The sequence below is a fragment of the Rana temporaria genome, chromosome 3, assembly GCF_905171775.1.
Source record: "Rana temporaria chromosome 3, aRanTem1.1, whole genome shotgun sequence".
In the NCBI taxonomy this organism is placed as follows: domain Eukaryota; kingdom Metazoa; phylum Chordata; class Amphibia; order Anura; family Ranidae; genus Rana; species Rana temporaria.
Window position 1 is genome coordinate 88,350,161 of NC_053491.1, and position 144,179 is coordinate 88,494,339.

Below are 144,179 nucleotides of genomic sequence, written 5' to 3' on the forward strand. Positions count from 1 at the left end.
ATCGGACGACCAAAAGACTGTGTATCCCCAGGATCAGGAGCATTGTGGTATGCACATTTTAAAGGGGACCTGTGGGTTTTTGGAAAAATAAACTTTTTAAACGTTATTACACTATGTAAGTTTATTCCTTTATATGTGCACGAGCAAGACACAAACAAGCAGAGTGGTGGAAAGTGCAAGATTGATGACAGAGGCTGTTGTGTATCCCATGCTGTTTTATATTCTCGGTTTGGTGAGTGCATCCCCAAAAGGGGAGAGTATCCCCCCCACCTGGTGAAAAACAGCCCCCCTGGTGATGAGGAGCACATATTAAGGAAAACACTGTTTACAGCTGATGTTCATCTGCACCATTATTTGATACCTATTTAAACATAGAACTTTATTCAGAACTCACGTTTTGATTACTAAGCGCTGCTACAGTACACACTGAACTGTTTGACTTTTTAGTCACCAATTTTTGTTTATTGTCATTTGCTAAATTAGGTTTAATGTTGAAAACTGTAAAGTAATGCACTTGGGAGCTAAAAATATCAATGCAAATTACTCACTAGGTAGAGAACCTCTGGGGGAATCCAGGATGGAGAAAGACCTAGGGGTCCTGGCAGGGGCGGCCCGTCCATTATGAGTGGATTCCAATGCCAGAGGCTCTAATAGGCTTCAAAATAGGGTGGGCTCGGGTCACAGAGAGTGCTCTCCGATCCCACCCGTGTTTTACAACAGTCAATCATGTAGCAGGTTTTGACACAGGTCACCCGATTGGCTAAAAGGACAGGCGATCCTATTGGATGCCTAGGAGGAGGAGGGAAGGAGCTGGAAGCTGCCATTGAGGAGAGGACATGGCTCTGCATCACCACGCTGCCTGCCACGGGTGGGTGGATGTTTGTCCCCCTCCCTCCCACTACAAGCACTAAACTCATTCTCCCTGGAGAAGAGATGCTTGAGAGGAGGTACGATAGCGATATCTACATACACATACTTCGGTCAATTTTGACACATTTTTGGGACCATTGTCATTTTCAAAGCAAAAAATGCATTTAAAATGCATTGTTTACTGTGAAAATGACAATTGCAGTTTGGGAGTTAACCACAAGGGGGCGCTGAAGGGGTTATGTATGACCTCATCTGTGTTTCTAACTATAGGGGGGTGTGGCTGTAGGTGCAACGTCATCGATTGTGTCCCCCTATATAAGGGATCACACGATCGATGACGGCGCCACAGTGAAGAACGGGGAAGCTGTGTTTACACACAGCTCTCCCCGTTCTTCAGCTCCGGGGACCAATCGCAGGACTCCATCGGCGATCGGGTCTGCGCGTCCCGGCGGCAGGGCTTAAAGAGCCATGTACGTGGATGTGCCATTCTGCCGACGTATATTATCGTGAAGGGGTCCTGCCATGGTTGAAAGTTCTTGTAGGAGTACCGCTCAAAGTATAAGCAAAAAGTTGAATACCCATTCAGCGGGGGTAATGCCAGATCCTCTCTGTGACTCTTAGGACCCATTTTGTTGGCATGACACAGTAAAATTTGAATGGGAACTCCATTTTCTTTTCTCGTCCTGATGAAAATAGATTTGATTTTAAAAAAGGACACCCAGCCTAGTTTGAAAGCTTTCTTTATTTTTGTATTTGATCACACACATCATTTTCCACGATTCTTCTCACTGAACGGCAATAAGTTAAGATAAACAACACATAAAATGACAAAATAGCAGAACTCATTTTTTGAACTGGACAGAACGTCCCAAGGATCCCATGAATAGCAATATACATGGAGTAACTTGTCGACTGCGAGTTTCTAAGGAAAAGATCACCACATGTATTACTGTGCACTTTCCCATTTGTTATTAACAAGGTGTTAAAAATGTAAACATTACTAAGGGAATGTTGATTATAATACAATATAACATGATTGGCCATAATTACATTAATAGCTACTTAGTGGTGCAAGTTAATAAAGAATATACATAGTTTCCCCAACGAAAGAAAAGATATAAACAGCATTTGAATTGTGCATCAACCCTTCTACCAGGAAAACAAACGTTCAGAAAATAGCTGCCACATACGTCTAATACTGATATTCCAAGCGCAGCAGACACATCGACATATGACCATGATTGTATGTGATGTCTTAATTTCAAATAAAAAAAAAAAAAAAAAATCAGCATTTTTTTTTTTTTTTAGATTTTATTCAGGTTGCAACAGACCGTCAACTCTGCACAAAGCCAAGGTACTGCAAAGGGCAATTCCTGGTGCCTATCTATTTGCCTAGGTAGGTAGTTAGATTGAAATCATGAAACTATTCTGACTGCCTCACACAGGCACAAAGCTTAAAAGGATGGTTCACCTTGGCAAAAAACCTGCCTATGCATGTAAAAGGTGTCTGTAGATAAAAACAAACCGTGTAGCTATGACTAAAGATGAATGATATCCTTGCTATAGGTGTAGGCCATTTCCATACCTTATAAAGCCTGACTGGAATACTCCCAGGATGTTGCTAAGTGAGGCCTAGTCATCACTGCTCACCTCCACCATTACAGGAGTGAGCTCTTTCTCTTTTTCATACCCCCCCATATGTTCTCTCTCTCCCCTGATACAGTAGCTCTGAGCTCAGCATTTGAGAGCTCACACCTGGGATGATGGAGGTGTGCAGTGACGACTAGGCCTCACTTAGCAATGTCCAAGGAGTACTTGGCAACATCCTGGGAGTATTCCAGTCAGGCTTCATAGGGTGTGCTACGGCCTACAGCTATAGCAAGGGTATTATTCATCTTTAGTTAGAGCTGCACAGTTTGGGCCAGATCCACGTACCTCGGCGCATTTTTAAGTCCGGCGTAGCGCATCTCAGATACACTACGCCGCCGTAACTTACAGCGTATTTTCCGTATGCACAAAGAATTTGCGCCGTAAGTTGCGGCGGCGTAGTGTAAATGTGTCGGCGTAAGGGCGCGCAATTCAAAAGACTAAGTTGTGGGCGTGTTTTATGTTAATACATCTTGACCCCACGTAAATGATGGTTTTTCTGAACGGCACATGCGCCGTTCCGTGGGGGTATCCCAGTGCACATGCTCCAAATTAACCCGCAATAAGCCAATGCTTTCGACGTGAACGTAATTCTACGCAAAGCCCTATTCGTGAACGTTTTACGCAAACGACGTAAACTTTGACGCTGGCCCGACGTCCATACTTAACATTGCATACGCCTCATAGAGCAGGGGTAACGTTACGCCGAAAAAAGCCTTACGTAAACGACGTAAAAAAATGCGCCGGACGTACGTTTTGTGGATTGGCGTATCTAGCTAATTTGCATACTCAACGCAGAAATCAACGGAAGCGCCACCTAGCGGCCAGCGTAAATATGCACCTTAGATCCGACGGCGTACTAAGACGTACGTCAGTCGGATCTAGCCCAGCTTCAGGCGTATCTTGTTTTGTGGATACAAAACAAAAGATATGCCGGAGCATCCTGAAATTTACGCGGCGTATCAATAGATACGCCGACGTAACTTCTTCGTGGATCTGGCCCTTTGTTTTTATCTACAGACTCTCCTTATCTGCATTGGCAGTTTTGTGGTGAAGGTGAACTATCCCTTTAAAGTGGTTGTAAACATCTGACATAATGTAGGAATAAAGGATATCCCTCTATAGTGTGCACTTGTCTCAATCCAGAGCACTGAAGTGTAATTTCTCTCTGCTGCCTTGTTCCTCTGGTATCTGCACGGTCACTTCTGGAAGGTTTTTCTGACACCAAGAGCCAAAAAGGTGACTGGGGAGGGAGCCTTAGCACAGCGACAGCCTCAGCTCTGTGCCGTGTAAATGGTGTGTGTTTCTTCCCTGAAATCAGTAACTTCAGTTCCCTGCCCCGTACTCTGAAAGCTCAGACAAGTGGCAAAAATTATTCAGCATTTTGAGTGGCTTTACAGAAGAAAAGACTGCAGATAAACAGGTAAAAGTTATGTACGAGATTTCTTTCATTCCTGTATATCAACTTGAGGCCAGTACTTTCAGTGGGTATATGTAAGGGTTTACAACCACTTTATTTGAGCTTTGTAGGACTTTTTATATCCAGAAACCAAGCTACTGGGTAAGCAGTTAGGGATAACTAAGGCCCCTTTCACACTTTTGTGACCTTAAAGTCGTGCGGTTCTGATGCGACTCGAAGCAATGCCTGTGTAATCTTGAGGTCTATGGACCACAAATTGCCTCAAAATCGGACCAAAAGTAGTGCAGGGACTACTTTGAAGTTGCACAGATATGAATGGTACTCATTGGAAATCATGGAGTATGACTGGTCATGTGACTTTGCAGTCCCAAGTCGCACAAGTGTGAAAGGGGCCTAAGCAAAATTAAGATTTAAGTTGAGATGACCTTTCACAGTTTACACACAACATAAAAGATTGCTGCATGTCTTACGAACACAATTTGAAAACATAAAGATAACAAACATGACTTTGAATACAGATTCATTTATTATTTAGTGTCCAACATAAGCATCACAACTGGGGTTTAAAAAATAAAAATAAAAACATAGCTGCCTACATACTTTAAGAAAATGTTCTTAGGTCCCCAGCAAACAAACCTCCAGCTATACCAGGAACTGTAATCTGATCGACTGGAGCCGACACCTAGTATGGAAGCCTGAGAATTCAAATATAATGGTTCTTTCACATTCAAATAAATTGGTCTCAGTCCCCAGAGCAAACCATGATGTCGGGTGACTTCCCTGCCCTTTCTCCTTGATAGACATTTCCACCTTGCCCTACCCTTGCATGGACATCTGCCTAAACACACCTCTCTCTTCAACCAGTATCTATTCTACAGAGTTAAGCCTAATACACACCACTAGTTCTTTTTTTTTGGTTCAACCCATCGGGTCAAACAAAAAACTGATAGCTTCGGTCTTACCTGCTGTTACATTGTGTTCAGACAGGGGGCGGCCCGGTAAACTGCTGGTTTTTCAGCATGCTCATCTGACAAAAGCTGGCCCAGCTTCCCAGCTTCTGTCAGACCAGCTGCCATACACACGGGCTGAATGCTGGCCAGTCATTATTGAACTGGACGTCATCACCCAACATTTGGCCCGTGTGCACTAGGCTTTAGGTTTGTATTGGAATCAGGCCACAACAGTTTGCCAAGGGTTAGGCAATAAGGATAATATGAAGTTTACAGCTTGTTAAACAGATTAGCATTAGGGTCAGCAGGGATTCAATTTAGGCTTTGGGTCCACATTGTTAAAAGAACCCCAATGCCAGGAGCACAAGGGTCCAAATTTTGCTTAGAAGAGAGTACGAGGATGTTCTTCTAATATCAAGGAATTAGCAGCAAAAGCGATTTTGTTCTTCCTTTATTTAGAGCAATAATATTAAAGAAAAAACATTGTTACCGTATCTCCTTGGATCATTTACAAAGAACACATTGTATTTCCCCATGCTATTCCTTAATGTAAACATGTGCAGCTGGTAGCACCATACGTTATGGGGAGACAGGTCAATATCTGGAAACTTTTACATTGTCGATACACAAGGTTCAGATCACAAACGCACCAAGATAAGGATCCTAATTTTTTATAGGACCGTTATTTTCAGCCAATGAGTTTGAAAATTACAGTGATATTGCCAAAAATAAGATACTTAGCCTTGTGTTCAATATTTGTGCATTAAGCCTATTACAGAACATTTAAAGATGCCTGAATATTATAAGTATCATTGCTTATAATTAACACACTTATAATTATACATTGCGTAGGTCGTGTGTTCACACAACTGTAAGGCCCCGTACACACGACCGAACATGTCTGCTGAAACTGGTCCGCGGACCAGTTTCAGCAGACATATTCGGTCGTGTGTACGGCCGAGCAGACAGGTTTCCAGCGTACATTTGTCTGCCATACCGTTTTCGAGCGGACAAATGTTTCTAAACATGTTTAGAAACATGCCCGCTAGAATCCTGTCCGTCGGACATGTTCGGTCGTCTGTACAGACTTACCGTACATGTCCGAGCGGCCGCCATCCCTCGCATGCGTTGAATGACTTTGACGCATGCATGGAAGCATTGAACTTCCAGGGCCGCGCACGTCGCCGCGGCCTCGTCACCGCGTATCGTGTACGCGCGGATTTCTGTATGATGGTGTGTACAGCCATCATACAGAAATCTCCGGGCGGGCATGTCCGCTGAAAACGGGCCGGTGGACCGTTTTCATCGGACATGTTTGCCCGTGTGTACAAGGCCTTAGTGTACCACATAAGATATGGAAGAAAACATTTTTTTGATCCAAGGTTCTAAAGCCAGATATTATGAGGAATATGAGAAGTCATTTGGTCAGATTAGCCTGGAGACATGGCAAACCCAGCCATTTGCCATGTCAATCCACCAATCTCTATACATTGTTCATTATTTATAATCTGCATCACTTGTTCATGTATACAAATTCATGTAAACTAACAATACAAAAAGAACACATGTGGCATAAGGATGTCTTGTGGCCTCAACACTTGGGTTGATTTAGTAAAACTGGCGAGTTCAAAATCTGGGGCAGCTGTGCATTGTAGCCAATCCGCTTCTAGCTTGGACAAAAAAAAACCTGGAAACCGATTGGTTTCTATGCAGAGCTGCACTAGGTTTTGCACTCTCCAGGTTTTAGTAAATCAACCAACCCATCTGTGTCCTACTGGAGTGTACAATACATAAAAGGATATATTTAGTGTTCAATGGATAAACGTATCGTACATTAGTTCCATAGGGATATTATGCATAATTATATAGTGCAGAATCTGTACTTTCACATTATTTAAACAGCAATGTCCAAAAAAAAAAACAGGTTTCAAGAAATTCTGGCGTTCCTGAACATACATTAGTGAATAAAACTGTGCAGACCTAGTCTGTCCAAAATACGAACAATAATGGTTGCAGACCTGGAGTGAACGAGGTATCAATACGATAAAATAAAGGCTTTGGCCTTTCAATGGGGTGGTATTTTGTTACAAAGCCAAGCCTTTGGAAGATGGATGCAAGATAACAGGTAGCAAACATAGGAGGTAAGTACGTCATCCATGTATTGCTTACTGTGTCTCCCTTTTCTTGCCTCGCAGGCTTTAGAGTCACATGATCCGTTCAAGGCCAGCTGGGCCGATTCAGAAACCATCACCTAAATGGCAAATCCATTCATTTTCTTTAACCATATATATATGTAACTATTTATACTAACTATACAATCTGGTTTTCCCCTTGAATGCTTTTTACTTACTGTAACAATATCCAGCAACCGGTTCAAGCACCAGGCTGTAGAGTTGTATGTATATAAATTGGACTCACAAACATTTGTCCCCCGTTAACCAGGGATGGATACTCTCTGGGATACCATATACACACACCACTATCAATTATGCACCATATCAAAGGGAATGGGAAGAGAGTTGAAGAGACAATTTAACTACTAGAGAACAGCGGAAATGAGGAGTTTTCCAACCCCAGGGAATGTAATTCTTGAAGTCCCGAGAAACTCTTACATTTGATTGGAGTAGCCATAGTTTGGTGTGGCCGAGTACTGAGGTTCTTGCTGTGTCACGGCACCTTGTGCTGCCCCAAGAGCTGCATTCTGAGCTGCCTGCTGGACATGGGGGTTTTTCCAAGCACCTGAGGTCCATTCCTCCTGTGCCTTACTCATGCTTCCTCCTGCACCACGGTAAAATTTATGTACCTATAGGGGAGAAAGAAGATAGTTAGATTTTACAAATCTTTTTCAGAAATCTTCTGCCATTTGAAAAATTCTGTCCATTCTAAATTCTGAGATTTACACCGAACAGTCCTGCCCGATTTTATTTTTCCTCCAATAGAAAGGACACCGACCCAGGACAGACAGAGCTCTAATTTACAGCATGCTTGCTCTAGGACAGCCTTTTTCAACCAGGGAGCCCCGAGGTTTCTTCAGGGGTGCCTTGGCAAAATGCCTAGAAACTGCCCAAAAATTGTATACAAGCCAGCAGGTGGATCAAGCCTGGCTTTTAGTTACACAAATGGGTCACATTATCTCAGTGATGGAGAGAAACTGAGGGAGAGAAGAAACACTGGAATACTAATCAGTACCAATGTGAAAAAGTGTATCTGCTTTGGAAGAATAAATCACCTCTAATGTTGGGTGCGCCAAGTGTGTTGATGTCGACACATTATGTAAAACTACTAGAATAGTTTTTTTTCCCCAATTTAGAATGGGATGACTTGAGATTGTCAATAATTTAAAGGATGCTTTGACTCAAAAAAGGTTGAGAAACACTTCTCTAGGACCTCGGTGTATACATACTGTAATCAGACACATCAAGTCATTTAATTCCCGGGTCTCCAACCCCCGGCTCGTGGCCCACTACCTGGCCGCAGCCTGTTTACATGGCATGTGGCAATCTGCATCTGGTGGCATGTGACAATCTGCATCTGGTGGCATGTGGCAATCTGCATCTGGTGGCATGTGGCAATCTGCATCTGGTGGCATGTGGCAATCTGCATCTGGTGGCATGTGGCAATCTGCATCTGGTGGCATGTGGCAATCTGCATCTGGTGGCATGTGGCAATCTGCATCTGGTGGCATGTGACAATCTGCATCTGGTGGCATGTGGCAATCTGCATCTGGTGGCATGTGGCAATCTGCATCTGGTGGCATGTGGCAATCTGCATCTGGTGGCATGTGGCAATCTGCATCTGGTGGCATGTGACAATCTGCATCTGGTGGCATGTGGCAATCTGCATCTGGTGGCATGTGGCAATCTGCATCTGGTGGCATGTGGCAATCTGCATCTGGTGGCATGTGGCAATCTGCATCTGGTGGCATGTGACAATCTGCATCTGGTGGCATGTGACAATCTGCATCTGGTGGCATGTGGCTGTGGCAATCTGCATCTGGTGACAGGCACCGTGGCAAGCTGCAACTGGTGGCAGACTCTGCATTATGGGAAGTTTAACTATTTAATTTTATATTACAATATAATAAAAAAAAATAATGCGCTTCAATGATCCTGACACCATATTAACCATGGTGTTGTGATGATTGAAGTGCCAACAGCCATTTCCTGACAAATTGGTAATGAAAAACCGCATAGTCACCCAGACGAAACTGGATCATGATTCAAGATAGAATGACCCTGCACCCCCCATGACAATTAAGGTACATTTGGTAAAAAAACATGGCAACCCTGGATACAATACATGGCCATGACCTCAAACCCCCTCCCCCCTCTTTCTTTCTGGTTCACTTTCTGTATTGACCAGATTTGGAGGAAACTAGTTATATGGTTCTTGACCACTTGAAGCCTAAATATACTGCACAGTGCCTGTGTTCTCTGATGGTTATACAATTTCACCCAGACAAGATATCCGACCTGTTCATGAATTTTCTATATTAGTTGCATGTATACATAGGTCTTTTCGATACTACTAACCTCGCTGCATCATGTAAGGATATCCCACATCATCAGTCATATCGAAGTGCAATTTGATGTTTTTTTTTCTCTTTATGTGCCTTATTAACATTATATTAATTGTTTACATACATATCATAGTTTCGCACTCTTTGTACTAGAACAAAATAAAACCGATTGAAACAAAATCATTACAAATACAGAAAGGAGTGCTAGACCAAAAACAAACAAGAGTCCAAGAAAATTGTAATTGTTGGTAAACGAGTCATAAAAACATCCAACGCGTCTTGGGGGGGGGGAAACAGCTCGCCCCCTTGGCTCAACATTGTATGTAACGTGGATATATTCAGAGAAAACGGTGATGTCACAGATCTATTTTGGCACCAGTATTGGTATTGGAGTAGAAACTCTTTTGTTGATCAGAAACTGTTACATTGTCACTCCATGTGGAAAGCTGAATAATGGTTCTTCTAATATAGATCTGTGAGGTCACTGTTCATCTCAGAGCTCATCCAAATATCACCCAAACTGTCCTTCTCGCTCCTCTCAAGACCTCCTGCTCTAAAGCTCCCTTGTCTCCTCCGCTCATGCGGACCTCCAGGACTTCTACGGAGCCTCTCTCATGCTCTGGAACTCTCTACCTTAATCTGTCTGGCTATCCCCTACTCTGGCTGCCTTAAGGCGATCCCTGAAAACTCATCTCTTCAGCAAAGCCTATGATGCTTCCAACTAAACTAACTTATCACTTTCATCAGCTCATTCTCCACAGTTACAAACTTCTGTACCACTTGCACCACCCTATCGATTGTAAGCTTTTATGAGCAGGGCCTTCTTAACCCTCTTGTATTTTATTGTACTGTAACTGTACTAGCTCCATTTTATATTGTAAATTGCTGCGTAACATGTTGCCGCTATATAAATCCTGTATAATAATCAAAGTTATATCCTGTGTTGAGCCCCGATTAAGGGTCAATGTGGTTCCCCCCAAAACATGCTGGATGTTTTTATATGGCTTATTGCCCAACAATAAAAATTAAACTGTTTGGAGCTCCTTTCTGTATTTCAATGGTTTGGACTTCTTTCGGGGTGCTCATTGAAAGAAGCCTTGCTGTGGGTGAGCCGTCTCATGAAAAGCTATTTAGCCAGTTTGAAGCTCTCCCTCATCTGACTTCAACTACAAGTATGAAAGTTCCCAGCACCTCTATAAATATGTTGTTAAGCAAGGATTTTAGTTGGTGACCCTGGATGGCAGTACCATATTTACAGGTCTTGTCCCTCCCTTAATCTGTAATTGAAATAAAAACAGCAGATGTATGAGCTCATCTGTCATGCTGTCCCGATCAGTACGTTTGTTAGTACATGAGAACTGTAGCAACGCAAGTACAAGTACAGTGCTTATATTTAAAAGCAGATGTTAATTTTTCTCCTTCACTGATGTGCGCTGATGAAGCTGCACTGAGGGGCACTTATAGGCTCCACAGGTGGACACTGATGAGGCAGCACTGGTGGGCACTGATTTACACTGTTGGAGCTGCACTGATGATCAGTGCTCCAATTATCAGTGAAGATGTCTCTTTTCACACTAGCCGGTTACCGTGTGACACCCAGAGAAAAGGAATGCCAATAACTGGCAAGAGTGTTTAAATCCTGATCAGCTATGATTGGCTCTTTATCCCGAACTGTGGTCAGCTGTGCCTGAAGGATACAGCAATCACAGAGAACACCGGATGTGCTGTCCTGGGAGGAGGTCAATAGACACCCTCCCAGAATTGGACGACCTCGCTGTAGTCGTCATTTGGCTATAGCACAGTTGGTAAGTGGTAAACCCAACTGTTTTTAATCCTGATGTGTGGATGCTCTAACATGTACTTTAATGAAAAGGTATCCTATTTGTATTGCTTTGTTTGTGTGAAATCCCTGGTGTTTCTGCTGGTCTCTCCATTTTCCTATTAAAAACTGGCCACACTAGGCATCAGAGCACAGGCACGGTCAGTGTTCTGGCTGTGCTGGGAACTTACCCTGCTCACCTCCAATGATCAGACTTGTGCTGACACCCCAGAGCCTAATTAATTTGTGTCTTGTATTGTTACCAGTAGTTCAGATTCAATAGGCATTACACATGACAAGCTCTGTACAATCACCTTTAGGGAACCGGTTATAGCTGGTGAACTCACACTGTCCACAACAACAATCACCATACATGCAAAAAAGCTCAGCACAACATTTGTCATCCCATTATACCTTAGTCAGTGCTATAAAGGACAAGACGGCCATAGCTGTGAACATAATGGTAGGAATCAGCATCACCACTGCAGACCCCACATTCGTTCCAAAGAAGGAAATTGCTGCAATCCATCCGCTGAAAGTAGGAAAACAGGACAAAGGCACATGAGAGGATGAAATCTACTACAGTATTTGATTTAACCCTTTCCCGACCTGAAGTCCTTCAAACCCACAAGCCCAAATCAAATATAGCAGCAACAGTAAGGGCTCTTTCACACTGAGCGCCCGTACAGGTCCGTCTGTCAGGTTTTTTTGCGGACCTGTACGGGCGCTCCATGCTCCTCTATGGAGCCGCGGATGTCAGCGGTGACATGCCCGCTGACATCCGACCCGCTCCGATCCGCCAAAGTGTGACGGAGGAAAAACCTACTTTTCCTTCCATCTGGCAGATCGGATGAACACAGACATACGGTCCGTGTTCATCCGATCCCAACATAGGGGGAGTGGAGAAAAGACAGGGCGGGCCCTGCACAGTGTGTGGGGACCGCCCTGGCATCCGCCGGCTCAGCGGGGATCAACGGAGCGATCCCCGCTGAGCATACGGAGGTGCACGGGGCGGATCATTACTGATCCGCCCAGTGTGAAAGAGGCCTAAATGTTGGTTTAGTTAATACTATTAATGATAATAATACTTTGACGAATTTCTCTACCTAAACGATTTCTTATATTGCTTTCTAAAGGACATATAAAAGAGCATTTGATGCAATGATAATCCATTGTTTTTATTTCCCAATGTAAGCCACAAAATTGGCAAAAAAATTAATTATGAGCAGTGAAGAGAAGAAATTTATCAATTTTTTTTCTGTTGTCCAACTTTTACTTTAGCAGCCTTGAAAATCACGCCTTACGCCTTGTCAATGGCGCCTTACACTGTAGGAGCCCAGAGTGTGGGTTTAATTTGTAAACAAATCAATGTGATCACTATTATTGACTATTGTAGTGAACACAGGACCAGGAACCAATAGTCAATAGTTAGAAACCAGCTCCTAGTTCCAAAATGGAAGGTAGCATAATATTCCATTGGCATGGGGCATCCTCCTGCGGAATGGTAATCTACAGATGTGGGCAGGAAGCGGTTACTACTGTATAAATCGATTCAGTTTATTACGCCCTATCTGCACCAGGTGTTATGTTAGGGAATTGTCAGTGAGTGTCATGAAGTAGAGCTGCACGATTCTGACTAAAATGAGAATCACAATTTTTTTGCTTAGAAGATAGATCACGATTCTCGTGGCGCAACGTCATCTTTCACATTAAAACAAAAAACATTTGGGCTAACTTTACCGTTTCGTGTTTTTTTTTTTAATTCATTGAAGAGTATTTTTTCCCCAAAAAATGCATTTGAAAGACCGTTGGGCAGATGCAGTGTGACAAAATATTGCAGCAATTGCCATTTTATTCCCTAGAGTCTCTGCTAAAATATATATAATGTTTGGGGGTTCCAAGTAATTTTCCAGCAAAAAATATTGATTTTAACTTAAGAAACAAGTGTCGGAAAAAGATTTGGGCCCGGATTTACATACATTGGCGCATATTTATGCCAGCGTAGCGTATCTAATATACGCTACGTCGACGCAGCAAACAGATGCAAGCACTGGATTCACAAAGCACTCGCCCCCAAATCTACGCTGGGTTTCCTCTGCGTAAGTGGAAGTGGGCGTGAGCCATGCTAATGAGGCGTGACCCCATGTAAATGATGGACTGAGCGTCATAAAAGGTATGAATAACGTACGGCGCATGCGCTGTACCGTGGACGCAACCCAGTGCGCATGAGCAGAAGCACGTTGGAAATACTCCCTAAGATTCGATGTGAACGTAACCTACGCCCAGCCCTATTCACGTACTACGTAAACTACGACGGCTCTGTTCCCTGGTCCATACCTTTGCATGAGTTGCGCCTCCTATATGTGGAATAACTTTACGCCGGACGTACGCCTTACGCAAACCACGTATATTATGCACCGGGCGCAAGTAAGTTTGTGAATCGGCGTATCTCCCTCATTTGCATATGTGCATAGAAAATCAATGGGAGCGCCCCTTGCGGCCAGCGTAAATATGCGCCCACGATACGCTGGCGTATGAAAGTTACATCGGTCGTATGCAGCCTATTTTCAGGCGTATCTCAGATTGTGGGCACGGCGCATAGATAGACTTACGTGGCGTATCTCGGGATACATCGGCGTAAGTGCTTTGTGAATCCGGGCCTTGGACTTTAAGTGGTTAAACTTCCTGCATTTACACACAAAAGTTTGCTCTAAGAAGGAAGTTGGTTACAATGTTTCATGTTGTTCCAATTTGGCAGACTGCTCGGATTTTTTTCTTTAGGCCCGTTTCACACGGGGCGGATCAGTAATTATTTGCCCCGTAAACCTCCGTATGCTCAGCGGGGATCGCTCCGTTGATCCCCGCTGAGCCGGTGGATGACAGGGCGGTCCCCGCACACTGTGCAGGGACGGCCCTGTCTTTTCTCTGCTCTCCCCTATGGGGGGGATCGGATGAACACGGACCATATGTCCGTGTTCATCCGATCCGATGACGGAAGGAAAAAATGGGTTTTCTTCTGTCTGCAGAATCGGATCATTGCGGAGGCGGACGAGATCGGGTGTCAGCGGATGTTCATTCGCCGACATCCGCGATCTCATAGGGACCAATGTATGTCCCTTTTTCATTCGCAAACAGATGGATGAAAAAGCGGACATATGGTCCGCAGGTGTGAAAGGGGCCTTACACACATGAAAGTTTATCCCTTTGATCTAAGAAGGAAGCATTAGTTACAATGTTTCCCTTTAAGAACTTGGCAGACTGCCCAGATTTTTTTCTTTTGACAGCTGAGTGAGCAGATAAAGTCTCTCCACTTGTTATATTAAATAATTTGCAAACTGCATTGGAGATTGTCAGGGGGGTTGAATCGAGATCACGATTTTTAAACGATTAATTGTGCAGCTCTATCATGAAGGTCAGTAGAATGACCCTTTTGTACATATGTGTACATGCTTACATGGTAAGATTATCAGAACACAGTCAATGGAAAAGCCCCATGTATAAGTATTTTAACCTAGAGCATCTCTAATGACCAAATGCAAAAACTGGCAATGGTCGTTACCCAGCAAATGACCCAACGTCACCATTGTCATGAAATGTACATAAACTCTCACCAGACTCCCCAACCAGGAATACCAACGGCTTGTATTATGCTAATAACCAACTGGGCCAAGAAGGTAAAGAAGAAAGCCATAAAGTTAAAGGAGCTGTCCGTCCTGTCAAAGGAGAAAATCATATAATCAAATACAGAATCTGTAAAAGAACAATTCAAATGTAGAAAACAGAGACAGGTGGACTACATGGAAGCATTCCCATCATGCAAACAATCCATGTTAGCACAATGTATAGGGGGTACCAGTTACTGCACCAAAAGCATAGGCAGTCAAGAGGTATATATTATATATTATATATATTATACACACATATCTAACATGTTCAGTAATCACAGCCATACTGACGTTGTTATTACATTAAATAAAATGTCTTGGTGTGGCTTGCAGTGTTTAGTAAAACAAGAGGACAAGTACACAGGAAAATTAAGATTGACAGGCTAGAGCTACATTGACATTTTTAGTCTCTCCGGTCTTCATAAATATTTTAATAGACGATGCATAATGAGCTACAAATGTACGATTGGTAAAGGACCAGTTAGTTACATATGCTATTTTCAGGTTGAGTCATTGATTATCAACGTCATCAGCTTATAGTATTTGCTGCAGTGTAGCCTTAGCCTAAAAGAGAAAGTGAAAGTGAAAGTATACAGACTCATGGGTAAAAGTAGATAAAGTGTAAGAAAACCTCCGCCCTCCTGCCCCCTGCACTACATTAAAGTCAAAAAGGTAAAAAAACAAAAAACAAACACAAAATGCTTCCCGTTCTTTAAAGCGGGAGTTCACCCATTTATTTATTTTTTGATCTTTTCCCCTTAGATGGATGCTCGTTTTGTCTAGGGGAATCGGCTAGTTGTTTTAAAATATGAGCCGTACTTACCGTTTTCGAGATGCATCTTCTCCGTCGCTTCCGGGTATGGGTCTTCGGGAGCGGGCGTTCCTTCTTGATTGACAGTCTTCCGAGAGGCTTCCGACGGTCGCATCCATCGCGTCACTATTAGCCGAAAGAAGCCGAACGTCGGTGCGGCTCTATACTGCGCCTGCGCACCGACGTTCGGCTTCTTTCGGAAAATCGTGATGCGATGGATGCGACCGTCGGAAGCCTCTCGGAAGACCGTCAATCAACATAGGAACGCCCAGTCCCGAAGACCATACCCGGAAGCGGCGGAGAAGATGCATCTCGTAAACGGTAAGTACGGCTCATATTTTAAAACAACTAGCCGATTCCCCTAGACAAAACGAGCAGGAATCTAAGGGGAAAAAGTCATATATACGGGTGAACCTCCGCTTTAAGTAAACCACAAGGACTGGCATTTGGTCACCGGATCCATCAGTTCCCACACCCAGCCACTGTAGGATCCTAGACACGTGCTTCCACAAAAACTGTCAAGTACACTACTGTGCAAAAGTCTTAGGCAGGTGTGAAAAAAATCGGTAAATTAAAAACGCTCTTAACAATTTATTTTTATCAAATAACAATAAATAATAAATAGAAAGTAAATGAACAGAAGAGAAATCACAATCAAATCTATATTTGGTGTGACAACCCTTTGCCTTTCATGCACTGTTGAGTGTCTTAGCCTTGTTTACACATCCTTTGCACAAAAACATAGGAAGTGGATGCAGAAAAATAGCCATAAGATGCTCTGGACTGATGAGTCAAAATATGAAATACTGTATTTATCAGCGTATAACACGCACCCCAACTTTAAGAGGGACGTTTCAGGAAAATACTTTACACAGCCCCCTGCGTATAACACGCAGGCACAGTTTACCCTCTATTTTCAGGGTAACAAAGTGAGTGTTATACGCCAATAAATACAGTAATTGGCTATATCAGGAGGCAGTTTGTTTGCCAAAGGGCTGGAGAGAGGTACAATGAGTGTCTACAAGCAACAACAGTGAAGCATGGCGGAGGTTCCTTGCAGGTTTGGGGCTGCTTTTCTACAAATGGAGTTGAAGATTTGGTCAGGATTAATGGTATCCTTGGTGCTCATAAATACTTATCCATCATGCCATTAGGGAGTTATCTCTCTCTGATGTTGCCTATCCTATGAAAATGTAATCCCATGCAATTTTATATCTAGCAAGTTTTTTTCTTCCCAAACGAGTATTGGTGGCGCACGGATATATAAAGACGACCTATTTTACATTATTGAACAGTCGTCTTTGGATATATGGACTTCTTCCTTTTCCATGAATTTGTTATTATAATATGATTTATGATATGATGAATTAGCGCTGTCCTTTTATGTTTAATTTGTTTCACAGGCTTGTGATTGGGCCCAAATTTACATACAGCCAATGTCATTAAAGAGGAAGTAAACCATGATGGGATTTTATTTCTTTCTTCTTCTCGGAAAAGTAAATGCATATTGTGCCAGTATGCACCGCATACTAGCACAATATGACACTTACCTGCAAACGAAGCCCGTGCCGCCTCCATTGCAGGCCATATCCACCTTCCCCCACGAGGAGTAACGCATGCATGGAAGTACATGCATGCGCGCAGGAGCCGCCGGTCACGGTACACGCTCCTGAAGAAACGGCGCAGTTGGCCGTTCCTTCAGAGCGCATGCGCCGATGACATCATCAGCGCAGTAAACAGTGAATATATCTCTCGAAATGCGCACGTTTAGGAGATATTTACAGGCACCTATAGGTAAGCCTTATGCTGGCCAAACACTATACGAAAAATTGTCCGTTTGTTTTTAATGGGCACAAAATCGATAATCGTTGGGACGTTTTTAAGCTGAAAAACGAAGGTCAAGTTTGGAAATTTTCTGCCGAACGAACAATTGAAAGGTTAATGTGTTTCCTGTCCGAACTGTCTGCACTAGGCATATGTAATAAAACGAACAAAAAAATGTATTCATTTATGTCCACTGAATGATTTATCAGTCATTACATGATGGCACCATTGTTTACTCTCACCGCCAAATGTTTGTTTTTTGAAAATGGGTTTGAACAATTTTTCATATAGTGTATGGCCAGCATAATGCCGCGTACACACCATCACTTTATGTGATGAAAAGAAACGACGTTTTTAAAAACGTCACTTTAAATGACCGTGTGTGGGGGGAAAACGTTGTTTTATGTCTTCTGAAAAACGACAAAAAAAAATTGAAGCATGCTTCAATTTTATGTGTCGTTTTTCAAAACGTTGTTTTTTACTTCACAGAAATTGACCGTGTGTAGCAAAAAACGTTGTTTAAAACAACGTTTTTACACCCGCGCATGCCCAGAAGCTCTAGTTATGAAGCGAGCTTCAATGGAAAAACGTGGTGAACGTAACCTCGCTTTGCTAGAACATTGTGAGAAAAACGATGGTGTGTAGGCAACTTCGTCTTTGAAAATTGAAGTTTCAAAAACGTCGTTTTTTACTTCACAGAAAATGTCGTTTTTTTTCATCACATAAAGTGATGGTGTGTATGCGGCATTATTCTAGGCTTTCCAATAAGTACTAATGTCACAGGGAGGTTTACAACCTCTTGAAGAACTTCCTTCAGCCTGCAGAAGAACAAGGAGTCCTGTAATTGATGGTTTGGCTCCCACAGAGCCCTGATCTCATCATCAGATTTGTTTGCGATTACATGAAGAGACAAAAGGATTTGAGGCAGCCTGCATCCAAAGAAGATCTGTGGTTAGTTTTGGAACAACCGACCTGCCGAGTTCCAACAAAAAGCTGTGCAGATGTACCTAGAAGTACTGATGCCGTTTTAATGGCAATGGCTGGTCACACCAAATACCTATTTGAATTTCTCTATTTATTTACTTTCCATTTTGTTAATTGATAAAAAATAAAACTAATAATACTTCTATTTCTGAAAGCATTCTTAATTTACAGTATTTTCCCCACACCTGCCTAAAACTTTTGCACAGAACTGTATATCCGAAATCCCTTCTGCAATTTTTTTCCCAGTAATGGGGTAGGCAGGAGGTGTTATTACACTTTGGGTGATCTATGAAGGTAACAAGCATGTGTTGTGGACAAAATTTAATGTAAAATTGGCAGTCGCATACTTACTTGAACGCTTTGTAAATAGGTCTGAACCAGCACACATAGGAGCAGGGAGTGAAAAGGATGAGCCATAGAAATGCCAGGCCGAAATTAGTGGCTCCGCCTCCTCCAATCAGCCACGCCAGGCAGCCAATCAGATTCACCGCCAGCGTGATGCTGTTCACTGCACGCACACACCGGGTCACGCAGAGGCACACACATGCAGCAAGAAGAAGAGAGCCAAAGATAAGAATGAGGTTGGGGCAAAGTCAGAGCAAATAGGAGTCAGGATCTATAACCCTCCCTGGAACTCCAAACTACACTCAGAGAATATCACACAGTGCATGAGCAGCAGATCAGATCATATACTCCTAGAATAAACATGGGCAAGCTGTGCATCACTCATATACTCCTAGAAAAAACATGGGTAGGGTTGTCCCGATACGATACTAGTATCGGTACCGATACCGAGTATTTGCGCGAGTACTTGTACTCGCGTAAATGCTCCCAATGCCTAATCCGGATACTTTTTTTTTCAGGGTGGGGGCAGAGAGCGGGCGGGAACCGATCAGAGAGGAGACTGAGGGGGCAGCGAGGAAGGCGGAGTGGAGGCGGAGAAGAAGTCGGAGAGAGGGCGGAGAGAGGGTGGAGAGCAGAGCAGTCCCCAAATATGTATAACATCACACTGGAGGAGAGCTGCTGCCGCTGCCGCCGTCTAGCTGTTCGGCGCTCAGGCCAGGGAACATAACAGCTTTCATTTGAATAGCTGCTGTTCCCCACCGTGCGTCGTCATGGCCCCTCCCCCTTGTCGGGCACTTTTTCCAGGATTGGACAGGTGATCTGTCTATCAAAGTGCCCGGACAAGGGGGAGGGGCCATGACGACGCGCAGCGGGGAACAGCAGCTATTCAAATGAAAGCCGTTATGTTCCCTGGCCTGAGCGCCGATCAGCTAGACGGCGGGGGAGACATGGCTGCATATGGGGGGGAGACGTGGCTGCATATGGGGGGGGGGAGACATGGCTGCATAAGGGGGGGGGGGGAGATATGGCTGCATATGGGGGGGGGGGAGACATGGCTGCATATGGGGGGGGGGGAGACATGGCTGCATATGGGGGGGGGAGACATGGCTGCATATGGGGGGGGGGTGGGGGGACATGGCTGCATATGGGGGGGGGGGAGACATGGCTGCATATGGGGGGGGGGGAGACATGGCTGCATATGGGGGGGGAGACATGGCTGCATATGGGGGGGGAGACATGGCTGCATATGGGGGGGGGGACATGGCTGCATATGGGGGGAGAGACATGGCTGCATATGGGGGGAGAGACATGGCTGCATATGGGGGGAGAGACATGGCTGCATATGGGGGGGGGGGAGAGACATGGCTGCATATGGGGGGGGGGAGAGACATGGCTGCATATGGGGGGGGGGGAGACATGGCTGCATATGGGGGGGGGACATGGCTGCATATGGGGGGGGGGGGGAGACATGGCTGCTTTTGGGGGGGGAGACATGGCTGCTTTTGGGGGGGGAGACATGGCTGCTTTTGGGGGGGGGGACATGGCTGCTTTTGGGGGGGGGGGGGGACATGGCTGCTTTTGGGGGGGGGGGACATGGCTGCTTTTGGGGGGGGGGAGACATGGCTGCTTTTGGGGGGGGGGGGGAGACATGGCTGCTTTTGGGGGGGACACAAGGCTGCATTTAAAAAAAAGTATCGGTATTCGGTATCGGAGAGTACATGAAAAAAAGTATCGGTACTCGTACTCGGTCCTAAAAAAGTGGTATCGGGACAACCCTAAACATGGGCAAGTTGTACATCACTCATATACTCCTAGAATAAACATGGGCAAGCTGTGCATCACTCATATACTCCTGGAATAAACATGGGCAAGCTGTGCATCACTCATATACTCCTAGAATAAACATGGGCAAGCTGTGCGCCACACAGAAGATGTGCATCCTACCAGTGTATGCATTAGGGTGATCATGCAATATTACACGCATGTATAAAAAGCACACACACACACAGCATATCTGGAACACCAGTGCAGCAATTAATTGGTAGCTTGTGTATAAAATGAAACCTTATAGGAGAGTTGGAGCAGACAAAGGCAGATTCACCTTGACAAGCATTCTGTGCCTGGTATTCTTTTCATTGCTGCAGGATTGGGGAAGCAACAATCTCTTACATGACCATGTGATCAATGACGAAAAAGCGCAGTCAGATCAAAAGCTCCACATACTGTTCATATGTCCAGTCGCACAACTATGAGGATAATGGACAAGTATACAGTTGGGAGGAAATAAAAAAATAATAATATATAAAACACAATATTCATGGAATGTATTCATTGATCGTTATGCTGTATGTATACTGTCAGCACACAATGAGAGCATTTGTACACAATCTGCATGCAGGGGTTTCAGGAGGAACACAGCAGGACTGCAATCTGCAGAATGAACTCAGGATTATAGTGCGACATTTCAGGCATCTAATTCTTACACGTCGACATCTGACATTATGCTTACTCTTACTGCATCAATGTATACAGTATATACATATACAGTAAAACCTTGGTTTGAGAGTAACTTGGTTTGAGAGCGTTTTGCAAGACAAGCAAAATGTTTTAATACATTTTGCCTTGATATACAAGCGATGTCTTGATATAAGAGTAGCGTCATGTCACAACTGGGTATAAAAAAAAGAAGAGAAAGGAACCTCTAAGTGTAGCAATATGGTTACATGTAACCACTTAAGCCCCGGACCATTATGCAGCTAAAGGACCTGGCCCCTTTTGGTGATTCGGCACTGCGTCGCTTTAACTGACAATTGCGCGGTCGTTCGAAGCGGATCCCAAACAAAATTGGTGTCCTTTTTTTCCCACAAATAGAGCTTTCTTTTGGTGGTATTTGATCACCTCTGCGTGTTTTTTTTTTTTTGTGCGCTATAAACAAAAATAGAGCGAAAATTTTGAAAATAAATCAATATTTTTTACTTTTTGCTATAATAAATATCCCCCAAAAATATATAAAAAAAATGTTTTTCCTTAGTTTAGGCCGACACGTATTCTTCTACATATGTTTGGTAAGAAAATTAAAATCTATCCACCATGTATAAAACCATGTGTGCAGCGTATATGTCTCTTTCTCCATGTCAATTTTGATGCGTTGACTGTAATGTTAGGGTCCGGCCGGACCGGTTTCTCCGTTATAAATAAAAAAAAAAAAAAAAATCGCAATAAGCGTTTATTGATTGGTTTGCGCAAAAGTTATAGCGTCTACAAAATAGGGGATAGTTTTATGGCATTTTTATAAAAAAAGGGATTTTTAAATACAGCTTACCTGTAAAATCCTTTTCTTGGAGTACATCACGGGACACAGAGCGGCATATTCATTACTATGTGGGTTATATGGAGTACCTTCAGGTGATGGACACTGGCAATCTCAAACAGGAAGTCCCCTCCCTATATAACCCCCTCCCATAGGAGGAGTACCTCAGTTTTGTAGCAAGCAGTATGCCTCCCAAAATGGTCCCCATAAGAGGGGTGGGAGCTCTGTGTCCCGTGATGTACTCCAAGAAAAGGATTTTACAGGTAAGCTGTATTTAAAAATCCCTTTTTCTTTATCGTACATCACGGGACACAGAGCGGCATATTCATTACTATGTGGGATGTCCCAAAGCAATGCTTTAATGAGGGGAGGGAGACATCTTCCCAAGGATTTACTTCTGAGATAACTCAAATAATAATAATAAATCCAACTTAGTCGAGAAATAAAAATTAAATTTTTTAACTCAAGGGTGCCCCCGATTCTGAGGGTCTTAAAAATGCAGCCTGCAGCAGTTCTTGCCAAAAAGGCTGTATCAGTATTCCTTCTTACGTCCAACCGGTCTGATTTTAGAACACTAGAACTCAAAACCAGGTTGCCGCCTTGCATACTTGAGCCACAGGGAACTGATGGTGTGCTGTCCAAGGAGGCGCCCATGGCTCTGGTAAAAAGAGCCCTTACTGGCAGTGGAAGAGGCAGTCTTTTCAAGCTGTAGGCCTGAGTAAATAATAGCTTCCTCTCTCACGAGAAGATGGCTTTTGCAGCTGTCTGCCCCTTCTTGGCTCATCTGGCAAAAATGAACAACACATCTGTTTCCCGGAACTTCTCTGTAGCTCTAAAATAGGCCTTTATGGCCGAGACCATACCCAAGGTATGTAGCAACCCTTCCTTCTGGAAGTAGGTTTCGGAGAAGGATGATAGTACCAAATCCTGGTTAGGAAAGAACTGGATATAACCTTCGGTAGAAAGGGAGGATGAGGATGGAGGACCACCTCGTCCTTGTGAGAAAATTTAAGATATAGCTCCTTATAAGATAAGGCTGCTATTTCTGTTCTCTTTGGCTAAACTATGGCAACCAGAAATCCCAGCTTCCTTGATAGCCAAATCACAGGAATTTCAGCCAACGACTCAAAAGGTTGTTCCTGTAGAGTTGACCGAACTAGATTCAAGTCCCACGGCAAGTGGTGACATGCCCGGAGGATTAATGCGCCAGACCCTCTGAAAGAAGGTCTCAACCGCGAGTGGGAGTCCACCACTCCTAGCTGGAGAGACTTAACACTTCATTAATGGTATACTTGCGGCAAGCTGTTCCTTCGACACATACCAGCCTACCTAGGCTTCCCGGACCCTGTAACAAGTCACCCTGGAGACCGGCTTTTTTTTTTTTTTTTTAAAACTGATCAGGGTAGAGATTATCTGCCCAGAACGGCCTCTACTACTGAGAATCAGGGATTCAGCCGCCAGGCCGTCAAATTTAGACGCTGCAATGCAGGGTGTAGGATCGGGCCTTGTGAGAGTAGGTCTGGCCGTAGAGGAAGTGCCCAAGGTTCTCCCACTGCCATCCTCAGGATTAGTGAGTACCATGCCCTCCTGGGCCATGCTGGAGCTACCAGGATGACTGGTTTGTGCTCCACCCTGATCCTGCGTAACAGGCGGGGTAGCAACTGTAGCGGGGGAAAGGCATATAGCAGTTTGAACTGATGCCAAGGACAAACCAATGCATCGGTTCCGCAGGCCATAGGGTCCCGAGTACGGGACATGAACCTGTCTAGTTTTTTGTTGAATCTTGATGCCATGACGTCCACGTCCGGCATTCCCCACCTCTGGCAGATTAACTGAAAAATTTTAGGGTGCAGAGACCACTCCCCTGGCGACAGAGACTGACGACTCAAGAAGTCCGCTTGCACGTTGTCCACCCCGGGAATGAAGATTGCCGATATGCAGGGCACATGAGCCTCTGCCCACAGGAAAATCGAGCTCACCTCTCTCTGAGCTGATTGACTTTTGGTTCCCCCTTGGTGATTTATATATGCTACAGCCGTGGCATTGTCCGACTGAATCCTCACCGGGAACCCCTGTAACTTGGATGTCCAAGCCTCGAGGGCCAACCGAGCAGCTCTGAGCTCCAAGATGTTGATGGGCAACTGCCTCTCCGCATGTGCCCAAGTGCCTTGGCGAGTGCAACCATCCAAGACCGCTCCCCAGCCCGTTAGGCTGGCATCTGTGGTTACTATCTTCCAGGTTATGGGACTGAAAGATTTTCCCTTTAGCAGGTTCTGAGGGTTTAACCACCAACACAGACTTTGCCGGACTCTTGCTGACAGAGGCAACGGAAACTCCAAGGCCTGCGCCTTCTTGCTCCAAGCTGCCAGAATGGCTGCCTGTAGGATGCGAGTGTGGCTCTGAGCGTAAGGTACCGCCTCGAACGTGGCCACTAGCTTGCCTAGTAAACGCATACATAGGCGAATAGTTGGTTCTCTTTTACTCAGAACCAGCTGAATCAATTCTTTGATAGCCCTGACTTTTACCAGGGGTAGAAAAACCTTTTGCTGAGCTGTGTCTAACCTCATGCCGAGATAATCCAACTGTTGTGCGGGTTGGAATACTGATTTTTCTCGGTTTATGACCCAGCCGAACCTCTCGAGAATCTGAACCGTGAGGGCAACCGCTCGCTCCAAACAAGGAGATGAGTGGTCTATGATCAAGAGGTCATCCAAATATGCCAGGACCGTGACGCCCTGGATTCTTAGACTGGCTAATATTGGAGCTAGAACCTTCGTGAACACCCGGGGGGCCGTAGCCAGCCCGAAAGGAAGCGCCACAAATTGGAAGTGACGCTGAGCCACTGAGAAACGTAAAAATCTCTGATGTGGCCGAAAGATCGGTATATGAAGGTAAGCATCCTTTATGTCTATGGAGGCCAGAAAATCGCCCTTCTGGAGCACGGCGGCTGCTGACCGAACAGACTCCATCCGGAATGACTGAACCTTTAGATAAATGTTTAAATTTTTTAGGTCCAAAATTGGCCTGACCTCGCCGTTGGGCTTTGGCACGACAAATAGATTGGAGTAGAAACCTAGCCCTTGTTCTAGGACTGGTACCTCTACTATCACGCCTTGATAAATTAGACGATCCAATGCCGCCAAAAAGGGGGACCTCTTTGCTGGATCGTTTGGAATTCTTGATTCCTGATAATGAGGAGGAGGAAACTTTAGAAACTCTAATCTGTAGCCTGTGGCCACAGAAGATCGGACCCATCTGTCGGGGATGTTGGCTTCCCAGATCTTTGAAAAGAAACGAAGCCTTCCCCCTATCCTCGTGGGTGGGGGCATCTCTTCATAAGGCAGACTTAGGGGCAGGCTTTGCTGGCTTGCGATACCAAGGCTTTTTGCCTCCCGGGGCCTGTCCCTGCGTTTTAAAATTTGATCGCGCAGGAGGCCGTCGATACTGCCTGGCATTAGAGGGCCCTGGCACAGGGGAAAGTTGCCTCTTAAATGTAGGACCCCGAGATCTCTTCTTGACTGGCAAAAGGGTACTCTTGCCACTTGAGATAGTCTGAATGTATTTATCCAGATCTTCTCCGAAAAGTCGACCTCCATGGAAAGGGAAACCTGCCAAAAGCTTTTTGCATGGGGGCTCGGCCGCCCAGTTCTTTAACCATAAGAGCCTTCTCATATGCACTAAAAATAGAGATAAGCGAGATGCCTGCTGAATGGAATCTTTTATAGCATCCACCGCAAAGCAAAGAGCTCTGGGTATATCGGACAGCTCTTCTGCCTGTTGGGCAGGGATGTCCTTAAGCATCTGTTTCGTCTGATCCTTTAAAGCCTGACAGACTCCTATAGCAGCCACCGCTGGCTGTACCACTGCCCCTGCCGTGGAAAAAGAAGCTTTTAAGAGAGTTTCCAACCGTTTATCAACCGGGTCCTTAAACATCTGAATGTTTTCTACCGGGCAAGTTAGTGATTTATTTACACAAGAGATGGCAGCATCCACAGCTGGGAGCGCCCATTTTTTGGCAAACTTCTCCTCTAACGGGTAGATAACAGAAAATTTTTTAGGCGGCAAAAAAATTCTGTCTGGTCGTACCCAATCTTGGAAAATTAGCTCCTCTAATAACGGATGGACTGGAAAAACTGCGTTATTCAGGGGCGCCTTTAAGGAGCCCAAAGAGGAAACTGCCGGACTCCGGAGCTCCGGTAAAGGCAGGCTAAATGCTGAGTGTACCATGTCCGTCAAAGACTGGACCCACAGGCTCTCCGCTTGGGAGGCTGAGAATGGTTCCTCAATAGTAGATTCCTCAATTTCTGAACCCTCTGGGTTCTCGTCCAATAGATCCTCCTGAAATTCTGATTCCTCCAGTGAAATCAGTTCAGCATCCGAGGATACACATTTTGGCGAAGGGGACCTAGCCCGCTTCTTGCCTGGAAAAGATTTAGTGAGCATAGCTGCCAATCTTTTCTCTAGCCCTTCTAATGCGGTAGCTAGCTTTTCCTCTGTGACGAACACAGGGTTGGGTGGATCTGGGCCAGCCGCTGCACCAGACCCCCCTATTGGCTCAACCAAGGCGGCCACAACTGGGTCAGGTGGGGAGAGTACCGGCATAGCCTGACTCGTATCCTCAGAATCCGAGGGGGAACCCTTTTGCTTTTTGACATTTTTAGATCCCCTTGATCCTGAGCCTTTGGGTGCCATGGTACAAAACCGAGGTTCTTAGCCTGCAACAACTAACTGTACGCAGCTAGGAAATAATCTTGAAAGGTTTAGGGAGCAATAGGATTACTAGTGTCCAAAAACCCTGGTGAGGCCGAAATCAAATATAAAGGAAAACATTTTTTTTTTTTTTTTTTTTTTTAATATGCTATTATATTCCTTTAAATTAGAAGTATTTATATTTTACTTCTTTTTTTTTTTTTTTTTACGGCCCCACCAATATCTTTTTCCAGCCCTTCAACCTGCTGACAAAGGGGAATTTTTGGCTTAATAAGAAAAAATAGGCCAAGCCTATGATGTACTACCCCTTTCTTGCCACCGGGGGTCGCAGGAGTGCCGCTCTGTGTCCTCTCTCCTCCAGATCAGCTTCAGACTGATCTATGCGCGCACCCTGTCACTCTTAACAGAGGCGAGACACGCCTCTTCCTGCGTGCTCCCGCCCTCCCCCTCCTCCCGATGGCGCGAAATTCATCTATTTCTTGCGTGCCCGCGCGCGCGCGACAGGGAGAGGAGAGAGAGACACATGGAGACGCCAGACGCCGACAGAGCTGGGAGAAAGGACGCGCTGCAGGGCGGCAAATTTGAATCCCCCGGACAGGTAGGCTGCAAATAGAGACTCTAAGGAATCAGTTGCTTAGCCCAAGGGTCTCTTCCCAGACCCTGTATGCCCAGCAGAACAGCAGGTAGCCAGAAGAAGATTGCTTGGACAGGGGGCCAGAAATGGGGAGGAACAAAACAAATCATCCTGTCCACTAACGGACATAGTGACCCTGGTGCCCATGCAGAGCATACTTAGGCTGCCCCCCCTTGTGGTCCCCCTTGGGAAGCTCGCAGTCGAACCAAGTTCCGCAGGCTCCCCACTTACCTGCTCCATGCCGCAGGACGTTTGTAACAAACACAGTCCAATCTTCTCCCATCTCCGTGGGAAGTGTAGTAGACCTTCAGGCACTGGGGTCCTGAAAGGAACCGCTGTCCTGGACCTATACAGCACCTCTGGCAAACAGGGAACTCTTGGCTTTAGAAAAGCTGTGAGCCCTGGGCCCAGGGTCCAGCCCTCCAGAGAGGGCATTATAGGCAAAACCCCCTGGATTTGGGGGCCCGGGTACTGTCCACTTCGGCACTGAGGCACTCTGGACAGATCCGGTTAGCCCGCCTTGATCCCAAGGATATGGAGGCAAGCTATTCCGTGACCAACACCTAAGACACTGGCGAAAAAACTGAGGTACTCCTCCTATGGGAGGGGGTTATATAGGGAGGGGACTTCCTGTTTGAGATTGCCAGTGTCCATCACCTGAAGGTACTCCATATAACCCACATAGTAATGAATATGCCGCTCTGTGTCCCGTGATGTACGATAAAGAAACAAACATTTTTTACTACTAATGGCGGCGATCATCGATTTTTATCGTGACTGCGACATTATGGTGGACACATCGGACAATTCTGACACATTTCTGGGACCATTGGCATTTTCAAAAGCGAAAAGTGCTATAAAAATGCACCGATTACTGTGAAAATGAGACTGGCAGTGAAGGGGTTTACCTATAGGGGGCGCTGTAGGGGTTACGTGTGCCCTAGTGTGTGATTCTTACTGTAGGGGGGCGTGGCTGTGCGTCTGATGTCACTGATCGTCGTTCCCTATGACAGGGAACAGACAATTACTGACAAGACACTAGGAAGAAGGGGAAAGGTTTGTTTACACTTACCTCTCCCCGTTCTTCAGCTCTGTGACCCGATTGTGGGACACCGGCGACGATGGGGTGCGCGGGTGCGGTCAAGGAGCTTCGGACCGGGTCGCGAGCGTGCTGCCGGTGGCGCGTTCACGGCTGGGTTCTCAAAGGGGACGTACCTGTACGCCCTTGTGCCCAGCCGTGCCATTCTGTCAACGTATATCGTTGTGCGGCGGTCCCCAAGTGGTTAATGAAGGTACAACATTTAGCAACTTATTGCTACACTTAGAGGTGCCTCTCTTCTCTTTTATACCCTGTAAAAAAATGCTTTGATATACAAGTGCTTTGGATTACAAGCATGTTTCTGGAACGAATTATGCTCACAATCCAAGGTTTTACTGTATAGACCTGTCTACAGCATGTAAAAAGCTTTTAAAACCACACAAATATTCACACTCTGAGAGCGGAAAATGGGTAAGGGCGAGGTCATGTTCTCCCTAACCGAATACAACAGATATAGCATATATTTAAGAAATGCATTTTGGGCTGCCACCGCTGAACTGTTTTTGAAAATGTGAGTTTTGTTAAATGCCATGCCATGAATGGCTTTGAGACTTTTGGAGCTACGGTCACTTTTTATTTTTTCAACTGATTAACCGGTTAAGCCCCGGACCTTTAGGCAGCTAAATGCCCAAGCCAGGTTTTGCGATTCGGCACTGCGTCGCTTTAGCAGACAATTGCGCGGTTGTGCGACGTGGCTCCCAAACAAAATTGGCGTCCTTTTTTCCCCACAAATAGAGCTTTCTTTTGGTGGTATTTGATCACCTCTGCGGTTTTTATTTTTTGCGCTATAAACAAAAATAGAGTGACAATTTTTGCTGTAATAAATATCCCCCAAAAACATATATAATTTTTTTTTTCCTCAGTTTAGGCCGATACGTATTCTTCTACCTATTTTTTGTTAAAAAAAAAAAAAAAAAAAAAATCGCAATAATCGCTTATCGATTGGTTTGCCAAAATTTATAGCGTTTACAAAATAGGGGATATTTTTATTAATTATTATTTTTTTTACTACTAATGGCGACGATCAGCGATTTTTTTCGTGACTGTGACATTATGGCGGACACTTCGGACAATTTTGACACATTTTTGGGACCATTGTCATTTTCACAGCAAAAAATGCATTTAAAATGCATTCTTTATTGTGAAAATGACAGTTGCAGTTTGGGAGTTAACCACAGGGGGGCGCTGAAGGAGTTAGGCTTCACCTAGTGTGTGTTTACAACAGTAGGGGGGTGTGGCTGTAGGTCTGGCGTCATCGATTGTGTCTTCCCTTTTAAGGGGATGACACGATCGATGCGCCACCACAGTGAAGCACGGGGAAGCCGCGTTTACATACGGCTCTCCCCGTTCTTCAGCTCCGGGGAGCGATCGCGAGGGGGCAGCTATAAACGAATAGCCGTGCCCTCGTCCGGATCGCTCCCCGCGGGTTTCCGACCGCCGCATGTACCGGGGGGGTCGCGATCGGACCCGCGGAAAGGCGGGGACGTACATGTACGCCCATATGCCTGTACGTGCCATTCTGTGGACGTACATGTACATGCGGCGGTCGGCAACCGGTTAACAAAGACATGTCTTATGCAAGCCATAGATTATGCGATTTTTGCAGAATCGCTGGATTGCCCCATCAACACTTGAAAGTAGTGTAAAAGTGTAGAGATCTTTAAAGCGGAGGTCCACACAAAAAAAAAAAAAAGGCTACAAAAAAATTAGAAAAAATAAATAAAAAAAAAGTTTTTTTTTCCCAATACTTACCAGAAATGGCAGGCATATGGGCGTACATGTACGTCCCCGCCTTTCCGCGGGTCCGATCGCAGTGTTTGTAGCTGCTGACTTTTAATTTACTTTTATTTTTTAACGCCGGACCTCCGCTCTAATATAAAAAATTCTGTATGTGGGCACTGCTAACTATACTGCCACACAAGAGCACTGTGCAGTCCAGGTGTATACTTACACATCCATAGATAGTAAATACGTTTAGCCATGGTCCGATGTTGGTCGGGAATATCCGTTTCAAAATCCTGGTAGAAACATGGCTTCAGAGGTATGAAACGAGGTAGAGGGGGGAAGTTGTTCTGTTTATCTGTGTGGAAAGAAAACATTATTTGAAGTAGAATAGTATACTTTTTTTCAACATCTGCAGTGCGTCGTGCAACCCCTGAGGCAGAGCTTTTTTTCTCAGAAAATAGGTGCAGGAACTCAACCACGACCCCGTTCAGATTTCAAAAACAGTAGAAGGGTCTTAAAGGGGCATTAAATACCAGAATTGCATTACATACAGTGCAGAGTTCAGGGGGGGTTACACACAGAGTGCAGAGCTGTCACTTGTAAAACACAGAAACCAGACTTCAGAAAGAGTTAGGCCGGCTTATCAGTAGATAAGCCGACCTAACTCAGAATATACGCCGACCTATGTTTAAGCGTATGGTCAAAGAGAGATACGCTTAAACATATCTAAGATTGCAATATTTCGGATGGCCACTAGGTGGCGCTTTCATTGCGGTTGGCGTAGAATATGTAAATGAGTCGATACGCTGATTCACGAACGTACGCCCGGCCGCCGCAGTAGACTTATGCCATTTCCGTAAGGCATTATCAGGCCTAAAGTTATTCCATCTATTAGGTGGAATAGCAATGTTAAAGTATGGCCACCGTTCCCGCCGCGAGATTCGAAATTTTTACGTTGTTTGCGTAAGTCGTCCGCGAATAGCGATTTACGTCGTTTACGTCCACATCGAAATCAATAGGCCCGTGCGGCGTACTTAGCCGCAATGCACACTGGGAAATGTAGGCGCCCGGCGCATGCGCAGTAACAAAAAAACGTCAAAATTTGAATTTGGCGCCCTTACGCCCGCCCGCCCGCTTTAGGCTACGCCGCCGTATATTAGCAGGCAAGTACATTGAGAATCATGTACTTGCCTAGCTAACTTACGGCGGCGTAGCCTAAACAGGCTAAACTACGCCGCCGCAAGTTTGCACCGATGTACCTGAATCTACCTAACAGTGTGTGCAGGGAGCAACTATCATGAAGCTAAGAAAAATGGAGCCTCAATTTACATGCCCTATCTGTAGGCCAAAACCCTGAAGACTGACCAAAAAACTACCATCCTAACTGATCCACCCTGTCCTGTGAGAGGCGAGAAAAAATATGCGGATTTGTAAAACCCGGGGCACGCTTATCGTTCCCCAGCTTTTATGCCAGGACAGGGGTCCCTTGTCTGAAACCCATGCTTGTCTGCAAAGCTAGTATCCCTGGCAACTGAGTTATTTCTAGAGGATACAGGGACAAGTAAAAAGAAAAAGGATGATATATGTGCTAAAAGAAACACTTCAATATTCCCAGCTATACCCGAGAAATCACTAAATATAGGAATCAGCAACATGTGAAAAGCAATTCTATCGAGGTTTGTACTGATTAGGCTGATAAATCCCAACATTGCAATGTGGAATAAGCAAACGTCAACTGAACTTGCACTATATATGTAAACACGGGGCCATTCATTGGAAAAGATTCCGTCACGTGTGACACTTGGTCAAACACTATGTACAAAGAGCTTCCCACGGTACACTGACACTTCGCTTTTCACACTGGAAAATCAGCAGTTTTAGTGCCTGAAATGCAAATATGGAAATTGCAGAAATCCGTAGTCCTCAGCGCTACTCAGTTTAAAGGGGTTGTAAAGGTAAACGTTTTTTCACCTTAATGCATTCTATGCATTAAGGTGAAAAAACATCTGCCGATGATAGGCCCGCCGAACCCCCCTTTTACTTACCTGACCCCTCGAAAGTCCCGCACGGTGAACGCGCAGGTTTCACGGCCGTCTTCCCGGCTCTGTCACTGGATGATTGAAAGCAGCGCACCCATTGGCTCGCGCTGCTGTCAATCACATCCAATGACGTGGCGCGCCGGGGGGCAGGACCGAGTCATACAGTCGGCGGCTATGGCCGCCGGCTGTATCACGGGAGTGCGCCCGCAAAGACTCAACACCATGCAAGCTCACTCGCATGAAGTTGTTGAGTCCTTGCGGGGGGGGGGAGCCGAGACAGGCACCGAGGGACCCCAGAAGACCAGGTTCGGGGGCCACTCTGTGCAAAACGAGCCGCACAGTGGAGGCAAGTATAACATGTTTGTTATTTAAAAATAAAATACAAATTTAGTGATCCTTTAAGGCAAAACTGAGACATAGGAGGTTATTTACAAAAGGCAAATCCACTTTGCACTACAAGTGCAAACTACAAGTGCAAAGTGCACTTGGAAGTGCAGTCGCTGTAGATCCGATGGGGACATGCAAGGAAAATAAAAACAAACGCATTTTAGCTTGCACATGATTGGATGATAAAATCAGCAGAACTTCCCCTCCTTTCAGATCTTCCCTTCAGATTTACAGCGACTGCACTTCCAAGTGCATTTTCAGTGCAATTTCAAGTGCACTTTGCACTTGTAGTGCAAAGTGGATTTGCCTTTCCTAAATAACCCCTATAAATACCAAATATTAGAATCCAATATCAACGTAATATGGACTGTGACTGGATGGTAATATGTTATCTTATATCGCTGAACTTCTCCATGTCAACTTGTTCTTTACTTTGGACGCAGATTCCCTTATGGTGAATATGTAGTACTGAAAACTCACCAGTCATGATCAGTGCAGGTAGGTGGGTATGACCCTTCTTCAAATCTTAAACCCTGAAAGACAGAAAGATACCAGCTGTGAGGTATAACATTCTCCGATATGTTAAGATTTGTCTGTATAAATGACGTATGGGGTAGAACTATGTACAGAATAAAACATGCAGATGGGTATATTCAGAAAGTCGGGGACCATTTGGCACTTCAGAGTACATGCTATACCACCCAATATGTCACAGTCTAGATCCTTTGATCCATAGTGCTGCTCAGTCACCCAACACACCTCTATCCGGGAGCACGCCCGCTTGGGTGCCGCAATGGAATACGGCTCTCCATGTGGGCACTCGAGAAGAGGAGGAGCCAGGAGCACTGCGGGGTGGGGACCCCAGAAAAGGAGGATCGGGGTCACTCTGTGCAAAAGCCCTTGCACATAGGAAGTAAATATAACATGTTCGTTATTTAACAAAAAAAAAAAAGTAAAGCTTTACAATTACTTTAAAGCGGAGGTCCGCCCAATTTATTTTTATTTTTTAACAGTCAGCAGCTACAAATACTGCAGCTGCTGACTTTTAAAATAAGGACGCTTACCTGTCCAGGGCGCCTGCGATGTCGGCACCCGAAGCCGATTTATCGTTTGGCTCTCGGGTGCTGCCGCCGCCATCTTCGTTGAGGGAATCAGGAAGTGAAACCTTGCAGCTTCACTTCCTGGTTCCCTACTGGTCCCTGCGGTCTTCTGGGACATGTGTGTCTCCCAGAATACAGCGGGGCTGGTACGAAGTAAGTGCCGTAGATACCTGCGGGTGGCTCTGTATCTATACCCGGAAGTGGGAGAAAATACATGTATTACAGGTATCTGCTCCCCCCTAAAAGGTGCCAAATGTGACACCGGAGGGGGGAAGGTTCCCAAAAAGCGGAAGTTCAATTTTTTGGTGAAACTCCGCTTTAATGAAACAAACAAAAAAAAAACTTGCAATCAGTAGTCAGCCATGCTGTTGCAAGTGCACCAATATGGCTATAACCACCCTAAAATGTATCTTTAGGAAAAACCTTTTTATTTCGTTTTGGATATAGTGGGGAGGGGTTAGGCCTTCCGTCGAGTTTTCATTGCGGTCTCTGCTCCCAGCGGGGAAATTTACCGCTCTAATTGTACTGGTAACCACTAAGAATGGAAGGAGCTTGAGACGGTGAAGGGGTTAAAGTAATTTTCTTCTTAGAAATAAAACTCCATCACCTGTATTTACAAAAGGGATTAATACTGGAAACAGGCAGTGGAAAAGACATAAAAACTTAAATGACAAAACAAATAATTACACAGGACTAACTGGCAAAGCACCACGAGACCTCCGCCCAAACGTTGCCGTCATTAAATGAAATATTGGAAGGCACGTCTACTTGAGATTAGAGTGAACCCCAGCCTGCCAGGAACTTTAATTGAAAGAAGCTTTGCTTTCATTACTGTGTTCTTCTCCTCAGGGGACACGTAGTACTTTTTGTCCCATCTTCCTATGTGAGGTCAGACAGGGTGGCTCTCCTCTCTCCGCGGTCTTCCTACAACGCAATTAGCAAGGAGACGGCCACTTTGGCTGGTGGCACTTTTCTCCGTCTCCAAGCACCTGACCGAGACGACCATCCCACAAGGAACGTAGGGAGAGAGGGGCTGAACTGTTCCATAAGAATAAGCAAGCCCTCGGAGAGAGAGAAAAGTGGCAGTTGTCAAAGCAGGCGTCTCCTTGCTAGCTGCGTTGTCAGACGTGGAGGGAGAAGGGGCGCCCCGTCTGACATTACACCTAGCCTTAGACAGCACATAGGAATACGGGACTAAAACACACTAAGGCCCCTTTCACACTGGGGCGGGAGGTGCGCTGACGGTATAGCGGCGCTATACCGTCGAAAATGCCGGAATTGCGGCGGTATTCGGGCCCCGCTAGCGTCCGAAAAAGGCTAAATACCGCCGGCAATGCGCCTCGGCATTGCCGGCAGTATTCCCGCTGTTTCCCATTGCTTTCAATTGGAAGGAGCGGTGGAGGAGCAGTAAACGCACAGCTCCTTCACCGCTCCAAAGATGCTGCTAGCAGGACTTTTGGAGCGGTCCTGCTAGCGCACTGCTCCAATGTGAAAGCCTCCAGGCTTTCACACAGACTGCAGGGCAGGAGTTTTTCAGGCGGTATTTAGGCTCTATTTTTAGCGCTGAAACGCCTGAAAAACTCCTCAGTGTGATAGGGGTCCAATACAGAGCTAAAGTCCACAATACTTACCTCTGCTTCAACAGTCTGATACCCATGAGGTTCCTACCGGCATCTTCTTCCTGGCTTCCTGTCTGCCATTCTTCAACATCTTTATTGGCTGGTGCGGGATGACGACATCACAGTGTACATTCTACAGAAGACTGAGCAGGTAGGTTTATTTATTTTATTGCAGAAGAGACAATGCAGGTCTCTTCTGCAATAACAAGTCTGCCTGCTCACAGATTTCTTTTCATTCTAAGCTTTAAATTCCCATAAAAATTCAAGCAAAACTTCTTTAAATGAATCCCTGTGTCCCGCATGTAGCTTCTAAGGCTGCATTCACACTACAACGCAGCGTATTTTACCGCGAATTGCCGCGACAAATTGCAGCGTTTTGTCCCGCGATTTGCCACGACAAAACACGGTAAAATACGCCGCGGTAACATACACAGGAGGGGTGATCAACATTGTCGGCTATGGCCGAACGCCGAAGCCGCCCGAAAAAAAGGTCCGGGACTTGTTTTGAGCTTCAGGCGTTTCGGCGTGGAGATGTGAACCATTTCCATAGCCGACAATGTAAAATCACCCCTCCAGCGTATCAGGGGCTGCTGCGGCTTCGCGCTTCAGGCGTATATACGCCTAGGTGTGAATGGGCACTTAGACCACCTCTGCGTTTATTATTTTTTGCGCTATAAACATAACAAAACAACAATTTTGAAAAAGGAAAAAATAAAAAAAAAACTATATATTTTTGTCCTTACTACTATAATGCAGCGTACACGATCATTTTTCGGCATGAAAAAAACGTTGTTTTTAAAAAATGTCATTTAAAACGATCGTGTGTGGGCTTCACATCATTTTTCAGGTTCTGAAAAACGCCCCAAAAAAATTCAAACATGCTGCATTTTTTAACGTCTTTTTAAACTATGTTGTTTTTCGGGTTGTAAAAAATGATCGTGTGTGGGCTAAAACGACTTTAAAAACCCACACATGCTCAGAAGCGAGTTATGAGATGGGAGCGCTCGTTCTGGTAAAACTACCATTCATAATGGAGTAAGCACATTCATCACGCTGTAACAGACAAAAAAGCACAAATCGTCTTTTACTAACAAGGAATCAGCTAAAGCAGCCCAAAAGTGAATAGAACTTCCATTTTATAGTGCCGTCGTACCTGTTGTACGTCACCGCGCTTTGCTAGAGCATTTTTTTTAAACGATGGTGTGTAGGCAACGTCGTTTTAATGATGAAGTTGGAAAACCTTTGTTTTTTCTACATGCTGAAAAATGATCGTGTGTATGCGGCATTAGGGCTCATGCACACTGCAGCTTAAAAAAAAAAAAAAAAAAAAAAAAGCTGCTTTTGCATTTTGCAGATTTGCACTACAGAACGTGTTCCATAAATGTTGCATGCAAAAGTGCAAAAAGCACTAAAAATGCATAGGTGTGAATCAGGCCTATGAGCTGCTTCTTTGAGATGCAGTGTGCATGAGACCTAACACATTCCCGCTTAGCAGGAACACAAGTAGCTGGATTCAGGTAGGGGCGCGCATCTTTGCGGCGGCGTAGCGTATTTACACTACGCCGCCGTAAGTCAGAGAGGCAAGTACTGTATTCACAAAGTACTTGCCTCCTAAGTTACGGCGGCGTAGCGTGAATAGGCCGGCGTAAGCGCGCCAAATTCAAATGAGGATGTGGGGGGCGTGTTTTATGCATATTAACCGTGACCCGACGTGATTGACGTTTTTTACGAACGGCGAATGCGCCGTCCGTGTACATATCCCAGTGTGCATTGCGGCAAAGTACGCCGCAAGGACATATTGGTTTCGACGTGGACGTAAATTACGTCCAGCCCTATTCACGGACGACTTACGCAAACGACGTAAAATTTTCAAATTTCAACGTGGGAACGACGGCCATACTTAACATTACTAGTCCAGCTATTTGATGGAATAACTTTACGCCTGAAAATGCCTTACGTAAACGGCGTATCTTTACTGCGACGGGCAAGCGTACGTTTGTGAATAGGCGTATCTAGTGATTTACATATTCTACGCCGAACTCAATGGAAGCGCCACCTATCGGCCAGCCTTATTATTGTACCCTAAGATACGACGGCGCAAGCGGTCGTACCTTAGATAGGTTTAAGTGTATCTCTGTTTGAGAATACACCTAAACTTAGGACGGCGCAGATTCCGAGTTAGGTCGGCGTATCTACTGATACGCCGGCCTAACTCTTACTGAATCTAGCTAAAGATCTCTCTCTTCCTCTCTGACGGTCTGCCTTGTTTACATAGGCAGACCACCATTCTGCCTCCCCGGGCGAACAATCAGCATGGCCCCAGCCGCCGCCGATTGACACCCGCTGTGTCCAATCACAGCAGAAGCAGATCGCGCACACCAGACCTGTCACAGTAAATGTGCGGTGGGCGGCCCAGAAGCAGTTAAAGGGTAACTCCTCTTCATGGGGGAAAAAAATAAAAATAATATAGTGTATATAATTGCGACACAAGTCTTAGACCCCATTCACACCTAGGCGTTTTTACGCCTGTAGCGCTACGCCGCTGCCGCCAGAGGGCTGAAAACAGATGTCCCTCTATGGAGATGGTTCACATCTCCACGCCGAACGCCGGACGCCTGTCGCCTGCCGCGTGAAAAAAGGTCCCGGACCTTTTTTTCAGGCGTCTTCGAGCGTTCGGCTAGGAGATGGCAATCATCTCCATAGAGGGGGTCATCTTGGGGCACATCTAGGCGGACAATACCGGCGTTTTGTCGCCGCAAATCGCGGTACAAAACGCCGCTATTTTTACCGCGATTTGCGGCGACAAAACATCGCGATTTCGTCCGCCTAGATGTGAATGCAGCTTTATTGTAAGGAAATGTTATTGAAAATTGTATTCAATCAGCAGCTCTGTAATTTTCTGTAAAATACAATATGGCTACCCGGAAGCGTTCTGTACATAGAATGTGTGCAGAACTCCCACAGAAACATCATTTCCTGCTTGTGTGATTGGCTCACTGATTACCAGAAGCCTACACTAAGATTTTTGGCATCCCCTGCAACAAAAATGTCATTTTTGGCAAGATACTCCCAATAGGAAATCACATCTAAAAAGGATGCAGACCCTGCAATTTTCCTCATTAGAGCCCTGCAGCAGCTGATTGAGAATTATGAAACCACTCCCATTAGACTCACTGAGCACAGGGGCACAGAGGAACAAACAGGGAATTCTATTACTTTCAAATAGGAAATCACAGCTAAATGGTTGCAGGCCCAGCAGCTATCCTCTTTAGAGCCCTGCAGCCGATTAATAATTATAAAACCACCCCCATTAGATTTATTTTACCACACAGACAAACACACAGGGATTTCTTCAGAACAACAAGAAGGTAGGATTCTGCAACAAAATGTGTTAAAATCCCTGCAATGTACATAGATCACCCAGAGTTTTCCCAAAACAAAAGTGGAGCTACGCTTTAACTGTTTTCCACCCCCTGAAAATGTCCCTTTAAAGTGGAGTTTCCATCCCCAAAATGTTTTTTCATTATTGTGCTCATTAGACCTAAAAAATAAAAAAATATACATTTTTTTCCCATGTGGAAATGCCTGTTGCTATGCGGTCCCACAAAATCTGCCTTTGGAATCACCTAGGATTCTGACATCATCTCCCTCTAATGCTCCTGGGAAATGTGTGTCATCATTTCCCAGGATGCAGTGCGCTATCCAATCACTCCCCATCCAAGACTTCTAGGAAGTAAGTGCTTGTGGGCTTCACAATGCCCACAAGCAAAATGACAACGGTGTGGACATAGTTTTATAAACTATCTTTTTTGAATAACTATGCGGATCGGTGGCAGATTGTAAAATAGTAAGTGACCGGATTTATATTATAAAAACGCAGGATGAAAGGACATACATTTAAAAAATGCTAATTGTGGTTGGAACCCCGCTTTAAGTACTACCCCATCCTGGCAGAGATTTTATTGAAGCCAGGGCACAGGTTTTAATAACACATACTTGCTGCTTAATAGTTAACTATGATCGTTATAAGAGCTACAAAAACAGGTATTTCAAGAGCCGATGATTGCAAACACAAAACAAATCTCATATCATGGCATGTTATCATTTCTATGTAATACTATCTTCAAACCCAAATCAGCAATGGCACCGCCCATATTTCTGTCTAAGGCAGGCAGGACTGGCACAGACCTAAAAGAATTACAGGCATCTCATGTGAAAACTTGGCCGATTGGCACCTTACATATTGCTATTCGGACAGGTTCCCATAAAGATCACCGAGTTTCAGTGGAAGCCATGCTTTGTCTATACATGCCCACATCCCTTTAGATAAGCTATTCACTGGACAATTAACCACTTGCTTACTGGGCATTTAATCCCCCTTCCTGCCCAGGCCAATTTTCAGCTTTCAGCACTGTCACGCTTTGAATGACAATTGCGTGGTCGTGCGACGTGGCTTCCAAACAAAATTGACGTCCTTTTTTTCCCACAAATAGAGCTTTCTTTTGGTGGTATTTGATCACCTCTGCGGTTTTAATTTTTTGCGCTATAAACAAAAATAGAGCCACAAATTTAAAAAAAAAACAATATTTTTTACTTTTTGCTGTAATAAATATCCCCAAAAAAAAAATATATAAAAAAAATGTTTTCCATCATTTTAGGCCGATATGTATTCTACATATTTTTGGTAAAAAAAATAATAATAATAATAAAAAAAAAAAAAAAATAAGCGCTTATTGATTGGTTTGCGCAAAAGTTATAGCTTCTACAAAATAGGGGATAGATTTATGATTTTTTTTTTTTTTACTAGTGATGGCGGCGATCTGCGATTTTTGTCAGGACTGCGATATTGTGGCGGACACATCGGACACTTTTAGGACCATTCACATTTATACAGCTATAAATATGCACGGATTACTGTATAAATGTGACTGGCAGGGAAGGGGTTAACCTGTAGGGGGTGATCAAGGGGTTAATGTGTTCCCTGGGAGTGATTCTTACTGTGGGGGGGAGGGGACTGACTGGGGGAGGTGACCCATGGTGTGTCACTATGTACAAGGGACACACCATCGGTCTCCTCTCCCTGACAGGACGTGGATCTCTGTTTACACACGGAGATTCACATCCCTGGCTCTGTGACTGCCGATCGCGGGTACCTGGCGCACATTGCGGCCGCCAGGGACGCGCACCCGCGTGACACGGCGGGCACAGCTCTTCCACAATGTGCGCCCGCGGGTTCATTGAATGAGTATTGAATGAATGAATGAATGAATGAATGAAAAACTTATAAAGCGCGGCACATGCGAACTGAATCGCTTCTGGGCGCTAGTTGGTCGTGTCTCATGACATCAAAAGAGCAGAGTTTTAATCTGTCTTCTGAAAGTCAGGTGGTTTTCCTCCAACCGAATGCTGGTTGGTAAAGCGTTCCATAGTCTCGGACCTTGAAAAGCAAACCTTCTTTCTCCTTTGGACTTGTATTTGGTTTTTGGTACCCTGACCAGACAGTATTGTAAATGTAAATACATGCTACATAACTAACCTCCATTTCATGCTGAAAAAACGTAATTATTATTGTATCTTAAATAGTAAACTATCTTTAGATAGAATTTTACTTCAAAAGCAGTTTATTTAAAAAAATTTATAAAAAAAAAAAAAAAAATCAGATTTAAATAATAAAAAATACAGATTTTATTATTTTTGAAATAGTCCATTTTTATTCACCCCGATTAAATACCACCTAAAAAAAAAGGTCTATTTGTGGGAATAAAATGATAAAGTACAGTGTAGCATGACAACGCAATTGTGATTCAAAGTGTGACAGCACTGAAAGCGGGAAAACTGGCCTGGGCAGGAAGGGGGTGAAAGTGCCCAGAATGTATTTTTTTTTTTTAAAGAAACATTTCCTTTAAATAGAAATAAAAGGTTTTACTATTTATTTTTTATTATGTTTTGACTGGATAAGACATGGAAACCACATAAACAAGTCTTTTGATTATAGCACATTGTTAAACTATAACTTTCCATTAAAAGATCAATTAAAAAAGCACTCCAGCTGTCATGCGGAACACAAACAAACACAATGAAAATGACATTCAACCGCATTTCTGGGGAATTTTCTGGTTTAGAACCGTTACAAAAATGTACAAAATCACAAGAAAAGCTCCATTTAATTCTTCTATGGAAGCATAAAACTAGCATCACATATGTGAATATTTGTGGGGATTTTACTGCTTTAATTGTAGGAAAAATTCCACCACAACTGTCTAAGGCCTCGTACACACGATAGGTTAACCAGAGGACAACGGTCTGAGGGACCGTTGTCATAGGTTAACTGATGAAGCTGACTGATGGTCCGTCGCGCCTACACACCATCAGTTAAAAAAACGATTGTGTCAGAACGCGGTGACGTAAAACACAACAACGTGCTAAAAAACGAAGTTCAATGCTTCCAAGCATGCGTCGACTTGATTCTGAGCATGCATGGATTTTTAACCGATGGACGTGCCTACTAACGATCGGTTTAGACCTATCGGTTGGGAATCCATCGGTTAATTTTAAAGCAAGTTGTCTTTTTTTTAACCTATGGGGCCCACACACGATCGGTTTGGACCGATGAAAGTGGTCCATCAGACCGTTGTCCTCTGGTTAACCTATCGTGTGTACGAAGCCTTAGGGCTCAGAATATCGCTGTGTACGTTCTCGCAGCTGCCAACGTATATAACCTACAAATATTAAAAAGACGTTACTTTATTTATTTTTTATTTTTTAAGGGATACTTATACTGCTGGAGGATAAATGTATTAAAAAGGAAAAAGCCTAGAGTTGGGATTTCACAAAATTTGAAAGAGAAACTTTTGCTGGGAATGAGAAAATTTAAAGTCCTTGAGCTCACGCTGCCCTGAAATTGGAGGCCCCATGATGGCACTGAGAGTGATGGACACACAGGGGAGGCAGGCTGGCAGTGGTATGCCGTGCTGTGCAGAATGATACCTATTATTTCACAGCCAGCAGGAAGGGGCAGGGCCGGAGTGCCAGTGATGCTCTTACCCCGCCCCATGCAGCTTGAATGCTCGGGACTCGAAGGAAGGGATGTAGAGAGGCCACAGTGTAGGGGGTATCAGGGATGTAGTAGGGTCACAATTCAAGGGGTATCTTATGTTATATGGTTACAGTGCTGGAGGGAATGTCTAGGGTGTAGAGGAGTCTGAGTGCTGGGGGGATATCTGGGGTGTAGAGGAGTCCGAGTGCTGGGGGGATATCTGGGGTGTAGAGGGGTCCGAGTGCTGGGGGGATATCTGGGATGTAGAGGGGTCCGAGTGCTGGGGGGATATCTGGGGTGTAGAGGGGTCCGAGTGCTGGGGGATATCTGGGGTGTAGAGGGGTCCGAGTGCTGGGGGGATATCTGGGATGTAGAGGGGTCCGAGTGATGGGGGGATATCTGGGATGTAGAGGGGTCAGAGTGATGGGGGGATATCTGGGATGTAGAGGGGTCAGAGTGATGGGGGGATATCTGGGATGTAGAGGGGTCAGAGTGCTGGGGGGATATCTGGGATGTAGAGGGGTCCGAGTGCTGGGGGGATATTTGGGGTGTAGAGGGGCCACAGTGCTGGGGAGGCATCAATCTAGCAGATATATTACATGCACAGGACAGCTTTGTTACTTTATGTATGTAGTATTTCCCCTCTGTTTCTTTGCTATACAGAATGATTGTTTATGTAGTTAATGCAGAGCTCCACCCAAAAGGGGAAGCTCTGCTTGTCTGCCCCCTACCTACTTGATGTCTGTTTACCTGCACTGTCTCCATTGTAGGGGCCCCAGAGCATTACTTTGCCCAGGGGCCCCATGATGCTATTAAGACGACCCTGGATGTTGTGCTTCGTGTTTGTACAGTGCTAAGCACCGTTTACCATTTTTTTTTTTTTTTAAACTTTATTGGCATAATACAATGTGCCATTTCATTCATTTCTATAAAAAGCTCAGTCAGGGTGGATAGAAATTCAAGGTGTGACAGAGAGCAGCGGAACAACGCAGACATGTTACAGATTTCCACACTTTTGTTCCATCGGGGCATATGGAAAACAAATGTGTTCTGTGCGCCCTTGTGGAGACTGGCATTTTTCTAGCACAGACAATCACTGATCTCCACACGTGTGAATGGGCCCCAAGTCCGGGTTCACACTAATGCGGTGCAGGACACCGCCTGTAATTCACACAGGAATCGCAGCACATTCCTGTGCGAATTACATGCGGTGTCTCCGAGGTGCAATTTGAGCTATGGATTTGTATGGCTGAAATCGCACTGCGGTCACACCAAACTTGTGCAGGACCTTTTTTTCAGATCACATGGGTGTTCACACCCTCGACATCCGATTCTGCAAATCGCACTGCGTTTTACAAAGAGACTTGGGGGTATCGTTACCTTAACCACTTCAAAACTGGGCACTTTCACCCCCTTCCTTCCCAAACCAATTTTCAGCGCTCTCCCACTTTGAATGACAATTGCGCGCTCATGCTACATTGTACCCAAAATAAATTGTTATCATTTTGTTCACACAAATAAAGCTTTTTTTTTTAGCTCCGTGTGAGGAGAGCCGATTGCCTAGCAACCGGCTCTCTATTTAAATCACATGATGGCTGTGATTGGACACAGCCATCATGTGATCAAGAGGGCCAATCACAGAGCCCTCCTGCCGATCCAAAATGCACCGTGTCCGGGTGACACAAGCGCATTGGGATCTCGCAGCTGGTGGGCACGCGGCCACATGATCCCGCTCCTTCTGAGGGACGTTCAAGAACATCCACTCTAGAGGAAGCGCCCACCTGGCCGTATATGTGCAGTGGCCGGGTGGGAAGTAGTTAAAGTGGTTGTAAACTCTGTTACACCACTAAGGCCGCGTACACACGGTCGGTCATAACCGATGAAAATGGACTGAAGGACCGTTTCATCGGTCCAAACCGATGGTGTGTGGGCCCCATCGGTCAGTTATCCTTCGGTCAAAAATTTTAGAACTTGCTTTAAAATTGAACCGATGGACGCCTAACCGATAGGTCAAAACCGACGGTTAGTATGCAAAAGCATTGGTTAAAAACCCACGCATGCTCAGAATCAAGTCGACGCATGCTTGGAAGCATTGAACTTCGTTTTTCTCAGCACGTCGTCGTGTTTTACGTCACCGCGTTGGACTCGATCGTTTTTTTAACTGATGGTGTGTATGCACATTAGACCATCAGTCAGCTTCATCGGTTAACCAATGAGAGCGGTCCTTCGGACTGTTCTCATCGGATGGACTGATCGTGTGTAAGCGGCCTTACACCTACAGGTAAGTCTATAATAAGGCTTACCTGTATGTACTGTAAATATCTCCTAAACCTGCATGGTTTAGGAGATATTTATCATATACGCTCGCCCCAACGTCATTGGCGCATGTGCTGTGAAGAAAGGGCCCTCCGTGCCGTTTCTTTACTAGCAAGTGCCATGACCGACGGCTCCCATGTGCATGCGTGGGAGTGACATCACACGACTCCGGCCAGCCACAGAGCCAGAGAACGCGGCCCGGAAAGAAAAGGGGTGAAGATGGATGCATCCACAAGCGGGGACAGCGTGGGCTTCATCAGCAGGTAAGTGCCACATAATGGGCTAGCTTGCGATGCATACTAGCCCATTATGCTTTTACTTTGCAGGGGGAAAAAGAGCAAGTAAAACCCATCAGGGTTTACTCCCTCTTTAAAGGGGTTTTCCACCTTTTTTTTAAGTTTATTAAAAGTCAGCAGCTACAAAAAGTGTAGCTGCTGGCTTTTAATAAACTGACACTTACCTGCTCCACGGCTCCAGCGACGCGCCGGCCGGGTCTCCGCTCCTCGCCGGTGTCTTCTTAGTGTGGGCACCCGGCAGTGACAGCTTTCAGCTTCACGGCCGGGCACCCACTGCACATGCGCGAGCGGTAGTGTGCATGCGCGAGCGGCACGGCACCGTCCGATTGGACAGGCGCTCGCCTACAGGGAGGGGCTGTGAAAAGGCGATTAAGCTAATCGCCTTTCCAGCCCCTCGGCGGAAGGAGGAAGTGGGACAGGAAGTCCCTTTCTCCTGAAGCCCCCACTCCCCCCCCAAAAAAATTACATGCCAAATGTGGCATGTAAGGGGGCGAGGAGTGGGTTAAGAGGAAGTTCCATTTTTAGGTGGAACTCCTCTTTAACATACATGCCACAATTGGTTTGCATGCACGGGTTGCGATTATGCGGTGTGGAATGCGCAGCGAATTTGCACCACATCTAGTGTGAACCCAGGCTTACTGGTTAGTTTCAGACTGACTGCAAGCTGGTGCTCTATGCACCATTTATCTGCTCCACAGAGAAGAGAATCTACAGAACTACAAAAATACAACCATGGAAATATGGAACAGCAAGCACGGAATACGGAGGTGACATTGGCTCTATGTAACGGAGAACATGGCGTTTACATTCCTATAAATATCCAGTCTGCATTCCTCACATAAGACAACACACCTCACCTTTTCAAAGACATAAACAATGACTGATATCATCTGAACCTGGTGGGTAGGCAAGTAAGGGCTGGCTGTCTTCTCTACTTCCCTTAAAGAGGAAATACACTGGTGCAGCTGGTCTATGTATATACCATATCTGGGCGATGCCTCGGCTGTGGGTGCCAATACATTACCAGCAACTCCAAACGCATAATGTAAGTGCAGAGTGTTTGCAGGCACCAGATAACACGGTACAACACCACCATATGATTTGGTGTGGTGCATGCACCAGTTTTTGTGCGATCCGGTGCGATTTCAGTGCATTCAAATAAATGGGCAGAAAAATAGCACTGATGGGGAACATGTAAAAATCGCGCAGGAAAGCAGAGCGCGTTCCTGTGCAATTCTGGTGTGAACCGACCCAGAAGAAGAACTTAGGCTGGATACACACAGGCTAAAAATCGGTGGCCCAGATTCAGGTAGGGGCACGCACTGGTACGGCGGCGCAGCGTACCGTTTTTACGATACGCCTCCGTAAATTACTGGAGCTACGCTTCATTCACAAAGCATTTGCTCCGTAATTTGCGGCAGCGTTTCGTAAAAGGGGCTGGTGTAAGCGCGCGTAATTTAAATGATCCCGTAGGGGGCGTGGATCATTTAAATTAGGCGCGTTGTGTGTGGACAGATGACAGGCGGTGGTGTGTGGACAGATGACAGGCGGTGGTGTGTGGACAGGTGACAGGCGGTGGTGCGTGGACAGGTGACAGGCGGTGGTGCGTGGACAGGTGACAGGCGGTGGTGCGTGGACAGGTGACAGGCGGTGGTGCGTGGACAGGTGACAGGCGGTGGTGCGTGCGCAGGTGACAGGCGGGGGTGCGTGCGCAGGTGACAGGCGGGGGGGTGCGCAGATGACAGGCGGGGGGGTGCGCAGATGACAGGCGGGGGTGTGTGCGCAGATGACAGGCGGGGGGGTGCGCAGATGACAGGCGGGGGTGCGTGCGCAGATGACAGGCGGGGGTGCGTGCGCAGATGACAGGCGGGGGTGCGTGCGCAGATGACAGGCGGGGGTGCGTGCGCAGATGACAGGCGGGGGTGCGTGCTCAGATGACAGGCGGGGGTGCGTGCACAGATGACAGGCGGGGGTGCGTGCACAGATGACAGGCGGGGGTGCGTGCACAGATGACAGGCGGGGGTGCGTGCACAGATGACAGGCGGGGGTGCGTGCACAGATGACAGGCGGGGGTGCGTGCACAGATGACAGGCGGGGGGGTGCACAGATGACAGGCGGGGGGGGGGGGGGGCACAGATGATCAAGGTGTGTGGATGGGGTGTACATATGACTGTTGGGTGTACAGATGGGGTGTATCAGTATGGATTGGGTGGGCAGATGGGGTGTATGGATTGGGTGGGAGTATGGATTGGGTGGGAGTATGGATTGGGTGGGCAGATGGAGTGTATGGGGTGATAACACACAGAATGAGATCTCCTCTGACAGACAAGACCCTCAATGTCAACAAATGTCATTCGGCCCCTGAGCCATCCTGAGCGATCTCCTTCCACACTGACCGATGCAGCACGACACTGTCACACACGGCTGATCTCATCACTATGGAGGATAAGCCGGGAGCACAGGTGATCGGAGGACAGTGACCGATGCCGGACTGATGACCCGCGGACACCCCATCCATCCTCCCCATACGGAGATCCCCATCCCCCACCCCCGCACACAGATCCCCCTCCATACCACAGACGTTCTCCTCCAGCCCCGGGCACACACCGCTCTCCAGCCGCTTTACCTCTCCCGAATCTGCTGCCCACGTCCCAGTCTCGCGAGATCTCTAGTGTGGTGTGTACGGTACACAGGCTCCCCCCTGCGTCATTGGTCCTCTGCCTGTTACTGAGCATGCGCGACCTGCCCACCACTTCTATTGATAACCATGCTAACAAACCATATTAAAGTGACACTAAATTATATACTTATTGCCCAAAAATAAAACCACTGTACTATATTCTATATTTCATAAAATCATTTCTTGCTGTGTATTTCTCCTCTTAGAGCTCCTGCACCTCTTTTTTTACATCTCATTTCCATTTGTTAGGAAGGAGCAGTGCAGGATGAAGCTCCTTATTCGGCCACCTTCTTATTCAGGTTGGATCTTTATTCACAAAAGTGATTATTTACTAAACAATCATCTGCAACGTTTATAATAAACTTGTGAACTTTAACCACTTGCTTACTGGGCACATATACCACCTTCCTGCCCAGGCGAAATTTCAGCTTCCGGCACTGCGTCGCTTTAACTGACAATTGCACGGTCGTGCGACGTGGCTCCCAAACCAAATTGATGTCCTTTTTTTCCCCACAAATAGAGCTTTCTTTTGGTGGTATTTGATCACCTCTGCGGTTTTTATTTTTTGCGCTATAAACAAAAAAAAACGAAAATTAAAAAAAAAAAAACACAATATTTTTTACTTTTTGCTATAATAAATATCCCAAATTTTTTTTCTCAGTATAGGCCAATACGTATTCTTCTACATATTTTTGGTAAAAAAAAAAAAAAAAAATCGCAATAAGCGACTTGTTTGTGCAAAAGTTATAGCGCTTACAAAATAGGGGACAGAATTATGATTTCTTTTTTATTTATTTTTTACTAGTAATGGCGGCGATCTGCGATTTTTATTGGGACTGCGACATTATGGCAGACACACCAGACACTTTTGACACATTTTTGGGATCATTCACATTTATACAACGATCAGTGCTATAAATATGCACTGATTACTGTGTAAATGTGACTGGCAGGGAAGGGGTTAACACTAGGGGGCGAGGAAGGGGATAAAGTGGAAGTAAACCCTCCTATTGTTTTCAGCCAAGGAAGCTGCCATCTTGGCCTCTGTTTAATCTGCAACTGCCACAATGCTGCACATGTGATCAGTTATGAAACCAGCCATTGGATGGTTTGACAGTTTGGTTGAGAGCACAAGCAAATGTGACACCTAGCATTTCCAGCATGCCGGGAATGTTAACTGTTTTTTTAAACTACCGTATCAAATAGATGGGTTTACTTCCGCTTTAAATGTGTGCCCTGCATAGTGTTTCTAACTGTGGGGGAAGGGGACTGACTGGGGGAGGTGACCTATGTACAAGGGACACAGCATCGGTCTCCTTTCCCTGATGTCCCTGACAGGACGTGGATCTCTGTGTTTACACACAGAGATCCACGTCCTTGTCTGTGTAACGGCTGATCCCGGGTGCCCGGCGGACATCGCGGCCGCCAGGCACGCGCATCGGCACTGCAGTGATGCGGCGGGCGCGCCCCCCAGTGGCCGGAGGAGCCGAGGACGTCTATAGACGTCCTCCTGGCAATTGAGAGCCACTTTGTGGCCGTCTTTAGACTATAGGCTGGATACCAAGTGGTTAACAACAATTCTGTCAGCCTAAAGGCCCATACTTTTGACAACAAATGTCCAACGGACCTGTTTGATCGGACAATCCGACCGTGTGTACGCTCCATCGGACAAATGTTTTCGCTTTTTCATCAGACAAATGTTCGCTGTGAAAACAGAAAACTTTCCGGGAACAAATGTCCTATGTCGGCTAATCCGATCAAGTGTACACAAGTCCATCAGACTAAAGTCCAAAGTACAAACACGCATGCTCAGAACCAATGCTAAAGATCAGACAACAATAGCAGAAGCTGCCCAAAGGGTGGCAGTAAAGAGCTGAAAAAACACGTGATTTGGTGAAAGTTGGCAGAAAAAGTCCTGCCGTGTGTATGCAGAACAAGTTCATGGTCAAAGCCCCTTTGGACCAAAACCCACGGAAAAGTCAGATGGAAGTCCAGGGGGTAATTCTGAAGAAATAACTTTTTCTATATAATAACTAGGGTTGTCCCGATACCACTTTTTTAGGACCGAGTACGAGTACTGATACTTTTTTTTAAGTAGTCGCCGATACCGAATACCGATACTTTTTTTTAAATGTGTCCCCAAATGCAGCCATGTCCCCCCACAAATGCAGCCATGTCCCCCCCACAAATGCAGCCATGTCCCCCCACAGATGCAGCCATGTCTCCCCCCATATCCAGCCATGTCCCCCATATGCAGCCACGTCCCCCATATGCAGCCATGTCTCCCCCCCATATCCAGCCATGTCTCCCCCCCATATCCAGCCATATCCCCCCCCATGCAGCCATGTCCCCCCATATGCAGCCATGTCTCCCCCCCATATCCAGCCATGTCCCCCATATGCAGCCATGTCTCCCCCCATATCCAGCCATGTCCCCCCATATCCAGCCATGTCCCCCCATATCCAGCCATGTCCCCCATATGCAGCCATGTCCCCCATATCCAGCCATGTCCCCCATATGCAGCCATGTCTCCCCCCATATCCAGCCATGTCCCCCCATATGCAGCCATGTCTCCCCCCCATATCCAGCCATGTCCCCCATATGCAGCCATGTCTCCCCCCATGCAGCCATGTTTCCCCCCCATATCCAGCCATGTCGTCCCCCATATGCAGCCATGTCTCCCCCCATGCAGCCATATCGTCCCCCATATGCAGCCATGTCTCCCCCCATATCCAGCCATGTCCCCCTTACCTGCATCCCGCTGCCGCCGACTGCTTAATACGCGCGGGGAACATTACAGCTATCATTTGAATAGCTGTAATTATTTGCGCCGCGCTGCGTATAGACACTCCCCCTTGTTCGGGATTGGTCAGTTCACCCGAGCAAGGGGGAGTGTCTATACGCGGCGCGAATCATTACAGCTATTCAAATGAAAGCTGTGATGTTTGGATGAGCCAAGATAAGTTTTTATATAGGAATAGCTTGGCTTCTTTTTCAAAATTTACCATTGAAATGCATGGGTGTCATGGTACCATGTTTGGTGCCATATAAAAATGGTTTGGTTTCTTATTCGGAATTTCCCATTGAAATGTATGGCTGTCACGGTGCCATATTTTAGGATTTATATCACTTGGCTCAGGCCAAATTGAACTTTCCTATAGATTAGGATGCCCAATGAGTATAAAACAAGTGGAATTTGGGTGAGCCAAGATGGTTTTCATATAGGAATAGCTTGGCTTCTTATTCTTAATTTCCCATTAAATTCATGAGGGGAAGCTTTCGCCACTAAGAGACCATCCGCCTTGTTACCAGGGACCACTGTGAGTAGCTGAAGCAAGTACCGGAGCAGTATTCTCACCAACCGGGGAGGGTGAAGAACCGGGAAACTTCAGCAGGTGCCAAGCCAGGGACCCAGCCAGTGGGGTGACGCTTGAGGAGTATCTGGAGTGACAAGCCAAGGACCCAGCAGGGAAGCGGAGGTGACGCTTCAGGAAGATACTAAAGTATGAAGATTAGAAGAGCTAATGGGATTCAGCGGCAGTGAATCAGCAAGTCTGGTGAGAGAGACTGGGAGCTCAGTGGGCTGAGGGCCTATAGGAGTGATTGTATTAAAGTAATGGAGTTCGTTAAAAATTTGTGTTCTAAGACTGTTGCCATAGGAGACAGCGCTCCTACACCTGCAGATGTGGTGTCTTGCTGGATGCCCTTTCCTGCATGGCTGTTAGGCTGCTTTCACATTGAGGCGTGCAGCCGCGGTGACGGTATAGCCGCGCTATTTGTAGCGCGGCTATACCGTCCTATTTACCGCGATATTCGGGCGCTAGCGGTGAGGTTTTAACCCCCGCTAGCGGCCGAAAAAGCATTGCGGGCGGTATTACCGCGGTATTACCGCGGTATTACCGCGCTTTCCCATTGAACACACTGCTCCTATACCGCGGTAAAGATGCGGCTAGCAGGACTTTTGGAGCGCTCCTGCTAGCGCACCGCTTCAATGTGAAAGCCTTCGGGCTTTCACATTGAACACTACAGGGCAGGTTTCTTCATGCGGTATAGCAGCGCTATTTTTAGCGCTGTACCGCATGAAAAACGCCTCAATGTGAAAGGGGCCTTAGGGAGACCACATTTCCAAACTGCCATTCAGGGACACACCTTCCCCCAAAAAAGATGAGGGGGGCGGGGGGAAATGTAGTCTCGGGGTTAAAGGGGAATTTGGCGGTCGGTTGTTTGTCAGGTGAATGTGCCATTTGCCACCAGATGCAGTGCCGCTTGCCACCCATAGCCTGCCACCAGATGCAGTGCTGCTGTCATTCCCTCTGCATGAGCCACATGCATTGAAGGAAAGGAGTGGAGTCACTATCTGGAGAGTGAAAATCACACCAGTCGCTGCTGCTTGCCGCTTGGTGCTGGAGAAGGAGGAGGTGCCAAGGTGGGTGGGGACAGCAGTGCTGCACTAGGCGCGGGCCTTGCTCCTGGTCTCACTGTCTGAGAGTAAATTGTCACTGGTTGCAAGATGCCAGGCAGCGCTGGCCTTAGCAACCAGTTCCGGAAATGTAGTTATTAGTTAATTAGGGGGTGGCTGTGTCCTCTATTTCATTCTGGGACATTGTATTGTCTCAGAATGAAGGTGTCCGGGACCTAGGACAGACATGTCAATTGCGGGACAGTCCCGGGCAATCCAGGACACTTTTTGCGATTCGGCACTGCGTCGCTTTAACAGACAATTGCGTGGTCGTGTGACGTGGATCCCAAACAAAATTGATGTCCTTTTTTTCCCACCAATAGAGCTTTCTTTTGGTGGTATTTGATCACCTCTGCGGTTTTTATTTTTTGTGCTATAAACATAAATAGAGCGACAATTTTGAAAAAAATTCAATATTTTTTACTTTTTGCTATAATAAATATCCCCCAAAAACATATATAAAAAAACATATTTTTTCCTCAGTTTAGGCCGATACATATTCTTCTACATTTTTTTGGTAAAAAAAAAATCGCAATAAGCATTTTATGGATTGGTTTGCGCAAAAGTTATAGGGCCAGATTCAGAGACATTTACGTTACACCGCCGCAAGTTTACAGCGTAAGTGCCTGATTCACAAAGCTCTTACCTGTAAACTTGCGGCGGTGTAACGTAAATCCGCTCGGCGCAAGCCCGCCTAATTCAAATGGGGCGGGCACCATTTAAATTAGGCGCATTCCCGCGCCGAACGTACTGCGCATGCTCCGTCGGGAAAATTACCTGACGTGCATTGCGCTAAATGACATCACAAGGACGTCATTGGTTTCGACGTTAACGTTAATGGCGTCCAGCGCCATTCACGGACGACTTATGCAAACGACGTGAATTTTCAAATTTCGACACGGGAACGACGGCCATACTTAACATTGGTTAGTCCACCTAGAGGGCATCCCTAGTTTTACGTGGCGTATCTCGGCGGAAACGACGTAAAGTTAGAGCGACGGGTAAAGCGTACGTTCGTGAATCGCCGTAACTAGTCATTTGCATATTCTACGCTGACCACAATGGAATCGCCACCTAGCGGCCGGCCTAGAATTGCATCCTAAGATCCGACGGTGTAAGTCAATTACACCTGTCGGATCTTAGGGCTATCTATGCGGAACTGATTCTATGATTCTGATTCTTTTTACTAGTAATGGCAGCGATCAGTTATTTTTTATCATGACTGTGACATTATGACGGACACTTCGGACACTTTTGACACATTTTTGGGACCATTGTAATTTTTACAGTGATCAGTGCTATAAAAAAAGGCACTGATTACTGTGAAAATTACACCGGCAGTGAAGGGGTTAACCACTAGGTGGCGCTGTAGGGGTTAAGTGTGCCCTAGTGAGTGATTCTTACTGTAGGGGGATGGGCTACATGTCACAAGACAGTGATAACCACTTCCGATTACAGGAAGCGGTGATTACTGCCATTGTTAGTAGGCAGAGCGTTCTAACTCACCGGGCGCAGGCACGTCCACAATGCCGCGATCTTAAAGGAAACGTACAGGTACGTCCTTCTGCCTGTCTGAGCCATGCTGTCGACGTATATCATTGTGTGCTATTTGGCAAAGAGTTAAATAAAAAATGCACTGATTACTGTGAAAATTACACTGGCAGTGAAATGGTTAACCATTAGGTGTTGCGCTGTAGGGGTTAAGTGTTCCCTAGGGAGTGATTCTTACTGTAGGGGGGCGTGGCTAGCTGTGACATGTCACTGATCGTTGTTCTCGACGACAGGGAACACGATCAGTGACAGTGTCACTAGGCAGAACAGGGAGATGTTGTGTTTACACTAACATCTCCCCCTTCTATCTCTCCGTAAAACAATCACGGGTATGCCCACGACGATCGAGTCCACGGGACCCGAGGGCGGGCTCATGGAGATCGCGGCAAATGCATGTGCACCGCCCACCGGCGGGCGCTTGTCCGCAACAACCGCTTCTTAAAGGGGACGTATACTGTATATACATCCTTCTGCCTGCCCGTGCCATTCTGCAGACGTATATCTGCGTGCGCCGGGGGGCAAGCGGTTAAGGAGACATCAGAGGTCTTTTAGACCCTAATGTTATTTCGGCACTCTGCTGAAGCTGCTTGAGCAGACTGTGTTTGATCAGCTTTCCTGACCAGAGCCGCCAAGGATTGACAGCGCTGAATCTCAGAAGTGCTCAGAGCTAAGCACTTCTGGGTTCATACTACCCAGGGAAGATCAACAAACAGATGTTCGCTGATCTCCAGCTGCTTTCCATCTGTGACCCGCCATAGAGGTCCTGGGCAACCAGGATAGACAGGTGAGCCCTAAAATCTCAGACCAAAAGAGTAGACAAAGCTTCTATAGTGGTAGGGAGTTTGTTTACATCCGGGTGTTCCCCCCGATAGAACACGTTGATGGCAAAAAACAACAAGTCATGGGCAACATTGTGAGGTAAGTATTCAGCTTGGTGAAGGGGAGGGGATTTGCATTGGTTAGCAAAGTGGGGGAAGGGTTATAAGTGCATTTTGCTTACAGTGATCCACTGGACTAATCTCAGAAACCCCCAAGAAATGCCTATGAATTAGATTATCAGTGAAACATCCTAAAGAAAATCCTAAGCAATAGTCTGAATTCCATCATACCTTCAATCAGTTATACTCGAAGCTCAGGGAGTACTCTGATTCCTCCATCAGTTATACTCTACGTTCAACTACACTGACCTCAATGCTCAATGAGTACTTCGTCTAATTAGCTATTTACAAAACGTTTACAATTTCTCTCATGTGTCAGCTCATTATTTTTTATATATTGTGCTGATTAATAACTGTCCTTGAAAAAGATAGGAAAACAGTAAGGAGCAGGAAAGCATGAATCACTGACGTGTCACAATATATTTTGTTTACAAGAACAAAAGGAAATGGTCCAAACACAGGAAGATAAAAATACTAAAACATGCATATTTTTCAGGAAGAGAAGAAATTGATACAAACTTACATTAGTAGCAATAACACACACTTCATACTGTGCTTTTTACATGCAGCAATCAAAAAATGTCATTTTAAAGGATAGGTACAGCCAAAGCTCATTTGTCTGTACTTCTCCTGCGGATCACAGGATTGTAGTTCGTTCTGCACTCCTATGATGCATTTTCAGCAGACGGTGGGCTGAAGCCCGCTGTCAGCTGACATCACAGAGTCGGTCCAGGATTGGGCAAGGTTACGACAATGAAGTTGGGATCCACCCACATGCCTGGACCGACACCCGGGTCAGCTTCTCAGCAAGTTGCTGAGAGCCTAATCCAGCTGCTGCCACCCCCTCCACAGCCCAGCGATCCAGTGAGCGCGGTTGGAGGGGGCAGCGCAGAGAGCTGGTCACTGACAGATATCAGCTCTCTGCTCATAGAGCTGTGAGAACCGAGCGATCAGTGGTGTCTGATCTCACGGTTCTCAGTGTTAGAGGCGCCGGGGGACAGCCACCTAGAAAAGTCTGAATCTTAAAAAAAAAGAATTTGACTTTTTTGTGCTGCTAAAGCAGCCAGGTGCGGTGTGCATATGTCTATGGGAATGCAGAATCTGTACAGACACAACTGCTTGTGGGGAGGTGCAGCGTGCTGCAGTGGCAGTAAAGCAGCTGTAGGAAGCAGAACTTGTATTAATGTTAAAATTAGACATGTGCAATTCGTTTAGTTACAAATTCGTTTTTTAAGGAATTTTGACAAATTCGTTAATTTCGGATTTCCGAAATTTCAAACTTCGGAAATTCCGAGTTTCGGAAATTTCAAACTTTGGAAATTCAGAAATTCGGAATTTCGAAAATTTGGAAATTCGAAATTTCGCAAACTCGGAAATTCGAATTTTTGAGAATTCGAAATTCGCAAATTTGAAATTCGGAAATTAAAAAAAAAAACGAAATTTCAAAAATATGAAAAGCGGAAAATTTTGAAATTAGAGAATTCGAAGTAAGGAAATTCAAAAATTTGAATTTCTTAAATTTCATAAATTAGAAAAATAGGAAATTGACAAATTCCAAAATCCAGAAATTCGTAAATTCAAAAAATTGAAATTAGAAAATTTGAAATTTGAAAAAGTTGAAATTCAAAAATTCCAAGTTTTGAAATTCGAAAATTTTAAATTCGATTCGAAATTCGGAAATTCGAAAATCAGAAATTCGAAAATTCGAAAATCAGAAATTCGAAAATTCGAAAATCAGAAATTCGAAAATTCGAAAATCAGAAATTCGAAAATTCGAAAATCAGAAATTCGAAAATTCGAAAATCAGAAATTCGAAAATTCGAAGTTCTAAAATTCTAAAATTCAGAATGTCGGAAATTCTAAAATTTAGATTTAGAAATTCAGAATTTTAAAATTCAGAAATTCGGAAATCGGAAAATTCAGAATTCCGAATTTTCAAATTTCCAAATTCTTGAATTTTCAAATTTCCAAATTCTTGAATTTTCAAATTTCCAAATTCTTGAATTTTCAAATTTCCAAATTCCCGAATTTTCGAAAAAAGCAAAAAACAAATGAAACGAAAACAAACACATTTTTCGGCAGTGCACATGTCTAGTTAAAATTCAGCAAGCCCGGCAGGAAGACACCTGACCAGGAACACTCACAGAATACAACAGAGATGTGTAGCAAATAGGTCTCAGGTGTGCCGACAGCGTCTGTCTTGAGGGTAGAAATATCAGGCAGACTGAAATCCCGGGCACATGATTCAAAACCCGGACTGTCCGGGTGAATTCTGGACAGATGGCAACCGTAGCTCTGCCAGGATGGCTGCCAGAGTCACATAGGGCGGCAGCATCAAATCGATAGTTTCCCCAGTGACCCAGAAAACCATAGAGGAATGGTTCCTCTATGGTTTTCTGGGTCACGGGGGAAACTATACGACTCATATTGACTTCCCCTCTAGCTGTAATGCCACTGTTGTCGAGCGCTGCCCACAGTGGAGAAAACAGACGGAACCTGCCTACACCCTAATTTGACAGGTGTGTGATTACAGGTGAGCAACCATGAATGTAGGCAATGTACGTTTGGAACTGCTCATCCATGCACCTGTCAAATTAGAGCAAATTAATGATTCCTGGTGTATGGGTCTCAGCGCCTCTGTGAATAAGGGCAAAAAGGCAAAATTGTTGCCTTAACTCAGGGGTCTTCAAACTACAGCCTGCAGGCCACATCAGCCCACTATGAGATTTCATCCAGCCCACGGCCATGGTCAGGGCTGCTGTTAGAAATCATGGGGCCCCGTACAACTTACCTGTCAGGCCCCCCCCCCCCCCCGAAATAACAAATCGCTAAAATGCCATAGTCGCAAACCTTAGACTCAATGCACAGACTGAGGATTCAGATCTGCTGGTCTTTCTTTTGATGGGGACCCTGATATTAGGGGGACTCTGACATGTAAGGAAGGCCCTAAAGTGATCAGGGGGGCTCTGATGTGAAATGGGGCTCTGTTATAAAGGGGGCTTTAATGTCATGTGATCCGATGTAAAGGAAGGACCTCTGATGTAATTTGTTACACATAAAACAAAGTACCAGAAAAGGTGGTTATCACAGCTCCCCGCACTGCCTTAACCGTCCTGTAGGTGTCACTCTATCCACATGTCGGGAGTAGAGCACAGTCTCACACTTGTAAATATGGAAGGATGTACATGGCAGACCAGTACATTACATTCATATGGAAAACACAGGCGCCTAGGAGAAGTAGTAATAATAATAATCATCCTCAATAACTTCATCCTGAGCGTCATTCTTCACTCTTAGTGTTCTCCCAGACTGCTGCTAAACACATCACGTGACAGAGGTGAGTCAGCTGACTTGCTGGTGGAATAGACTACAATTCCCATGATGCTTTGTGCTGGCTGCTGGACCAGACTAATGTGGGGCTTTTATAATGATTACCCAGCAGCAGCTGGCACTCCTTTCCTCTGCATGCTGTGCATTGGAGGATCTCATGTAGGCCACATGGTCAGCAGTTGAGGTTCATACACACAGGGAGGTGTGTGTGTGTTTCCTGCAGAAGAGTGAGGGTAAGAAATATTCTGCTTGTGTGAAAGATGCAAATGAAAACAGTTTGGCCTCATTCACACAGGGTGTATGAATCGTGTGAGGGGCGCGTTCACTAAGGATGAGCTCCGGTGTATCGTCACATATGGCTACCCATCACAGTTTGCTCCGAAAGTGACGTTCTGCTAAAAAAACTTTGCACTGCGCATGCGTTCCAACACTTTTACATCAACATGGCACACTAAAACCGTGACGGGTAGCCGAATGTGACGAATCGCCGCCATCTTGCTAAACTCCGCACTCCACCCTAAGTATAAAGTGAGAAGGTGACAAGCAGACATCTTTGTGTACCCCCCCCCAGAGTTTTACATTTTACACTTATTTACTACAGTAAACTGAGGGTTCTTTAGTGAAATACAGTACTTGGAACTCCGTCTGACTGTTTACATGTTGAATTTTAAAAGCAGCGGACTTTTGTCAGATTAGCAAACCTGTGACAGCAGGCTTGCTGCTGCTTTTAAAATTCAACATATAAACAGTCAGATGGGGTTCTAAGTTCTGTATTTCACTATAGAACCTCAGTTTACTGTAATAGATAAGTGTAAAATGTAAAACTCTGGGGGGGTGTACAAAGATGTCCGTTTGTCCCCTTCTCACTGTATCGTAAAGGTGGAGGAGTGCGGAATGTAGCAAGATGGCGGTGTTTCGTCACATTCGGCTACCCGTCACGGTTTTAGTGTGCTGTTTTGTTGTAAAAGTGTTGGAACGCATATGGCGGCGTCGCGCATGCGCAGTGCAAAATTTTTCAGCGGAATGTCACTTCTGGAGAAAACTGTGATGGGTAGCCATATGTCACGATACACCGGCGTGTTGGCAAACCCCACGTGCAGAGCCCGCCATGAAATCGGCACATCGCTAAACACAGATTAGGCTGCAGGGAACGGGAAATGTCTTGCTGCCTGTGATCAGCGCAGTGCCGACTTCCTGACATTCATCCTTGGTGTTCACCCGCATGGGGATGTACAGGTGTTCCGTGCACCCCGGTGCAGGCAGCCCCATAGCTGTCAATTGGGGTGCAGTGGCTACAGACACAGCTGCTGCACTCTCTGTATGTGCTCGGGGCCTTGCCCCCACACACATGTAACATTGTGGATGTGCTGTATAACCGAACAGTCATTGCAGTAGGATTGCCACATCATCCCTTAAACCCAGGTTCACACTGGGCTGCAGGAATGAAGCCACTCACACGATTTCACTCCTGCTTGTTGGTCCCGATTTTGGCCGCGATTACAGAGACATCTGTGCAGGTTTCTGCACAGATGTCAATGAAAATTGTGGGCCGAAATCGCAAAAAAGTAGTACAGAAACTGCTTTTTGAAATTGGTGCAGCACCACCGATGCAGCGTCGCACCGATTAGGACAGTGCCATTGCCGGAAAATGCCGCCCATTTTCCATGTCAAAACGCACCAGTGTGAACCAGGGTTTAATCCAGGACACACATTAATTACACAGGCTCTGTGGCTGATTAAGGTGGTAATTAAACTCACTTGGAACCTGATCTGCATTAAATCAGCCTCAGAACTTGTGTAACTCGTATGTGTCCTGGACTAAAGGGATGATGTGGCAACCCTACGCTGCAGTCATTAACTACTTGCCGCCAGGTCGGCTCCCCTGCGCGAGAGCCCGTAGCTCTACGTCGACTCTCTCGCAGGCCACTAGAGTCCCGTGCGCGTGCCTGGCAGGCGCGATCATCGCTGGGCACACGCGATCGCTCGTTACAGAGCGGGGAGCTGTGTGTGTAAACACACAGCTCCCGGTCCTGTCAGGGGGGGAAATGCTGATCCTCTGTTCATACAATGTATGAACAGAAGATCAGTGATTTCCCCTAGTGAGGCCACCCCCCTACAGTTAGAACACACCCAGGGAACATACTTAACCCCTTCCCCGCCCCCTAGTGTTAACCCCTTCACTGCCAGTGGCATTTTTATAGTAATCCAATGCATTTTTATAACACCGATCCCTATAAAAATGCCAATGGTCCCAAAAATATGTCAAAAGTGTCCGCCATAATGTCGCAGTATCGAAAAAAAAATCGCTGAACGCCGCCCTTACTAGTAAAAAAAAATATTATTAAAAATTCCCCCTGTTTTGTAAACGCTATAACTTTTGTGCAAACCAATCAATAAATGCTTATTGCGATTTTTATTTTTTATTTTTTTTTACGAAAAATATGTAGAAGAATACGTATCGGCCTAAACTGAGGGGAAAAAAACGTTTTTTTTTTTTAATATATTTTTGGGGATATTTATTATAGCAAAAAGTAAAACATATTTATTTTTTTCAAAATTGTCACTCTATTTTTGTTTATAGCGCAAAAACTAAAAACCGCAGAGGTGATCAAATACCACCAAAAGAAAGCTCTATTTGTGGGGGGAAAAAAGGACGCCAATTTTGTTTGGGAGCCACGTCACACGACCGTGCAATTGTCAGTTAAAGCGACGCAGTGCCGAATCGCAAAAAGTGCTCTGGTCTTTGACCAGCAATATGGTCCGGGGGTTAAGTGGTTAAAAAGTTTAATTCCATAAACTTAAAGTTGGTGTAAACTTCCATCTCTGACTTTTACCTATAAGTAAGCCTATAATAAGGCTTACCTATAGGTACTGAAAATATCTCCTAAACGTGCACAATTTAGGAGATATTTACTGTACATGCAGCCAGTGACATCACTGGCACACGCGCTCCGAAAAAAACAGCAACCCTGGCCGTTCCTTCAGCCCCTGTGCCGTAAAGTGCATCGGGAGTGACGTCATCGTGGCACCGATGACAGCTCGGCACTGAAAGGGCTTTGTTTTAAGATAAGTTTAACATAATGTGCTAGTATGCTATGTATACCAGCACATTATGGCTTTATCTTGCAGGGTACAAAAAAAAAGGCCAGCGTTTTACTATTGCTTTAATGGGATTAAAATGACTAGTTGCATCTTGTTTAATAAAAATGTTTTTTTTTTTTTGAAGGACATGACTCGACCACTTCGAAAGAGAAAAAGTGGCAGAGAACAGAAACAAAACAAGAAAACTACTGATGTATGTGGAAAAACAGCACTGGCAATTGTAAGAACCTGCTAAATAAATAGTTTTAAAAATGTATATGTGTGTGTGTGTATACACAGTATCTCACAAAAGTAAGTACACCCCTCACAATTTTGTAAATATTTTATTATATCTTTTCATGTGACAACACTGAAGAAATTACACTTTACTACAATGTAAAGTAGTGAGTGTACAGCTTGTATAACAGTGTAAATTTGCTGTCCCCTCAAAATAACACACAGCCATTAATGTCTAAACCGCTGGCAACACAAGTAAGTACACCCCTAAGTGAAAACTTCTAAATTGGGCCCAATTTTTTGTGTGACCACCATTATTTTCCAGCACTGCCCTAACCCTCTTGGGCATGGATGTCACCAGAGCTTCACAGGTTGCCACTGGAGTCCTCTTCCACTCCTCCATGACAGCATCACAGAGCTGGTGGATGTTAGAGATCTTGCGCTCCTCCACCTTCCATTTGATAATGCCCCACAGATGCTCAATAGGGTTTAGGTCTGGAGAAATGCTTGGCCAGTCCATCACCTTTACCCTCGGCTTCTTTAGCAAGGCAGTGGTTGTCTTGGAGGTGTGTTTGGTGTCATTATCATGTTGGAATACTGCTCTGCGCCCCAGTCTCTGAAGGGAGGGGATCATGCTCTGCTTCAGCATGTCACAGTACATGTTGGCATTCATAGTTCCCTCAATGAACTGTAGCTCCCTAGTGCCAGCAGCACTCATGCAGCCCCAGACCATGGCACTCCCACCACCATGCTTGACTGTAGGCAAGACACACGTGTCTTTGTACTCCTCACCTGGTTGCCGCCACATACGCTTGACACCATCAAACCAAATAAGTTTACCTTGGTCTCATCGGACCACAAGACATGGTTCCAGTAATCCATGTCCTCAGTCTGCTTGTCTTCAGCAAACTGTTTGCGGGCTTTCTTGTGCATCATCTTTAGAAGAGACTTCCTTCTGGGATGACAGCCATATAGACCAATTTGATGCAGTGTGTGGCATATGGTCTGAGCACTGACAGGCTGACCTCCCACCCCTTTAACCTCTGCAGCAATGCTGACAGCACTCATACGTAAAGACGGCCTCTGAATATGATGCAGAGTACGTGCACTCAGCTTGTTTGGTCGACCATGGCGAGGCCTGTTCTGAGTGGAACCTTTTCTGTTAAACCGCTGTATGGTCTTGGCCACAGTGCTGCAGCTACAGCTCAGTTTCAGGGTCTTGGTAATCTTGTATCCTAGGCCATCTTTATGTAGAGCAACAATAATTTTTTTCAGATCCTTTGGAGAGTTCTTTGCCTTGAGGTGCCATGTTGAACTTCCAGTATGAGAGAGTGAGAGGGATAACACCCAATTTAACACACCTGCTCCCCATTCACACCTGAGACCTTGTAACACTAATGAGTCACATGACACTAGGGGGGGGGGATAGCTAATTGGGCCCAATTTGGACATTTTCACTAAGGGGGCCATCTCACTGAATCCACACACCGGCCACCTCACCTGTACGCACCCAGCCCCCCCTCATTCCTGTATATATGCCAGCTCCCCCCCCCCAACCTGTGTGTGTGTGTGTGTGTATGTATGTATGTATGTATGTATGTATGTATGTGTATATGTATATGTGTGTATATATATATATATATATATATATATATATATATATATATATATATATATATATATATATATATATATATATATATATATATATATATATATATACACACTATACACACACACACACACACACACACACACACACACTCTCTCTCTCTCATTCCCACATACAGTGGCGGTGCATCCATAAAGGCCGTTCCCTCTCTCCTGCACCTATCACTCACCAACAGATAGATTCATGCATATTCAGGTGTCCGGCCCCTTGTTGGGCGTCGGGCATCTGAATTACAGCAGCGTTTTTTTGGAAGCGCCTAATTGGAGCCGTCGGCCCTAATGGGTGTCCTGATTAGAGCCATAGGCTCTAATAGGCTTCCAAATTGGTAAACGGCGGGCGCAATCCTGTGCATTCGCTGTTTACACAGTGTTGTGTTAGGGAAGCAAATAAATCGCTTCCCTAGCACGACCCCCCTCTCAGCCAATCCGGTGCTCGGGTCTGGGTATCCTGTCACCTCATTGGCTGAAGCGACAGGCGCTGTGATTGGATGCCTATCAGGCATCCAATCATAGCAGAGGACGGGAGAAGACATGAGGACTTGGAGCGTGGAGTACAGCGCCGAGACGGGTAAGTACCGGACCAAGGGGGAGGGATGGATGGGCACGCTGGTGGAAATTGATAGGGCACACTGGCTGTGTTTGATGGCACAATGGCGGTGGCAATTTAAGGGTACAGTGGCTGCGCTTGATGGTTTTTATTTTTTTCAGTTTGTTTGCGCCCCCCCCCCAAAAAAAAATTCTGAGCACCAGCCACCACTGCCCACACATGCACAAATCTGTAAACACACAAGCCTCTGGCCCCTCCCTTACCTTCACAGCCCCAACTTGTAAAATAAATCTTCCCACCTAGTCCCATCTCATTTTCACAAAGCTGAAACAGAGGAGCACAGTACAGGCAGCTCACACTAGGGGTGCACATGTACATAGTAGCCAGAGGTGGCAGTAAAGGGCTCGATTTCTGAGCTCAATGATGCAGAGCGCAGCATAAGCTGCAAAATCGTTTCTATAGTGCACAGCATGGCTCCCATTCACCCGTCCTGCCTTCTTCTGGCCCGGGCGGGCCCCAGGGCCCCTTACAGTTGTATTGGCTGTATCCCCCTGATGGCGTCCCTGCCTACAGGTAAGCCTATAATAAGGCTTACTTGTGGGTACTGAAAATATCTTCTAAACCTACATGGTTTAGGGCATATATACCATATGCGCTTGCGTCAACGTCATCAGCACATGCGCACTGAAGAAAGGGCACAATCGTGCCGTTTCTATAGGGCCTGTTCCGTGACCATCGGCTCCCGCACGAATGCGACTCCGGCCAGTCACAGAGATGGAGTCCGCAGCCCCCGGAAGGAAGAGGGGTAAAGATGGACACGGGGGCCTCTGGGGAAATTGCGGGCTTTGTTTCCAGGTAAGTGCAACATGACGGGCTAGTATTCGATGCATACTAGCCCATTATGCTTTTACTTTTCAGGGGAATAAAGAGGAAGTTACGCCAAGACATTTTGGACAATTTCATGCCTCCAACATTGTGGGAACAGTTTGGGGATGGTCCCTTCCTGTTCCAGCATGATTTGGTAATATAGTGTGTGTGTGTGTGTGTATGTATGTATGTATGTATGTATGTATGTGTGTGTAATATCTACATACCGTGGGTTTGATTCGCTTTCTGAAAGTGTATCAAAACTGCAGGACATAATAGAAAGCGCAGATAACCCTCACGAAATCTACAGGTACGCTGCGCTGCGACCAAAGTGCAGTGGATCAGTGTGAAGCTGCCCTTATGCTGACAGAAATATAACTTTGCTACATTTCAGCCAGTCCACTTTGATGATGTAGCCATCTACTTCTCTGAAGAAGAATGGAATTGGTTAGACGCAGAGCAGAAAGATCTCTACAAGTGTGTAATGCTGGAGAACTACAATGCACTCAGATCCCTTGGTGAGTAGCCAGCAGTTTTATATTTTGAGCATGGGACCTGTATGCTTTGGTTACAGAGGCTCCTGAGGTCAGGTGGCGGATCCAGGGGGTGGGGGGGGGCAACAGGGAAATTGCCCCCCCCCCCCCCCCCGAGAAATTTGTGTTAGTTGCAGAATTCGCGGGCACCGGTGAGTCTGAGCGGGTGGTAGTTGCGGAATTTGCGGCCGCCGGAGAGTCTGAGCGGGCAGTAGTTGCGGGATTTGTGGGCACTGGGATCAATAAAGAATCAATAAGCAATAAAGAAACGCCACGATTACCATAGCAAAATCATCTATTTAATTTCTAGGATATGTTAATGAAGAACCAAGTTTAGTCTCAAAACTTCAGCTTGGAGAAAAAGCTTGCTTGGAAGCTCAAAGGCAATGGACGAAACCTCAATGTTGTGCTGCAGGTGAGTGAGACCCATATTGGTCTATAGATGTACAGTCCGGAGTGGATACCAAGCTGATGTATGTGTTCCTTGTCAAAAATAACAATCAATTGGTATGCTACGCAAAATGCATCAATTTTCTGGCAATTTAACTAGTTTTTCTTCATGAGATCAAAACTTATCGCCAATATTTTCAGATGTATTCTGCTTTTCATGGTAGGTTGCCTTCATCTGTTTGGTAATTTTTTCAGACTTCGAAAAAGAAAATTGCCATATGGCCAACATGAGGATAAAGTCAGAGTAAAATTAATACCGTTGGTTTGTACACTTGTCATTTTAACCACTTCCTTACTGGGCACTTAAACCCCCTTCCTGACCAGAGGACTTTTTGCGATTCGGCCCTGCGTCGCTTTAACTGACAATTGCGCGGTCGTGCGACGTGGCTCCCAAACAAAATTAACGTCCTTTTTTCCCCACAAATAGAGCTTTCTTTTGGTGGTATTTGATCACCTCTGCGGTTTTTATTTTTTGCGCTATAAACAAAAATAGAGCGACAATTTTGAAAAAAAAAAAAGTTTTACTTGTTGCTATAATAAATAGCTCAATTATTTTTTTAAGTTTTTTTTTTTTTTATCCTCAGTCTAGGCCGATACGTATTCTACATATTTTTAGTAAAATAAAATAAAAAAATCGCAATAAGCGACTGGTTTGCGCAAAAGTTATAGCGCCTACAAAATAAGGGACAGAATTATTATTTTTTTTTTTTTTTACTAGTAATGGCGGCGATCTGCGATTTTTATTGCGACTGCGACATTATGGCGGACACATCGGACACTTTTGACACATTTTTGACACCATTCACATTTATACTGCGATCAGTGCTATAAATATGCACTAATTACAGTATAAATGTGACTGGCAGGGAAGGGGTTAACACTAGGGGGTGAGGAAGGGGTTAAATGTATTCCCTAATTAGTGTTCTAACTGTGGGGGAAGGGGGGTGACTGGGGGGGGGGGGTGACCGATCTGTGTCTCTATGTACAAGGGACACAGATCTGTCTCCTCTCTCCCTGACAGCACCGCTGTCTGCGAGAGCCGGGAATGAGAGATGATCTCATATGTAAACATATGAGATCATCTCTCATTGGCCGCACAGATCGCCTAGGAAACGGCCGCTCCGATTGGCCGTTCACGGCGATCTGTGACTGGCTGTGTCCAAGGGACACGGCCAGCACAGCAGTTCCCCGATGCGCGCGCGGGAGCAAAGGGGCGGCCGTAAAAAGACAGCCTGTTAGAGATTGGGAGCCGCGCTGCGGCCGTACAAAGTCGTACGGCCGTCAGCTAGTGGTTAAAATGATCACTGCTCCTGGAAAAGAACCATTTTTGTTTTGTTTTTAATCAGAAGAAAGTTTTTTTAGTTGAACACATTCAAGCATACTGCATACATGTTCCATAAACACTCACAAAAGAATAAAGTTGTAATGTACAAGAGAAAAAAATGCAATTGCAGCTTCAAACTGCATAGAGCTCACTATAGAGAACATACAGCCCCACCTAGGAAAATAATATTTTATTTTTAAAATTTACAGAAAGTGAAATAACTGTTGTGACTAGGAAATCAACAACCTCTGCTCACAATGAATTTTGTTTTTTATTTAGTACTACAAAGTTAAAAGTAAAGATTAGAATGTAGGGTGATTAACATGTGCATGTAGAAGCCAGGCATAGTTAAAGGCTCAGTTCACCTTTTATGGAAAAATAATGAATGCATAGATTTCTGCAGGAGAGTTGCGAGGGCCACATGAAATGGCCTGGAGGGCTAGATTCAGCCTATGGGGCCTTGTGTTTGACACCGGTGCCTTTAATGCATTCTATGCATTAAGGTAAAAAAAAACCTGTTATATAATTCCCTGTCCCCTTACCTGAGCCCATTCATGATCCAGCTCTGTGCATGACAGCCCAGCTTTCTCAGCTCTGTCCCTCCTCTCTGGGCAGATGACAAGGAGAGGGTGGGGAAGGGGGCAGGGTCGAGCCATCTTGTCTGTATCAATGCTTCCTATGGGGTCACTCGCTAAAGAAGAGGAGTCTGGAGCGCCAGCGAGGGACCCCAGAAGATGAGGATTGGGGCTGCTTGTGTGCTCCTGAGTGAACAATAGTTCTAGGGCCGATATTCACGGTTAGCTCTAAACTGATGATGTGTAGGGAATTTTGAAGCTTCGACTATCGAAAATATAGGGTACTTAAGTTTGTTTTCACAAGGCTTGACATGTTTGGTATCTATTTACTCTGTGCAACCTCCATATTTTATATTTTACCAAAAATAAGGTAATATATTGAATACTATTTTATTCCCCAAGGTCTCTGCTTTCAGAAAACATATAAAATGTTTGGGGGTTTATAATAATCTTCAGGCCTAACCTGATTGGCAAAAACGGCTCTGGCAGCAACATGGGCGTCCGCTGAATTTTTTTCAGGGAGGGGCGCTGAAACACAGGCACCACACCTACAATGTACCCTGAGCTGCGCATGCACAGCCTAAGGGCCATACACACAATCCAAATATCGGGCTGCATCCGGCGGTTCAATAGAAACCGTCTGACATTCGACCCATTTGCATGGCAGCCGCTCAAACAGAGCACAATAGCACAGCGGGGAGATTGTTGTACTAACATTGGGTAGTTTGTAGTTTGTATAAGTACAGTATAAATTCCGTATTTTTTTTCGTCCTGCCCGCTGGGTTGAATGGAATTTTTTTTTATAGTGTGTGTACCAGGCTTTAGTGTACATTTCAAAGTTGACTGTCAATGTGCAAAGAAGTAGTTTTTTTTCAGAAGAGACATGGCATGTATTTTTTTTTACACCTTGGCTACACTTTAAGGATCAGTAGGCTGCTATATATAAACACCCTAGAGAGTAAAACGGCGGTCGTTGCAATACTTTATGTCACAGCGTATTTGCGCAGTGGTCTTACAAGCGCACTTTTTTGGGAAAAAATACACTTTTTTAAATTAAATAAGACCATAAAAATTGAGTCTGCTCGTGGAATGGCGACAAACGTTTACCCTTAAAAATCTTCATGTCCGATGTTTAAAAATGTCTACAGGTTACCAGTTTTGAGTTTCAGAGGAGGTCTAGGGCTAGAATTATTGCTCTCGCTCTAATGATTGCGGCGATGCCTCACGTGTGGTTTGAACACCTTTTTCATATGCGGGCGCTACTTGCTTATGCATTTTCTTCTACGAACAAGCTCGTCGGGATGGGATGCTTAACGACTTAAGGACCGCCTCCTGCACATTTACGGCGGCAGAATGACACGGCTGGGCACAGGCACGTACCTGTACATCCCCTTTAAGTGCCCAGCGATCGGTCAAAGGAGCTGAAGAATGGGAAGAGGTGTGTGTGTGTGTGTGTGTGTGTAAACACACCTTCCCCGTTCTTCACAGTGGCAGCTTCATTGATCGTGTGTTCCCTGATATAGGGAAAGGCGTTCAGTGACGTCACACATCCAGCCCCGCCCCCCCTACAGTTAGAAACACATATGAGGTCACACATAACCCCTACAGCGCCCCCTAGTGGTTAACTCCTAAACTGCAATTGCCATTTTCACAGTAAACGGTGCATTTTTATAGCAATTTTTGCTGTGAAAATGACAATGGTCCCAAAAACGTGTCAAAATTGTCCGATGTGTCCGCCATAATGCCGCAGTCATGAAAAAAATCACTGATCGCCGCCATTAGTAGTAAAAAAAAAAAATGAATAAAAATGCCATAAAACTATCCCCTAGTTTTGTAAACGCTATAAATTTTGCGCAAACCAATCGTTGCACGCTTATTGCGATTTTTTTTTTTTTTTTTTTTTTACCAGGGTTATGGCAGCTAGCTGCTGCCATAACCCTGGTATTTAGCGTCAACGTACCGACGTACAGGTGATTTGCGTGAAGTGGTTAATATATTGCACCTTGGATGTGGTAGCTGCAATTTTTCTTGTTTTCTAGGCTTTTTTCTGTTATTTACATTGTCGATACTGCCTGTATCATGGTTCCTGTTCTTGGATGAGAACATATTTTCACTGTAGGGTATCTAAGGAGCAGAAACCTTGTCCAATTTGGACAGGATGTATGTTAGGAATACAGAACAATCCCCCCCCCCATCTTCATAACCTGTTCTGTGTATAGAAGAAAACTGAGAACGCTAATAACTTTTGCTTGGTATTTCAGTTCATTATTAAAGAAGACCATAGCATTTAGGAGAGATCAGTGGGTAAGTTGTAAAGCAGATAATCAGGGCTCAAGACCTGCGTGAACGCGTGGGAACGGAGTTCCTGCACTTTTTTCACAGCAGGAACTCCGTTCCCTTTGCAGGACTAGAGCAGCCGAGCCGCCCGAGGCAATCCTTCACCAAGCGGTGATGCCCAGCTCGAGTCACTGTCAGGGGCAGGCGAACCTTAGTAATCCTTTATGTTACTGGCCGCTTCCTGTATATGGATTCATTGGGTAGTGTGTGGGTATTCCGTCACTTCCTCGATGCCGCAATGTCTCCTGGGAGCTTTTGTCATTGTTCCCAGGAGACATTGCGGAGGTCTTCCACCAGTTATCGCGGGATTTAGAAAGAACTTCTTTCTAAATCCTGCGGTACAGTGGATCAAAAAAAAAACATGTGGTTTAGTAATTATGCATTTGAGCGTATCTTTTTTTTTTTTTTTTTTGGTGGGAGAGTGGATCTTGGGTGGGAGTTCCCACACTTTTTTCCCCAGGACTTGACCCCTGCAGATGATCAATATTTAAAGTAGTTGTAAACCTCTTATTGTGACTTTTACCTATAGAGGGGCGAAGATGGATGTGGGGACAGCGCAGGCTTTGTTTGCATGTACAGTGGGGATCGAAAGTTTAGGCACCGCCAGGTAAAAATTTGTATTAATATGCATAACGAAGCCAAGGAAAGATGGAAAAATCTCCAAAAGGCATCAAATTACAGATTAGACATTCTTATAATATGTCAAAAAAAGTTAGATTTTATTTCCATCATTTACACTTTCAAAATTACAGAAAACAAAAAATGGCATCTGCAAAAGTTTGGGCACCCTGAAGAATTTATAGCATGCACTGCCCCCTTTGCAAAGCTGAGACCTGCCAGTGTCATGGATTGTTCTCAATCATCGTCTGGGAAGATCAAGTGATGTCAATCTTAAAGGTTTTAAATGCCCAGACTCATCTGACCTTGCCCCAACAATCGGCACCATGGGTTCTTCTAAGCAGTTGTCTAGAACAGTGTTTCTCAACTCCAGTCCTCAAGGCACCCCAACAGGTCATGTTTTCAGGCTTTCCATTATATTGCACATCTGATTTGATTAGTTTAACTGCCTTAGTAATTGCCACAGCTGTTTAATCTGAGGGAAATCCTGAAAACATGACCTGTTGGGGCGCCTTGACTACTGGAGTTGAGAAACACTGGTCTAGAAAACTGAAACTGAAAATAGTTGACGCTCACAAAGCTGGAGAAGGCTATAAGAAGATAGCAAAGCGTTTTCAGATGTCAATATCCTCTGTTTGGAATGTAATTAAGAAATGGCAGTCATCAGGAACAGTGGAAGTTAAAGCAAGATCTGGAAGACCAAGAAAAATATCAGACAGAACAGTTTGCAGGATTGTGAGAAAAGCAATTCAAAACCCACGTTTGACTGCACGATCCCTCCAGAAAGATCTGGCAGACACTGGAGTTGTGGTACACTATTCCACTATAAAGAGATACTTGTACAAATATGGTCTTCATGGAAGAGTCATCAGAAGAAAACCTCTTCTACATCCTCACCACAAAAATCAGCGTTTGAACTTTGCAAATGAACATATAGACAAGCCTGATGCATTTTGGAAACAAGTTCTGTGGACCGATGAGGTTAAAATATAACTTTTTGGCCGGAATGAGCAAAGGTACATTTGGAGAAGAAAGGGCACAGAATTTAATGAAAAGAACCTCTGTCCAACTGTTAAGCATGGGGGTGGATCAATCATGCTTTGGGGTTGTATTGCAGCCAGTGGCACAGGGAACATTTCACTAGTAGAAGGAAAAATGGATTCAATAACATTTCAGCAAATTTTGGATGGTAACTTGATGCCATCTGTGAAAAAGCTGAAGTTAAAGAGGATGGCTTCTACAAATGGATAATGATCCTAAACACACCTCAAAATCCACGGGAGATTCCATCAAGAGGCGTAAAAAGTTTTGCCATGGCCTTCACAATCTCCTGACCTCAACATAATTGAAAATCTATGGATAGACCTTAAAAGAGCAGTGCTTGACAGACAGCCCAGAAATCTCAAAGAACTAGAAGACTTTTGTAAGGAAGAATGGGCAAAGATACCTCAAACAAGAATTGAAAGACTCTTGGCTGGCTACAAAAAGCGTTTACAAGCTGTGATACTTGCCAAAGGGGGCAGTACAAGATATTAACTCTGCAGGGTGCCCAAACTTTTGCAGACGCCATTTTCTTGTTTTCTGTAATTTTGAAAGTGTAAATGATAGAAATAAAATCTAACTTTTTTTGACATATTATAAGAAAGTCTAATCTGTAATTTGATGCCTTTTGGAGATTTTTCCATCTTTCCTTGGCTTTGTTATGCACATTAGTACACAATTTTACCTGGGGTGCACAAACTTTCGATCCCCACTGTAAGTGGCACATAATGGGGTTGATTTACTAAAACTGGAGAGTGCAAAATCTGGTGCAGCTTTACATAGAAATCAATCGGCTTTCAGGTTTTATTGACAAGGCTTAGTTGAACAAGCTGAAGTTAGAAGCTGATTGGTTTCTATGTAAAGCTGCACCTGATTTTGCACACAAATTAACCCTAATTTGTTCTGTAGTTCAAAGGTGAAAAAGACATGACTGATATTATAGGGGTACAAAGATTTATTTTAGCAGGATCTAAAGTTATTTATTGCAAATATTATATATTCGCATACTTTCAACACAACTTCACTGTTTATGTAATGGTGTACAGCCGCCTCCAGCAATTAGCGGACCTCCAGCTGTTGCAGAACTACAAGTACCATAAGGCATAGCGAGACTCTGACACACACGAGTATGACACCCAGAGGCAGTGGCATGATGAGACTTGTAGTTCTGCAACAGCTGGAGGTCTGCTAATTGCTAATCCCTGGTGTACAGCCTACTCCTACTATACATTTGTTGCTTTATAATTTCCTATTAGATTCGCAAGAAGATTTGCACTCTCCCCAGAATATTGGAAACCATGACATCAATAACTCAAAAACTCGGAGACCTTCAGAAAAGAAGCAGAAAGATCACGCACGGGCGCCTTCATTTCCCAAAACGTCAGTATATAATCTTCGGCAGCGTGTGAAGATACAGAATACACATGAAGATAAGGAGAGGACAGGATATGGACAGCGTGGTCCCCACCAGAACATGTCCTCAGTTGTCACCAGACAGAAGCAGAGGCCTCAGTCGGCAAAGGCTCCCTATACCTGCAATGTGTGTGGGAAAAGCTTTGCCTTTTCTTTATACTTAGAAAGTCACCTAAAGCTACACTCAGGAGAAGCACTGTTTGAATGTTCTGAGTGTGGAAAGTGCTTTAAATATAAATTCCAGCTCCAAAGACACCAGCCTATACATACAGGGGAAAGGCCATATGGCTGCAGTGAGTGTGGGAAGTGTTTCTCATTCCAGTCTACACTGATGAAGCACCAGCGCGTTCACACCGGAGAAAAGCCCTATAAATGTTTGGAATGCGGCAGGCACTTTAGGTTCTCCTCTTCCATAATTGTGCATCGGAGAACTCACACTGGGGAAAGACCTTTTACTTGTAAAGAGTGTGGTAAAGCCTTCACTCAGGGTTCAGCTCTAACCATCCATCAGAGGTCCCACACCGGAGAAACACCCTACAGATGTGTTGAGTGTGGCAAAGGCTTCAGTCACAAGTCACATCTTATCACACACCAGAGGCTTCACACTGGCGAGCGCCCATATGCCTGCAGTGACTGTGGCAGAACATTTAAGCATAGTTCCCAAGTGATAGTTCACCAGAGAACCCACACGGGGGAAAAGCCGTACACCTGTAATCACTGTGGAAGATCATTCGCACAAAGTTCTCACCTTAATCAACACCGCAAATGTACTCATTCATGACAACATTGCTGAAGATTGGCAGGAGCAGTTCCTGGGGGAAAAAAATTACCGTATATATTCGAGTATAAGCCGAGGCACCTAATTTTACCACAAAAAAAACTGGGAAAACATATTGACTCGAGTATAAGCCTAGGGTGTCCATCTGCATGCCTCACTGTGTCCATCTGCATGCCTCACTGTGTACATGACTAGACTGACGTTTAACATGGGAGTCTATGGAAGGGGTGCCCAGCTTTGAAACATCGGTACTCCCCAGCCATAGGTCCCCCAGAAAACAGACTTTGCACACTTGTAGAGGAAGAGTGGGGCTACAAGTGTGCCAAGTTCTGGGTCCAAGGGACCTACGACCGGCAAGGACCGGGTCCCCAAAGTCACCGGAGAAATTGCCTTTTTAACATGGGAGTCTATGGAAGGGGTGCCCAGCTTTGAAAAATCGGTGCTCCCCGGCCGTAGGTCCCCCAGACAACAAACTTTGCACACTTGTAGAGGAAGAGGCGCAAAAAGGTGACTCGAGTATAAGACGAGGGGGGCATTTTCAGCACAAAAAATTTTGCTGAACAACTCGGCTTATACTCGAGTATATACGGTAGCAACACAACTGTGTTTTTTACATTATGTTTAGTTTCTTACTCCCGTTTTATGTTTATTGCTTTCTATGGTCATGCTGGGAAGTGTCAGCCTCCCAATTTGTTCTGGTGACCTTTAGCACTGGGTCAGAAAAGTTATGGGAAATCCAAAATGTTACGGTTCTCATTCAACAATTTTAGACTTTTGTATAGATGCATTTTCATTTGCTTTCTTGTATTCTAATCTGATGAGTTTTTTTTTTTTTATTATTAGTGTCCCTTTTCACTCAGCTGCATACAGTATGTATCTAAGCTACTTGAAAAATTGTAAGAAACCTGTTAGCCTTTCTATATTCCGTCATACTGATACCCTGATCAGAGAAGAAATGTATTTAAAATGCTGGACAATATTGTAAAAAGAGATTTTGCAATTATGAAGTAGAATCAATCCCTGCTTTCTACTAGGGTTGCACCGATACTGGTTATCGGTACTAAGCATTTACAGGAGTATCGGTACTCGTGAAAATGCTCCGATACCTGAAACCAATACTTTCAGGCCCTGTTCTTTCAGCTGCCAGTGGGATTCCCGGATTACCCCAATGGTAACTAAATTGTTAAAAAAAAAAAAAAATGCCTATTATCGGTTGTTACGGAGCAGGGCTGTTGTGTCCTTAAAGTGTTACTAAACCCAGTAATATGAAAATAGTTAATCCGCACCCTGCCAGTACCCACAGCTTATAAATATGTTTATATTAAAATGTTGCCACGATATACCTTTTTGAATGATCTGTATACTACGCTTGCCTTATAAACGGCACAGTTTATTCAGTGCTGAGAGTTCAGAAAGGTGGAGTTTTTCACTGCAGCCTGTATACACGCCCACAAGTGTGATGCCAATATCATGTGACCTGGTTATCTCTGTAAACAAGAAACTGTTCTCGCCAGCATAAAAGACACAACTGAGCATGTGCAGATTGGTTATTGCCTGTGTAGACATTGCAGGGAAGGGAGGATCTGTGTATACAGATTAAAACAGCCTTTTTACACAATGCAGAGGATTAACCCTTTAAGCGAGTATAACAAGCATGCTATGCTGCATATGCGGACAGATTTTACTGTTGTGGGTCTAGTAACACTTTACCAACCGATGACTCCTTCAGGTGTCACTGGGTTTCTCCTGTTGATAGCTGAAGTATAAACTTAAAGCGGACCTTGACTAAATTTTTTTTCAACTTTCCATCTATTACATTTTCTGCTCTTGTTGTTTTAACTTTGGATAGCCAGTAAATACATCATACAGCCCACTTCCTGTTTCCTGTTTCTTGTCTGGTAAAAAGCCTAGGCTTATGACATCATATACAGCTCTCTCACTCTCGTGAGAGTTTGCCAGGAAGGGAGGGGTATGAGTCATAAGAGGGCCACTGAGAGCTGCAGAGCTGGAGGTGTGTCTGTGTAAAGCCAGGAAGTGAACAGACAGCAGCTTCAGCTGCCCACATTTAAAATGGTTGCAGCCAGACTCACATTTGATAAGTACAGAATCACAGTGTATATAAAATAATACGCAAAGTGGTTGGAGGGAGACTTCAAAATGGCAAACATGTTTTAAATTATATGAGCAGACTGCAGTTCTCCTTGAAGTCCTGGCGATTGGGGCTTTCAAAAAAAAAAAAAACATTGATCAGCCAATAGATAAAAATAAAATTGTATCTTTTTTGTATCTTACTGTATTTCTTCGTCTACAGATCAAAGGCATGAACTTCGATCTGCAGATGAAGTCAGGTTAAAGCAACCTGTGAAGGTTGTGTTTGTTTTTTTGTTTTGTTTTTTATATATACTAGACGTTTCTGTTTAGGCTGGGTTCACACTACTACACTACTTTCATCCTACTTTGCTCTGTGTTCAATGTTTCCCTATGAGAGCGTCTTGTAGCGTCCTACACAAGTCGGTCCGACTTTGAAAATGCTCCCTGTACTACTTTTGGTCCTACATTGATCCTACTTCAGGCCCATTGAATATCATTGAAGTCGGACCAAAGTAGTATCCTGTTCATGAAAGTAGGATGGATGTAGGACCAATGTAGGATAAATGTAGGACCAATGTAGCAGAGCAAAGTAGGATGAAAGTAGTGTAGTAGTGTGAACCCAGCCTTAACCCCTTAATCTACTTTAATCAGCCTTAACTCCTTATGCTCCTCCGTTAAATTATTATTTTCCAGCTGATTTTCTTTTTTTGTTCACTTCTATTTTATAAACTGATAATAATTAAAACTTTTTGTTTGCTTTGTTCCTTGATATTTTTACACCTTTTACCTGTGTACTTACAAGTTTCACATTGAAAACATTGCAACATTAAAACAAAATTTTTATTTAATTTTGTAAATAACTTTTCAATGCTTTGTACCATTGCTGACAGATGAAGTCTAAACAAAACAGTTGCGGTAGGTATCGGTAATTAGTATAAAGAAATACAAAAAAAATCGGTGCATCGCTACTTTTTACCCGTAGTCCGTAATACCGTCTGACAGTACAGCTTACTTTGTGGTAAGGTCTGGAGCCATTCTGGTACTTTCATTTTTTTTTTAAATGTTTACATGTGAGAGACCAGCACTCCAAAATTAACAAAGGTATCGGATCCTGTAGGGACTGCTTTTTTTCAACTGGTCCTTCCCCAACAAGTACAGAGGCTGCCTGTCACCAGCTTCAAAAATAAAGTCTAGTTGATGTCTTTTTGTAGTTTATTGCTTGAAGAACTTGAACATGAGAGGGAGTTTGGGACATGTGATTCCCCCAAAATGCTCAGAACTTGAAGACAGGGGCGGCTCTCTAATTAGGCAAAGTAGGTGGCCGCCTAAGGCCCTGCGTGTACAGTGGCTTTATGGCCGCCTAAATTGCCTAATGTGTGTGTTTGGAGTGGAAGGGAATGTCCCCAGGCTGACGGGGTGAGCCGCAAGAGGGCCGGCGTTCTATCAGATTCTAAAGTATGAGTGATCCCTGCGCTTAGGAAAAATATTAGTAGGTATGATAGACTGCATCCCCCCCCCTAATTAGATACCCCCAAATAGGGGTACTATAAGATATAAGGTGTGTATTGTGGGGGTAATGGCGCTGTCTGTGCTTCTCTCTATAGATAATAGGGAAAAAATGGGAGAAAGGAAGATGGGGGGGGGGGGGGCAATGCACCTGCTCCTAGTCCCAGTAGCTAGATGGATAGGCTAAAGATAACTCTCTTAATACCACAAAAACAAATCATATATAAAAACCAAACATACTGTGAGTGTTTGTACTAAGTGCAGTGCTACAAAAATACCAGGTGTATAAAATCCATATGAGGATTATTATATAAATAAGTATTTGGAATCCTTAAAGTACCTGTAGCAAAATTATGTACCACAAATAATCAACACAGTTCAATGGTGAGACCTAAACCTGAATAGGTAATGAACATGCGCATCAAATTGCGCCTAAATGAGGTTAGTGAACCATCAAATATGTGGTGCTAAAAAATCATCAAAAGATAATAGATAATAACATCATCCTATTAACCACTTGCTTACTGGGCACATAAACCCCCTTCGTTCCCAGGCGAAATTTCAGCTTACGGCACTGCGTCGCTTTAACTGACATTTGCGCGGTCGTGCGACGTGGCTCCCAAACAAAATTGACGTCCTTTTTTCCCCACAAATAGAGCTTTATTTCGGTGGTATTTGATCACCTCTGCGGTTTTTATTTTTTGCGCTATAAACAAAAAAAGAGCGACAATTTAAAAAAAATATATTTTTTTTTTACTTGTTGCTATAATAAATATCCCAATTTATTTTTTTAAAAAATATATTTTTTTCTCAGTTAAGGCCGATACGCATTTTTCGACGTATTTTTGTAAAAAAAAATAAATAAATCGCAATAAGCGACTGGTTTGCGCAAAAGTTATAGCGCCTACAAAATACGGGACAGAATTATGATTTTTTTTATTTTGTTTTTACTAGTAATGGCGGCGATCTGCGATTTTTTTATTGGGACTGCGATATTGCGACGGACGTATCGGACACTTTTGACACAAATTTGGCGCCATTTACATTTATACAGCGATCAGTGCTATAAAAATGCACTAATTACTGTATAAATGTGACTGGCAGTGAAGGGGTTAACACTAGGGGGGTGAGGAAGGGGCCTTTATTTGCACTTCCACCCGCAAAACATACAGGGAATGCAGAGAGCTAGTCTACAAACAGTGGCTGAACCATTAACCAGTATACAATACAGAAGGTAAATGGTATAGATTATAAAAGGTAAAATTAAAAATCTAAGTTGAACACCGCACATCAACAGGTGTAGTATGCCGCCAGACTGAAGGAACGGCGTGCGTTCCAAATGCGCGTCAGCTGGCTCACCCGGAAGTGTGTGCGTGAATGCGTGTTTCCGCTCCTTTTATTCTTACCCACTTATCATAGTTTTTTTTTAAGACCATCTCTCAAAGCGGGAGGTACATGGCAAAATGGCTGCATAGGTCCCTACGAGAAGCTAGTGTGCTGGTGCAGCTAGTACAATAAGGATCTGCTGGCAGGATGTAAACAAACACTGGAAGCAAGCGCAACAGGCCAAAATAGCTCAGTTGGGAGAGCGTTAGACTGAAGATCTAAAGGTCCCTGGTTCGATCCCGGGTTTTGGCAGCAGTTGTAGCTTTGATCGGTGTCCCACTATGTGGTGAACGGTTGTATGTTGAAATTTGTTACAATAAAGGAAAAAAAGTGATTATTAAACACTAGAAGCAATGGACAGGATTGTGGACTAAGCATTCATCTGGCTTTGGATGTTTCAAGATAGTGTCACTCACTGTGTTGAATGTTTAATTTAGAGAAACAATAATTTTTCTTAGTAATCCAAGAGTGTTATCAGTTTGACCAAATTATTGAATTTTTGTACAGAAATCCAATGCAAAAGAATTACATAAAATATTATGGTAACAGTCAACACATTTTTATGCCTTTCAAAAAATTTGTAACTTGGAGCTTAAATAGAATAAACAAAATATTCTGAGGAGTCCGGTGTAAAATCATGCAGCTCTCCTGGGAATTTCTTAAGTTGATCAATGGAAATATAACCTATAAGAGATAATATCTACTTAATATAACGAGAAACACCCCTTCCCTCTTGATGGCAATGCAGATAAATAAAGAAAAAATGTAAGTGTTTAAAAAATAAATTATAATAAAATAAATACAAATTAACCACTTCCTTACTGGGCACTTAAACCCCTTCCTGACCAGAGGACTTTTTGCGATTCGGCACTGCGTCGCTTTAACTGACAATTGCGCGGTCGTGCGACGTGGCTCCCAAACAAAATTAACGTCCTTTTTTCCCCACAAATAGAGCTTTCTTTTGGTGGTATTTGATCACCTCTGCGGTTTTTTTTTTTTGCGCTATAAACAAAAATAGAGCGACAATTTTGAAAAAAAAAACATTTTTTTACTTGTTGCTATAATAAATAGCTCAATTTTTTTTTTACGTTTTTTTTTATCCTCAGTCTAGGCCGATACGTATTCTACATATTTTTAGTAAAAAAAAAAAAAAAATCGCAATAAGCGACTGGTTTGCGCAAAAGTTATAGCGCCTACAAAATAAGGGACAGAATTATTATTATTATTTTTTTTTTTTTACTAGTAATGGCGGCGATCTGCGATTTTTATTGGGACTGCGACGTTATGGCGGACACATCGGACACTTTTGACACATTTTTGGCGCCATTCACATTTATACTGCAATCAGTGCTATAAATATGCACTAATTACTGTATAAATGTGACTGGCAGGGAAGGGGTTAACACTAGGGGGTGAGGAAGGGGTTAAATGTGTACCCTAATTAGTGTTCTAACTGTGGGGGAAGGGGGGTGACTGGGGAGGTGACCGATCTGTGTCTCTATGTACAAGAGACACAGATCCGTCTCCTCTCTCCCCTGACAGCACCGCTGTCTGCGAGAGCCGGCAATGAGAGATGATCTCATATGTAAACATATGAGATCATCTCTCATTGGCCGCACAGATCGCCTAGGAAACGGCCGCTCCGATTGGCCGTTCACGGCGATCTGTGACTGGCTGTGTCCAAGGGACACGGCCAGCACAGCAGTTCCCCGCTGAGCGCGCGCGGGGAACGTGCAAAGGGGCGGCCGTAAAAAGACGGCCTGTTAGAGATTGGGAGCCGCGCTGAGGCCGTACAAAGTCGTACGGCCATCAGCAAGTGGTTAAAAATAAACGTAAAGATACCCCTGTTGCCCCTTGTACACACCCCAATGCAAACAAGCAGTATTGGAGACACATGTATGATAACATAAAGTGCGCTACACATGGGAGGTATTGTCACCAACATCAGAGCAATAAATCCAGGGCCATAATTTAATGTTCACTCTAAATTGAAAACCCATAATGACTTTTAAAACATCACCTAGGGAGAATTTTGAGTACCATAATTGTTGTAATTTCACGGGTTCATGCAATTTTAAGGCTTGACATGTTTGATATGTATTTACTCAATGCAACCCCATTTTGTTTATTCCACCCAAAAATAATTGGGTATAATATTGTTTTGTTGACACTAAAATTAATTTTAGTGTATTTTTTGGCTGTGCAAATAACAACATAAAAAAGTGAAACTGCAAAATGTATCTGGGCTCATCTGCCTTTTGCTTCAAGGGATGTGGCCAGATAGGTAAGTTTCTACTAGGGCTGTGCAAATTAACTTTTAATTAATCCATTAATCTTTATTTTTTTTGAATATAGCGTAAACTCGCATGGATAATGCAAAATTAAAAAAAGGTTAGTGTCTTGCAAGACAAACAACCCGTCTTCGACAAAATATGGTCTCCCTGGCTTGCCTATTTACAGGTTCCGGACATGAGGTGATGACTCCAGGAACGTTTGGCAGGGGATCCCCGGACCGATTCGCCATCCTCCCTTCTTCTCACCTCTTTCTTTACTCTCTTGTTATGCCGGTCCTGCGACTAATACCTTTTCACCTCTACACCCCTGATCTTTGATCACCTAGACCAGGGCTCAAAATTTCATGTCCTGAGCCACTAGCCAGGCCTTTCAAGTTACTCGCCACTAATTGCACCACCCAACCCCTCCCCTGCCCCACCCCTAGGTTCGCCCCTAAACACGCCTTTGTAAATTACTTCATGAAATTACACTGTTAAATGTTTTAAGCAGAATTAAGTTCCAAAAATAAATATTAACAACAACGTTAACAATATTAACATACAACACAGTACCTGCAGCCTCACAGTGTCCCATCAATTGCAGCGTCACCGTGCCCCATCAAATGCAACGTCATCGTGCCCCATCAAATGCAGCGTCACCGTGCCCCATCAAATGCAGCGTCACCGTTCCCCAATCAATTGCAGCTTCACTGTGTACCATTAAATGCACAGTCACCTCCCCCCTCAGCTTTGGACCCCCTGCATGCTACACATTCACCTTTCCCCCTCTGCATGCTACACAGTCACCGTCTCCCCAGATTTGGATCCCCTGGATGTTGCACAGTCACCTCTTCCCCCCTGCATGTTACACAGTCACCCCCCCCCCAAATTTGGACCCCATGAATGCTGCACAGTCACCTCTCCCTCCCCCTGCATGTTACACAGTCAACTCCCCCCCCCCCCAGCTTTGGACCCCCTGCGTGCTGCACAGTCACCTCCCCCCAGCTTTGGCATTTTGCACAGTCACCTCTCCCCCCCCCCCCTGCATGCTGCACACAGTGCACAATCACCCCCCCCCCCAGCTTTGGACCCCCTGCATGCTGCACCGTCACCTCCCCTCCCCCCAGCTTTGTGGCCCCTGCATGCTGCACAGTAACCCTACCCTGAACAGAGGGCGGGAACTACTGAACGACTTTTCATATTAACAATGCTAATGATTGGTTGCTAGGACCTCTTAGCAACCAATCACCTGCTAGTTGACATAATTTCCCATCTTCTATTCAGCGCTGTCCCACTTTCTCTCCCTACCCTACTGTACTGGAGAGATTGAGACCACTCCTGCTCCTGTCTGTGTCAGTCTGGCGGCGAGTCACCATGGTAGCGGTACAGTCCGCACCTGGCCCCGCCCCCATGCCGGCTTGACACCCCCCCGCAGTGTGTGCCCGTCCTGGCCTGACACCCCTCACCCCCGCAGTGTGTGCCCATGCCGGTCTGTCCTGACGCCCCTTCCTCAGTGTGTGGCACCCGGGGGCAGCCGGCCTCATACTGCCTCCAGACTCCGGCAAACACAGCGCCTCACCAGATGTGCTGAATACCTCACAGCACACTGCTTCCCGCAAGAGGGCCGGCGTTCTATCAGATTCTAAAGTATGAGTGATCCCTGCGCTTAGGAAAAATATTAGTAGGTATGATAGACTGCATCCCCCCCCCTAATTAGATACCCCCAAATAGGGGTACTATAAGATATAAGGTGTGTATTGTGGGGGTAATGGCGCTGTCTGTGCTTCTCTCTATAGATAATAGGGAAAAAATGGGAGAAAGGAAGATGGGGGGGGGGGGCAATGCACCTGCTCCTAGTCCCAGTAGCTAGATTAGCTCAATTTTTTTTTTACGTTTTTTTTTATCCTCAGTCTAGGCCGATACGTATTCTACATATTTTTAGTAAAAAAAAAAAAAAAAATCGCAATAAGCGACTGGTTTGCGCAAAAGTTATAGCGCCTACAAAATAAGGGACAGAATTATTATTATTATTTTTTTTTTTTTACTAGTAATGGCGGCGATCTGCGATTTTTATTGGGACTGCGACGTTATGGCGGACACATCGGACACTTTTGACACATTTTTGGCGCCATTCACATTTATACTGCAATCAGTGCTATAAATATGCACTAATTACTGTATAAATGTGACTGGCAGGGAAGGGGTTAACACTAGGGGGTGAGGAAGGGGTTAAATGTGTACCCTAATTAGTGTTCTAACTGTGGGGGAAGGGGGGTGACTGGGGAGGTGACCGATCTGTGTCTCTATGTACAAGAGACACAGATCCGTCTCCTCTCTCCCCTGACAGCACCGCTGTCTGCGAGAGCCGGCAATGAGAGATGATCTCATATGTAAACATATGAGATCATCTCTCATTGGCCGCACAGATCGCCTAGGAAACGGCCGCTCCGATTGGCCGTTCACGGCGATCTGTGACTGGCTGTGTCCAAGGGACACGGCCAGCACAGCAGTTCCCCGCTGAGCGCGCGCGGGGAACGTGCAAAGGGGCGGCCGTAAAAAGACGGCCTGTTAGAGATTGGGAGCCGCGCTGAGGCCGTACAAAGTCGTACGGCCATCAGCAAGTGGTTAAAAATAAACGTAAAGATACCCCTGTTGCCCCTTGTACACACCCCAATGCAAACAAGCAGTATTGGAGACACATGTATGATAACATAAAGTGCGCTACACATGGGAGGTATTGTCACCAACATCAGAGCAATAAATCCAGGGCCATAATTTAATGTTCACTCTAAATTGAAAACCCATAATGACTTTTAAAACATCACCTAGGGAGAATTTTGAGTACCATAATTGTTGTAATTTCACGGGTTCATGCAATTTTAAGGCTTGACATGTTTGATATGTATTTACTCAATGCAACCCCATTTTGTTTATTCCACCCAAAAATAATTGGGTATAATATTGTTTTGTTGACACTAAAATTAATTTTAGTGTATTTTTTGGCTGTGCAAATAACAACATAAAAAAGTGAAACTGCAAAATGTATCTGGGCTCATCTGCCTTTTGCTTCAAGGGATGTGGCCAGATAGGTAAGTTTCTACTAGGGCTGTGCAAATTAACTTTTAATTAATCCATTAATCTTTATTTTTTTTGAATATAGCGTAAACTCGCATGGATAATGCAAAATTAAAAAAAGGTTAGTGTCTTGCAAGACAAACAACCCGTCTTCGACAAAATATGGTCTCCCTGGCTTGCCTATTTACAGGTTCCGGACATGAGGTGATGACTCCAGGAACGTTTGGCAGGGGATCCCCGGACCGATTCGCCATCCTCCCTTCTTCTCACCTCTTTCTTTACTCTCTTGTTATGCCGGTCCTGCGACTAATACCTTTTCACCTCTACACCCCTGATCTTTGATCACCTAGACCAGGGCTCAAAATTTCATGTCCTGAGCCACTAGCCAGGCCTTTCAAGTTACTCGCCACTAATTGCACCACCCAACCCCTCCCCTGCCCCACCCCTAGGTTCGCCCCTAAACACGCCTTTGTAAATTACTTCATGAAATTACACTGTTAAATGTTTTAAGCAGAATTAAGTTCCAAAAATAAATATTAACAACAACGTTAACAATATTAACATACAACACAGTACCTGCAGCCTCACAGTGTCCCATCAATTGCAGCGTCACCGTGCCCCATCAATTGCAGCGTCACCGTGCCCCATCAAATGCAACGTCATCGTGCCCCATCAAATGCAGCGTCACCGTGCCCCATCAAATGCAGCGTCACCGTTCCCCAATCAATTGCAGCTTCACTGTGTACCATTAAATGCACAGTCACCTCCCCCCTCAGCTTTGGACCCCCTGCATGCTACACATTCACCTTTCCCCCTCTGCATGCTACACAGTCACCGTCTCCCCAGATTTGGATCCCCTGGATGTTGCACAGTCACCTCTTCCCCCCTGCATGTTACACAGTCACCCCCCCCCCCAAATTTGGACCCCATGAATGCTGCACAGTCACCTCTCCCTCCCCCTCCATGTTACACAGTCAACCCCCCCCCCCCCCAGCTTTGGACCCCCTGCGTGCTGCACAGTCACCTCCCCCCAGCTTTGGCATTTTGCACAGTCACCTCTCCCCCCCCCCCCCCCTGCATGCTGCACACAGTGCACAATCACCCCCCCCCCCAGCTTTGGACCCCCTGCATGCTGCACCGTCACCTCCCCTCCCCCCAGCTTTGTGGCCCCTGCATGCTGCACAGTAACCCTACCCTGAACAGAGGGCGGGAACTACTGAACGACTTTTCATATTAACAATGCTAATGATTGGTTGCTAGGACCTCTTAGCAACCAATCACCTGCTAGTTGACATAATTTCCCATCTTCTATTCAGCGCTGTCCCACTTTCTCTCGCTACCCTACTGTACTGGAGAGATTGAGACCACTCCTGCTCCTGTCTGTGTCAGTCTGGCGGCGAGTCACCATGGTAGCGGTACAGTCCGCACCTGGCCCCGCCCCCATGCCGGCTTGACACCCCCCCGCAGTGTGTGCCCGTCCTGGCCTGACACCCCTCACCCCCGCAGTGTGTGCCCATGCCGGTCTGTCCTGACGCCCCTTCCTCAGTGTGTGGCACCCGGGGGCAGCCGGCCTCATACTGCCTCCAGACTCCGGCAAACACAGCGCCTCACCAGATGTGCTGAATACCTCACAGCACACTGCTTCCCGCCGGCCCCTCCTCTCGTCTTGTCCCAGGGGATGCCCGGTGTCTGTGTGTGTGTGTGTGTGTGTGTGTGTGTGTCTCCAGCCATGCCGCTCTGTTTCCTCTCGCTTCAGCCAGGAAACGGTCAGCCTTCTAAGTCCCTGCATCTCACTCGCCCTGCACTAAATTCCACTCGCAAAATGCGAGCAGGCTAGTGGAATTTTTGGGGCTGTCCTAGACTTAAAAATACTACATCGCCCTTCCCTAGCATTGCTTCATATCAGCCATGAACATTTTCCCCCACACAACAGTAGTTGTCAGGACCTAGTTCTAAACCTACAACATCTGCTGTGTCTGGCAGTTTCTCTTCTTGCTGAGCTACCTGAGATGCTGGACAGCTCCCTGCCTGATTCCTTAGACAACCTTGCCTTGTGTCTTGTTTATCTTGAGCCTTGAACCCATTGCGCTTCCTATTTAAGCCAGACTTTTGCACTTCTTGTTTGCCAGATTATTGTGTTCTCTCCAGCCAATATCTCACTCTTGCCATGTCTGTTGCCGTCTATTTCTTTGCTACCACTTGTTACTGACCTTTGGCTAGTTCCATGACTGTGTTTCTGCTTGATCCAAACCTTCAACCACTTGTTACTGACCTTTGGCTTGTTTTTTTACTATGTTTCTGCTTGAACCCCGACTGCTATATCTGCTAATGAACCCCAGCTTGCTCACTTCCTGGTGTGGTGATCCTGAGGACTGCGACCTGATACTAACACTTAACAAAACCCATCTCTACCATCAGGGGCTCTGGTGATTACCTGTTAGTCCTTACACCCTGCACCTTGGGTGAGCTCACATCATTCATCAGGGTGACCTGCATGTATCCTACTGGTCGATGGGAGCCTCTCTACTGGTTTAGCTATTAATTTCCGAGCCTGACTGTGACAGTATTGCTGGTCCATTTACTCCCTGTGGCTAAATTTAACATTGGCAAACCGTGGAACACCATGGACGCTCCCATTCTTAGAGATACTCTTTCCACACTGTGAAATGTAAAAAAATATTAGCCTTTAAAAATGTAACCAAGCTGAAGTTCCTTAACTTTTGATCCTCATGGTTGCATAATCCCAACTGTACAATTAATCCTTGACAACTGTTACTAGACTGGATGTAATGTTTTTCACTTTTTCTTTTTCCCTCTTCTACAAACGATACTTTGCCCCCACCCCCCTTTTTCTCTTATTCTCTTCTTGCCTTACTTCTCTCTTTGCTTCCCCATGTGGAAAATATGATGTCCTTCACAACTTTGATGTCAACTGCATTGTATTTTTGCATTTCTAATTCATCTTTTATTATAGCACTATACCAGTGTTCTCCAAACTGTGGCCCAGGGGCCAGATGTCGTCCTTTGCTTGCTTTTATTTGTCTCTTGGCACTATTTCATTCATTAACACCAATGAAAGGGTATAGTTCCTCCCAATGACACCAACAATAGGGATCAATGACACCTATGATGGAGGGCCATTAATCCCAATGGTACCAAGATGGAGCACAATTCCTTACAATGACACCAAAGATGGAGCACAATTCCCACCAATGATGGGGCACAGTTCCTCCCAATGACATAAAAAAAATGGGGCCAATGACACCAAAATTGGGGCACAATTCCTCCCAATGACATAAATGGTAGGGCACAATTCCTCTCATTGACACCAGATATGAGCCATTGTTTACTCCAAGCAATGCTGATACATTTTTACTCCAGATGACCACAGTCCGGCCCCCCTAAAGTCTGAAGGATAGTAAACAGGCCCTTTGTATAGAGAGTTTGGGGACCCCTGCAGCATATACATTCAATTATTTTCTGAGGTTTGTCTTATCTGCTATATCTCATGTCATGTCTCTGTTATACTAATTTTCAATAGAGAAATATTGTTTTAAAAAAAAGTAATTTCTAGCAAAAAAAATGCAGATATTAACATAAGCAAAAGATTAAAAGAAATTACTTTACTTTAACCTGGTAATCAACAGTCATTTTTGACAAAATGCAAATTTACCTGTGTGCATATTATTTCCAGGAAAATTCGGAAAGGTATGGCATATGCCTTCATCAGAGGATCCATTATCAGACATCAAGTCCTTATTCCTACACAGTAACAAAAAATGGCATTGTCATATTCTACAGGGGTCTATGAAGGAGAGATGCTGCCTGAGTCAATTAGAGTGATTTTTCGCGACAGTACTGACCAATCAGAATCACTCTGATCTGTTCCAGAAGCGCTACGCAGAGAAGAGTGGTGATTTCAAATCCCCAGATCACTGGACCGGCTGCGTCAGCACTGATAGTTCAGCATCACCAGAGGTAAGTACAGTGGTGACCGGGGGTGTGGGGCGTGTGTTTGCTATTAGTTCAGCTTTATATTTTTTCTGTAAAGTGAACGAATACCTTAAAGTGATTGTAAACCCTTACAGACCACTTTATGCTACAGGTAAGCCTATAATAAGGCTTACCTGTAGCTACCCAGTATATCTCCTAAACCTATATGGTTTAGGAGATATCCCCTGTCCCCTGCATGTGCCGATGTCATTGACACATGCGCACTGGGGCAAACTGAAGCAATGGCACATACGTGCCGTTGCTTCAGTGACCGTGCCATTGCCGCTGGCTCCCGCGTGCATGCATGGGAGTGACGTTATCGCGTCTCCGGCCAATCACAGCGCCGGAGCTGCGATACCCGGAAGTAACCCCCGGGAGAGATGTCGCCGCCAGAGGGGGGGGGGGGGGGCGAGGACCACTGCGGGGGCTTCGATGTAAGGTAATTAATTCATAATGAGCTAATATGCTATGCTATGCATACTAGCTCATTATGCCTTTTGTCTTGCAGGGTTTTCTTTATTTTTTTTTTTAAACTTACAAGTCCTGTCCCTCCCCCAGCCTGTGACTGGGCAGTTAAAGGAGAAACATCTCATCATGACTAATAAGCAAAGCTCTCTGTCACTCTGCTCTTTTCGATCTGCATACTTGCTATAGGTATGTGATTTGAAAAGTACTGAAATCAGTGGGCCAGCAAAAGAGCCAGGCATGCAGCATTTTCAGAACGAAGTCAGCGATTGCAACCTTCATATTTCTCTTATGACAGGTTTATTTCAACTGTTGCTCCTTACCTTAAATCACATTCCGGATTCCTGTGATCATTCTCTTCAGCACCACTCAAGGTTTTACCATCCTAAAGCCAACATATATAATTTAGTTGTATAAATCACTGCAACCACAGAACAAATGCCTGGGGCTATGCCAACAGTGAAGCCGAGAAGAAAAAAACATGATGTACTTTTGTATGGCACATTGCATTACAGTTGGGCTGTTTACATTGTAAAGATTTTTATGGTAGCTGCCATAGCTGACCTGAAAATGCTAGATGTCTGGTTTTTATGCAGATTTATCAGCTTCTCTACCTTTTGAGTCCTGGACCTGGAAAAATTATGCAGACAGGAGATCTGACATCACTCTGATTTCTCATCTGCTTCTCCTGGATCAGTAAATAATAATGTCCAAAACAGCCAGGCATCCAATCCGAAGGAAAGGTCAGCAATGGCACCCTCCATAACCCTCTTATCACCCTCTATACAGATTTATTTTAACCACTTGCCTACAGGGCACTTTCACCACCTTCCTGCTCAGGCCATATTTTAGCTTTCAGCTCTGTCGCACTTTGAATGACAATTCCACGGTCATGCAACACTGTACCCCAATTTTTTTTATCTTTTTCTTCATACAAATATAGCTTTTGGTGGTATTTAATCACTGCTGGGATTTTTATTTTAAAAAAAGAAAAATGTTTCTTAGTTTCTGTCATTAAGTTTTGCAAATAAGTAATTTTTCTCCTTCACTGATGTGCACTGATGAGGCTGCACTGATGGGCACTGAAGAAGCAGAACTTGGGCACTGATGAGGAGACACTAATATGCAGCACTGGTGGTTACTGATAGGCGGCACTGATGGGAGGCATTGATGGGCAGCACTGATGAGCAGGAACTGATGGGAGGCACTGACTGGCATCACTTATGGGCACTGATTGGTGACACTGATGGGCACTACGGGGGCATTTCTGTAATCAGAGCACTGATAATCAATGCCCTAATTATCTATCCAAGTCTCCCCTGCGAAGAGATGCCGCTGATCAGCACTCCTCACCGCAAACTCTACCAGTGTGAGGCGAGGATAGCCGATTCCCGGCACTTATGTATTTACATGTGACCGGCTGTGATTGGACACAGCCGATCGCATGGTTAAAGAGCGGTGACTGTGGCTTTCTACAGAGATCAGGGTCGCGTTGGGTCCTAGCAACACGACACGGCCACGATCATCGCACTACTCACCCCAGCGGGCGTGTGATAGCAGCCCTTCTGGGGCGCCGTCATATGACGTCCTCCCAGAATGAGAGCCACACCGTCCCTCCGTCATTTGACGGTGGGCGGGCAGGAGGGGGCAGGGCTGGTGCAAGGATTTTTGACACCCTAGGCGAAACCTCATTTTGCCGCCCCCCCCTTGGCTTCAACCTGACTCCACCCCCTTTCCTCTGCCCATGTAAACTCCTTTTTAATGAAGAGCCCATCAAATGCAGCCTCGCCAGCGCCCATCAAATGCAGCCTCACCAGCGCCCATCAAATGCAGCCTCACCAGGGCCCATCAAATGCAGCCTCACCAGGGCCCATCAAATGCAGCCTCACCAGCGCCCATCAAATGCAGCCTCGCCAGCGCCCATCAAATGCAGCCTCGCCAGCGCCCATCAAATGCAGCCTCGCCAGCGCCCATCAAATGCAGCCCTCACCAGCGCCCATCAAATGCAGCCTCACCAGCGTCCATCAAATGCAGCCTCACCAGCGCCCATCAAATGCAGCCTCACCAACGTCCATCAAATGCAGCCTCACCAGCGACTATCAAAAGCAGCCTCACCAGCGTCCATCAAAAGCAGCCTCACCAGCGCCCATCAAATGCAGCCTCGCCAGCGCCCATCAAATGCAGCCTCGCCAGCGCCCATCAAATGCAGCCTTGCCAGCGCCCATCAAATGCAGCCTCGCCAGCGCCCATCAAATGCAGCCTCACCAGCGCCCATCAAGCCTCACCAGTGCATTGATGTTTGCTTGCTTCTATTCATTCGGGAGTCGGGACACAGACACAGGCCTCCGCCGCTGTTGCGCCTCTGACACTATGTGCGAACGGAGCGGTGGCTGCCTGCTGATGCCGAGACTTAGTTACTTGCTGGAGAGAGAAGAGAGTAGGAATACCAGTGGCCGGGCGCCCTAGGCAGCAGGGCGCCCTAGGCGGCTGCCTAGTTTGCCTAGTGGTAGCACCGGCCCTGGGAGGGGGTTAAAGTATCTGTAAACACAACATTAAAAAAAGGTTGCATTATCTCTCTATAATATTCTTAGCTTATATTAGCAATTGTTTTTCAAAAAAGCATGCAATAAACGTCTAAAATACTTGCTGACCCCGTTTTCTCTATTTCCTGCACTGGTATGACTACACTAACCATAGATTGCTATCTGCTGAGCATTGTCACCTATTCCCATCAGTAATCTCAGGAAAGTTGAAGCTACACATGGCATGCTGCCCTCTTCTCATTATCAGCAGCACACTTTGAATACCCAGAAGGAGGAAGTGAAAAGAGAGACAGAGAATTGAGTCACATGGCCTTATACACAGGGGCTGCTACTGCTGCTGTATTTTTACCCAGATCAAAAGCAGAGACTATTATGCAAGTATTCCTATGTTCCAATAGCCTAACTGCAGCTGCACATAGCCCCTTGAGTGTATTTCTGAATCCTAGTGACAGACGAGTCTCTGTCCTATTGTTAATATCTCATATGCACAGTGCCAGATAGGTCGGTGCTACTGTATGTGTATAGTATATTAGTAGATGAACCTTTTTATTGCAATATTATTAACATGCAGCTCCTGTTATTCTAGTTCTGTCCCTTCTGGTCTGGGATTCTAAAGCCAGCTTAAAGCGGAGCTCCACCCTAAAGTGGAACTCACGCTGATCGGAACTCCGGTGTCACATTTGACACCTTTCAGGGGAAGGGGGGTGCAGATACCTGTCTAAAGACAGGTATTTGCACCCACTTCCGGCCACACAGTTTCGGGTTTTCTGCGGGCAGAACGTCACCTCCCATCCTCCCCCCATTGTGCTCTGGGAACACTCGGCTCTCAGAGCACAGCGGGAGCCAATCAGCGGCGCAGTGCAACTCGCGCATGCGCCGTAGGGAACCGGGTAGTGAAGCCGGAGCGCTTCACTTCCTGGTTCCCTCACTGAGGATGGCGGGGGGAGCAGCAGAGTGACGAGCGACCGCTCGTCCTCTGCTGCGGACGGCGCTGGACTCCAGGACAGGTAAGTGTCCTAATATTAAAAGTCAGCAGCTGCAGTATTTGTAGCTGCTGGCTTTTAATATTTTTTTTTAGTGGCACATCCGCTTTAAGTTAGAGCCAGTTTACGCATGCAATGGACAGTGATGGTAGTTAGAGGTCTGGTTGCATGTCAGATTAGAAATTACTAGAGCGTAGTGATGGGCGAGCAGTTCTCACCAAGCATCAGTTTGAATTTACTGGGATCTGGGTGGGATTTTTGTCCACCAAGCGCCTCACAATGCACTCTGTGCTGCACAGTGCATTGTAATAGCCCTGATTGGCCGATTGGCTGAAGCAATGCACTGGTGAAGGGTTTTTCCCTTTCAGGGCACAGAGCACTGTGAGAGCCCTGATTGAACAAAGTCATGATGACATGGCTCAGTACTCATAGTCCCAACCCACACTATAAAAGGTTTCTTCCCACGGAACCTTTTGCAGCGTGAAGTTGGAGATAGAGCAGGGCTCAGTGAGTGTAGAGTGTAGTGTTCCCCCTTTTTTAAATAACATATGTGTGTGTATATGTATATATATATATATTATTTTTTTTATCAAATAAAGTGCATCCAAGCACCCATTTCCTATTATCTAATACATTTGTGTAATAAGCCCCTCCATTCCTGTCTGGGAGGCCAACAAGAAGAGGCAGAGGCTCCCATGCCACTATGAGGGGGCCAGCAGCATCTGTGTCCACAGGCAAAGGTGCACACAGTCCGTCCAGGGCAAGGCACATTTGTCTCTTTTTACTAATGTTGCCTGTGCTATGCAACCACAGCATGCAGAGGACGTGGTGGACTGGCTTACTAAACCATCCTCATCCTCCATTACCCAAGCAGAGACTAGTTTGCAGTCCACCACAGCTGCTAGAGAGGCCTATTCTGCCTTTTTGTCCACAGCTACTCCTGCCAAAGCCCCAGCTTTATGCACAGAGGAGACAGCTGAATTATTTGAACACAGCATCAGCCACTTGCTTCTTGAGGATGCACAGTCATTACTTGATTTGGATGTTGGTTCTGAGATTGAGGAAGGGAGTAACATGAGCCTACAGAGAGGGGGTAACACTGATAAATAAATTGGCACTCATGTTCCTCCAGCCGTAGCGTATTGTTGTATGTTGTATCTCGCGCCAATAAATTAAATTAAAATAAAATTAAATTAATTTATATATAGTGTTAAGCTGCTACCCAGTAGTAATCAAAAGATTATACATCAGACAGGAGGCTCATATCTTATGCATGATCTTTCTTTTATTCATGCTCACAGCAGAAAACAACTTTAGTGAAATGTTATAGAAAAAAATGTTTCTTTAAACTGGCAACCAGAAGTTACACCCCCGGCAGCCCTCTAGGTGGGTCTGCCAATCACGAGGTAGTCCAGTCAGTATATAAAGGCCTGTCCCTTTAGGAACCTCCTCTTTCTTTCTGCTCACAGATCAGAACTCAGATAAGTAAAATTCATTGAACTCTATAGATTATTTTATACATATATAGATATACTCTTTGTTTCAAGTGTAATATCTGTAACCTATCACAAATCTGACATTTGGGTTTTCCTTTTTTTCCCCTTGTGGGAATTTATTATTAGCTCAATTCCTCTGTGGATTTTCCTTTTGATTCGCCCCCCCTTCGGGACGCTATCTGATCCACCTTTCTGTAATTGTAGATTTTATTTTTATCTTCTTCAACCTTTATACCGCTCTGTTAAGCCCCGCTTTTAACAAATCACTTATTACCTGCGTTCTTCTATGGGACCCGGTCAGCGCGCACCCTCCGCTCTGACCAGTCCCAAATCACTCACATTCTCCTGCGCGGTCTCGCCTAACATCGCGAGATGTCGGCGCCATCACCATCGGATCCTTCGCGCCTTCTGCTCTCCATCAGCGCGCTCTTTCAGCCAGGGGGGCGTGTCGCGACCTCTCGTCCTATCAGATTAGGACGGGAGTTCTCGCGAGACTTCGCCCTCCTCCCCCGTGCTCCGCTCCTCCGTCACGCTCAGCAGTGTGTGAGCGAACGGAGAGGTGGACGGAGCACGGACCTTGCGGTACCATCCCTGGGAATTTATTCCCCTATTACCCAAATAATATAATATATATATTTAACCCTATACCTGATATTTTAGTATATATATAAATATATAGTTAGATCTACGCTACAGCTCTCTTATTAGCCTATCTTATTTTCAGCATCCCTAGCCTTCCTTTAGTCTAGCGCTGCCTTTTCACTTTTAACAGCACTATTGCTTACAGCTGCAGCATGGCAGAAGGCAGGGACCCCACCAATATGGACATTCCCTTAGAATTACTAGATCCTTCACAGGACACACCTGTAGTTATGACTACAGCACAGATCCAACAGCTGATAACTCAGTCTGTGCAGGCTGCCATGGCCTCGGTGGTACCTGCCCCACCTATACCCCATAGATCCGGGTCTCCTGACACCGGCATACCTATGATAAAAAAGGGAAAGGCGTCTCAGAAACGCCGCCACATTGAAGTGGCCCACGACTCCCCGGCAGGGGAAGTACTAAATATGCTCCAGACAGTACCATCCCAGGACTATCGACCCACTGTTCTCCCAGACTCGGTACGACCCCCGGGCCTCGGGGAGATAAATTTACAGAGGCAACGATCCGCCAGGCGGACAAAACCGGACTCCTTCGTGGACTCCTCTCCTGAGTCGTCCGCGGAGTCCGAGGCGTCTGACGCCTATGAGTCTGGAGAAGACTATGAGGACAGTGGGCACCTGTCGGTTAAGAACGACAACAACCCTGTACCCCAGGGTGAGGTTTTATTAGACTCCCACGGGGAGCCATTCTTTGATCCCGAAGCCATTAGTCATCCTAGATCCGGTGATTGGACACCTCTACCCGAGGTGGCTCAATACATTGAATACTGGGCTCGGAGGTCGGTCGACAAGACCAACAGGAACAAACTACGCGCGGAATGTCCCCGCCCGTGTATTACTAAAAAGGTAGTGAGCACTCCTGAGGTGGACCCCATCCTCTTGAGATACCTCACTAGGAGTGGGAAATATTCTAAAAAGGGGATAGAGAGGTCCTTCAAAATGATCCAGGACCGGGTATTAGACCTATTTGGCCCCATCACGAAGATCCTAAATCTCAGTGAGCAGGCTTCCGCCTCTGGTCAACCCGTCGATTTATCCCAACTTAGGGGATGGACCCAGAGAGCTGTGTGTCTCCTGGGTTCAGCAAATACTGCATGCTCCATGGAGCGTCGTCGCTCAATTCTCATGAGACTCGATCCCCAACTCTCCCATCTGGCCGACTCTGAACCGGGGCCGTCTGCCGACGGCATGCTATTCGGAGATTCCTTAATAAAGGACATAAACAAAATGGTAGGGCTCTATTCCAGCCTGGACAAGGCCCAGACGTCTCTGAAGAAGACTAACACTAGAGTTTTTCACAAGGCCGGTAGATATAGAGGCCGCTCTACCGGCCGTTTCTCCTCCTCCAGGCCTTTTCAAAGAGCTCCCGTACACTACCAGACTCCACCGCCCTACTCCGTTCCGGTTGCCCAACCAGCACCCTTTTTCCCCCCCCGGGGACGTCCATGGAGAGGCCGAGGTGCTAGAGGCTACCCCCGTTCCAGACCATCTCCCGGTGAGTACAATACCTCTGCACTTGTCCCACATACCTGTAGGGGGAAGGTTGAAACATTTTATCCACGCCTGGTCTGCGATTACGGCAGACTCGTGGATACTCAGTACAGTGGCGGGCTACCAAATAGAGTTATATGCCCTTCCAGTGATGGACCATACTCCTCACCCCATCCGATTTTCTATCCCAAACGCCAGTCTTATGGACAGCGAATTACAGGATCTCCAGACCAAACTAGCTGTAACAGAGGTGGTCTCAGACTCTCCCGGTTTCCTCAGCAACCTTTTTCTTGTCAGGAAAAAGGGCGGAGGTTTCCGACCGGTCATAAACTTAAGGAACCTCAACCAACATGTCGTATACCGACATTTCAAAATGGAAGGCATTCACTGCCTAAGAGACCTCTTACGCCCGGGGGATTGGTTAGTCAAGGTAGACTTGAAGGACGCCTACCTTACGGTTCCCATCCATCCATCCTCTCAACATTTACTCCGTTTCCTGTGGAGGGACAGAGTGTGGCAGTTCACTTGTCTTCCCTTCGGTCTCTCCTCAGCCCCTTGGTGTTTTACCAAGTTACTAAAACCTGTAATAGCATCCCTACGGAGCAGAGGGGTGAGGTTGATCGTCTACCTAGACGACATACTCATAATGGCTCGCTCACCCCACCTAGCAAACGCCCATGCATCATGGACAGTTACCCTACTTCAAGACCTGGGTTTTCTAGTAAACCACGAAAAGTCGGTCCTTATCCCATCTCAGGAGATGGAGTTTTTAGGATTTCTGGTAGACACCAACCTAGCGGTCCTGCGCCTACCCAAGGCCAAACTTTTGACCATACGCAAGGAGATCAGTCTCGTGCTCAACAAGCAGAGGGTATCCCTTCGCGGACTGGCACGTCTCGTCGGCCTATTGGCAGCGTCGATCCAAGCCATCTTTCCTGCTCCCCTCCATTACCAAGCCCTTCAGAGGCTAAAAGCCCTTCATCTCCGCCAGGGGCTCCGCTACGCGGACGAAGTCCAACTGGACGCGGAAACCATGGAGGAGCTTCGATGGTGGCTACGCCACGCCGTAGAGTGGAACGGCAAGACCATATTCAGCTCCAACCCGGACTTCATTCTGGAGTCGGATGCCAGCCGCCATGGCTGGGGCGCTCGGTGCGGTTCATCCTCCACAGGGGGGACGTGGTCCGCGGAGGAATCACTATTTCACATCAATGCGTTAGAACTCTTAGCAGCCTTCTTCGCCGTCAAGAGTCTATTGCCTCACGTTTCCAACTGCTGTATATTACTTCGCATGGACAACATCTCCGCTGTCCAATATGTCAATCGACTGGGGGGCTCCAGGTCCAAGATCCTAGCGGATCTCGCGAGGGAGTTCTGGCATTTTTGCCTGGAACGCAACATCATCCCAATCGCGGAATATATTCCCGGCATCTCCAATATTGTAGCGGACTGGAACTCCCGTCACCTATCCGACTCCAGCGATTGGCGACTAGATCAGACAGTGTTCCTTGCCCTCAATCTCCTGTGGGGTCCATTTACCCTAGACCTCTTCGCGTCCCGCCTCAACCGCCAACTCCCACAGTTTTACAGCTGGAGACCGGATCCGGAGGCTCAGGCGGTAGACGCCCTTCGCCAGGCCTGGCCCCGAGGGACACACTATGCGTTTCCCCCCTTCTCCCTGATCCTCAGGTTTCTTCTTCACATTACACACCTGAGAGCGACGGCCGTTCTAATCACACCATGGTGGCCGACGCAACCTTGGTTCCCTCTCCTCCTGGGGATGACGGTGGACCTCCCCAGACTCCTCCCTCACTCCCCTCACCTTCTCACCGGCCCCAACGGGGACCTTCATCCGTTACTCGTGGACAGCTCACTCCCCCTCCTCGCTTGGTTGGTCTCGGGGTGCCCGATTCAGGCTGCATCCTTTCAGGAGCAGCTAGGAATCTCCTCACCATGGCCTGGGCCCCCGGAACTAGGTCGGCATACCAATCAGCCTGGAAACTCTGGGTTCGTTGGTGTGATCAACGACAGGTTGATCCCATTCAAGCACCTGTGACCCTTGTGGTTAATTACCTAGCGGAATCCTATGGATCCGGGAGGTCTTACAATTCCCTCAATGTGCATCGATCAGCGATCTCAGCCTATCACTCTCCCGTTGACTCGCTACCAGTAGGAAGACATCCTTTAGTGTGCCGCCTACTACGGGGCGTTAGGTTTCAACGACCCCCTCGACCCAAGTACCAACAGACTTGGGACGTAACCAAAGTTCTCTCCATGTTCTCAGATTGGGACGACAATGATTCGCTGCCTTTAAAGTTACTATCCTTTAAATTGACTGTCCTCTTATGTCTAATCTCCATTAAACGGGTGTCGGACGTCAGAGCTCTGGACATTTCCAGACGCCAGTTCTCACCTCAGGGGGTGAGGTTTACGGTCGTACGTCGTACTAAGACCGGACTTCAGTCGGTTTTTTACCCTTTCTTCCCATCTCACCCACGCCTTTGTGTGGTTCGCTGCCTACAGACTTATGAGTCTAGGACGTCCCCATTACGGTCTCTGCGCTCTTCGCAGCTTCTTATTTCTTACGTCAGACCTCACCTTCCAGTTTCTTCGGCCACATTGGCCAGGTGGGTACGCTCTGTCATGGACATGGCAGGGATCGACACGTCCCTATTTGGCGCTCACTCTACCAGAGGGGCTATGGCTACTAAGGTCATCACTACGGGAGGCTCCTTATCGGATCTATTACTAGCAGCAGACTGGTCTTCAGCGACCACATTCCGTCAATTTTATTTCAGACCGGAGGAACACGTATCTATGACTGTGTTATAATTATGTGTGTTTTTACTGTATGCTTGTTATAGCTTTAAACTTGCATAAGATATGAGCCTCCTGTCTGATGTATAATTCGAGATTTTCCTAGCTTGTGACGGAAAATATTGATTATATGAAGACAGGAGGCGAGTATCTTCCCTCCCGACCCGTCCCTTTCACTGTTTTATATCTCATCTATTCCAGGTTATTGAACCACGCAGGTTCCAGCTCTATGGCTGAGTGTTCCAGCGCGTCCTGTTTGATCCCCTGTTGGGATCCTTTTTCGTCATGTTCTGTTCAACATTTGGACCGGTTGTCCTCACAGATCGGAGACGGGGGCTCCCTCTCCATCCAGATGTCCGGCTGTCGATTATCTACGGCTCCAGAGGTCCAGTTCCTAGGATAGAGGTCGGCCTGTTATCGATAGCCGGATTTGCTTGCAGTTCGCCTCAAGAAAGAGGAGGTTCCTAAAGGGACAGGCCTTTATATACTGACTGGACTACCTCGTGATTGGCAGACCCACCTAGAGGGCTGCCGGGGGTGTAACTTCTGGTTGCCAGTTTAAAGAAACATTTTTTTCTATAACATTTCACTAAAGTTGTTTTCTGCTGTGAGCATGAATAAAAGAAAGATCATGCATAAGATACTCGCCTCCTGTCTTCATATAATCAATATTTTCCGTCACAAGCTAGGAAAATCTCGAATTATGCAGTGTAAAATTGTGTGGAAATGGGTGCGCTAATAAATAAATATATTTTGTGATACATAATTGAAATTCGTAAACAAATATATATAAAACACCTGTAATTACTATAGTAAAAAGTCCTGTTAGAGTGAACTGTGTACCAGTGATAAGTTGCACAAGTTGCTGTGCCAAATGAATAAAATAAATAAATGATTAGAAACTGTGAAAATGAACCAAGTTCTATTAGATAAGTAGTATCATTCAAGTGAAAGTCTATTATCCCAATTGATTCCTCAAACGGTGAAGAAGATTTGCATGCTGTTGAGTCAAAAATAAAGTGCTGCGTGCTATATTTTCAGATAGAGCGATGTTTCCACCTTCACCTTTAAGACTATCACCAAAATGTGAGAATTGGATGGCTCCTTACCAGATATTAATGTCCCTTACTTTGTTACCAAAAAAGGGAACATTAAAGCTTGTGACAGGATCACCTGCTATTGATAATAACGTCCTGGCAGTGATGCTTGCGTTGTTGGTTGGATGCCCGATTTATGCATGTAAAACAAAGGTAATGCCATACATAGTGTAATTTGTTTTTTATTAAAAATGTAAAAGTAGAGGGAGCCAAGTGGCCGCCTACCATTTAGGGTGCCTTGAACCCGGCACTGGGGCTAACTCGCGTAGTAGCGGAAAGAGGTCCTGGATACTGGATGCCGCGCTCGTTGTCCGGGCGTGCGTTCCACCTTGGCTTGTGCTAGGAACCAGCAATGCAGGAAGTGACGATATGCGTGCGTGGTTAGGTACCGCCTCTCGAGGCGGTACCTAACCACGCACGCATATCGTCACTTCCTGCATTGCTGGTTCCTAGCACAAGCCAAGGTGGAACGCACGCCCGGACAACGAGCGCGGCATCCAGTATCCAGGACCTCTTTCCGCTACTACGCGAGTTAGCCCCAGTGCCGGGTTCAAGGCACCCTAAATGGTAGGCGGCCACTTGGCTCCCTCTACTTTTACATTTTTAATAAAAAACAAATTACACTATGTATGGCATTACCTTTGTTTTACATGCATAAATCGGGCATCCAACCAACAACGCAAGCATCACTGCCAGGACGTTATTATCAATAGCAGGTGATCCTGTCACAAGCTTTAATGTTCCCTTTTTTGGTAACAAAGTAAGGGACATTAATATCTGGTAAGGAGCCATCCAATTCTCACATTTTGGTGATAGTCTTAAAGGTGAAGGTGGAAACATCGCTCTATCTGAAAATATAGCACGCAGCACTTTATTTTTGACTCAACAGCATGCAAATCTTCTTCACCGTTTGAGGAATCAATTGGGATAATAGACTTTCACTTGAATGATACTACTTATCTAATAGAACTTGGTTCATTTTCACAGTTTCTAATCATTTATTTATTTTATTCATTTGGCACAGCAACTTGTGCAACTTATCACTGGTACACAGTTCACTCTAACAGGACTTTTTACTATAGTAATTACAGGTGTTTTATATATATTTGTTTACGAATTTCAATTATGTATCACAAAATATATTTATTTATTAGCCGTAGCGTATTGCCAAGTTGGCTCCAGTGATGAGGATGGAGGGGATGATGATGATGAGATCACTGACTCTACTTGGGTGCCTGACAGAGCAGAAGAGGAAAGTGAAGGGGAGGCACAATCCCAATGAGGCAGTAGAGATGCAAGATTAATCATTAAGAATCAAGATCACGATTCTTCCCTCCTCACAATCTTAAATTGATTGTAAACCCCCGATTATCACTTTTACCTATAGGCAAGCCTAGAATAAGGCTTACCTATAGGTAGAGGAAATATCTAAAAAACGGGTGCCTTTTAGGAGACATTTACCTTGTAGTGTGCTGATGATGTAATCGGCACATGCGCTGTGAAGAAACGGACCTCCGTGCCATTTCTTCACTCGCAATGATCGTGACTGATGGCTCCCGCATGCATTTGTGGTAGTGACGTCACGCGGTTCCGGACAGTCACAGAGCCAAAGTCTGTGGCCCCAGAAGGAGACCGGGAGAAGAAGGATGCAGTCACCAGTGGGGACATTGTGGGCTTCGTTTGCAGGTAAGTGCCACATAATGGGCTAGTATGCAAAGCATTCTAGCCCATTATGCGTTTACTTTGCAGGGGAGAAAAGAACAAAGTAAAACCCAAAAGGGTTTACTTCCTCTTTGACAAAGCATTTTCCTGATTCTATGCAGAGTTCTTTGACAGCTGTCAACCCCCCCCCAAAAAAAACAGGCAGTCTGCCACATTTCACAACATTCCTCAGTGCTGAGCTAACTATAAACATTGTAACATTTTGTTCTTTATATCAAAGGAATCAACTTCCGAAGTCAGTAAATGAGGCAAGTTTAACCACTTAAAGACTAAACCTTTTTCTGACACTTGTTGGTCTCAAGGCAAAATCATTATTCTTTGCTAGAAAATTTTAAGAATCCCAAAACATTATTTATATTTTTAGCAGCGACCCTAGAGAATACAATGGTGGTTGTTGCAATATTTTATGTCACACTGTATTTGCGCAGCGGTCTTTCAAATGCAATTTTTGGGGGGTACGCTTTAATTAATTAAAAAAAAAATAAACTGTAAAGTTAGCCCAATTTTTTTGTATAATGTCAAAGATGATGTTACGCCGGATCCGTTTTCCCAGAATCGTGCAGCTCTACAAGGCAGTATGTCCTCCAGAGGCAGCCATCATGAAACTGTAAAGAGGCAGCCATACTATTTCATCAGATTATAGAGCACGTATATCCCAACCCACTTCCCAGAGCTCAGCTGTGTGACATCATTTTTAAGAGCAGAGTCTAATCCTGCATTTGCCAAGGATAACTGTGAAGGAAGATGACTAAGCGCTGATATTTGCAAAAAACGCATCTACCTCTTTGTCCCCTGCTCCATCTGTCAACCACTTGTCATATGAAGCTTCAATAAAAAGATTTTTGGAAGTGCAGCCGTCCGGAATTAACTGTGAAGGGTTATGGTGTGAAGGCACCACCAACACCCAAGGCCCAATTTTTCCACACCTGCGCGACATCATTTTTAAGAACAGAGTCCAATCAAGCATTTGCGAAGGATAACTGTATGGTGTGACGGCACCACCAACACCCAAGGCCAAATTTTTCTGCATCAGTTACTTCTATCCAAAGATTGCAAAAGAGACACCAGGCTTTATCAAAAAAAAATATTGTTAATTTTGGCCTGAATGTACTGTAATTTGGCTTCTTCACATAAGGCTTGCTCACTGTGATGCAAAATGTTGTTATTTCCATTCAAAGTATTAGCTTCTAATAGTAGAAAGAAGTAGTAAATCACATTAGTACTGTTTAGATGAGTCCTTTTAAAATGTGCAAGCAGCCATTTTTTTTTTTATAAGGGACATGTTGTCTATTCTGCAATAAAACCTGCATTGTATGGAAGCCCATTCTTTACAATTCCCTGTTTATACATGGTACATTCTATGCATTTGCTGCCTGACCATGATGTACTCATTATTTTCTGTATACTTTTTTCCTGCCACATTCTATGTAAAAAATGTTCATATAAATAAAGAATGTAAAAAAAACAAAAAAAAAATGGTGGATCAAAAAGGTGTGCTGCAGCATGCCAACAAGGCCACTCACTGCTCAAATTTCAGCCAGTTCATGAGAAAAGAGTCAAAGCTCGATCAGTGAATGGCCAACTTAAGACACTTTTATTTTGTACTGACCTGCTTCTTCTGTTGTGTGTCATCCTGCTCCCAGATAAAGTTGCCAATTTCTCTTCTGATTTCTTTTAAATACAAATTGAGATAGTGTGAATAATATTTCCAGACAGATTTATGATCTACACACACATGTATACCAACCTTCGTGAAGACAAGCTGGGGGGAGGATAAAATGTCCAAGGGCCATCGTATTGCTGGCTTTAGATCTGGCGCTTGTTTTTAGGAAGCTGGCATGGAAGACAGTAGCCTTGTTTTCAACATAATCCAGACTGTTATATATTCTGAAATAAATATGTCCCACATATTAGCACCATATTGGCAAATTAAAGGAATATAGTAACTCATGTTATTGTACAAGCATCTGTAATGCCACGTACACACGGTCGGAATTTCCGACAAGAAAAGTTTGATGTGAGCTTTTGGTCGTAAATTTCCGACGGTGTGTAGGCCCCATCAGACTTTTTCTGACGGAATTTCCGACAGCAAAGATTTGACAGCTGGTTCTCAAATTTTCCCGACAGGAAAAGTTCTTATTGGAAATTCCGATCCTCTGTATGCAATTCCGACGCACACAAAAACACACACACAAAAACACGCAAACAATCAAGTCGACGCATGCTCAGGATCATTGAACTTAATGTTTCTCGGCTCGTCGTAGTGTTGTACGTCACTGCGTTCTTGACGGTCGGAATTTTGTGTGACCGTGTGTATGCAACACAAGTTTGAGACAAAATTCTGTCAGAAAAAAATCCACGGTTTTCTTGTTGGAATTTCCGATTGTGTGTATGCAGCATAACAGTACTTACCACAGTAAGGGTTAGCAATACACAGACAGATCACATAAGCAGTGAGAGGCTCTGTAAGATGCCTGCTAGACCTGAAGTCAAAAACTGAAACTAGGTAATCTGATTCCCTTTGTGTCTGCCATTAGAAAAATTGTTGCTCTCTCCCCCAAGGCCCATTTCACATGGGACTGACTCCACCGGGAGTTTGCCTGCTCAGCAGGGAATCTGTTTTTCCTCCCTTTTTTGTTTTGTTCCAATACACACAAAGGGAATAAACATGTGTATAGCAAAACATGTGTTCCTGCAATACTTTTCTGTGAGAAATACTTAATTTTCTGGAAAAATTCCTGGGGTGCCATCAATTTTGAGCATGACTGTATATTGACTGTATATTCACCAAGATCACTGATCACTTTGATGGGACATTTTGTTTTTGTTACCTTATATGCATTAGCACTTAGGCTATTATAGCCCTTACTTTATTTTATTATTTAAATCTGTGCTTATCACTTTTTATGTCTATTCAAATGGCGCCACCGTTTGGGCTGCTTTCGCTGATCCTCGTGTTAGTAAAAGTTTGATGTGAGATGAATCGCGTGATGATTCAGCCTCATGCTTTTCAGTCCATTACAGCGTGATGAATGTGCTATCTTCATTCTGAACGCTAGTTTTACCAGAACGAGCGCTCCCGTCTCATACTTGATTCTGAGCATGCACGGTTTTTTTTCCTCGGAAAAGCATACACACGACTGGTTTTCCCGACATGTTCTCTTTTTTTTTCCCCACAGTTTTCCTGTCGGGAAAACTTCGATGAAGCATACACATGGCTGGGATTCCCAGCCAAAAGCTCTCATGGCAGTTTTCCTGCTGGGAAAACCGGTCGCGTGTACGTGGCATAACAGGTTTCTTCTAAGATTGCCCTGTATTTGGCTCCATCCTTCTTCCCATCAACTCTGACCAGCTTTCCTGTCTCTGCTGAAGAAAAGCATCTCCACAACATCATGCTGCCACCACCATGGTGTTTCCAGGGTAATGTACAGGGTTAGTTTTCCACTACACATAGCGTTTTTCTTTTAGGTCAAAAAGTTACATTTTAGTCTGACAGACCAGAGCACCTTCTTCCACATGTTTGCTGTGTTCCCCACATGGCTTCTCGCAAACTGCAAACAGGATTCTTATAGCTTTCTTTCAACAATGGCTTTGTTCTTGCCACTCTGCCATAAAGGCCAGATTTGTGGAGTGCATGAGTAATAGTTGTCCTGTGGACAGATTCTTCCACCTGAGCTGTGGATCTCTGCAGCTCCTCCAGAGTTACCATGGGCCTCTTGGCTGCTTCTCTGATTAATGCTCTCCTTGCCTGACCTGTCAGTTTAGGTGGATGGCCATGTCCTGGTAGGTTTGCAGTTGTGCCATACTCTTTCCATTTTCGGATGATGGATTGAACACTGCTCTGTGAGATTTTCAAAGCTTGGGATATTTTTATAACATATCCCTGCTTTAAACTTCTCCACAAAAAAAAAAAAATGCCTTTTTTTCCAGGGGGAACTTGTGGGGAACTTCAGGGGGAACTTGTGGGGAACTTGTGGTGAGCAGGCACCCTTTGGTGCCTGCTCACCACAATCACTTTTAAACACAGAAGTCTGTTTTTTGTGTTTACAAGTGACAGCTTTGTAACCCCCTGAACTCTGCACTCTGTATGTAATGCAATCCTGGTATTTAATGCCACTTTAAGACCCTTCTACTGTTTGTGAAATCTGAACGGCTCGTGGTTGAGTTCCTGCACCTATTTTCTGAGAAAAAAAATTCTGGTTACACTAGATTTTAATTTAGAGGTATCAGAGTAAAGGGGCTGAATACAAATGCATTCCACACTTTTCCGGTATTTATTTGTAAAAAAATTATAATTTTCCTTCCACTTAACAGTTATGTGCCACTTTGTGTTGGTCTATTACATACAATCCCAATAAAATACATTGACATGTGACCAGCAGCAGAGGACCAGAAGCTCTTCCTGCATATGTTTCCTTGCAGACAGGCTGGATAAGAGCTGGGTCATGTGACAGCTGTAAATCAAATAGGAAAAGGGGTACTTAGATTTGTCTTAATTAAATTAATTACAGGGTCATCATCTTTATACAGAAAGATCTCTGGGCGATCTAATGGATTCTGGGGCAGGTCTACCAAGAAAATACAGCAGGTATCAGCATTCTAAATTAATGAAAGATTCCCTCTCCAGGGCCGTCTTTAAGGAAGGGCAAACGGGGAAGCTGCCCTGGGCCCCATCATTGTTGTGGGGCCCAAAGCAGCTGCCTCATACTTGCCAACTATCCCAGTTTAAATTCTCTTGTCCCTTGAAGTTTTAGTCCTGTTCTGTGTCCTGATATCTCAGTGTGAAGTGCTGCTACTAATGCTGCCCAGTTGTGCCCTATTGTTGTGTACAGATGACTCACCTACAGACCTTGTGTTTACATGTAAATAACCGTCATTCATATGTAAATAACGGGAGCATTCAAGTGTAAAATAGCGGCAGCATTCATATGTAAATAAAGGTGGCATTCATATGTATATCACGCCCCTCGGCAGTGAAGAGATGATGTGCTGTAGCCTCTAGCAACCAACCAGTGAGCAGTATTACTGTACAGTAATCTCTAGCGACCTATCTACAAGAAGAAATCATGTGCTGTAACCTCTAGCAACTAATCAGTGAGCCATAATGTGTGCTGTAACCTCTAGCAACCAGTCAGTAAGTGGTAATGATATGCTGTAACCTCTGGCAACCAATCACAATCACTGCCTGATCTGATACAGGAAACTGATTTTAAGTCTAGCTGATATTTATAGTATGTATTTTGCCCAGGGTCCAATCAACATTAAAGACGGCCCTGGTCCTCTTACTCAAACTTGTTGGATAATCATCTGCCCATCTACTGCCAACTTTGATTAACAGGATCATTTTCAAATTGTATTGGTTAACAGCCAAAAATGCACTTATGGTATGCAGGGACATTTGAAATTTTGCATTGGAGATTTGGTTTCTAGGTATATTCACTTAACTAACATTAACTAATGTAACTAACACTTAACTAACATAGTGGCTGCTCTACAGTATACAACAACATTTTAGAGCCGATATAAGGTTAGGATTGACCATCACCACCCATACAACTTTTTGGCTGTTTTGTTTTTGACTATAGAGAATGGTACTTTGGCACCATCTAATGGTTACATTTGTTGTTACGCACACATTAGGCAATGTTCCCATTCTATCCAAAGCAGAATCTTTTTTTTGTTTTCCTTTCAAAAAAGTGTAGGAAAGACATTTACTTATCTCTATTCAATCTGCAGACTGATAAAACCAAAAATAATGACCATCAAGCAGACAAATTGTTTAATTGTTTTGTTCAAAAAAGTTTTTTTTATTTTTATACAAGACTGGACGCCTTAGATATCATGCTTGAATCATATGCTGGACAGTGGGGAAAGTTTGGGACTTTATATGAGGCCGTATGGTAGTGGGCCACCCCTCTTATGCAATACAAGAGGAGGGGGAAAGGTGGGACTTTGTATGAGGTGTGTAACCAATGTTAAGTATAGTACATATATAAGTATATATCCGCATATAACAAAAAATCAGTGCATAAAAACAAATGTTTATTTGTATAATACATTTCAGACAAAAATAGTACAGATTGAAAGCATAGGTCAGATAAATGCATACAACAGAATTACATTAGTAGTAGTTATAGTAGTATATTGGTAGACACTATTAGGGAGAAGGAAAAAAACATAATGAATATGACTGATAAACATATTATAAATGGTGACCAATGATAGATAATGGTTGAATAAGTTCATGATAAAAACAATAAAGATTGCATCCTATTTCTCTACGTGTTTCATTAAATATTCACTTCCTCAGGAGCGGGTGCAATCCATGTATCTATAGAAAATATATGTATATGTATGAACAGCAAATAAATCTAGATGATCAACTTGTGACATAGACCCAGGGCTGCTGATAGGCCAGTAAAACTGGCCCTGTTGTACTGGGCCCAGGCCGGCAGGGGGGCCCGCGCAATCTGAACAGCATCGAAATAACGCATGTGCTGCCTGCAGAGACAGTGCTACCCATGCCACCCATGCCATAATGTGCTGCAGACAGTGCCACCCATGCTGCCAATGCCATGACACATGTACTGCAGACAGTGCCACCCATGCTGCCAATGCCCTAACACATGTGCTGCCGGCACAGACAGTGTCACCCATGCTGCCAATGGGGCCAGGTGTAGGGCCCCATGTACTGGGCCCCATGATTTCTATCAGCGGTCCTGCATAGACCACCAGGGGTCTGCTTGGAGCGTCTTTTGCTGTTTATACATGAACATATATTTTTATAGATACATGGATTGCACCCACTCCTGAGGAAGTAAATATTTCACGAAACGCGAACAGCAATAAGATGCAATCTTTATCATGAACCTTTTCAACTATTATCTATCATTGGTCACCATTTTTAACATGTTTATCAGTCATCTTCATTATGTTTTTTTCTTTCCCCTAACAGTATCTACCAATATATTACTATGGTTCTAATGTAATACTGTTGTATGCATTTTTTTCTGACCTATGCCTTCAATCTGTACTATTTTTGTCTGGAAAGTATTATACAAATAAACATTTGTTTTTATGTACTACTTTCTTGTTGTATATATCCTTATATATGTACTATACTTACCATTGGTTACACACCTCATACAAAGTCCCACCTTTTCCAAGTCTTCTTGTATCGAATCTTACGCCCTGCAAATTTTTTCTCTTTCAAAACTGATTTTCAACTAAGTATTTAAAAGACATAGTTCACCTTTACCAAAAAACTGACTATGCAGATAAAGGACATCTGTGGATGAAAACAAACTGTGGAGCTTTTACTAAAGTTGAATAATGCCCTTGCTATATGTGTATGAAGCCTGACCGTAAAACGCCTAGGACATTGCTAAGAGATGCCTAGTAGCTGTGTGCTCACTGCTCAGCGTTTTAAAGTTTGTTTCTGTGATAGTTAAGGTATACAGTAACAGCTAGGCATGTCTTTGCAATGCCTTAAGACCCCTTTCACACTGGGTCGCTTTGCAGGCATCATAACGCTAAAAATAGCGCCTGCAAAGCGACCTGAAATGGCCGCTGCTGTCTCTCCAGTGTGAAAGCCCCAAGGGCTTTTACACTGGAGCGGTGCGCTAGCAGGACAGTAAAAAAAAGTCCTTTCTTTGGAGCGGTGTACATACCGCTCCTGTCCATTGAAATCAATGGGCACCGCGACTATACCGCCGGCAAAGCACCTCTGCAGAGACACTTTGCAGTGGTTTTAACCCTTTCTCAGCCGCTAGCGGGGGGGTTAAAAGCACCCCGCTAGCGGCCGAATAGAGCCACAAAATTGGCAGTAAAGCGCCTCTAAAAATAGCGCTTTACCACCAACGCCGCCCCCGCCCCAGTGTGAAAGGGGCCTAAGAGTTTTCCATTCAGGCTTTAGGAAATATGTAAATGGCCTACACCTATAGCAAGTGCATTATTCAACTTTTATCAAAACTGCACAATTTGTTTTTATCTACTGTAATCCCTTATCGGCATAGGCAGCTTTTTTTTTGGTAAAGATGAATTAACCTTTTAGTTGGAAAAACCCTTTAGATTGTTCCTGGCAGAAAACCAATTAGAATTCAGACCAGTCAGTCTCATTCTTGTAGTTTCATTGTTTGAGTAAAAGATTTATAAGTGACCTATCATTTATTGCTACATGTATGGCCAACTTAAAAATCTAGGATACATTACCTTGTTCTCAGATGTACTCGCTGACAAGTTATTAAAAGGCTACAATCATACGGTTGCACAGGGTCAACTAGGACCAGCCGCTGGAGATAATCAGTTCTTGACAGTTTGCATGCACACACTATGGCCTGGATTCAGAAAGAATGGCCTAACTTTCGGCGGGCGTAGCGCATCTCATATACGCTACGCCGCCGTAACTTAGAGAGGCAAGTACCGTACCGTATTCAGAAAGAACTTGCGCCCTAAGTTACGGCGGCGTAGCGTAAATGGGCCGGCATAAGCCCGCCTAATTCAAATTATCAAGGCAGTGGGCGTGTTGTATTACAATGAGCCGTGACCCCATGCAAATTAGGGGCCGAACGAAAAGGCGCATGCGCGCGCATGCTCAGGATCACGTCGCAAATACTCCCTAAGATACGTCGGCTCAATGCTTTGTCGACGTGAACGTAACCTACGCCCATCCCCATTCACGTACGACTTACACAAAAAAACGTAAAATACGCCGCTGTTCCGACGTCCATACGTTAACATGACTTACCCCTGTTTTATGAGGGCTAAAGTTACGCCGGTCATACACCTTATGTAAACAGCGTATAGTAATGCGCCAGGCGCAAGTACGTTTGTGAATCAGCGTATCTAGGATTGATTTACTAAAATAGGAGAGCGCAAATCGGGTGCAGCTGTGCATTGTAGCCTATCAGCTTGTCAGCTTTGACAAAAAAAAAACTGGAAGCTGATTGGTTTCTTTGCAGAGCTGCACCAGATTTTATACTCTCCAGTTTTAGGGCTCTTTCACACGGAGCAGATCCGTATTGATCCGCTCCGTTAACCCGTTTGGCTCAGCGGGGATTCCTCCGTTAATCCCCGCTGAGCTGTCGGCGGACAGGGCGGTCCCCGCACACAGTGTAGAGACCGCCCTGTCTCTCCTCCGCTCTCTCCGCTATGGGGAATCGGATGAATACGGACCGTGTGTCCGTATGCATCCGATCCGTTCCGCCAGACGGAAGAAAAATAGGGTTTTCTTCTGTCCGCAAAAGCGGATCTTTGCGGACGCGGATGGTTGCGGACACTAGCGGATGCATCATCCGCTAACGTCTGCAATCCCATAGGGATACATTACAAGTCGTAAACGGACTTGTAATAAACGGACCGTTTGTCCGTGCGTGTGAAAGGGCCCTTAGTAAATCAACCCCATTGTGTGTGAACAGCAGCATCTGTCAGGTTTATACTTTGTTAAAAATCAATGGTCAGCCTCCCCGCTGTACAGAGGTAATCTTTTATTTGAGCGATTATATGCCAGTAGAGCCTCCGACCGACCCTGGAGATGACAACTGCATTCAGGGTCGGTGTTTCTGCCGAGTTCTGGCCACTAAGGATAAGCTTAGGTGTGTTCTCAAACCGCACGTGCAGAGCCCGCCGGGAAGTTGGCACTGAGGAGCGCTAATCACAAGCAGTGAGACATTTCCGATGCGCGGCTGCAGAGATCAGGAAATGTCTCACTGCCTGTGGTTAGCGATCCTGACGGTTTGCGAACATGCCTGAGCTCATTCTTATTGGCCACACATAAAGTGGCCATAGCTTATTGTCCAGTTTGTATGCGTTGCAGCGTCCAGAAGTTGCATGTAGTAGCCTCTGAATGCAGTAAACTATGTGCCACTGGCCACCTGTGTAAAGTTAACCAGACCTGATGCTTCCATAGAAGGCTGAGGGCTTGACCAGATATTGTATCGTTCATAAAATCCCTTTAAATACCTTTTCACTTTTGGTTGTTCATACCTCTGGGTATCATGGTGGGCTGCATCACTGCTGAAGAGGTAATTAGCATGGTGATGAGTTGTAGTAACACCGCCTTCAGATTCTGTAATGTAAACCACAATGCATTAACTGAATTTATATGTACAGTATGTGTATAGGCTCAGATTTACCGTTCCGGCCTATGTCTAGGGAAGGAAGCAATAGCTGGGGTCAGGCTGTCATGTGGTTGAACAGATCTGTACATCTGTGCGGAGGGCGGTTTTTATCTGCCTGGTAGCACAGGCGGACTATGCATCCACATACTACCAGCCTTGTTTAAGCCTAGGTTCACAGTGGAGCGATTTGTCATGCGATTTGAGAGATTTCAAATCGCATAACAAGTCGCAGCCTATTGGCGGCAATGGCACTGTTCCAATCGGTGCAACACCGATATGCAAAAGTAGTTCCTGCACTACTTGTGCTGATTTAAGGTGCAATTTCAATAGACATCTGTGTATGAAGCCACACAGATGTCTATCAAGTAGCACCTTCAAGTGAAGTAGCTCGATTTCAAAGTAGCATCAATGTGAACCAGGGGTAAGGCTGGGTTCATACTTATGCAAATTGGATGCGGTTTTTCCTTATCCAATTCGCATGACAAGAGACTGTGATCGGCTCTCAATGAATCCGGTTCACACAGCTTCGGGGCGGCTACGGTCCACACTAGAAAGGGTTTCTGTGCACCTTTGGCTCTGTTTCAGGTCCGAATTCAGGCAAAAATTCTGACATGATTCGCACCTAAAACAGAGAATAGGGATGCACCGGAACCCTGCTGCGAGCCGCGGCCGCAACTAGTGTGAACCCGGCCTAAATCAGTGACAGGCTGATGGCAGCACAGATCTTCATGCATATGCCTGAATTTACATCCATACATAAGTGACTGATGCACAACTCTGAACACAGACAGGCTGCAGCCAAGGAAAGTTGCACTGCTTGTCCCTAGCCTCAGATAATCCATACCTCCCAACTTTTTGAGATGGCAATGAGGGACACCTATCAACAAAAGTATGCAGGCATAGGACACACACCCCTGCCATGCCCCCTTAACCACCTGAGGCCCGCGCTATAGCCAAATGACGGCTACAGCGTGGACCTGAAAATCCAACTGGACGTCAATTGACGTCCGCCCCTTTTGGCGTTCCCGGCGCACGCCCCCGAGCGCGCAGCGGGGAAACTCTGTGTTGGCCGTGTCCCTTGGACACAGTCAATCACAGATCGCGGTGAACAGCCAATCAGAGTGGCCGTTTGGTATGCGATCTGTGCGGCCAATGAGAGATGATCTCAAATGTAAACATTTGAGATCATCTCTCATTGCGGCTCACACAGAGACAGCGTCCTGTCTCTGGAGAGGAGACCGATCTGTGTCTCTTGTACATAGGGACACAGATCGGTCACCTCCCCCAGTCACCTCCCTCCACCTACAGTTAGAACACTATACAGGGAACATATTTAACCCCTTCCTCACCCCCTAGTGTTAACCCCTTCAATGCCAGTCACATTTATACAGTAATTAGTGCATATTTATAGCACTGATCGCAGTATAAATGTGAATGGCGCCAAAAATGTGTCCGATGTGTCCGCCATAATGTCGCCGTCCCAATAAAAATCGCAGATCGCCACCATTACTAGTAAAAAAAAAAATAAAAAAATAAAAAAACAATTCTGTCCCCTATTTTGTAGGCGCTATAACTTTCGCTTATTGCGATTTTTTTTTTTTTTTTACCAAAAATATGTAGAATACGTATCGGCCTAAACTGAGAATTTTTTTTTATTTTTTTTTAAATTGGGCTATTTATTATAGCAACAAGTAAAAAATATTGTATTTTTTTTCAAAATTGTCGCTCTTTTTTGTTTATAGCGCAAAAAATAAAAACCGCACAGGCGATAAAATACCACCAAAAGAAAGCTCTACTTGTGGGGAAAAAAGGACATCAATTTTGTTTGGGAGCCACGTCGCACAACCGCGCAATTGTCAGTTAAAGCGACGCAGTGCCGGAAGATGAAATTTCACCTGGGCAGGAGGGGGGTATATGTGCCCAGTAAGCAAGTGGTTAAAGGAGAATTGTACAAAAAAAAATATTTGGCAGGTGGTGAGGAGGCATTGCATCAGCTCCCAACGGACCGCACCACCTGTTTTAACCCCTTAAATGCCTGACTACCGTGCCGCAACTGTGTGCATTTTGTGCTGATACAGGCTGGTTGCTGTGAGACCCCATTCACTTAAATAGGCCATGTTCAGTGGGATAGTAGTGCTCACTGAATGTGATAGGGGGTACAATTCCTGCTCTAGTGTATGCCCACCAGCCCTTCCATCTAAAGGGGAAGTGATTGAGGGACGGTAAAAATGTGGCTCAACTGCATGGTGTAACTGCACCCCAGCTGCTAGTGTAAAAGAGTCTTATTTCTCTCTGCATTCGAGTGATCTGCATTCGAATCACTCTTCAAAGAGCATTTGACAGGCAGTGACCAAGCGTTGTATCGCCTCCTTACTGCCTGCTTTAGCCCCTTGATCCCCACACATGCATTGAAAGCAAAAAGGGGGTATCATTTCTGTAGCAGCCACTACATGTGTACACCTCCAGCTGCTGCCTCTGCAGCTAAAGGGGATAGTGGTTGAGAGGCGGTAAAAGCAGGGATTTACTGCCCCCCCTACCATACGTGTGAATGAGTCTTTGGGGAAAAAACCTGAAGCAAGCAGAACTATGGATTGGAGCTCAGGCAGACTACAGTCCAGTAGCTCTAAATTTAGACAAGACACCATTGCTTGGGGCAGGATCCCTACATTTGAAAAACAAGCTCTCCTACTAAACAGATAGAAAGTACTGTAAGGGCTCATTCATCCTAGCAGTTGAGGGACAGTAAAACCCTGCAGTTCAGCTGAGTTTTTACTGCTCCCCGTTAGCTGTAGAGGAAGCGCCTGGGGGTATACAGATGCTGTGGCTGCGATATTTTGCTTCATGATTACAGCAGCAATTATACCTCCTGATGCTTTTGGTGGGCACAGCACCTGCCAAGTGTGACCCATTCAAGGGAAATGGGGCCGTTGCAAGCCCCGGACAACTGCATGTGGTTTGTGGACCACTTCGGGGTTCAAGAGGTAAAAGCAAGCAGTGAGGAGGCAATACAATGCTTCCTCACCGCCTGATAAATGATCTCTGATGAGCGATCCGAACAAGGGTTGCTTTTCAGGGACTGAAGCTATTGTGAAGCCCTAATGCTGTAGTGTAAACAATGAGTGGTAGTAGAGAACATCCATGGGTTCATCTGTCAGTGAGCTGACTTTAGGAAGGAATCTGGTTGCAATGGTGACTGAACTTTGACCTTCATCTCTGCCCTTAGCACTCTCTCATTGAATAAGTTGTTATAATTCCGGCCTAGTTAAGCAGAATTACCTACTTCTAAAACGTGTTTGTGTATAAACAATAACAGCGTATAGGTAAATGTGAGACACATTCATGTAAGCAGAGGTCCTCCGTATTTACAGAGGTCCTCCATATTTACAGAGGTCAGTATGCCATTTTAGCACTGTACAATAACACGATCTAAAGTAAGAGAAAGATTTTCTAACCCCAAATCTGGATCAGGCTGCTGTCTACACTCTGAGAGAACCAGGCCTTCATCCCCCTGAACATGTCAGCAAGCCGTCCGAGGCAGAGGATGTCAGTCATGTGACCTATGTGCTGAGGAGGCTGACACAATATGGGAGGCTGCTGGACACAAGTATACAATGCTTAAAGAGGGCCTGTCCTGAATAAAAAAGTGTACTGTGCCATTGCTGCTTTTTTATTTCACCACAAAATTATAGATGTCACCAACACCTCTCAACATTCTGAGATGGGAAAGAGGGACACAAAGTGGAGTTCTGCTGAAAAAAAAAAATATTAAAAGTCAGCGGCTACAAATACTGCAGCTGATGACTTTTAATACATGGACACTTACCTGTCCAGGGCGCCTGCGATGTCGGGTCCCGAAGCTGATTTGTCCCTCGGCTCTCGAGTGGAGGCGCCGCCATCTTCAGTAAGGGAATCATAAAGTGAAGCCTTGCGGCTTCACTTCCTGGTTCCCTACTGCACTGCGCGATGTCACTGGTCCCTGCTGTCTTCTGGGACCTGTGTGTCTCCCAGAAGACAGCAAGGGGAACAGACGGAGTAGGCGCCGGACGTGGCATAGATCACTGCAGTCATCTATGCCCGAAAGTGTGTATTACACAGGTATCTGCTTCCTCCTCCCCCCTGAAAGGTGCCAAATATGACACCGGGGGGGGGGGGGGGGGGGTGGTCGACGACTCCAAAAAGCGTAACTCCGCTTAAGGATCAGTTCACAAAGCTAACACACCAGGATAAGAATCCTTCACCTTTTACAAAAATACTACCTATGTAGATAAAGGATGTCTGTAGATAAAAACAAACTGTGCAGCTAGGGTTGCCACCTTTTCTTCAAGCCAAACCCGAACACTTTAGCGGTGCAGGGCAATTTTTCTTTCTCTTAGTATACACTATAGTATTAGAAAAAACCTGGGATACATTTGGGTGGCCCAGGGATAGTAGTAATGATGCATGCACAGTGTATCGCAGCAAACAATGCATTCGTACCGCTGACATCATCGTCCTGACCCCCCCCCCCCCCCCCCCGTGATGCAGAACCTGCCCCTGGACAGCCACCCACAGATCCCGGATCGCAACAGATTTTTATGTGTCTATCTTGGTTTCTTGGAGAGCCACAGCCCTGTCTGAATAATGCGTCTGGATTCCAGGCAGCTTGAAACCCGGACACATGATTGAAAACCTGACCTGTCTGGGTTAAACCTGCACAGGTGGCAGCCCTATGTGCAGCTCTATCTAAAGTTGAATAATGCCCTTGCTCTAGGTGTAGACCACTTACATACCTCATGAAGGTAAACAATAATAGCTAGGCCTCGCTTAGCAACTTCCTAGAAGTTTTCAGGTCAAACTTCATGAGGTACATAAATGACCTACACCTATAGCAGGGTCATTATTTAAATCTAGTCAAAGCTACAATTTGTTTTTATCTACAAAAAAATTTTTCACGATCGTGTGTATGCAAGGCAAGCTTGACAAGAATCACGTCGAGAAAAACGCATTTTTTTTCCCATGACATTAAAAACGGTCATGTGTACGCAGCATTACTTGTGGCCAGAGCTTTTTTTCTCAGAAAATAGGTGCAGCAACTCAACCACGACCCAGTTCAGATTTCACAAACAGTAGAATGGTATTAAAGGGGCATTAAATACCAGGATTGCATTACATACAGAGTGCAGAGTTCAGGGGGGTTACACACAGAGTGCAGAGCTGTCACTTATAAACACAGAAACCAGACTTCTTTGTTTACAGGTGATTGTGGTAAGCAGGCACCAAAGGGTCTGTGCCAAAGGTGGTGGAACTGAGTTCCCCCAAGTTCCCCCTGAAAAAAAACCCTGCTTGTGGCACAGTACATAGGAGTATTTTGTGGTGCAAGGACTGTGTATGTGAGTGCAGTGTATACAGGGAGTAGGCACAGATTCTGTTTAATCACCTTTTAAGCCCTTTCCACTGTTAACGGGGTACACACTTAACCACTTGACGACACACGACTATGTACGTCCACAGAATGGCACGGGCAGGCAGATTGGCGTGCAGGTACGTCCCTTTAAATCTGCCGCTCAGCGTGCCTCGCGAGTGTGGGCGCGGGTCGTGGGAACTTGATGTTCCCGGGACCCCCGCAATTGCGATCGGCAAGGGCAGAACAGGGGAATGCCTTTGTAAACAAGGCATTCCCCTATTCTGCCTAGTGACACTCACTGATGACCATTCGCCGTGATCAGAAACGGTAATCAGTGACGTGTCACGTGTAGCCACGCCCCCTAACAGTAAGAATCACTCCCTAGGGAACACTCAACCCCTGCAGCGCTACCCAGTGGTTAACCCCTTCACTGCCAGTGTAAATTTTACAGTAATCAGTGCATTTTTATAGCACTGATCGCTGTAAAAATGACAATGGTGTCAAAAGTGTCCGATGTGTCCGCCATAATGTCAAAATCGCGATAAAAATCGCTGATCGCCGCCATAACTAGTAAAAAAAAATATTAATAAAAATGCCATAAAACAGTCCCCTATTTTGTAGAAGCTATAACTTTTGCGCAAACCAATCAATAAACGCTTATTGCGATTTTTTTTACCAAAAATCTGTGGAAGAATACGTATCGGCTTAAACTGTGGATATTTATTATAGCAAAAAGTAAAAAATATTGAATTTTTTTCTAAATTGTCGCTCTCTTTTTGATTATAGCGCAAACAATTTAAATCGTAGAGGTGATCAAATACCACCAAAAAAGCTCTATTTCTGGGGAAAAAAGGACATCAATTTAGTTTGGGAGCCACGTCGCCGAATCACAAAAAGTGGCCTGGTCTTTGACTACCAAATTGGTCCGGGGCTGAAGCCGTTAAAGTGGAAGTACACTCCCATGCATGAATTGTACCTATAGGTAAGCCTATAATAAGGCTTACCTATAGGTACCGTAAATCTCTCCTAAACGTGCACTGTTTAGGAGAGATTTAATGTACATGCATATGCTCTGAAGCATGGGTCTTCTAACTATGGCCCTTCAGTTGTTCAGGAACTACAATTCCCATCATGCCTAGTCATGTCTGTGAATGTCAGAGTTTTACAATGCCTCATGGGATGTGTAGTTCTGCAACAGCTGGAGGGCCGTAGCTTGAGGATCCCTGCTCTGAAGGTACGGCCACCTGGGCCGTAAATGGTGGCTCTCGCACACATAATGTCATTGCGGCTCCGGCCACTAATACAGCTGGAGTCCGCAAACCCAGAAGGAAGACGGAAGCCTTGTCATGAATGAAAGGGCTTCATTCTAAGGTAAGTTTCACATAATGTGCTAGTATGCGATGCATACTAGCACATTATAACTTTGCCTTGCAGGTTAGAAAAAAAATGACCGGGGGGTTTACTACCGCTTTAAAGATTTTCTGCTGCCAACATCCTCACTCTAGCACCTTCCTAACTAGAGGGTGTTACAAGAGTGTACAGTTGTACAATTACTTTGGGCCCATTTAATTGAGCTATCTCTAGACACAAGATTTCTTCAAAGGACTACTTGTCCCCAAACAAGGGACAGGAACATTGGGCGGCTATCTGACCCCATATAACCTAGGAACTATATTTAGAAACTAAGGTCATGGACTTTAGATACAACTTGCTAAGTGTGTTAAGTGTTTGTGTTAAAGAGGGGCTATGGCATCAGGAGGTTTGACGTATGAACATTGCACAGTAGCACTTCTCTTTCTTTGTACACTGGGTGTAATTCTCCCTGTCAATTCCTATTGTGCGTGCAATAGCACTCCTCTTGTCCTGTATGTTAGGTTTAATTCTCACTATCTCTTCTTCTTATTATGTATGTATAGGACACTATACAGTTACACTCATAGGTGTGCGGAGCCTATTGCATTAGGGTGTGCACACCAAAGCTCAAACACACATGCGTGTGTAATATACCATATATGGCAGTGGGCAAGTCAGTAGGGCTTTGTCAGCAGGGCAGAGATCGATGTCAGTAGTTTATCTTTATTTGTATTATTATTTTTTTTACAATTTTATTTTTATTATTATTATATTTTTTTTAACCACTTCCATACAGGGCACGTATACACCTTCCCGCCCAAGCCAATTTTCAGCTTTCAGCACTGTCGCACTTTGAATGGCAATTGTGCAGTCATGCTACACTGTACCCAAACAAAATTGGCGTCCTTTTTTCCCCACAAATAGAGCTTTCTTTTGGTGGTATTTGATCACCTCTGCGATTTTTTTTTTTGCGCAACAACTAAAAAAAGACTGAAAATTTTGAAAAAAAATACGTTTTTATTTTTTTCTGTTAATTTTTTTGTAAATAAGTAAGTTTTCTCTTTCAATTACGGGCACTGATATGGCGGCACTGATGGGCACCGATGAGATGGCACTGATGGACATGGATGAGGTAGTACTGACGGGCACAGATGAGGTGGCACTGATTGGCGGCGCTTGTATGCGGCACTGATGGGCACACATAGGCGGCACTGATGGGCATACATAGGCGGCACTGATGGGCACACATAGGCGGCACTCATGGGCACACATAGGTGGCACTGATGGGCACTCATGGGCAGCACTGATGGGCACTCATGGGCGGCACTGGGCACTCATAGGCGGCACAGATGGGCACTAATGGGCGGCACTTATGGGTGGCACTGATGGCTACTTATGGGTGGCACAGATGGGCACTGATAGGTGGGCACTGGGCATGGATGGGCACTCTGGGGTGGCACTGATGGACACTGTAGGGTGGCACTGATGGACACTGGGGCGGCACTGATTTAGCTATGTTGCCAGTCAGTGCCCATTTGTGGGCACTGATTGGCATCTTTTTTTTTTTAATGCTTTTTTTTTTTTTTTACAGACTTTTTTTTTTTTACAGACTTTTTTTTTTTTATCTGCCCTTCCCTGGTGGTCCAGGGTGGGCTTCCCTGGTGGTCCATGTGGCGATCCGAGGGGGGGGCTGCGCTGATAAACAATCAGCGCGAACCCCCCCCCCTGTCAGGAGAGCCGCTGAACGGCTCTCCTATACTCGCGTCTGTCAGACGCGAGTGAGGAAGAGCCATCAACGGCTCTTCCTGTTTACATCGTGAACAGCCGTGATTCGACACGGCTGATCACGTGGTAAAGAGTCTCCGTGAGAGACTCTTTACCGAGATCGGTGTTGCGGGGTGTCAGACTGACACCCCGCAACAATGATCACCGCGATGCGCGCCCCCGGGGGCGTGCAGCGGCTCAGAATCCTGAGGACGTCATATGACGTCCAGTCAGGATTCTACAACCACTTTGCCGCCGTCAATATGTCATTGGCGGGCGGCAAGTGGTTAATATTAGTTTTTTAGGAGCTCTGTTTGGGGGCTTTGGTGAAATATCAGTGGTCTAAACAGACCCCTGATGTCTAACTTTTGAGGCAGAGAAAGGGACTGAGGACAGAGATTCCCCAGTCTCTTTCTCTGCAGCCAAGCAGCAGGGGAATCTGCATAGTACAGGGTGATTAGGGTGTGCCCAGGCTTATGGTTACACTTCACTTGTCCTGTATGCTAGGTGTAATTCTCAGTATCATTTCCTATTCAGTATGTATGGACTCTGGCACTCTGCACAGTAGCACTTCCTCTGTCATGTATGCATCTGTTAGTATTTTGTATGGGAAGTGCGTGTACAGTGGCACCTCCCTTGCCCTGTATGTTGGATATAATTCTCACTATCTGTTCTTATTTTGTATGGGCAGAGTTTGTACATGGGCACCTCTCTTGTCTTGTATGTTGGGTATAATTCTCATTATCTTGATGACACCAAGCTATGCAGTGGAATAACGTCTTTACAGGATGTCGCCAATTTACAAACCAAACTCAATGCACTGTCTAATTTGGCGACTAAGTGGCAGATGAGGTTTAATGTTGATAAATGTAAAGTTATGCACTTAGGGAATAAGAATATGCATGCATCATACATACTAGGGGCAGTACAACTGGGGGGATCTGTAGTGGAGAAGGATCTGGGGGTCTTGGTAGATCATAAGCTCAATAATGGCATGCAATGCCAAGCTGCGGTTTCCAAAGCGAGCAAAGTCCTTTCTTGTATTAAGAGAGGTATGGACTCCAGAGAGAGAGATATCATTTTGCCCCTGTACAAATCATTAGCAAGACCTCATCTGGAATATGCTGTTTTGGGCCCCAGTTCTCAAAAAGGATATCGGGGAACTGGGGAAAGTGCAGAGAAGGGCAACCAAACTGATAAGAGGAATGGAGGAGCTCAGCTATGAGGAAAGACTAGAGGAACTGAATTTATTCACTCTTAAGAAGCGTAGATCAAGGGGGATATGCTCAACATGTACAAATATATAAGGGGTCCAAATAGTGAACTTGGTGTGGAGTTATTCACTTTTCGGCCAACACTGAGGACCAGTGGCGGCCCGTCCATAGGGGCGCCCGGGCGCCGCCCCCCATCACACAGTCAGTAAAAAAAAAAAAAAAAAAAAAAAAATTTTTTTTTAAATCTGTCCCTTTAAGAATTTTTTTTTTCCCAAAAAAGGGCCTTATGTCCGCGCGCCGGACGCCGGGAACAGTCCTTTAGGAGTAGCGCCACGTCTGTGCAATCACGGGATTGCAGACGCGGCGCTACATTGGCACAAAAAATATGCCATTGTGGCGCTCTCCATCGTGCCACTTGCTTCTGGCGCGATGGAGTGTATTGTTATGGCCGGGCGGGTGCATACACTGTCTGTGTGCACCCGCCCGTCTCTGTGCTCGTTCCGACGTCACTGGAAAAACCGGAAGTGACGTCGGGTCAGCTCGAGCTCACTGCGCCCGACCGAGGAACAGGTAAGTCTGCCTATCTCTACATCGGCGGCTGCTTCACAGCAGCATCCAACCCCTCCCGCGAATGCCACTATCTTATTTCCACAATCGTATGCGGCGTCCGCCGGCCCCCCCCCCCATTACTCAAAGTATTTTTTTCAATTGATTATTCTTCGGCGGCACCCCCCCCCCCCCCGCTTATTCAAAGTTATTTTTTCTATTGATTATTCTTTGGCGGCCCCCCCCCCCCCCGCTTATTCAAAGTTTTTTTTCTATTGATTATTCTTCGGTGGAACCACCCCCCCCCCCCCCCCCCGCTTTTTCTAAGTTTTTTTTTGCATTTAATATTCGTCGGACCAACTCTTTTTTTTTATCTAATATTCGGCGGCTGGCATCCACCCTCAACCCCCCCTGCTTAATCCAATTTCTTTTTTATATATTTTATAATATTTTTTTACAATATTTTTTAATATTTAATATTCAGCGAAAATAATGCCAGGCAACAACCCCCCCCCAATCAATGTTTTTTTTAATTTAATATTAGTTAAATATATTAAGATTATTAACAGTTTATTTTTTATATTTGATTCAATTTAGCATTAAGTATAAAAAAAGTTTTTTTTTTAATAACTGGGGGGGGGGGGGGGTGGTGGTCTGGTGGGGTAGTGTTACCGCCCGCTGTAGTGTTACTTGTGCTGTAATGAATTTTTACATAGAAAAGAAATGTTGTTAATAAATGGGTAAATGAATTATAAAAAAAAGATTTTTCCAATAACGGTTATTAAAAAAATCTTTTTTTTATAATTCATTTACCCATTTATTAACAACATTTCTTTTCTATGTAAAAATTCATTACAGCACAAATAGCGTCCGGTAACACTACCCCACCAGACCACCCCCCCCCCAGTTATTAAAAAAAAAACTTTTTTTATACTTAATGTGCAGGGAAAATATCGGCCGTCAACACCACACCACCCCCCGCTTGCAAATTGTCCTGCGACTTGGGACTGGAAAGTTGTAGGATAAGTTGGACCCGATGATTTCCAATGAGAACTGTTCATATCTGTGCAACTTTGAAGTAGTCCCTGCATTACTTTTGTCCCACCTTGATGTGACTTGAGGTCCATAGACCTCCAGAATACATAGGCATTGCTTCAAGTCGCTGCAAAATCGCACCAAAAAATTGTGGCAGAATCTTGCAACTTTCAGGCTAATGCAGTCTGAAAGTTGCACAATTCTACTGCAATTCTGATGTGACTTAAAGCAATGCCTGTGTATTCTGGAGGTCTATGGACCTCAAGTTGCATCAATGTGGGACCAAAGTAATGCACAGACTACTTTGAAGTCGCACAGATATGAACGGTTCTCATTGGAAATCATGGGGTACGACTTGTCATGCAACATTTAAGTCCCAAGTCGCAGGACAAGTAATTCCTGCAGTCTCTGGTAATCTTGTGCAGTATGTCCGCAGTCTCTGGTAATCTTGTGTAGTATGTCCGCAGTCTCTGGTAATCTCCTGCAGTATGTCCGCAGTCTCTGGTAATCTTGTGCAGTATGTCCGCAGTCTCTGGTAATCTTGTGCAGTATGTCCGCAGTCTCTGGTAATTTTGTGCAGTATGTCCGCAGTCTCTGGTAATCTCCTGCAGTATGTCCGCAGTCTCTGGTAATCTCCTGCTGTATGTCCGCAGTCTCTGGTAATCTTTTGCAGTATGTCCGCAGTCTCTGGTAATCTCCTGCAGTATGTCCGCAGTCTCTGGTAATCTCCTGCAGTATGTCCGCAGTCTCTGGTAATCTTCTGCAGTATGTCCGCAGTCTCTGGTACTGTTGTGCAGTATGTCCGCAGTCTCTGGTAATCTTGTGCAGTATGTCCGCAGTCTCTGGTAATCCTGTGCAGTATGTCCGCAGTCGCTGGTAATTTTGTGCAGTATGTCCGCAGTCTCTGGTAATCTTGTGCAGTATGTCCGCAGTCTCTGGTAACCCTGTGCAGTATGTCCGCAGTCTCTGGTAATCCTGTGCAGTATGTCCGCAGTCTCTGGTAATCCTGTGCAGTATGTCCGCAGTCTCTGGTAATCCTGTGCAGTATGTCCGCAGTCTCTGGTAATCTTGTGCAGTATGTCCGCAGTCTCTGGTAGGGTTGTCCAGATACCGATATCGGTATCGGGACCGATACCGAGTATTTGCGTGAGTACTCGTACTCGCGCAAATACCACCGATACCTAAATAGAATACTTTCCCCCCCCGCCGCATCGAAAGCCGCCGCATCGCACCGCCGCATCGAAAGCCGCCGCATTGGTTAAACGGCGTGCGGGAACATCACAACTTTCATTTGAATAGCTGTAGTGTTCCCGCGCGTATAGACACTCCCCCTTGCTCGGGATTGGATGGGTGATCGTGATCTGTCCAATGCCGAGCAAGGGGGAGTGTCTATACGCGCGGGCAAAACAGCTATTCAAATGAATGCTGTGATTTTCTCCATGCGGCGGCTTTCGGCGGCAAAGGTATGGGGGAAATGGCTGGAGGGACATGGCTGCATATGTGAGGGACATGGCTAGAGGGACATGGCTGCATATGTGAGGGACATGGCTAGAGGGACATGGCTGCATATGTGAGGGACATGGCTGCATATGTGAGGGACATGGCTAGAGGGACATGGCTGCATATGTGAGGGACATGGCTAGAGGGACATGGCTGCATATGTGAGGGACATGGCTAGAGGGACATGGCTGCATATGTGAGGGACATGGCTAGAGGGACATGGCTGCATATGTGAGGGACATGGCTAGAGGGACATGGCTGCATATGTGGGGGACATGGCTGGGGGGACATGGCTGCATATGTGGGGGACATGGCTGCATTTGGGGACACATTTAAAAAAAGTATCGGTATTCGGTATCGGCGACTACTTGAAAAAAAGTATCGGTACTTGTACTCGGTCCTAAAAAAGTGGTATCGGGACAACCCTAGTCTCTGGTAATCTCCTGCCCATTTCGAGTCCTTCATTACTAACAGTGTCATATTTTAGTTTGTTTGCACCGATCTGTAAGGCTGCGCTATATACCATGATTTGTGATGCTGGGGCTATATACTCTGTGCTGTGACGCTGAGCTGTATACTCCTGACATTGAGTGGAAGCAAGTGGAATACAGGGGACGGAGTGGTGGATTCTATAAGGGGTGTGGCTTATGAGAAGTGGGAGGGACCAAATGTGGAAGGGCGGGGTATTGCGCCCCCCCATCATAAAACTTCACCAGCCGCCACTGCTGAGGACAAAGGGGCACTCTTTACGTCTAGAGGAAAAAAGATTTCACCTCCAAATACAGTAAGAGCTGTGAAAATGTGGACTAGACTCCCTCCAGAGGTGGTTCTGTCCAGCTCAGTAGATTGCTTTAAGAAAGGCCTGGATTCTTTCCTAAATGTACATAATGGCCCGGATTCACAGACATCGGCGCACATTTATGCCGCCGTAGTGTATCTCCTTTACGCTACACCGACGCAGCGCAGAGAGGCAAGCATTGAATTCACAAAGCACTTCCTCCCAAAACTGCGCTGGGTTTCCTAGGCGTAGGTGGAAGTGGGTGTGAGCCATGCAAATGAGGCGTGACCCCATGCAAATGATGGGCCGAGCGCCAGACAGATACGTATAACGAACGGCGCATGCGCCGTCCCGTGGATGTATCTCAGTGCGCATGCTCAGAATCACGTCAGAACAACTGCCTAAGTTACGCCGAAAAACTGCCTACGGCGTGAACGTAACCTATGCCTATGTTATATTCACGTCCAACGTAAAATACGCGGGCTTGAGTTCCATGGTGCAGACCTTTCCATGTCTATTGCTGAGTTACACCTGCTTTATGGGGCTTAACTTTACGCCGTACGTACAACTTACGCACACCAGTCGTAGCCTGCATCGGGCGCAAGTACAATCGTGAATCTGCGTATCTCCCTCATTTGCATATTTGAATAGAAAATCAAAGAGAGCGCCACATGCGTCCAGCGTAAATATGCGCCCGCTCTACGCCGGCGTAGGCAAGTTACGTCGGTGGAATGAAGCCTGTTTTAAGGCGTATCTTAGTTTTGTGGGCCCGGCGCACAGATATGACGGCGCATATTTGCACTTACGCGGCGTATCTCGAGATACGTCGGCGCAAGTGCTTTGTGAATCCGGGCCAATATAACTGGGTACTAAGATTTATAGGTAAAGTTGATCCGGGGGAAAATCCAATTACCTCTTGGAGGATCAGGAAGGAATTTTTTCCCCTGCTGTAGCAAATTGGATCATGCTCTGCTGGGGTTTTTTGCCTTCCTCTGGATCAACTGTGGGTATAGAATTGGTTATATGGGATTGTATGATATTTTTTATTTTATTTATTTTTATGGTTGAACTAGATGGACTTGTGTCTCTTTTTTCAACCTATGTAACTATGTATAGGACACTATATAGTAGCACTTTTCTTCTCCTGGGTTTCTGGTTTCATTCTCACTCACTGTGCTTATTCTGTATGTATGGATCCTGCATAGTAGCACTTCTCTTCTCTTGTATTTTGTTCTTATTTTATATCTCGAACATTGTACTTTAGCACTCTTCTTGCCCTGTGTACTTGGTGTAATTTTATCTGTTATGATATATTTATGTACACTGCACTATAATAGTTCTTTTATTCTATATGTTGAGTGTAGTTCTCAGGATTTTACATACATGCACAATATCGGTTATTATTCTTTATGTGGAGCCATTGCATAGTACCACTTGCTTTGCATTACTGATCTTGGTAACAGTTTATTCACTAGCTAGGTACACTGCATAACTTCCCCTGATGTACTCAGAGAATGTCCTTTATTATTACAGAGCACATTGTACACAATGTTTTTCATTAGTACCTATTACAAACATCATGGGCCAGATCCACGAAGCAGTTACGCTGGCGTATCTATTGATACGCCGCGTAACTTCTAGGTTGCTCCGGCGTATCTTTGTTTTGCATCCACAAAACAAGATACGCCTGAAGCTGGGCTAGATCCGACTGGCGTACGTCTTAGTACGCCGTCCGATCTAAGGTGCATATTTCCGCTGGCCGCTAGGTGGCGCTTCCGTCGATTTCTGCATCAAGTATGCTAATTATCTAGATACGCCAATCCACAAACGTACGTCCGCCCGGCGCATTTTTTTACGTCGATTACGTAAGGCTTTTTTCGGCGTAACGTTACCCCTGCTCTATGAGGCGTACGCAATGTTAAGTATGGACGTCGGGCCAGCGTCAAATTTTTCATTGTGTACGTCGTTTGCGTAAAACGTTCGCAAATAGGGCTTTGCGTAGAATTACGTTCACGTCTAAAGCATTGGCTTGTTGCGGGTTAATTTGGAGCATGCGCACTTGGATACCCCCACGGATGGCGTTAAAAAAAAACGTAATTTACGTGGGGTCAAGACATATTAAAAATGAAACACGCCCACAACTTAGTGATTTGAATTGCGAGCCTTTACGCCGATACATTTACACTATTTGTGGATTCTTTGTGGATACGGAAAATACGCTGTAAGTTACGGCGCCGTAGTGTATCTGATATACGCTACGCCGGACGTAAAAATGCGCCGCGCTACATGGATCTGGCCCCATATGCAGGCCCGGATTTCCCACAAGGCCACCGAGGCCAGGCCTTGGGGTGGCAGGGCGCCAAGGGGCGGCAGTAGCATGGATTCCCCCGACGCCCATAACATACAGTGCTCTTCCCATCTCAGCTGTGACAGGAGTTCGAGCACAGTGCTAGGACTCCTGTTTTGGAGGTGACAGGGTCAATAAAGAGAACCTGTCACCTTCAATTGCTATCACACAAAGTGAAAAAAAAAAAAAAAAAAAAATTAAATTAAAAAATAAAAGTAATTAAAAACGTAAGAATAAGAAAATTATACAAAAATAAAAAAAAGTAAGCAACAAGCTACAAATAAATAAAAATAGTGATATAAAAGTAAAAAAATATATATATATTTGACCGCCCCTGCCATCCGGGTGCCATTCTCCGTTGATTTGGGGGGGTAATTCGGTTGGCGGGCAGGGGGTGCATTACGGAACCTGGCCTTGGGGAGGCAGGGAGAGCAAATCCGGCCCTGCCCATATGTGCATTCTTGATCTAGGTGAGTGACTGACAAAGTGTTAAGGACATAATGAAGATGACAGCCCTGAAAAATGTAACTTTCATAACTACATTGGCAGCACACATTTCTCATTCAATAGTTTTTATTGAAGGTTTCCTGATAGTAAACTATTTGCTTTCAGAATTCAAAATACTTTATTAATCCCAAAGGGAAATTATTGATTTGCAAGGGATTTATGCCCCATCACGGGGTGGTATCATGGTACAGATACAGTGATCAATTAGAAAAAAACAAACAGTACTACAGCATAACACTTAAAACTATGGAATTACAAAGCAGTGATGCCTAAGGTAGGTAGTAAGTAATTGTAACCTACAAGAAGGGAAACTGGCAACACTAATATGCTAAATGGTTCCTTTTTTATTCGTCTGATTGATTTTCTTCTGTTGTGCACTAGAGGGCAGCACCAGAGCTACTTTATTAACAAAGTCTAAACATGAAATTTCCCTGATGCGGTACAATGTATAGACTATCATCCTAAATAAATTGCTATTTAGTTGTACTTTTTAATGTTCTTAAACGGGACATAAGCAACCTGTGGAAAAAGCACAGCCATAAATTAAGGATGCTTCTATGGAATCATAACTGTTTAACTGTACTGGGAGAAGTTTTGGAACAAAAGAGCCAGAGTATGTTTAAGCCCAGCAGCATGATATATACAAAATGTATAAATGTTTATCGGTTCTTTCCACGTACCATTTAAAGTGGACCTTTACTGAAATGTTAACGTAAAGCTTTGTTAACTAATTAGCTGGGATGGGAGAAGGAGTGAAATTATGTTTTCTGGAGACAATGCTGCTTTAACCGCTTGCCGAGAGCTGCGTGGCTATATACGTCGGCAGAATGGCTTGGCTGCGCATATGGACGTACCTGTACATCCTCTTTAAGAGATGGCATTGTAGGTGCAAGTGCGCGCCCGCCGCAAGATCCGGTGTCCACCGGGTACTCACAATCGTGTCACGGAGGGGCAGAACGGGGGGATGCCTGTGTAAACAAGGCATCTCCCTTTTTTTCCTACTGACCGGACACTGATCGTCTGCTCCCTGTCATCGGGAGCAGCGATCAGTGTCCTGTCACATGTAGCCCAGCCCCCACACAGTTAGAATCACTCGCTAGGACACACTTAAAGCGGAGGTTCACCCTCAAATTGAACTTTCTACCTAACCTGTCTCCAGCCTTAGTAAATCACTGCTGCGTCGTTATTTTTTGTCATATGTTTACACTTACCTGTATTCTTGCTGTCTTCCGGGTCTTTTTCCTTGCGCGGAGTGGGCGTGTCGCTCCTTTTCCCTGACGGGGAGCTCTTCGCAATGTCTCCTGGGAATGAGTGTTGATCCTCCCAGGAGACGCGCTGTGCCTTCTGAAAATAGACGTAATGAGACTCGGCTGTTTACGGCGCTATACCGCGCCTGCGCCTGTCGTGTAGAGCTGACTGCGCAGGCGCCGTAAAAAGCCGAGTCCCACTTCGTGTATTTTCGGAAGGCGTGACGCGCTTTACCAGCACGCCAATCATCTTCGCCTTAGGAACGCCTACTCCCCGGGGCAGAGAGAACCCAGAAGCCAGGTGAAAACTACGATTACACCGTAAGTACAGCGGGGGAAAAAAACCCAGCATACTGCAGATGTCAGCAGTATGCTGGATCTAAAAGTATATAGATTTTTTTGGGTGAACCCCCGCTTTAAGCACTTCCTCACCCCCTACTGGTTAACCCCTTCACTGCCAGTGTCATTTACACAGTAATCAGTGCATTTTATAGCACTGATCGCTGTATAAATGACAATGGTCCCAAAATAGCATCAAAAGTGTCCGATGTGTCTGCCATAATGTCGCAGTCACGATAAAACAATACAAATGCCATAAAACTATCCCCTATTTTGTAGACGCTATAACTTTTGCACAAACCAATGAATATACGCTTATTGCAATTTTTGTTACCAAAAATATGTAGAAGAATACATATCAGCCTAAACTGAGAAAAAATATGTGTTTTTTATATCTTTTTTTGGGGATATTTATTATAGCAAAAGGTAAAAAATATTGCTTTTTTTCAAAATTGTCACTCTTTTTTTGATTATAGTGCAAAAAATAAAAACCGCAGAGGTGATCAAATACCACCAAAAGAAAGCTCTATTTGTGGGGAAAAAAAGACGTAAATTTTGTTTGGAAGCCACGTCGCATGACCGCGCAGTTGTCAGTTAAAGCGAAGCAGTGCAGAATCGCAAAAAATGGCCCTGTCATTGGGCAGCCAAATCCTCCGAGGCTGAAGTGGTTAAGGCTGCATTCACAAGTGTTTTTCAGATCTAGTCAGTGCTGCACACTGCTATCTGTGATGTACAGTAAGGGGATAATCAGAGTTTAAATTCTTTTTTTTCCAAAAACCTTGTGAACAAATTTCTATATCTTTCTGAGAGGCTGAGCCAGGTGCCAGTCCAGGCATCTGGGTGGATCCTGACTGTAAAGTCGGGATCTTTCCCAAGCCTGGATCGACTAAGTGACATCAGCTGACAACGGACAATAGCCTGCTATCTGCTCAAAAAAAAAAAAAAAAGGGTCACAGAGGTGCACTCCTGCAACTTATAGCTTTGGCTATACTTCTCCTTTAAGACTGGTAACATAATAATTAACATTTGTATTAAGGCCCAATTTAAAGCAAACATGAGTGTTATATTTTCACCTAACCCTGTACTGTTAAGAGCCTAGTAAGGACTTCTGGCTGCCTGCACATCAGATGTATGTTCAGTATAAACACAGAGTGACTGGAACTCTTGTGTGCTCTAATATGGCCTGCTGGATTCCTTAGTTGGGAGCCTGGTCCCTCTCTCCCTATTGTCTATACCACACTATTGGCCACAGTAATGGACCTGTACTTGCTCCCCAAACTTCAACCAATAATTGTAAGAGCATAGCAAAGAACTTATTCCGCGTACACATGGTCAGACTTTTGACCGGGCAAAACTCTGTCAGAATTTCCGACGGAAAAATTGAGAACCTGCTCTCTATCTTATGCCCCATACACACGAGCGGAATTTCCGATGGAAAAAGTCAGATTTTCGTCGTATATTCCGACCATGTGTATGCCCCACTTTTTCTGTCGGAATTTCCGACAGACTTAGGCCTTGTACACACGGGCAAACATGTCCGCTGAAAAAGGTCCGCCGTACCGTTTTCAACGGACATGCCCGCCCGGAGATTTCTGTATGATGGCTGTACACACCATCATACAGAAATGAGAGACAACAGCGCGGTGACGTGTTCGCGCCGTCGCCGTGACGATGATGCAGCGACGTGCGCGGCGCTGAAAGGTCAATGCTTCCACACATGCGTCAAAGTCATTCGACGCATGCGAGGGATGGCGGCCGCTCGGACATGTACGGTAAGTCTGTACAGACGACCGAACCCGTCCGACGGACAGGATTCCAGCGGGCATGTTTCTAAGCAAGTTTAGAAACATTTGTCCGCTCAAAAACGGTCTGGCGGGCAAATGTACGCTGGAATCCTGTCCGATCGGCCGTACACACGACCGAACATGTCTGCTGAAACTGGTCCGCGGACCAGTTTCAGCAGACATGTTCGGTCGTGTGTACGGGGCCTTAGAGAGCAGGTTCTTAATTTCTCAGCCCGAAAAATTTCCTATCGGAAAATCCGTTAGTCTGTATGGAATTCCGATGCATGCTCGGAAGCATTGAACTTCCTTTTCTCGCCTCGCGTTTTAATGCTCGAAAATTCAAAGAACTTTTGTTTGACCGTGTGTATGCAAGCAAAGCTTGAGCGGAATTCCATCGAAAAAAACATCCAACTTTTTTCCGATGGAAGTTCCACTTGTGTGTACAGGGCATAAGTCAGTCGGAAATTCCGACGGAAAAAGTCCGATGGGGCATACACACGGTCGGAATACCTGATGAAAAGCTCAGAAGCAATGCTAATCATAGCAGAAGTTGCCCAAAGGGTGGCGCTAAAGAGTTGAAAAACCACATTGTTTCGTGTTTGTTGGCCGACAATTCTTTGCCGTTTGTATGCAAGACAAGTTCATGGCCAACGCCGTTCGGACAAAAGTCCTACGCTTTGTCCGCGGAAAATCCGATCGTGTGTACCAGGCTTAACTATGCTGCAACACTGACTAAAGCAGGAGATTTCACATGAACCTTTGTGGGATCTAGGAAGGAAAGACTTTTGCCCTCTCTGCACTCAAGTGTCTGATTATGTTCGAACCTTGTGAGTGTATTTTATTTTAACATTTGTTACTTTACCTACTTCACTAGCCCAGTGTGTTCTATCTGTTTTGTGATATAGGAGCCCTAAAGCCTAAGGAGCACCAATATGCAAGTAGAAACCTCAGTTCCTGAAGTTGTACTTGACCTACTCCTTCCATCATCTAATGGTTAGTGAGGCTGTCTATTATAGTGATGAACAAATAGCGTGAGAGGCAGTTGATCCTAACAGCGTCTGGTACTAAAGTCAGTGTTTGCATATTAGAAGTCCTCAGGGGTTCCCATTGAGCTTTATAGGGCATGTTAACATACCTATAAAAAAACCTTTGCATATAGTATCTGTAATAAGTCTGCCTAACAGTTGAAACTTTGACATGTACATTGGTTCACTAATGGCGCGTACCCACGATTAGAATTTTCGACAACAAATGTTCGATCAGAGCTTGTTGTCGGAAATTCCGACCGTGTGTAGGCTCCATCGGACATTTGCTGTCGGAGTTTCCGACAACAAATATTTGAGAGCTGGTTCTCAAATTTCCCGACAACAAGTTTTGTTGTCGGAAATTCTGATTGTGTGTACACAATTCCGATGCACAAAATTCCACACATGCTCGGAATCAAGCAGAAGAGCCGCACTGCCTATTGAACTTAATTTTTCTCGACTTGATTTACATCTTGTACGTCACCATGCTCTTGACGTTCGGAATTTCCAACAACATTTGCGTGACTGTGTGTATGCAAGACAAGTTTGAGCTAACATCCGTCGGAAAAAAATCCACGGTTTTGTTTTCGGAATGTCCGATCGTCTGTACGCGGCATTAGGGTGTTACAATAAGATAACCCCAACCGCTAATGCATCTACAGTTCAGGAATAGTCTACTTATCAAACACTCATGTACACAGCCAAACCTCTTCTCCACGAGACTCCCGTAGGAAATCCAGAGGGGAAAGCCTAGTACCTGCTCGGTCAGTTTTTCCCCCTACACACGGCCGGTTTTCCCGACATGAAAACAGCGATGGACCTTTGGTCGGGAATCCCGGTCGTGTGTATGCTCCATCGCAGTTTTTCCCATAGGAAAACTGCCAAAAAACGCCGGGCAAAAATTTGCCGGTTTTCCCGGCGGGAAAAAAGAGAGCTGGTTCTCTTTTTTTGTCCATCAGTTTTTGGGCAGTTTTCCCGTCGGGAAAACCAGCCGTGTGTACGAGGCTTTAGTGTACCATATGTGCAGCAGTGTCTACACAAATTAATTAGACAAGCCAAATACTATCGTGAATCTTGTGCTTCTATTAATAAGCACTATAGTAAACTCTAAGGCCCCGTACACACGTCCGAGAAAATCGACGGGCAAAACACATTATTTTGCTCGTCGAGTTCCTTGTGAAGCCGCCGAGCATCTCGGCGAGCCAAGTTTCCCCGTTGACTAACGAGGAAATGGAGAACATGTTCTCTATTTGGCCCGACGAGATCCTCGTCGGTTTCCTCGCCCGAAAGTGTACACACGACCGGGTTTCTCGGCATAATACGGCTCCGATCGAGTTTCTGGCTGAATTCTACCGAGAAACTCGGTCATGTGTATGGGGCCTGAAGCCTCGTACACACGATCAGTCCATCCGATGAGAACGGTCTGAAGGACCGTTGTCATAGGTTAACCGATGAAGCTGACTGATGGTCCGTCGTGCCTACACACCATCAGTTAAAAAAACGTCGTGTCAGAACGCGGTTACGTAAAACACAACGACGTGCTGAAAAAAAGTTCAATGCTTCCAAGCATGCGTCGACTTGATTCTGAGCATGCGTGGATTTTTAACCGATGGTTGTGCCTACTAACGATTGTTTTTTTCCCATCGGTTAGGAATCCATAGGTTAATTTTAAAGCAAGTTGGCTTTTTTTTAACCAAAGGTTAAATAACCTATGGGGCCCACACACGATCGGTTTGGACCGATGAAAACGGTCCATCAGACCGTTGTCCTCTGGTTAACCTATCGTGTGTACGAGGCCTTATGCTCTTGTGGTATAGGGTAGAAGACTGAAGCATGAAAGCAAATTGATTCTTCGGCCTGCATTCATTTTGACGTGATGAGTACTAAACACTTGCTGAGTGGCCAACTGTACTTAGTTTCTTAGCCTGATGCAAACCTGGTGGACCAGTAATTTTTTTGGTACTACACCATGAGTATGTGGCCTTTGTTTCTGGCTAGGAGATCATTCTAGGTCATGTACAAAGTTCTGCAGTAGCTGACAACCCATGAGGGGTCTTGAAAAGCTGTCTTGAAATATCAAGCATATGACTCTATACGTCATCTTGAGCCTACATGTTAAAAATACTTGAAGAGTTTTTGTATGTTTTTTAAAAAAATGAGGGTAGACTTCTATGTTCCTCTATATATCTGTAAAATCTTTACCTGACCCTTTTTTTAGGGCTTGGCTGGCTAGGTCTTCTCTGGCTGTCTGAGTAGAGCAGCCTTCTGAGGGAGGAGGCCGGAGACTGGTCATGAAATATTTAGCAGCTGAGAAAGCTTCACACAGCCTGGTGCTGATCGGATGTGAAAGGTGCTTCTGTAACACATAGTCCCGAGAGGAGTGGGAGAGTGGGAGTTCAGAAACGCACACACATAGTTACTGCCATTTTAGCTCATTTTTTACTTTGACAGGATTCTGCAGGGCTGTTAAAGGGAACTGACCCTAGAAAAGTACCTTAGCTTTAAAGAAGATGGAGGCATTATTATTACGTTCATTAATTCATTCATTGGAGTTAAGCTGCAAAGTTCCGCCTTCTGGACATCGCAATTCATTTTAAGGTTCTTTTGTTGTTGGCTTTGCAAGGAAAACAGTTTATGGAAGTTGATTTACGTAATTGTATTCTTTGTAGTATGTCTTATAAATAGGGGCCTCAACTCTCTTTCTATACAATGTGTTCACTACAAGTTAAAAATATATATATATATATATATATATATATATATATATATATATATATATATATATATATATATATATATATATATATATATATATATATATATATATATATAGTAGTTTATAAACGAGCACCTGCTTGTTGTCTGCATATTTATATGGAATTTGACATTGTACATTAGGACATTTTCAATTGGATGACACAGTAATAAGAAAGTCTTGCAGTAGAAAAAAATGCAACACTCTCTGTAAGTAATTTGAGCCATGATTGTATTCAAATAGTACCCTTTCCATATCTTGGAGAAAGGGGCACTGGAGGATAGAATGGTCGTGGCTGCTAGTACCGCAAACCAAAAATAAACTATCACCCAGAAAATAATTTTTGTATATATGGGCTTTCTCTGTACTGATGACACAGGTAGATACAGTAATAAATTCATTTATTATACATAAAAAAATATACAGTTTAATAACAAAACTTATGACAATCAACCTCACACTAGTTACAGCAGTAGAATATAAACGGAAATCCGTATGGTATCTATTGTTGTGAGGTAAAGTCAGAAGGAGTGACTTTACCTCACAACAATAGATACCATACGGATTTCCTGATAGAGGGTGGTGATCTGATCCCTGATAGAAGGTGGTGATCTGATTCCTGATAGAGGGTGGTGATCTGATTCTCGATAAAAGGTGGTGATCTGATTCTTGATAGAAGGTGGTGATCTGATTCTTGATAGAAGGTGGTGATCTGATTCCTGTTACATTCAATCTCCATGCTCCCACTATATGTCAACACATAACCACCCTCTTTTACCTGCTCTTGAGATGGACTATAGGCTATGGGATTTGTAGTGTACATAGAGCAGTGCACATGACCACAACTAGCTAAGGTTTGGTTCCAAGCACACAGATTTAAGGGGGCAAAAGGAGAAGTTCAGGAACTCAGAGGATGTTACAAGGGTGAATGTGGTATGTGAATTGCGCTCCCCTGGTGGTTCATCTATCGCCATCTACTTCTGGGCAATAGTTTTAGTTTTTAACCCCAATACATATCACCTCCATTTGACAATACACCGAATAAATATAAATGTGTATAAATATGCGCCAAGTGCTTATATACAGATATTCTTCTCAGAAAAAACACAAAAAAACACAAAAAAACATACATATATATGCTATACACTTATAAAATAGTGCTCTTATAAAGCATGTGTTCCCCTATGCCAGATTCAAAGTATCACTACCTCAAAAACAAACAAATATTATAATATCCACCAAGACATTTTAAATATATATATGGAAATAAATGAAAAAAATGTATATGAAAAAAATAAATATATGTGACAATTAAATAGAGGATTTCTAAATTGGTCCTCTTCTCATTAAAGTCCCAATATACTAATCAAGTGCTTATATGAATGCTTCTCCCGTGAGATGTTATAACACAACGAAATTTCACCACTTCAGTGATATTCCCGTCACCGCTAGAAATGGCCACTCACCAGATCTCATTCAATAAATGGCTTTGGTTCATTACCAGGATAACCACTCCTCTTACACGTCTTTTCACCAATTGCCAGATGCCTTGGATGTACTAGTGGGGTCTCTTTCCTTCCGACAATGGCTCACAAAAAAAGAGGAGTGCCCCTCATGGTGTAGTACGTAAAAAATGTATTGGTTACTTAAAAACAGGTAACCGGCACCAAGCTTCTCCAGCCGTGTATGCAAAACAGGTGAGAGATAAAAGCCGTTCCTCTCGTGTCCCCCTTACGCCTATCTCATGATCAGCGCATGGTTCCGTAGATGTCAGCAGCCTCTACGCATTTCGCAAAGTATATTGCGTCCTCAGGAAGCTAATGCGTTTGAAAGTCCTTTCTCTTTTGCAAACAGATTGGGATAAGAACTTTATAACAAAATAATTGTCTCTTCTCATGGAAGTACACCTGTATGTTTTCTCCCCGGCATATAACTGAAATTTGTTGTTCTACTGCTTATTGGTATGAACATGCAGTATTTAACCCTATTGTTTTGTACTGTATATGGCCCTTTTATGTTAACTTTATAAAAAAAAAATTCACAGTGTGCTGCATATAAGTTGTATCTATCTGTTTACAGTTAGCATTTGGCCAGCATAATGCTCATTGTTTTCCCTGTAAAGGATAGTCTGCTTGCCCACTTTAAACAGAAGATATTTATATGACATCATTTCCACCTGAAAGACAAAAAACAGGGGATTTAATTGTTCCATAAACCAGCATTTCTGGATGCACAGCTGACCACAAGCAACATTATTAAATATTTTTTAAAAGCATATAGCAGAAACAAGACAGAATATAAATCACTCAGACCAGTACCAGTGCTTTCTAAAGGCAAGAATACATTTTGTACATCTGGCTTGAGAAAGTACCAATACTGGTCCAAAAAATCTCTATAAAATGCAATGATTTATATTGTCTTGCTGCCGCTATTTATGCAGTAGAGCATTTTATACTTTTGAATCAGACGTCCCATGATGCGGGTTACGTGTAGAGATCCATGATGTACTCGCTTTGTTTATGCCAACAATTGTGAGACAATTACATTCCTCTGTAGCTCTCCTCCAACTGTGTCTGTTATGCCGCGTACACACGATCGGAATTTCCGATGGAAAAAGTCAGACGGAATTTTTTCATTGGATATTCCGACCGTGTGTATGCCCCATCTGACTTTTTCCTTACGAAATTTCAGACGGACTTATGCCGCGTACACACGGTCGGAATTTCAGATGAAAAAAGTCAGACGGACATTTTTCATCGGATACTCCGACCGTGTGTATACTCAGACTTTTTCTGTCGGACTTAAAGCCTCATACACACGGTCGGACATCCGACAAACTTTCCCTTGGATTTTTGTCCGAAGTGATTTGCCCGGTCACACCCATAGCATACACACGCTCTGATTTTTCTAAAAACTTTTCTAAAACTTTCCCAACATCACATGGTTTTTCTGCTCTTTATCGCCACCCTTTGGTTAACTTCTCCTATTGTTGGTTGATTTTAACATTGGTTCTGGGCATGCGTGTTTGTACTTCGGATACAATTCCGATGGCTTGCTGTACACATGGTCGGACTAGGCACCATTAGACTTTTGTTGTCGTAAAGTTTGTCCGTTTGCAGACCAAACTTTTTGTCCGATGAAACCCGAAAAAGTTGGTCCGATGGAGCGTACACACGATCGGACAAATGTGAAAACGTGTTGATTTTGAAGTTTGTTGCTGAATGTCCGACCGTGTGTACGGGCCTTTAGAAAGAGAACATGTTCTCTTTTTTCAGACGGAAATTCCGTTTGTATGGAATTCCGACAGAGATAACACACACGCATGCTCGGAAACAATTTAACGCATGCTCGGAAGCATCGAACTTAATTTTCTAGGCTTGTCGTAGTGTTGTACGTCGCCGCGTTTTTGACGGTCGGAATTTGGTGTGTCCGTGTGTATGCAAGACAGCTTGAGCGGAATTCCGTTGGAAAAAACGGTCTGAGTTTATTCCGATAGGAAAACCGATCGTGTGCATGCGGCATAAGCCCCATATTGGCATTATATGTCGATTAAAGTATACTGAGCAAGTAAGTATTTAGCGTTTTACAAAGTAAAGTAGAGAAGGCCCGGGGGGGTTGTATGGGGATCACTTTGACGCAGTTGGCTAAATTGAATTATATAAGCCAAATATAAGCCAAGAATCTCTGGCTCAGGTTCTCAAAGGACTTACGAAGTTGCAGCGCCATGTACGGCGTCGTAAGTCCTAATCTGGGCCGTCGTATCAATGCGACTGATTCTTAGAATCAGTTACGCATAGATATCCATTAGATCCGACAGGCTTAAGTCTCTTACGCCGTCGGATCGTAACTGCAATTTTTTTTTTGCCCGCTAGGTGCCGCTTCCGTCGATTTCCGTGTTGAGTATGCAAATTAGCTAGATACGCGAATTCCCGAATGTACGCGCGGCCGACGCAGTAAATTTACGACGTTTACGTTAGGCTTTTCCCGGCGTAAAGTTGCCCCTGCCATATGAGGCGCAGCCAATGTTAAGTATGGCCATCGTTCCCGCGTCGAAATTTTTAAAAGTTACGTCGTCTGCGTAAGTCGTCCGTGAATGGGGCTGGACGTCATTTACGTTCACATCAAAACCAATGACGTCCTTGCGACGTCATTTGGAGCAATGCACACTGGGATATTTTAGGGACGGCGCATGTGCAGTTCGTTCGGCGCGGGGACGCCCTTAATTTAAATGATACACGCCCCCCTACCCGCCGAATTTGAATTCCGACGCGTGCTTTACGCTACGCCGCCGCAACTTTACAGGCAAGTGCTTTGTGAATAAAGCACTTGCCTGAAAAACTTGCGGCGGCGTAACGTAAATCAGATACGTTACGCCGTCGCAGAGATACGCCCAAGGTACCTGAATCTGGCCCTCTGTCTTTATGCAAAGATTTTCTAGATATAAATGTATAGCAGTGCCTAGACTCTGTTCACTCAGGATCTACAGTGATCATTGTCTTTGACAACTATGGATAAGATATGCAACATATCTTTCTGCTGGACAAGTCACAGGGCCTTAAATAACTATTTCCATGGCTCTGCTTGTTTTTTGGAGGAGTGTTGAAGGTGATGACATCTAAAAACCCTTTGTCTTAAGAATGCTATGCTTACCTTCATTGGTTCAGTGCAGGGCATTTTGCAAAAAGTAAGAGCCAACTTCATTATACAGAGTTAATCATTTACTTGATCGTTTTCATTTGTCTTAGGGCCATTTTCAAACTTCACCAAGTAAAAAATAATAGAAAATAGAAAAAATGTGGTTTTGCCTATTCTGTTAAATATTTGCATTTAGTAGCTTGAAAAAAAATGTCACTAGATTGTGCTTGACTCGTACTAGTAGTACTGCACCACTGACATAAATGTTGCGTAGTGTACAAATCTAATTTTATTGATATTTCCTGTTTTGAAATGTTCATAAAAACAATCCTTTTGACTCACGCTTGTAGAAAACACAGAGGGGTGAAAGGTGACAGCTCTTGGTGAAAGTAGGCCAGGGCTGCTTACTCTCACATGTCAACTAGGGTGGGGGAGAGCGGCTTGTGAAGCATGTGATATGCAAATGGCAGCAGAAACTTGGAATGGTGACCCTGCAATCCCATCAGGTTACATCAGATAGCACTGTGTACTGGAATTGTTTTTTTCTTCCTTTACTTTGATTACATTAGATTGATTACCAGTTTGCTTAAGGCCCCATACTCACGACCAAACATGTCTGCTGAAACTGGCCCGCAGGCCAGTTTCAGCAGACATGTTTGGTCGTGTGTGGGCGCGAGCGGGCCGAATTCCAGCAAACATTTGCCCGCCGGGCCTTTTCCCAGCAGACAAATATTCCTGGACTTGTTTTAAAACAGTCCGCTGGAATTCTGCCCGCTCGGACATGTACGGTCGTCAGTACAGACCTACCGTACATGTCCAGGCGCCCGCCGTCCCTCGCATGCGTCGAATGACTTCGACGCATGCGTGGAAGCATTTTAAAGGCGGGCCGCCCACGTCGCCGCGTCATTGTCGCGGCGACACTGCGTCATCGACGCGGCGACACCGCGGACACGCCCCGCGTATTGTTTACGCGCGGACTTCTGTACGATGGTGTGTACAACCATCGTACAGAAGCCCTCTGGCAGACATGTATGGTGAAAACGGTCCGACGGACCGCTTTCACCATACATGTTTGTCCGTGTGTACCCGGCCTTATGAGCCACGGATCCGAACATTTAGGAATGCACATATGTTGTTATTATTATTATTCAGGATTTATATAGCTCCAACTGTTTGCTCATTGTTTTACAATATAAAGGTAAACAGTACAGTAACGACACAATTCAGTACAAGAGGGTTAAAGGGGTTGTAAAGGTTTCTTTTTTATTTTCTAAATAGATTCCTTTAAGCTAGTGCATTGTTGGTTCACTTACCTTTTCCTTCGATTTCCCTTCTAAATGTTTTTTTTTCTTTGTCTGAATTTCTCACTTCCTGTTTCTCCTTAGTAAGCTTGCCCCCATCATCCGAGCCGTTCTGGCTGGGGGTTAGTCAGCCAGAACAGCGTACTGAGGAGGAACAGGAAGTGAGAAATTCAGACAAAGAAAACAAAGAAAAAAATCATTTAGACGGGAAATCAAAGGAAAAGGTAAGTGAACCAACAATGCACTAGCTTAAAGGAACCTATTTAGAAAATAAAAAACGAACCTTTATAACCACTTTAAGAGGGCCCTGCTCCCGAGAGCTTACAATCTAATAGGGATGTGAATGTACAATGTATAAGTAAAGCACGGTGTACATTGACAGCGCTATATAAGTACCTGAAATAAATGAAAAATAAATAAAGAATATTCTATGCCGATTTACCCTCTGTGTATGACCTGGCTTGTCTGACTCTGTTCCAGCCCTCCGCAGCGCACCTGCATCCGCTGTCCTGCATCTGCCGCATACCTGCATCTGCCTACCTGCATCTGCAACACAGCTGCATCCACTGTCCAGCATTCGCAGTCCTGCTGCTCAGCGATCCGGCACAGTCCTAACTGGCCTGCCTGCAGTCCGGACCTTTCACCAATTTAAAATATGTGGCGCACCTTGAAACAAAAAGTATAACAAAGAAGACCCATGACTGTTGAACAGCTAGAATCCTATATCAGGCAGGAATAGGATAACATTCCTTTCCCAGAACTCCAGAAACTGGTCTCCTAAGTTCCTAGACATTTTCAGAGTATTGTTAAAAGAAGGGGAGGGGGTGCTAAATATGGCCCTGTCTCAACTTTTTTGAGACATGTTGCTGTCATTCAATTTTTTTTTCTTAGAATAGCAAATTTTCCCAGTTTAAACATTTAAAATGTTTTCTATTTTTTTATTGTGAATAAAAACTGGGTTTATGAGATTTTCTACTCATTGCATTCTGTTTTTATGTAGATTTTACACAGTAATCCAACTTTTCTGGATTTGGGGTTGTACTTCCCAATATGCATTTTTCCTTTGGTGTATTGTGGGCAAAGACGTAAAACTATCTTAATATATGAAAGGCTTTTATACTCCATACACATGAGGCCCGAGATATTACAATTAAAGAAAATTCATACTGACTACTGTATAATCACAATATTTACAGAAAAGGTACTCTATAAATTGCCCTAATAATATAAAAAAACAATGTATTTGTTTTTTGCTTAATTTTTTTCCACGGATTTCCCTAAACACTTTCTTGAGTTTGACCTCACTTTGAACGTAATGTGGAACTTCACTTCAAGTTGATAGGCCCTCCTCTGCTATTTGTGGGAGAGAAAATAGAATTCTCACAGCCTCAGAAAAGTTCTGCTCCCTTCCTCCATGTCTCTTGTCATTCTAATTACGAGCGCTGTTTGTTTATCCTACCCCCATATCTGCCAGAAAAGGGCCAGCTTGAGGTCTTCAGTGTTTAAAAAAGGAAACTCAGTCCCAGGAGTCTGTTTCCATGGATTCCTGAGACTGATGTGAATTTGTATATATTCTGTATATAGATCCCCTTGTTTCTTTTAAACAGAGTAAAAGCTCTTGGTAAATTATAATCAGATAAACATATTCTTAGCAGCACTCTGGGCGGTTTTCCACTTGTAGTAATCTCTCAGGCATAGTAAGATTTTGTTTTTTTATAGTATGTGCTTTTTAAGTTTCTATAAGTAGACTCACAGGCCGCACAAGTTCCCACAAACTATCACATCCTTTGATTTCTAATAAGCTTGGATTGATTTGTATGACTCCCCTAGTACATCTACACCATTATAGAATAGATGGTGCTGCAATAGAATAGAACTGAGCCTTATAGAAATATTGCAACATATTGAAAATTATGTAAACGTAGCCAAATTACCATTTGGAATACTAAATGTATACTTCTCTTCCCCTTTGTTTTCAACGTGTCCTCTAGTGTGCTTTCACTCCAGCCCTCTGCCAACCATCAACCCCTCTGCACACCTCTTCTGCACATACTGACTGGCTTCACACTCTCTGAGACTCCTCTTCTGTACACACTGCCTGCCATCATACAGTTCACTCTTCTCTTCTTGACATTCTTCCCACTGATGCTGGCCATACAGTGGGGATCGAAAGTTTGGGCACCCCAAATTAATGTGCATAACGAAGCCAAGGAAAGATGGAAAAATCTCCAAAAGGCATCAAATTACAGATTAGACATTCTTATAATATGTCAAAAAAAAGTTAGCTTTTATTTCCATCATTTACACTTTCAAAATTACAGAAAACAAAAAAATGGTGTCTGCAAAAGTTTGGGCACCCTGCAGAATTCATAGCATGCACTGCCCCATTTGCAAAGCTGAGACCTGCCAGTGTCATGGATTGTTCTCAATCATCATCTGGAAAGACCAGGTGATGTCAATCTCAAAGGTTTTAAATGCCCAGACTCATCTGACCTTGCCCCAACAATCAGCACCATGGACTCTTCTAAGCAGTTGTCTAGAAAACTGAAACTGAAAATAGTTGACGCTCACAAAGCTGGAGAAGGCTATAAGAAATAGCAAAGAGTTTTCAGATGCCAATATCCTCTGTTCGCAATGTAATTAAGAAATGGCAGTCATCAGGAACAGTGGAAGTTAAAGCAAGATCTGGAAGACCAAGAAAAATATCAGACAGAACAGCTCGCAGGATTGTGAGAAAAGCAATTCAAAACCCACGTTTGACTGCACCATCCCTCCAGAAAGATCTGGCAGACACTGGAGTTGTGGTACACTATTCCACTATAAAGAGATACTTGTACAAATATGGTCTCATGGAAGAGTCATCAGAAGAAAACCTCTTCTACATCCTCACCACAAAAATCAGCGTTTGAAATTTGTAAATGAACATATAGACAAGCCTGATGCATTTTGGAAAAAAGTTCTGTGGACCGATGAGGTTAAAATATAACTTTTTGTCCGGAATGAGCAAAGGTACGTTTTGAGAAGAAAGGGCACAGAATTTAATGAAAAGAACCTCTGTCCAACTGTTAAGCATGGGGGTGGATCAATCATGCTTTGGGGTTGTATTGCAGCCAGTGGCACAGGGATCATTTCACGAGTAGAAGGAAAAATGGATTCAATACAATTTCAGCAAATTTTGGATGGTAACTTGATGCCATCTGTGAAAAAGCTGAAGTTAAAGAGAGGATGGCTTCTACAAATGGATAATGATCCTAAACACACCTCAAAATTCATGGGGAATTACATCAAGAGGTGTAAACTGAAGGTTTTGCCATGGCCTTCACAATCTCCTGACCTCAACATATTTGAAAATCTATGGATAGACCTTAAAAGAGCAGTGCGTGACAGACA

General features: G+C 44.8%; 3 protein-coding genes and 1 non-coding gene across 5 annotated transcripts; 2 read left to right on the top strand and 2 right to left on the bottom strand.

Annotated features, from left to right (window-relative positions):
• Positions 1 to 6,797: 6,797 nt before the first annotated feature.
• Positions 6,798 to 47,816, bottom strand: SCAMP5 (secretory carrier membrane protein 5). 2 transcript variants are annotated; one of them, XM_040342891.1, is made up of 7 exons: positions 47,752 to 47,816; positions 33,239 to 33,291; positions 30,559 to 30,687; positions 18,861 to 19,017; positions 14,837 to 14,938; positions 11,640 to 11,757; positions 6,798 to 7,690 (listed from the first exon to the last, which is right to left on the bottom strand). In XM_040342891.1, exons 2-7 carry the CDS (start codon positions 33,243 to 33,245, stop codon positions 7,496 to 7,498), a joined length of 708 nt encoding a protein of 235 aa, XP_040198825.1. In that variant the 5' UTR covers positions 33,246 to 33,291; positions 47,752 to 47,816; the 3' UTR covers positions 6,798 to 7,495. The 2 variants fall into 2 exon arrangements, with proteins under 2 accessions (XP_040198825.1, XP_040198824.1); XM_040342890.1 differs by having other exon boundaries at positions 47,700 to 47,809.
• Positions 47,817 to 58,159: 10,343 nt separating this feature from the next.
• LOC120930300 (zinc finger protein 664-like) lies at positions 58,160 to 73,589 on the top strand. Its single transcript, XM_040341517.1, has 5 exons — positions 58,160 to 58,316; positions 61,310 to 61,405; positions 64,881 to 65,004; positions 65,330 to 65,434; positions 72,621 to 73,589. The coding sequence occupies exons 2-5, from the start codon at positions 61,313 to 61,315 to the stop codon at positions 73,556 to 73,558; spliced, it is 1,260 nt and encodes a 419-aa protein (XP_040197451.1). The 5' UTR covers positions 58,160 to 58,316; positions 61,310 to 61,312; the 3' UTR covers positions 73,559 to 73,589.
• A 5,128-nt stretch (positions 73,590 to 78,717) lies between these two features.
• On the top strand, positions 78,718 to 78,790 carry TRNAF-GAA. Its single transcript has one exon. It is a non-coding gene; the product is annotated as a tRNA-Phe (tRNA).
• Positions 78,791 to 79,012: 222 nt separating this feature from the next.
• TERB2 (telomere repeat binding bouquet formation protein 2) lies at positions 79,013 to 114,811 on the bottom strand. Its single transcript, XM_040342892.1, has 7 exons — positions 114,729 to 114,811; positions 111,143 to 111,224; positions 102,906 to 103,045; positions 102,768 to 102,829; positions 88,668 to 88,729; positions 87,560 to 87,648; positions 79,013 to 79,222 (listed from the first exon to the last, which is right to left on the bottom strand). Exons 1-7 carry the CDS (start codon positions 114,790 to 114,792, stop codon positions 79,131 to 79,133), a joined length of 591 nt encoding a protein of 196 aa, XP_040198826.1. The 5' UTR covers positions 114,793 to 114,811; the 3' UTR covers positions 79,013 to 79,130.
• Positions 114,812 to 144,179: the final 29,368 nt, after the last annotated feature.

Coding starts and splice junctions, on each gene's coding strand:
- SCAMP5 (XM_040342891.1), bottom strand. Junction 19,018..30,558: donor TATTTACTATCTATGGATGT/GTAAGTATACAC, acceptor GTGTGCGTGCAG/TGAACAGCATCACGCTGGCG. Junction 14,939..18,860: donor CCTATTTACAAAGCGTTCAA/GTAAGTATGCGA, acceptor CTCCTTTGACAG/GACGGACAGCTCCTTTAACT.
- TERB2 (XM_040342892.1), bottom strand. CDS start 114,792: ATGTTCAGGGGGATGAAGGCCTGGTTCTCTCAGAGTGTAGACAGCAGC. Junction 102,830..102,905: donor CCCAGCTTGTCTTCACGAAG/GTTGGTATACAT, acceptor TGTATTTAAAAG/AAATCAGAAGAGAAATTGGC. Junction 79,223..87,559: donor TGGAAATAATATGCACACAG/GTAAATTTGCAT, acceptor TATCTCTTATAG/GTTATATTTCCATTGATCAA.
- LOC120930300 (XM_040341517.1), top strand. CDS start 61,313: ATGACTCGACCACTTCGAAAGAGAAAAAGTGGCAGAGAACAGAAACAA. Junction 61,406..64,880: donor GAAAAACAGCACTGGCAATT/GTAAGAACCTGC, acceptor GCTACATTTCAG/CCAGTCCACTTTGATGATGT. Junction 65,005..65,329: donor CAATGCACTCAGATCCCTTG/GTGAGTAGCCAG, acceptor TTTAATTTCTAG/GATATGTTAATGAAGAACCA.